This window comes from Quercus lobata, chromosome 4 (assembly GCF_001633185.2).
Source record: "Quercus lobata isolate SW786 chromosome 4, ValleyOak3.0 Primary Assembly, whole genome shotgun sequence".
Lineage (NCBI taxonomy): Eukaryota > Viridiplantae > Streptophyta > Magnoliopsida > Fagales > Fagaceae > Quercus > Quercus lobata.
The window spans coordinates 39,067,406-39,211,584 of record NC_044907.1 but is presented as its reverse complement, the minus strand read 5'-3'; the positions used below and the strand labels follow the sequence as shown (position 1 = coordinate 39,211,584).

The following is a 144,179-nucleotide window of genomic DNA, read 5'->3' as shown; positions in this document are numbered from 1 at the left end:
AGTCTCAGACTTCTCCTCTCCTCATCTTTTTTTTCCTTAGATACACACAAACACACCCACACACAAACACATCCACACAGAAAAATCAACATAAAGATACACAAACACACCCACACACAAGCATAAACACACCCACATAGACAAACCAACAGAGAGACAAATTGGTGCTGGTGTTGGTCGCTTGTGGATTGGTGGATCGGTGTTGGTGGTGTTAGATCAGAGTTCGTGGGTTGACGGAAATGAGTCTGGATGCTTGTGGATTGGTGTTGGCGGCAAAGATCGGTGCTTGTGGGTCGACGGGAATGGGTTTTAATGCTTGTAGATTGGTGCTGGTGGCGGAGATCATTGCTTGTGGGTTGACGGAGTTCGTGCTTGTGGGTTTTGATTCTTGTGGTGGAGAATGGTGCTTGTGGTGGATAAGTGATTTGACCATGAAAGGAAAAAGAAGAAGAAGATGCTTGTGGAGGGAGGTGATCTGACCATGATCTTGAAAGGAAGAAGGAGAAGTTACCGTGGAAGGAAGAATAAGAAATAGAAGAGGAACAAAAGATTGGTTTGAGAGATGAGATAAGGACAAAGAAAAAAAGATAAATACAAAAGAAAAGATAAAAAGATAGGAACAAAATAAAAATATAAAAGAATAATTAAAAAATAAAAAATATTATTATTCAAATAGAGGGCATTGTAAAATAGATGAATTGATGTGAGTATTTTGGGAAAGTGGCAGTGTAAAATAGAAAAAGTAGATTTTTAGTGTGAAATAGACGGAAAAATTTGGCCGGACTGATACAATTGCTCTAACCAAAGTAATCATAAGAAAAGAAAAAAACAAACGTATTTAAGGACTTCCACAACAAATGCAATGAGCAAGAAACTTTATAAAAGCCTATGTTAGGTAAAGACAGTACTTCTATCTAAACAGAACCATATGGTCCATATCCTTGCCAATTTCCTAAGTGTATTATTTTGAAAATTAGTTGAAAAGTCTAGAGTTCAGAGAACTTATCTTAAACTTACCTTCCCTACGTTAAGCAAATAGAGAATTCATCATTTTTATGCTGATAAGTAATTGGTTTTCCCAACCGGAAAAGGAAATCTAATACTCATACATTTTGATCAATGGATTTTGATGTTAAATAGCTGTTTTGTTCCAGGATTCTCATGTTCTAATGTCAGAGGGCAACATATAAGAGACCGGAATGAGGTTCAGGAAGATGTAGGGAAGATGTTGACCATGAGTCTATCTTGTGGTGTGAAGAAGCTTTATAGGTTGTAAGCTCAAATCCCAAAGAAATAAGATCTTCGGGCAAAGAACCTAACTTGCGAGAAATTATAAGGATTTTATAATGGACAAGTGATGTGGTCTACCATTCTACTAAAAGACTTCCATCTATTTAAAATTGTTGAGTTATTTTTTTATTTTTTTTTTTAAACAGAAACTGATTACTGACTCATCAATTTTAAACAAGTAGGAGTCTATTAGTGGAATGGTAGACAAGTGACGTGGTCCACCAAATGACTGGTATAATTTCTCTTAACTTGCATGGTTGGATAAGATTTGAGCTTTTTTGAATTTTAGGATCTGTTTGGATACCACTTATTTGTTAAAAACTGAAAACTTATTACTAAAAACATTAGCAAAATATTTTTTAAAAGGCAAAACACTGTTCACACGTTTTTGTGCATTGGCTGGTCCTATGTGCCATAGGACCAGCCAAAAAACACAAACGCAGCTTTAATGTTAGGCAAATGCACACTTAAAAGAAATTATCCAAGACCTATTAATGGTTTTTCCGGTGTGAAATAATGTTGATGTGGCACAGACAGATAGATGAAATTGCACCATGTTGCTCAAGGAAAAAAGTGAGCGAGCAATTATTTATTTGATAACAAGTATATTTTTTGTCACGCCATTTTGTAATATAAATTAATAATAATTTCAGCATAAACATAATTATGACTTGCAAAGTTGCAATTAATTCTCTTAACTGGAAATTAACTTTTATTTTATTAGTAGATAAGTGAGAAGAGAAAGATGGAGGTGAGGTTCAAACTAGAAACATGTAGTACTGCAAAAAATGTAATTATTGATGAATTATTACTTGAACCAATTTGGATGCCCAATTGAGCTTAGTTATAACTAAATCATAATAATAAAAAAAAAGAAATAAAAAAAAGAAGACTAGAGTTTGAATTACAGTACTTATCACAACCACACATAATTTATTAATGTTTTATATAAATACAAAGTACACAACAACAACGACAAAACAGAAACAAACAAGCAAACGAACAAAGGGAAAAAGGGAGAAAGTCCAGAATGTGATGACGAATTAATTAATGGGAATGGTTTTGACTGCCTCTTCTGCTTCTCCTGGACTTGCACTTGCACTAGTTTTCTTCCTAAGATCTTCGCGTGGACAATGCCAATTTCGGCGACCTTCTCCTTCGTGATGATGCCAACATCGTGACATTGCCACACGAGTTATAAGGACCCCAAACATGGTTCCCATAACGAATGTAACACGGGGCCTAATTGCCATACTCATTTTGGTTTTTATATATAAATATAGAGCTTGATTCACTCTAGACGAGAGGAATTTTGTATAGAGAGTACAAAAAACTATATAGAAAGCAAGGTATATTGTTTTTGGAAATCTAGGATGGTATGGAATGGAAAGAATAATGATGGCCTTATAAGGTGTGGGATATTTCATGTGTTTCGTAAAGCCCAAGCCTTTTCTGTACCAGGTTGAAAAAGACAAAACGTTTTATCCCCTCTCCAAGGGTCAACAAGTCAATACACCTTGTCCTTTGGTTTTAAAATTGATGACTTTGGAAACATTTTTAAAAGAAAACGATGGGCTTAGATATATAATTGATTGGGTAAGAAGAATTCAAAGGGTGAACTGGGAAGTTACGAAAAAGAGAGGAAGGGGACAAGATGAAGTGGATGACAATTAATTTTGTTATAGAGATTATTTTAAAAGGTGTGGTGGGGATAAAACTTTGGGAAATGGTTGCCTTGGGAAATAAAAATTAAAAAAAAAAATTAAAAAGGTAAAGTTGATGTCTTGATGAGGCGTGATGTTGGCGGGGGAAGGAAGGAAATAACGGGAGAGGGTGAGGAATTAACGCAATGTTACCTTTTCACAATATTTTTTATGATAAATTCTTGTATTGGATTAGTATTTAGAGTAATGTTACTTCTATCATTTCAAAATAAATATTAGGTGGAAATATATTTATATTTTCAAAATAATTTTTTTATTATTTATTTTAGACAAATTTTCAATTTTTACTAATTTAATATATTTATTTATATTTTAAATAATTATTAAATTAATTGTGATATTATTACGATTCAACCTTGGTTCAACCTCAATCTAACCTTAAAAATTTTGAACATCTCTCCTATACGGTTCTTTGAACATTTCAAATTTCAAAACCATATTAATAACAAGGGTTTTCAATGGAAGAGAGAGGATGGAAGGGAAATGCAAACGCGCGGGTACATATCAACTTGTGATGTTTGATTTTATTTTTTTAGATAGTACCCCTTATTTGATGATAAGTGTCTATTAAGTTAGAGCTTATAAACTTAGCTTTTAACTTTTAGTTTTTATGTACAAATTTTCAAAATCTTATCTTTTTTTTTTTTTTTTCCTTACATTTTCTCACATTTTAAAGTACAAGTATACTTTAGTACACTTTTAGCAAAAAACTAATTAAAATGTTCTCAAGGAGAGTTGATTGAGTTAATTAGAGCCTACGTCTCTAACATTTGATTTTTTGAGAAGAAAATTGCAAAATATATTATTAATAAAACTTTGCCAAGTCGGCTAAAGTTACAAAAAGAAGATGCGGAGGAATATCTTCCATCCACACTGATATACCGCTAACATGTTTGGCCAGATTGTAAGTTACAAAGTTGCCTTGTTTACGGGTACGAGAAAAAATAACTTTAGAAAAGGTCTCTATAAGGAATTTGGCTTTAGCTACTAGATAACTGCATGCAGAGAACGATTCATCCTCGCATCTAAGAGCCTTGGTTACAATCCGAGAGTCATTCACTAGTATGATAGAGAAGAAACCACAATCTCTAGCAAATCTAAGAGCTCGAACCGCTGCCATGCATTCCATAGTGTTTACTAAAGAAGGGAGAACTAACTTGTCAAACATAGAGGCTAAAACAAGTCCCATGTGGTTTTTGATAACTACCCTAACACCTGCCTCATTTTAGTTTTAAAAGATAACATCATCATAATTAACCTATTGAAATGTTTCAGGGGGCTTCTATAAGGAACTGTCGAGATGACTGGGAGAGCCCAAACAAAGTCATGCAAAGAAAATAAGGCCTAGGGTTTTACCTAGGAAATCAGATGAGCATTATTGCTTGTTCTTAGAGCATCCACAACAATGGAGCTATTTTTTTTAGTTATTTAGCACCATAAAAAGCTAAATATTGGTGTAGAGCATTTTTTGTGTTTTGGTAAAGCTAAAATAGCTATATAGCTATTTAGCTTCACTGGTGTGAATGCTCTTAATTGGTTTCACTGAAACCATAAGGTCCAAGCCAGCATAGCAAACTCATCAAGATGGGATCCTCTATCCATGACTTTCTATGCCAACTCTAAAAACCGTGAAAAATGTTGAGTCCCACAAAAGCTCCATCTTGGGTCCGAATCCCATACCACCAAAATGCATAGACATGAACACGGTACATGACTCACATCTTCTGGAAATTGGTGACATTGCTCGCATAGATCATTGGTAAGGATTCTCCTTTGAAATAGATTTTTTTTTTTTGGTAGAGATGGCATTTCGATAAGCTCTCCATTAAAAATGCTTTACCTTGTTAGGGACTTCAAGACTCCAAATATTCTTACAGACTTTTGAGATTATGTTTGAGGTCCCTCCATACTTTGCATGGAGAGGTCTTAAGCAAGAAAATTATACCCAGACTCTACCGTGTAAGCACCTGATTGAGTATGAGGCCAAAATAAACAGTCACCCAAAAGAACAATGTTTAGGGGAATTTTGTTGATTAATTGAACTTCATGTGGGGTAAAGAGGCTGGTTAACATTTGATTGTGTTGATGCCCATTTTTGCAAAACTATACCCAAAGGCCCATGAGGAAGAAAACCCAATGAAAAAGCAAGGCCCAAAGACCCACCAAGAAGACCGAAGAGCAAGAAAGGTTCAAAGAAATAAGTGCAAGTGAAAGCAATCTACAGCAAAACATAAATCTGCCGCAGAATGCAAATTTGCTGCATAATACAGTTCCCTGGCAGAATGGCTTCGGTAGAAAAAGACAAATTGGGCCCAAGACCCTTTTGATCCAGTCAACATTATCTGGCCCACAAAGGCCCAAATTCTTTTGTATAAAAGGATAAGCGTGAAAACTGATATGAAGAAGCACGATGAAAAGAAACAAGGAACGGCAGGAAGTGTCAGCAGCAGGAATCACGTGAAGGAAATAAAAGCCAAACCAAAGGAAAATGACAAACGTAGCAGGAAATGCGTGAAGAAATAAGACAAAACACGCAGCAGACCAAAACAAAGCTAATCTGCTACAGCAAAAACGGCCTGGGAGGTAAACACAAAAGATAACAAAGCAAGCACAGAAGGGCCAGGGCACCACCAACCTGTACCCAGCCAATACAAAGGAGGTGGGCCCACGGTCAAGGGGATTTAGAAGGTGTGGTTTGGTGGTGGGGGGAAAAGGAGGTCTATATTTGGTTTCCTGTCGTGACTTCTTTTGGGGAACATATCTTGTTGGGATGGTATCTTATCCAAAAGAAGTAATAAATGGTTGGGACCATTTGTTGCATGCCATAGAGCTAGGTAGTGAGGTAGAGGTATACAGCAGGAACAAACAAAATGGAATTTTGTCGTGAGATGGGTAGTGGTGCAGCAGACATGAACTGAACAATGGCAGTGCTCTGAGCAACCAATGAGTGAGTGGGTAATCTTGAAAGGATGCCCACAACAAACCAAAAACAGTTGGTGAAGCCCTAAGGGTAAAAGGGAGAAATCCCATTGAATCAGTTGGCTATAAAAGGAAGGTAACTAGGCAGAAAAAAGGGACAAAATGGAAGAGGAAAAAACAGAGGAAGAAAAGGAAAAACAGGGAAAGAGAGAAAAACACCGAAAGAGAGAGACCCAATGGAGGGAAGCACTTAAGGGGGGAAAACCCATGGTAAGAAAGTAGTAAGCACCCAGAGAGAGGTACCCAGGAAAAGGAAAGACCAAAAAGGGGGAACAACCCACGGCAGGAAAGTAATAAGAAACTAAGAGTAAAGAAAGAACGTAAAGAAAGAAAGAAAGTGGTAAAACAAAGAGAGAAAATACGGCAAGAATAGGGGCATGCATCAATAGACCATCTTTTCTCTCCCTCTTAGCAAACTCACTCTTTGATGTTCCCAAAAGTAATAGCTAGTAGTCATTTAGGCCTATTCTCCAAAATGCACAACTTTGATGGCAAAAGCCTATGACAAGGTTGTTCAAGTTGGAGTTTGGGTTCTTTCTTGGTTTACTTATCCTATGGGAAGATTCAATACTTGATTTTGATTGCAAATATATTTGATTTCTCTCATTATAAATTATATCTGTTGTATTTAGTCATTTTGCTATAACACATTTTTTATCACGCCTGCTGCATCAGTGGTCCTGTTGTGGTACCTTTACTTTTTGTACTAGTTATTCTGATGTAGCACCTTTTCATTATATGTACCGTGTTAGCTATTATACTAGCTAAACCTTTTCTGCGGAACCTTTCTTCTTTATTTGTTATTACATGTTTCACTATTGACACAAACTAATCATTATCCTGCCATAAGTATATATATACATATATCTTGTTTCTCATGTTTTGCAAAATATATTTTATATATGTATATGTGAATACGTATAAGTATATATACTCATATATATGTATGTATATATTTGAGAATATGCTAACCCATTTAAACTAACATTTGTTTGATGGATATTTTCTTTGGGCTTTAGATTTGTTTATGTGCAGGAAGTAGAAAAGTATTTCTGCAGTAAAAACGAAGAGTAGTCATTCACATTGTAAAAGGTTTTACTACACGATAGAAGACTTTAAAGCACAGCATGAAGCTTTGTTGCACAGCAGGAAGCTTTATTGTACAGTAGAAAGTTTTGCTACATAGCAAAAAAAGTTAGTCCTGCGGCAGAAACTGGAGAAAAATTCCTTTTGCGGTAGAAACTGGAGAAAAGTTCCTTCTGCGGCAAAAACAGAGGATAAGCACCACGTTCTGCCCGCCGTAAGTGTGCTCCTGGCAGACGAGATATAGTTTACGCACAAGTCGGACCAAATTGAATTGCAGTTGGACCGGTCTCAACTCCCTTACTCAGAATACTCGGGCCCAATACCGCAGGAGGCAGCCCAGCCCACTTTAACCACAAAAAGGCCCACCACAAATTGCTAACATAAATACCCACTATTTCAACCACAAATTTTTAGCATCTTAGTTTTTATATGATTTTAAAGGTAAAAAACTATGTTTTTACGTTTCCTTGTATTGCAAACCAAGGAGAGTTAGAGTTTAAATTTTCAAAGGTTCAAGGACTTCCACAACAAATGATGCAATAAGCAAGAATAAAAGCCTATGTTAGGTAAAGACAGTACTTCTATCTAAACAGAACCATACGGTCCATATCCTTGCCTATTTCCTAAGTGTATTATTTTGAAAATTAGTTGAAAAGTCTAGAGTTCAGAGAACTTATCATAAACTTACCTTCCCTACTGTAAGCAAATGGAGAATTCATCATTTTTATGCTGATAAGTAACTGGTTTTCCCAACTGGAAAAGGAAATCTAATACTCATACATTTTGATCAATGGATTTTGATGTTAAATAGCTGTTTTGTTCCAGGATTCTCATGTTCTAATGTCAGAGGGCAACATAAAAGAGACCGAAATGAGGTTCAAGATGCTAGTCCAAAATCAAACGCATGGTGCAATTTTTAGATTCAACTTTAAGGGTTTCACATCAATATGCATAAAGATTAAAGATTGACGTTCAGGACCGAAAATTGTCATCTATGTCAGCAAGTTGAGGCTATAATGTTCAACTTTATTGTCACATGTGTTGCTGGATGCTTGTTCTTTCTTCATTTTCTTGTACTGATCTTATTATTATTATTGTAAGGACCCGATTTGGTTCTCAGCCCAAACGATGGATGGGCTCAGGCCCAACAAGCCCAAAACAATGAATTTGTAGAGAGTGGGTTGAAAAACTAGGCTAAAATGAGTTAGAGGACAAATAAAGTGGGTCCAAATGTTAAGAACAAAAAGAAAGATTGATTTAAACTGAAGAAAATTGTCCTCAGTGCAATCTGAGGAGATCAATTCTTTTATATTTCTTTTAAGTTTGATTACAAGTTTGTTCTCTGATTGCTACAGTGTTTCTCTCTAGGCTTTTTGATCCCTTCTCCATGGAAAGTCTCATACATTATATAGTTCTCTTTTAATGATCTTGGTCTTACATTTGTTGATCATCTAAGCTACTACTTGAGTGCTTGTCCCATCAGACACCACCCCAGGCCCTCTGTGAGTCGGGGTAGCCAAGGTAGTACTGTTCAAGGGTCTTCTCCACATTAATGCAACTAGAAAGTTAGTTGCAAAGCATTTAATGTGGTGGTAGCAGCATTTCCTTAGATATTTCTGGGCTTCCATGCCTCTTGTACGTTCATAATGCACGTCCCTAACAGTGGGATTTCCTGGAAGGTCACTTTGAACGATAGGATATACATTTGATCTGAGTTTTGTTTATCCGAGGAGATACTCCTCCTCGGACCACCTCCACCAATTTTTCCATTTGCAACCTACTCATGGGATTCTAAGCTTAATATCCTTACTACTGTTTATTCGTCCTCGGACTAACCAACGTTCTCGACTAAGGCCCAAGGCCCAACATATAATTTTGGGCTCTTATCCCTACAATTATTATTATTATTTTAACTTTTAACTAATCTATCATGGCTCCACAATTAGGCCATTTAGGCAATCAAATAATGCTACCAAATGGAATAAGGCCCCTAAAATAGAATATATTATATTATTTGTTTTATAATATTGCAAAAAAACAATAATAAAAAAGTAAGACATCTAACCTAGGAAAAAAAATACCTCTTTTCTAATGGTCAATAGAATGTCTTGTTTATGTAAAATTTTTAATTGAGACCAAAAAATTTAATGAATAAATTTTATTTTTAAAATATATCAATTTTAACAAATAAAATACCAGTATATATAGGTACTATATTTTAGGAATTTAGCTTAATAAAATTACATTTGGCCACCTCTTAATAATATCATTGATTCCTATAAAGGCTATAAAAAAAATTCATAGATCTAAAATTTAAAACAAAATTAACAAGCCCAAAAAAATTAGCTTAAAAACAAAAATTACCATTGGCAAAGCTAAAAGAAATTAAGTCAAATCAACCAATTTTACCCAAAAAAAAAAAAAAAAAACCAGCCCTTTAAAACATTTTAAACAAAATAATTTTGCTCTTATCCACCAATAGTAATTGTATTGTAATGTATAAATAATTATTTTGTTTCTGTCAATGTGGCCATATTTTGTATGGAATGCATTTAGCATGGCTTATTAGTACAATTGTAAAAACAAACAATTCAATTGAGACGACTAAAATTGCTTAAAATATACGAATATCAAAAGCTTCTGCGTTAAGATATTGGAAGAAGTAAAATAGATTATCAATATTTAGGCATTTTTTTTTTTCAAAATATCTTTGGCTATTTTGGCAATCCTGAATATGTTTGTTTTATAAGCTAAAAGACTTATACAGAATCATGTGTATATTTAGTTGAGACACGACCCATTTTAGAATTCAATAGAATTTTTTAGATCTCAATAGAAGTTTTTAAAGCTATTTCAAATAGTGTACTCTATTTAAGGAGGATTGAAAAAGATAGGAAATGGGAAGAACTATGTCATGCAAATTAAGCTAGTAAACGAAAATTATCAGTTTCTTGTGCAATTGGTGATGAAGTTCCAAGTCTCTAATTTCGAACAATAATCATGAATCAGCTATTGTTTTACTAAAGGATTAAAATTGCAAGACGTTGCATGATATCAAACCTGCCCATAGATATAATCAAAGCAAAGAATTTATAACTCCAAAATTTATAACCCAAGTTGAGAATATATGGTGATCATACTTTTTCCAATAACGCTAGGACGAAAAATTACGAAAAAATTTCATTAAATCAAAGACCATAATATGTAAATAATGCAATGAAAAACACCCAAATATGAAATACTTAACATAATCCAAGGGAAAGTAAGAGAACTATATATATGCAAAAGACCAGGATGAGTTTACAACTTGGGTTAGCCTTATAAAACGATTTTATTGCTAAACGTCCTTGTCCTCGTCCTCGCTCTTGGGCTTGGGCTTGGGATGTGCTTCCTCAATCTGCTTGGTCCTGACAAGGTCCGAATCGGCAAACCTTCTGATGTCGGGGATATTGTAGTTCTGACACATATAGATCCCCCATAAAGTCCCTACCATGAATGTGAATGTGGTTCTTATGAAACCCATTTGGCTGATCAAATAAAAAGCTAAGCAAAAACTCTTTTATAATTGTATGGAGGAAGAAAGAAACTTATAGGGGTAGAGAAAGCTAGGGTTTGACCTAGGGAGCGTTGAGGAATATTGGGTTTTATATATAAGTTTTGGAACTTGTTGAGGTGTCGTAATTCCCAAGTCTTTTTGGAAGAGGTTCACTTGAATTGGTGAGTAGTGATGACCCCTTCTCCAAGGGTCAAGAATATATATATATATATATATATATATATATATATATATATATATATATATATATAAAGTGTTATATACTTGTTGGTCCATCGTAGCGGATGTGTAACTTGTGTTACTAAGTTTTTATTTATTTTGTTAACGAGATCGTAATATTCACATATTGTATCAATGGTTAATTAATTGAAAATTGATTTATTAAAAGCAAATTAAAAGTACATATAATTAAAATTTTAAAATCATGGTTTTTAGTTCTTTATAGGAACTGATTTGGTTCCTTTTTAATTGGTATCCCATGTGCCAAACAAGTTTGTCGTTATGAAGTCTTGGTCCCTTAGTGAGTTGAGGCTTAGGGAATTTAATTAATTGATCTATCCACATGTCGTAAGCTCAACCCTAAAAGAATGAAGATCTTTGGGTAAAGCAACTTATTGGTTAAAATTTGAGCTTTTTGGATTTTAAAGAAATTTAACCCAAGGTCCATTAATTTTTTTGCTAGTGTGAAATAATGTGGATGTGGTACGGACTGTTGAATAAAATTGCACCAGGAGGTTTGAGGGAAAAAGCAAGCCTAAACATTTATGCGATATCAGTCATATTCTTGTCACATTATTTTGTAATAAAATTGATAATAATTTTAGAATAAACATAGTTACGACTTGCAATTAGTCCTCTTCATATGGAAATACACTCCTTTTTTTTTTTTTTTTTTTTTTTTTCTTTTTGTTGTATTAATAGATAGTAGGAGAGGAAGAAATTCAAACCAGAGACATGAGATATCAAAAGGAATGTAATTTCGATGGACTATCAATGATCTTAGAAATACACTGTTTGACTTTGAATGCCACTTGAGCTTATTATGACTAAATCAGAGAGAGAGAGAGAGTTTGAATTATACAGTACTCTAGGGAGAAGGGAGAAAGAGATGACAAATTAACTATTTGGAATGGTTTTGAGTGCCTCTTCTGCTACTCCTGGGCTTGCACTTGCATTTGCACTCGTTTTCTTCCTAAGATCTTCGCGTGGACAATGCCAGTTTCGGCGACCTTCGCCTTCGTGATGGTGAAAACGTTGTGTCATTGCCACACGAGTTATGAGGGCTCCAAACATGGTCCCCATAACGAATGTAACACCAGGCCTAATTACCATACTCATTTTGGTTTATATATTTATATATAGCTTAATTCACTCTAAGACTATAGGGATGTTGTGTATATAGAGAGTACAAAACTAGATAGAAAGCAAGGGATAATGTTTTTGGAGATCTAAGATGGCATGGAATGTAAGGAATAAGGTTGGATTTATAAGGTGTGGGATTTTTCATGTGTTTCGTAAAGCCCAAGCCTTTTCTGTACAAGTTTAAAGAATGTTAATTCCTTCTCCAAGGGTCAACAGTCAATACACCTCATATTGATGACTTTGAAAAGTAGAAACATTTTTAATAGAAAACCATGGGGGTGATATATAATTTAATTGGGTAAGAATAATTCAAGGTATAGTGGTTGATTAAGATTGGTTTTAAAATTGATGATTTTGGAATCATTTTTAATAGAAAATGATGGGGTTGATATATAATTCGTTGGGTAAGAATAATTCAAGGTATAGTGGTTGAATAAGATCATATCTTTGGCATTGCCTAGGCCCTTAGGTTCTCCAATCCCATGCAAATGATGAGATAAGGAAGGTGGAGATAAACTCAAAGCTTCGACAAATACACTAATAACAGGTCTTTCCATTGAAAGAAAGATGATGGAAGGTAAATGTGAATTGGCAGGTATCAGTTTGTCATGTTTAATTTCATTTTTTAGATAGACTTCTTATTTTTTAATAAAAAACTTTATCAATTGAGTTAATTAGCGTTTACCAATTGAATTAACTAGAACACACGATGATAGCATTTGATTTAAAATACCTACTATTTCAACCACAAAATTTTTTGCATCGCAATTTTTATATGATTTTAAAGGTAAAGACATATGTTTTTACGTTTGCTTATCTTGCAAACCAAGGGGAGTTAGAATTGTCATTCTCCTTTTCGCTTTCCTTTAACTTATTTGATGCGTACAAACCAACATTTTCTTATCTCTTTCCTTTTTCTTTTGATAATCTTATCTCTTTCCTTTTCTTTTCCTCCCTAAAAAAAACAACCAATCATATCATAATTCCAGCTCACACATTCCTATATTACTGGACTTATTGTACTGCATTACTGCCTTCAAAAATCAAATTAAATTTGGAAGCGTAGACATATCTTAATTTTGTACATTATACATACATATATATATATATATATATATATAAAAGAATATAAAACAAACAAGCATAGCATTGAAAAGAATGTTTGCAGCAATATCATAGCAAAACAAATATATTTATTTTACAGGTAATATTAAACATATAATATTTTGGCATGGAATAAGTAAATGTTACCTGGAAATGTAGCAATTTTGGTATCCGTGCCTCCGTGTGTTTACCATTGCATATCACCACAGCCTCAAAGACCTCTAGATCCAATTGCCCGACCCGAGTCCTCCACTCCACAATCCACATTCCACTCATTTCTTCTTCCATCAACTTGCTCAACCCGAACCACATCATGCTCAAAACGGGTCAACTCAACCAACCCAAAATCACTAGAAAAATCATTAAGAAATATGAGCACCTCTTCACGACCCGGAAAGTCCCTCGGGTCCCCAGTTTCTTTTTTCACAAATGGGTAATCTAAGAAGCCCATGAGCTGCCTTGGAAGGTTGACCCTGACTGAATGGTACATACTACTATGAACAATCTCACGGCCCGGATCCATACCCAATCGGTCAGACTCCACCCGTGGATCATAAACCCACGTGCCACCAATCCTATTGTTTTTCTCAAACAATATGACCTGATGACCCTCTCTCTTAAGCTCCCGGTCGGTGACTAGGCTGGCGGTGCCGGCTCCGATCACCGCCACTTTTATTGATCTTTCCATTATGTGTCTAAAACTTTTGAAAGCTCTAAATCACATTTTGTGAGGATCTATGGATCACATGTTCATCACATGATCAGCATAGACCATAAAAAAAAGGAAATATATAAATTAAAGCATAATATTTTTTTTTTTTTTTTTTTTTTTTTTTTTTTAATGGCAAGTGATTAAAAAAACACGCAATCCAAAGAAAGCATGTTAGAGCAATAATGCTAGTGCTCGTGGTGCTTCTGTGCAAACTGTCAAGTTAAATGTTTTTTTTTAATAAGAAAATATTGTATTGAGATTGATGAGAATCGGCGTTGATTGTTCAGAGATTCTTTTTGTTTTTTGTTTTTTTTTTTTGAAACCAAAGCAAACTGCTGAAATTCATTGCCAATAAGAAAAGAAAGTACAACAAGTCAGGAGAGAAAAGCTCCAGGCAAAAGCAGACTACAAACTATCTTCCTGAACAATTTGAATCAGCAAAGGAGGACAAACTCCTCTCCACATGTGAGATAATTTCTTCTGCCTTCCATACTGAGCCAACTCGTGAGCTACTTTGTTGTATTCTCTTTTCACATGCTTGATTTTCCAGCTATTAAAAGAAGCAAGCAGACTAAGAATTCCTTGATAAATATGGCCAAGACAGCCATCATTTCCGGCTGCTAAAACACAATTAACCGCTAATAGAGCATCTAAGTTTTGTCAAAAATCTTAATTTTGCATGAGATTTTGAGAGATATCTAAGTTTTGTCAAAAATCTTAATTTTGCATCAAGCTATTCTTCTGTCACGTGAGATCATTGCCTTCAATAATTACAGATTTTTTTTTTTCTTTTTTTGGGAGAAAAGTTAAGAAATTGTATTGATAAAGTGGAAACTGCAAATACAAGAAAAGGCCAAGTCACATTAACTCGGGCTGAGGAGACCAACAATCATGGTTTTAAAAATCGGATTAGTCAGTCCGACCGGTTGAATTGAGAATCGGAGCCCAGTCCGGTCCCCAAAAAGGACTAAAACCGGTCAAAACTGGTAAAAATCCAAAATTAGAGGCAAATTTGGTTTTACTTCCAGTTCAGTTTTTAAAACCATGTCAACAATAGCACATCTAAGTTACTGTGATGGACCCAAGAAAGAAAATGAAAGACATAGTAGAATATAATTATAGATTTTATACCTTCTTAAAACTTTTCTTTGCAATTGCAAATGTAATTACTTTAATTTTCGCAATTATTGAGTTCACAACTGAAATTGAACCAGCTAAATTTCAGTTTTTTACTATTGTCCTGTGTTTTCATTTACATAATAATCAAATTATTAGGATATAAAATTCTACTTTTTTATCAAAAGTTTTTAAACTTAATTGTCACATTCTAGTATTTTCAATGGAAAATATCTCCGATTCAAATCCCCCCGCCAACAATTATAGATGCATATATAAAAAAAAAAATAAAAAAAAAAGTTTTGTCATATATTCATCACCATCCATTCATATGTGGTACAAGTTGTGGGAGAAATACTTTACTAATATTCTTCATTCTAAGATTGACTTTCCTCTTGATTTTTTTTTTCTCCTAATGGATATGTAATTATTAAGGAAGTCAATACCATACTAGTACTGGCTGTATCGAGAAAATATACCTTATTGGTCATTAAACTAGTACCATTACTCTTCTAAAAAGTATAGAAAAAAAAAATACTGCATTATATCGGCCTATTTGGGCTATACTGGTCGATATTGGCGTTTTTGCTAGTACAATAAAAAAATAAAAAATTGAAAAAAATTATCAAAAAACATTTTATTTAATCTAATATATTAATTAATGTACTCAAGCTAATATTTAGGTTTATAAAATATGTGGATTTTATATTTTATGTTGATAAACATAAAAATTCATAAATTCATAATATGTTTTGTAATTGGTTAATCTTTTGACAAAATTCACTTTACTTGTAATTGAGTAAATCTAAGATGTATTTAGTACTTCAAGAAATATGTTGTTCAAGTCAAGTATTAAAAATATGAAGATTGATCCAAGAAACAAGTAAAGAAAAGCTGTTCATTAAGTCTCGACAAATAACTCGATAGATGCCTGCTATCGAGACTTAATGTGAAACTTGATAGATAGCTCGACAGCAGCTTGATCTATCGAGAATTACGATTTCAGAATTTCCAGATCTAAAATCAGGCCCAAGCTTATGTATTTGTTTAGGGTTTCTTTTTACACAACCTTACACGTATATAAAGCTTATTTTAAGAGCCATCACACATGGATGTAGAGACCAAGAGACTTATTTTCTCTGTAAGAAGTTACTACGCTTGTACGCCATAGAGTTTTGTAACCAAGTGCTTCCAGATCTTCATTGTTGATGAAGTAAAGAACTTTGCAGCTAACAACATCTGTTCAAGTTGTCAGAGTTAGTTATGTATTGGAATCCGTGCAAAGGATTAGTCACAAATTGGAGGTTTGTACATAAAGGGAAAGACGCCTACTACAAGATCAAGTCCAATTGGATGTTGGAGCGAAAGTTCAACTGTAGGTTGGTATTTCGGAATAGGTCAGGGTAGTTGGTAAAATTACTTATACTTGTAAACGCTTAATTATTGATTAGTAGATTCTTAGGAGTGGTGATCTTAAAATCACTCAATGGGGGATTTTTGGCCTTACAAGGTTTTCCTCATTTGTCAATAAATCACCGTGTCAAATTTAATTTCCGCTGCTTTTAGTATTTTTGGTGATTTGTTGATGTTTTCACGATTTGTATGCAATTGAGCCTAATTAATCAACTTGGATAATTAAATTAAATAACCGGGGTCAAGTTATCTTAACCCAACACTTACATAAATAATACAAAATATATTTATGTATAGAAATATATAAATAGTGATAATTCTGAAATGGTACACCAATATTAACTGGTACTGAAATATTTCGTTCTGCTGATCAAATCGAAAAAGCCTTCACTATGAAATTAACTCCTTGGTAATTATGCAACGGGATATTTCTCCATTGCTTTTTATGTCTAATGGATGTGTAATTCCTCCATTGCATTTTTTTAAAGGACGTAGACAAAATTAATGATAACTATACTAAAAATAAAAACAAAGCTTTATGTTTGAACTTCATAAAGAGTAGTCAGTTGTGGTGCCTTGCATTTTCAAAACATGGATTAGGATTTTGGCATTGATTGGAGCTACATTGATAGGGATACCTAAAGACCAGATTTTTAACTTGTAGTTTGAGATTTTGGGTTTTTGGGTTTTTTTTTTTTTTTTTTTAAATTTTTTTTTAATTTTAATTTTCAATTCAATTTTCATTGGAGGAAGCTATCTTCATTGACAGTGTAATACAGCTATGATTTTAGTTTTTGTCGATCTAATGTTAGATCTACAGGTATAACAGTACGTTATAACTTATAACACTGGCATACAAAAACTCTATTTTGAAATAATAAAGAATTTTTTTCTCATAAAAAAGAAAAAGAAATAATAAAGAAATTCAAAACAATTAAATAACTGACCACATGGCCTATTAGCTCAGTTGGTTAGAGCGTCGTGCTAATAACGCGAAGGTCGCAGGTTCGAGACCTGCATGGGCCAGATTTCTTTCTAAATTTACTACTTTTTGCTCAACCAGATTTCCTTCCTCACACTTTTATCATCAGTTGCTTCAGTTCCCTATATTTTCTCATCTCATATGTTGTCATCAGTTTCCTATTTTCTAAAAAATGGTCCCCCAAAGCATTAATAACCTTAGAAAAAGAAGACAATTTTATATAACAACAGCTAATATATACGGATTTGATGAATTCTCTTGGATGTTTTTAACATGGTACAATACAAATAAAGACAAGGGCAAATCTAAAAAAAGATGGACATGTGCCCCATTTATGTACATGGACAAAGACTTTTGCTGAGTGGTTTCAAATTTTCAATTACCCACTTGATAAAATCTATCTAAAATATCCATATATGGCCTAATTGTGGCCATTATTTACTCAAGATTATTGGCCTGTTGCTTTGTGTTTAATATATATGTAGAACCCTACCTGTAGCTGATGAGAACTACCTTTGTTGCATGATAAAATGGGTATTAGGGGTTATAATGCCAAAGCAGCTTGTTTCATCTTATTTAACATCATATTTTTCACTTGTGTTTCATCTAATAAGGTTTTATACCCTCCCTCTGCCCCAGAGAATCCTGCTGAATGCCCAAAAGATACTCTAAAGTTTGGTGTTTGTGGCAGCTGGCTAGGGTTGGTCACTGAAGTTATTGGGACTAAACCAAGCGAAGAATGCTGTACAGTGGTGAAAGGTCTTGCAGATCTTGAAGCTGCAGTGTGTTTATGCACTGCAATTAAGGCTAATGTATTGGGAATTGTCAAAATCCAGGTACCTGTTGCCCTTAGTTTGCTCGTTAATGGGTGTGGGAAGAAGGTCCCTGAAGGCTTTGTATGTGCATAGAAACTCTAGCCTAGTAGAGTGTATTTATATGAGTTTATTTTAATGAATCTTATTTATTACACACTCTCGCACATAACTGTACAAGTAAAATTTGCACAGAAATCGTGTGCAAAGAGTGTGGAACTATTACCCTATTTTAATTAGTATATCCAGCTTATTTTGTTTATTGTGTCAAAATATAATTGTGATTATTATGAAAATAAGCTCTCTCTCTCTCTCTCTCCGAATTGTATGTGCATAGTCTAGACTTCTAGTCGGTAAAGTCTTCACTCGTTGTCTTTCTCTTTCTTTATCTTTTGGTTAGAATCAATCTTTTCTCTCTCAAATAGTGCGCGATGCATGCACTTATAGATTCCTAATGTTCGTTTAACTAAATCAACTTTGTCGGCATAAAAGTCAGATTATGTCTTTCACTATCAGAAAAATACACAGGATTGAATAATTCCTGCTCCACCTTTGTACCCCAAATCACATTTGAAAAACAAAAGGAAGAATTCCAGGAATTTTAAGCTTAGAATAAAAGTGCTGTGAGCTGCTCTCTCCAAGCCTAACCCGTCAATTAATGTTATTCAACTCAACTCAACTAAATTAAGCCTTAATTCTAACTAATTAGATAGGTTTGGGTACATTGAATAATTTGTAGTTTTGTACTCAATTTATAAAATTACATTTTTTGGGGTAACATTTGAATTGTATAATTGTTACTCTGGCTTTAATTTGGTGAATCACTATCCTTGATTTCTGATAGCTTTGTACGTGATTATAATGGAGTGTGAGGTCACTATCCTTGACAATTTGTATTAGGATATTTTTGTGTGAATGGAGTGTAGAGTTAGCGAGTCACTATCCTCAACAATTTGTGGGTTCCAGTTAACTCAACTGATAAAATCTTTGATAGTTGAATAAGAGATCTGGTGTTTTAGACTGATGATAAAGTGCTATCATCATAAGCGGATACCATGGGGTGTGAAACTCTTTCAAAAATAAAAATAAAAAAGGTTAAAAAAATTGCATTCCAATTGTATAATAATTACTTTGGATTTGGTGAATGGAGTCTGTTGCATCTCATTTTGAAAAACTCTAGTTAAATAGTTAATATAACATATATAGATATCACTTAATTTAAAAGTTTATGCTCAACTATGTAACGTAACTCACACATATATACACAAAAAGTACTAATCATATTTCATTTTGACATTCTCATTATTATTTATATAACTCAGATTAACCTAATAAATACACCTGTTGGCATAAGACTCAATAGTCAATACCTACCCACGCAACACCTTCATAGGCTAAATTCTCACACAAATCAAAATGGTCCAAACTCTAGGGTATTAAAGCATTAGCATCCAATTTCTAAAAAATATCATGTTTTACTATCTTAAAAGTTACTTTATCTATTATGTCATACCATTTTACAACACACCTAACATCCCAATCTCTTTATTTTTTTTTGCCACTTTATTTAAATATTCTTTTTTAGTCTCTCTCTCTCCTCAACCAACAACCATCACATCACAGTGCCTCCACTAGATACAACAAGCAAACCCACCAGATACACCAAGCAAACCCACCAGCCAGAAATCACCACCACGAACCCATATCAGCCACCACACACACAACACCCAAACCCATAAACCTACCATTGCCAATTAACCACCACCTTGCCAAACCCACCACCCACCCCACCACAACGGCAACAACCCACCTCACCACCACAGCAACACCCTACCACCACTACTATGAATCTATAGATGGACAAAAACCCCCAAAAAAATCAAAGCAAAATCCACACAATTGAAACCCACAAAATTTGAATCCAAAAGGCAATACCCATCCCAAAATCAAAACTCATAGCAAATTCCAACCCCAAAACCCACCCAAAATCAAAATCCATGAACCATAAATCAACCCACTATGAACTATGGTGCTTCAATCAATTTGCCTCAACCAACACCATCGCATCACAAAGCTCAAAATTCTACAAAGAGAGGGAGTGAGGACTGAAGGAGAGAAAAAGAGAAAACCAGAGAGGTGAGATGGAGAATGGGAATGGAAAAGAGTCAGGGCGTGTTGAGGAGAGAAAGAATGAAGTGAAAGAAAAAATTAATCTAAAATTTTACAACCTACTATAGTAACGTCTTACAAGTATGACATTAGTGTAGCTAGATTGTAAATTTTTTTACAAATAGCTTGCCAAATAATGCATGTTTTTTTTGCTTTGATGCTAAAATATAGCATATTATGAGATTTAGCCACTCAAATACTAATGCTCTTAGGTTTTTGCATTCTGCAACTTGAGATGTTTCAGAGGGGCCTGTTTAGGTTATTGCATTCTAGAATCTTAGATGTTTCATAATGTAAAATAATAATGTTGTTTATTTGCTTTGCTGCCCATTGCTAATGCTATTTATGTTAAATAGCCTGGACAATTAACCAACCATTGCTGCTTGCTTCAACATTGTTTTGAACTTTTGATTTATTCTTTTTATAAAAGATAAGTTTTGAATAATGAATATGCTTCCCTTTTATATTATTGTGTAGAAATTTGTAATAGAGTATTGAAAAAAGAGAAAGGGAGAGATATAAGATTTTTATTTAGTTTGGTCATACAACTTACATTCACAAAATAAGTGCTCAAAATGCTACATTTTAGATGATAATACTTTATATTAATAGAACCTATTTTTATAATGAGATTTACTTAAATGAATCAGTCTTTTTTTTTGGTAAAAGACGATTCATTCAAAGAAACTAAGGAGCAACAAAAGGTTCAGGACATAGCTTGTTAGAGTACATGCCGTTTAAATAATTTTCAAAAGAAACAACGTGTCAACATCCACAGGCGGACTATCATATAAAATAAAGTCTAGTTCCTAACTAATGCTCATTCTAGCAAGATTGTCCGCACATCGATTAGCTTGCCTGAAGTAGCGTTGGAATCGGATCTGTTGGAACTGAGTCATCAACAACCTGCAATCATCCAAAAAGGGGAGATAACATTATTTACATGTTGAGGATTTTCAAGCACATCAATAATAGCTTTAGCATCTAATTCAACTATAAGAGATTGGATGTTTAAGTTCGAACACATCATTAACCCATCCCTCAATCCCCATAGCTCTGCCACATAGCTATTTGTCAGCCCAATACGCCTTAAGAATCCTACCAACTAGTCACCATGCTCATTCCTCGCTACCCCACCGCAGCCAGCAACACCCATGCTACCAACAAAAGACCCATTTTTGTTTAACTTCACGCACCCTTCCGTCAGTCTTTCCCATCTAATCCTCATGACTTTCCTGCAAGTTGGCATCCTCAGTGAAGCAATGCAATGCTAGTATTCCTTGGCCTGGTTCACAATCTTCACTGCCAAACATGGATTATGGTTACCATTTCTAAAGACCATGTAGTTCCTACTTTTCCAAATAATCCAAACCGCAAAAAGAAACAATATCCTCCATTGGCACCTTGCTGGGTTAGATCTATCATTTTGCCTACCATTTAAAGCCATCAAATCATGCAAGTTACTTCCCTAGAAAAGCCAATTCGCTACACTAATACCCAATTGCAACCACCCTGGTTTAACTCTCAAACCCCTAAGAGCAAGTATTATAGTTTCTAGCTCCTTATGGCAAACAAGACAACTTTCCTCCTCCACAATACCTCTTTTCACAAGGCAAACCCTTACCCCAATGCTATTGTGAGCACACAACCAAAGAAAAGTTTTAATACGTGGAAGGGTATCAATTGTCCAAACCTAGCTAATAGAGAAAGGAATGTTGCAGTTATGACTTGATGCAATTTTGTAGGCACTTTTCAAGTCAAATGTCCCTTGTGGTGATTCGGCCCAAGCTAGCTTGTCACAACTTCTGGTAGTTAATGCTACGAGGGTGGCTTGAATCATTCTTTTAATTTCCAAAGGAAGATCAAAAGGCAACCTGTCCCAGTCCCAACTAGAATCCAAGATAAAATCCTTAATTTCTAGTTGATTAACTTCTTGCATTAATGGCCCCTAAATCAACTGCCTGAGAGGTCCCTTGTCAGTCTAGTGACTATACCACACTTTTAAACTGCTATCTCCTCTAGCTATCGACCTACTACCTTTGTTGAAAGTATCCAATCCTTTCCTCATAGCTATCCAAATAGAAGAGTAAGGGAGCTTTTCTGCATCATTAAAGCTCAATCTCCTCTGGTTTCAATATTTCCTCCTTAGCACTTAAGTCCAAAGAGCCTCCTTCTCAGCATGGAACCTCCAATTAAGTTTATTTAAAAGAGCTATATTCAGTTGATTGCAACCTAAGCCCCCTTTCTTCATTTGATTTGGTCACTTTTTGCTAGCCAACCCAATGAACTTTCTTGGATGAATTTGTAGACCCCCATAGAAAATTCCTATTGATACGATCTATACCATCCACTATTTTGAAAGGAAAATGTTTGCATTGCATGACATAAGAAGGTATAGCTGCTGTCGAAGCTTGCATGAGGACAACCCGTCCTGCCAAGGATAACATGTTGGCCTTCCAACACAAAAGCTTTGATTTTACTCTATCAAGAATAAAGTTAATGTCTTGTGGGGAGGAGCCTGGTTGTCAAGAATGTCATAAAGAGATTCCCTAGTATATCTATTCACATTTAGAGAGAAGTAGACTCTAGATTTAGCCTCACTAACAGTTTGACCTATCATAGTGCAAAAGTCATCCAATACATCTCTAATGGCAAAATAATTGATATAATCAGCCTTGGCAAAAAACAAAAGGTCATTGGCAAACATTAAGTGGGAAAATGCAAGACCACTTTGGGATGCTTTCACTGGTTGCCAAACTTTTTGACTACATTTTTCCTCGATAAGTTGACCAAGAAAATCCATACAAAGGATGAAAAGGTAAGGGGATAGGGGGTCCCCTTGCCTTATTCCTCTTGTGGGGAAGATCGGATCCAAAGCTTCTCCATTAAAAAGAATTGATGTAGAGACCGTGGATACACAACTCATGATAATGTCAATGAGGTCAACTGGCATATTAATTCTATTGAGCATCTCTCTAATGAAACTCCACTCTAACTTGTCATATGCCTTCTCCAAAGTATATTTTCAGCGCCATATATTCCCTTCCTTTCCAGCACAAATGCCATTTGAAGAGGTGAGATAAGCTTCCCCAAGAAAGGCCTCAATCTAGCCACAATGATCTTTGTGACAACTTTGTACATAATGTTGCACAAATTGATGGGTCTGTAATTCCTCAAAGTTTCCAGACCTTGAATCTTAGGGATTAGAGCTATGTGAGTTCTGTTCAAGTACTTAAGTATTTTTCTTTCCCTCAAAATCTTCTTAACTTCTTTAACCACTATTTTCCCCACTGTTAGCCAAAACCTTTAGAAGAATCCCACATGTAGCCCATCTGGCCTATGGGCATTGAAGACCTTAAGTGACCACAAGGCTGCTTTAACCTCCTCCTCAGAGGCATTGCCACTAATGCTATCTGTTTCCTCTTTCGAAAGCCTAGGTTGCCACTGAGAACAATTAAGGGCAGCTCTAGAAGCACTCGAAAGCGATGTCGTATAAATCTTGTTGAATCCATTCTAATGAACTCCTGGATATTCCTTTCCTCATTCATCCACTCTCCTTCATCATTTTTCATGGCCATAATCTGATTTCTCTTCCTTCTAACCAACGTCGACACACGATAGAAAGCCATGTTGCGGTCTTATTGGATCATCCAATTGACTCTCGAGATTTCAAAGCCCACAACTCTTCCTCCTGGTTCAGCACATTTTCCAACTTCTTCAAGAGCTCATTTTCAAGATTAAAGAGGAAGTTGGAAGGCTTGACTGAGACAGCTTGCTGAATGCCATTCAATCTTGCTATAATATTCTTCTTCTTAGTAAAAATGTTCCCAAAATGAGCTTTAATCCAGGTTGAAGCATCCCATGTAAATCTGTTGATAGCATCCTTTAATCTAAGTGCTTGCCCCCTTGCCTAAGAAACAACCGAATGAAAGGTTGAGTCTAGGAGCCAGCAGTTTTGGAACTTAAAAGGTCTCCATCTTCTATTTGAAGCTCTCAGATGTGTCTCCAATAGAATTAGGCAATGATCCAAATGGCACCTTGTGAAGTGCACTACCTTTGCCTCGGGACACAACATACACCAACTCGGATTTACAAAAAAACTTGTCTATTCTTTCTTGGATTAAGGCTTACATTTCCCTTCTATGAGTCCAAGTAAAGCAAGGACCAGAAAAACCAATATCGACCATGCTGCATTTGTCCAAGCATTCTTTAAATAATAACGATTTGCTCACACTCACCCTTCTACCCCCAAACATATCATCATCCAAAAGCAACTCATTAAAATCACCACTATTACCTAGGGCATGTTATGGAACTCTGCAACTTTCATCAGATTATTCAATAATATGTGCCTTTTGGCACTCATAGGATTAGCATATATAGCAAAAAATAACCAACTATAGTTAGAATTTCATACCTTCACCACAATGTGAATTTCCTGTTCAGTACTAGATAATGGGGAGATGTCCACCTTGTCCGAGTTCCATAGCACCCAGAGGCCCCCAACATAGCCAATTGTGTCTGTGTGGATATCTCCATAAAAAAGAAGTCTATTAGTAATCTCCCTCGCTCTCTCTCCCCCAACCCGTGTTTCCATAACTACTAGAATTGTTAGGCTGTGATTCCTTACCAACTCACGAATATGACTTTGGAAAGCGGGCTTCAGGGCACCCCTACAATTTCACACTATGATATTCATCAGAAAGATATGGTTTAAGGTAGGACACTCATCAAAAGGAGGCAGCAATTTGGTCTCCTACTTCAAATTCCATCCAATCCACCTTAGCATCTCCTTTGTATGTCCCTCCCTTAGGATAATTGTTAGATTGTGCTATGGGACTCCCATTTCCATCTCCTACGAAGCCACATAAAGACTAAACATTGTCCTCAGTTGGAAGACTTGAATCAGTTTTGAGATTGGCTTGTTCCCCATGATAGATGTGGAAATTGACTCCTTCCCCAACATCCTTCTCTTCGAAAGACATTTTGTGGGGTTGACATTGCACAAAATGGGGACTGATGATATCTATGAAAGGTGCTCCCAGACCAGTGTCTGCTCCTCCTCCGACGAGGGCTTGTCTGTCATAAAGTTCCACCATAGGTTTCTCGCCTTTGCCCAAGCTGGATTGGTCAGTGGCAGCCAGCCCTCCCTTGCGCTCACCTTTGTCAATGGAAAGATGAACCTCCACGCCCTCTACAACACAATGTTGAACCAACCCATTATTCAAGTTGGGTTTGCTCGTATTTTGGCTAGCATCATTCTGGTATCTTGGTCACCATCCCACCCAAATTGATAGCCCACCTCTGGCTATGGCAGGGCTGCGAGTTGAAACTTAATAGGAGCTCTTGGGTTCCGTTTTCTATGGTGGGATGATTAAGTCGCTTGGTGTATGAGAGTGACTATCTCTGATTGCAAAAAGGGAATGGAAATTGCCTTTCATCCATGGCGCTAGCGTTATTTGATTGAGATGCCAAGCCTTGCAATTACCTTCTTACCCTTCACTGAAAATCTCTGATTTTCCTTATTGGGCTTTTCTAGCAAAAAGCCTTGCTCAGCCCTATACTTGCTGGTCACTTTATCCCTCGAGTTGGTGCACTGACTATATGGGTCTGGACTTGAGAATTATGTCCTTCCCCTATTTTCTAAATGGCACTAGCCACATGCTCTTTTTCTACAATTCTCATTGGAGATAATTTCCTTTTTGTCTCTCTGAGAAGCCCATTCTTAAGCCCGGCCCTGCTTAGTCCCTTGGTATCCTTCCTCTCAAGAACATGCTTTTCCAATGCATGCATTTTCTCCTGAATAGCAGAGGATCCACCACTCCTCTGGGATTTTGTCCCATTTCTTTTTCGGGTCATCACTACCTAAGGACCGTATGTACTGTTATGTACGTTTTCACCACTATCATGTGCAATGTCATGCACGTCCTCCTGCATAGCTACTTTGGGCCCCACCTCTACTTCTGGCTTATCTGTAGAACAAGTTTTGCATGAACGATCCCCGCTGGCCCCTGCCACCTCCATCCTTGTCTCTCTTGACAGCAAGTAGTGACGGAAGGTGTAAGGACAGTTCTCTCTCCAGTGGTCCATTCTTCCACAGTCAAAATAGAGTTTTTGTATAACCTCGTAGCTTACAAGCTACTCAAACTTTTCGATGAGGATGGTGGGGATTAGAGTTTTTTTTTACATCGACCTGGATGCACAATCTCGCAAATCTACCTTTGGCTTCCATAGCCGTGTGGGTGTCCACTTTAAGGACATTACCAATAGTCCGTCCAATTTGTTGTAAAGCTTTAGCATTGTAGTATTTGATTGGGAGTTTGTTAAGTCTTACCCACAGTGCTACTGAGGAAACGTTGGTCGAGACAAGCTTGAAGTTTGGCTCCCAAGGCCTGAGAGAGAGAGCAGAAATGCTCCCTAAGGAACCAAGGCCCTTTCTTAAGAACAATGTCATAGTCTTTTTTTTTTTTTTTTGGTAAACTGGAATTGAATTAAAGTGAACTACGCAGCAAAGAAAGGGGCAGGATAGAGCCTGTTTACATGCAAACCGTTGGCATCATCCTCCAAAATACTAAGTAAGTCCACAGGCAGACTATGAAAAACAATAAAATCACCCTCAATAGAGGTACCTACTTTAGCTAGGAAATCTGCACATCTATTAGCCTCTCTATAAATATGTCTACAACGAGTTTGGGGAATCCGGCTAATCATGTATTTGCAATCCTCCATAATAGAAGAGACAATAGTGTTTGAGCAGTCTTGTGAATTCAAGGCATCCACAATGGTTTTCGAATCCAGATCAATAAGCACAGCTCGGGCTTGGTTTTGTAAGCAAAGTTGAAGCCCATCACAAAGAGCCCATAATTCTACCAGGAAGCTAGAAGTTTTCCCAATCTTTCTTGCAAAGCCCGTGACCCACTCACCATTTGTATCTCTAATCAAACCTCCTCCTCCAGCTACCCCAGAATTTCTTGCAACCGAGCCATCTGTGTTCAAAGTTAACCAGCCATACCCCGGTTTTTCCCATTTGACACTCTTCAGAACCAGTCTTTTCTCTAAAGAAATGTTTGCACAGAAATGATACTCTGAAGCACAGTCAATAATTTCCTTAGCCAAATTTGGATTCTGGTTTTTGTTATTAAAAAGGAGCTGATTCCTACCTTTCCAAAGAAGCCAAATTCCAAAGAGAAAGACAAGGTTCCAAGGACTCTGACCTGTTGTATATCGCTGACCTGAGGTAGCATTGGTATTCAACCAGTCATGCAGTGTCATAGTCTTTCTTAAGAGAGAGACGTGTAAGGAAGAAGCCATGTCCTAGAGCAACACGGTCTAGTCTACCAGCCAAATTAAGTCTACCAGTCTACTTACATGAATCAGTCACAACTTTCTATACCAATCAATTTCTTGTTTTATTCTAATTTTAAGATATTTTTAATAGTCAATATCTTAATTTGGCTGTCAACAATATGGATACATATTTCTCTTCTAAAATAAAAGTTAAAATCACATATTCCACTTTCTCGTTGATATGAAATTATGAACCTCTGATTGATATCTGATATCTCTATGTATATAAAAAGAGCCAATAGCTTATTCATAGTAACTTTTTGGTTTGTTCAATACACTTTGGCAAAACGAGTTTGTCATTTTTGTTCTGGCCTCTTTTTATAAACGCCCAGTTTGGTTTGAAACTTTGACTTTGCTTTATATATATATATATATATATATATATATATATGAGTTGGCATAATATTTCTTTTAAATTTTAAAATAATAAAATATCATACTAGAATCAACTAAGCAAAAATTAAAGGTATTTTGAAATTGTTGTAGCATTTTTTTTTTTTTTTTGGTATTTCTAGAATTTATTTGTCAATTTTATTGAGCTAACATTCACTATTTCACAAGCAATTTTCTTGAGTTGACTTTTTGTATTTTTGCTTCTTCTTTTTATAACACACCATTTCTATATACAAAAAGAGCCATGTTAATTCCTTATATGTTAAAATAAAATAATAAAATATCATACTAGAACCAACTACAACTAAAAACAAATGTATTGTGAAAAAAAGTGCTACATCCACAACATTTTTTACAATATTTTCATAACAAATCTTAGGTGGTAAATTGTTGTTCTAATTTAGACTTACCAATGAAATTACCTTTTTACCCACCAACAACAACCCGTAATAACCTATTACTTATGATTTGTAATAAAAATGTTATAGACATAACATTTCTCTTGTGAAAATATTGGTAAGACATCTTATTATTGTCACAATATTTTCACAACTACTGAGGTGTCAATTATTTACAAGTCAAAGTAAAATATAACAAAGTTATAAAGGTATTATGAAAATGTTGTGTCATTCTTTGTATTTTTAGAAAAAAAAAAATTATTAGTCCATTTTTATTGAGCTAAAATTCACTATTTCATGTACAGTTTTCTTCGGCTGAATTTTTGTATTTTTTTTTTCTTTATGCAACATTTTAAGTAAAAACACATATTTTTACACACACATGCACACACAAACAAAACAAAAAACAAAATAAAAAACTTTGGATTAAAACACTTTTCATCCTTTATGTATGGGGTAGTTCACAATTCCTCCTTAAACTTTGAAATCAAGCAATTTCCCCATTAATATTTTGGAAAAGGGCAAATATGTCATATTTTTATTCTCTCAATTAAATCCCAATGAAAACTTATGATTCTTAAAATATTCTATTGTGTAATTTCTAAAATACTCCTACTTAATTTTAACATCCCAAAAACTTTCTTCATGTATTTTAAGTTTTAGATGGTATTAATGCTTAGAAAGTTAGAATGGCAATATAAGGTATTTTATTTGTTACCTAGAAAATATTGATTTTTTAGGTTTAAATCTTTGAAACTTATAATTCATCTAATGAAAAATTCGATGACACGTCTTTTATTTTATTTTTATTATACCTAAAATGGGTGTTCATTGAAAACTAATTAAGCTAAAGATTGCACCTAGACTCATGTAGAATGATAAAGAAGAAAGTTTGAATGACAAAATTTTCATTGTGTATGGTTAAAGGTATTTGATGAAGAGTTTCAATTGTAATATATGACATCATCCATTACGAAAATTTAAATATTGTAACAAGGTTTTAGCAAAATTCAATTGTTTATTGTTGGAAAATAATAATATTCGTTATCATTCTTAAAAGTTTTTAATGAGTAAATATTACCTTTAGCAAATAGGTATCAAAATTCTTATAGGAATAAGATTAACGTTTTATGAGATACATTTTTTTTATGTATATAGTTTTAATGTTTTATACCTCTTCAAATAAAAATTTTATCTTGGTTTTCTAACTCAAGAGGTAGCACTTGACTCGCGCACACGTGCCACCCATCCTAACGTGCCGCCCACACTAAAAATGAGAAGATGCTATTGGCTCACATGTTCTAAAATGTTGGTTTGCGTCATTATCGATCTATGTGATGGATTTCAGATTTTTCTCAACGTGGTTCCCACTTGTAACTTGCAAGTATCTTCAAGAGATCTTCTTCAAAAATATCTTCAAGAGATGGACCTCATGTAGCATCACATGTAGCGTATGTAGCATCACAAGTAGCGCACATATATATATATATATATATATATATATTGTAAAATAAAAAATAATAAAAAAGATTAGATAGGCAACCAATAAGACTACTCCAAACTAAAACTCCACACTACAGTCGCTAATGAATTAGTTGAACAACTTGTAAGTGGGGTATAAGAAGCCATAACACACTGCTAGTGGGGAGTTCGAACCCATGCCCTGAGGCATGTTAGGGCATGTTAGCTCAAGTCTTAGGTATGGTATGGGGTTGAGTTCTCCCACTATAAATATTGTACATTAGTATATAAGTTATGAAGATACAGTCTTTCTCAAAAAAACAAAAAACAAAAAAACAAAAAATAAAAAACAAAAAAACAAACAAAAAAGTTAAGAAGAAATTGTTTATTTTACATTATGAAACAACTAAGATTTTAGAACACGACAATATACACAGTCGTGCAGCGTGACAATAAGATAAGTTCCACTGCTACAGCAATTCCACCACAAACAATCAATCAAGACGAATTCAATGTATCCCTATTTATTTATTTTAATCCTTAAATAAAGATACGTTCCGTACAAACAAACAAAAGCAAGCACACAAAGTAAAATAAATTCAAGACCGAGCACAAGAAAACAAATCGTGTTGATCTTTCTTATCACTTTATGGCAAGCAAATTATTTTTTGTGGCTTTTCCATAGCTGAGTGACCTCTGCTAGTGATTTCGTAGACGACCCATCTTGGCTCAAAGCCTTTGCGGCTGAATCCTTTAGTTCTTTCATTTTGTTCCGATGCAATTTCCCTTCTTCTCCTTCAATTAAGCCTCTTGCGTAGTTTGCAATATCTTTATGTCCCACCAAGCCTTTATCATTCACTTTGACTCTCAATGCAACCTTCAAATCATCAGATAACAATACAGCATTCATTCTTTGTTCTGCGTAGAGTGGCCATGCAATTATAGGCACACCGTGCACAATACTCTCTAGGATTGAGTTCCACCCACAATGGCTCAAGAACCCACCAGTCGAGCCATGGCTCAAGACCTGGGCTTGAGGAGCCCAAGAGGGAACCACTAAACCCACCTCTTTGATCCTTTCTAAGAACCCTTTTGGAAGAAAATCCAAAGGGTCTTTGAAGCTTTGGACACTAAAGTAATTGGCACTTGCATTTTCATGTGGGCTTCTAACAACCCAAAGAAACCTTTGCCCACTCAATTCAAGTCCTAAGGCTAACTCATTTAGCTGCTCATGTGTAAGAGTCCCACCACTGCCAAATGAAACATATAACACTGACCTCTCTGGCTGCTTATCCAACCAATTCAAACACTCAGACCCATCAACTCCACGAGATAAACCGGACTGAATTAGAGGTCCAATTGGGTAAACAGGTGGCTTACCCTCTTTAGCTCCTTCCATCAAAGCTTTCAAAGCACTTGGCTCCAAGTCCATGAAGCTATTAACCATGATTCCATCAGCAAAAGGGTATCTTTTGGCAACGTGTAGAACCCTCTTGTAGGTATCATTCTTTTTATCTTGAATTGGGTCTAGAATATCAATCCCTTGGACAGGTACACACCCAGGTAATTTGACCGGTTCAGGCAATTCTTTGTACTCACAAGAGTATGTTTCATCAAGCTCTGGTATATGAAACATCAATGACAAAGACAAAGCGTTTGTAGGGAAAAAAATATAGGACAAGGCGCCAAACTCTTTAGCCACATCAAAGGCATCCACACCGAATAAATCAGCCACTAGAGCAACTAGCCGAGTTGACTCAGCTAATACCTTGAATGAATCTCTTAGTGCAGGGAGGGACCGTGTCAGAGTGAGTACGATCAATGTCTCAGGTCTAACATCCTTAGGGAGGTCATCAAAGCTCACAGGTGGGAGAAAGATGTAGGATATGGCATTAGGAAGGGATTCTAGGACGGCTTTTTGAGATTTTATGGGTGACCCATCAGTGGGGATGATGAATGTTACGAAGAAATGGTGGTGGAGGACGAGTTTCTTAGCTAGCTCAACTAGTGGGATCAGATGGCCCATCCCTGGAGTGGGCACCATGGCTATGTGGGGTGGTTTCTGAACTTGGGTGTGTTCCATGGTTTTGGGAGTACAAGGTGAAGGGCAAACAATAGGATTTCACGAAGTACTATATATATAGGCGGATGAATAACTTTAAAAACTTTTTTTTTTTAAAATAATTTGATGAATAACTTTAAAAACTTTTTTTTTTTAAAATAATTTGCTGATTTGTAAGGTTGTGAATGGTTAATATTTTTTGATTGGACAAGATTTAGGTATAATAATTATGTGCTATTTTTTAGATTTTTTTTTTAAAAATTTTGTCATATAAATTTTATCTCATAGGATAAAAACATATTTTTTAATTAAATATATATATGGTTGAATCTTAGAAAAAAAAAAAAAAAACTTAAAAAACAGTATTTAAAATAATCTACTAAGTTTTGTCGTACCTGTTTACAGCTGACTTGTTTGAATTAGTACTTTTTAATCGACTACCAAGCATGGAAATGGCTCTATATATCCAGAATATTATTGATTAATAGAGTAGATGATTCTAGTTGTGTTTGGTGAGATAAGAAAGACAGAAAACATATGCATTGAAAATAGCTTAACAGCGAGCAGTCTAATCACTATTGGGTCAACATGTGGGATGGGATTGCCCATCCAGGAAGTAGGCACAATAGTCACGATGGGTGTGGTGTCTATTAGTGTATGTGTATTCCAAGGTGGGTTTGGGAGCAAATTTTGCGAAATAATTAGACTTACAATTTGGAAAATGCTAAAATTGTTACAAAAATTATTACATTAGACTTACAATTTGAGGTGATAATATATGAATGTGATTGTTGAATTTTAATCTAACCAATAAATAAAGTTTAGTGACACAAAATATCTCATAATTTTATTCCCAATTGTTAAGTTGGTATATTATAACTGGTGTATAATAATTATAAGAAAAAAAAAAGGTAACCTCATTATAAATTAAATGTTTACAAAATAATGTAGTAATAAATTTAATTAGTGAACTTCAACAACTTAATTAATGAAATTGTCAATTATTTTGTTAATAAGGAAAATACTAAAGATATTAAAAAATCAATTACAAAAAACTTACAAGCTGATATGACAAAAACATAATTAATTTCACTTAAAAATAATAATAAATTTATGTTTTAATTAATTTTTTGACGATTGGTGATACATTAGAATATAAGGCTTATATAATGGGTTTGACTTACCTCCAATACTTTTTAAAAATAAATCTCTTTATGTTTTAATAAGAGATTATCACATCACTTACTAACTAAATAAAATGTAGAAATTAAAACTTATTACTACTTATTATTGTATATTTAAAATAAAAAACATATCTAATTAAAAAAAATACTGATGATAAGTCAACCACTTATATAATAGAGTTTATGATATTTCTAGCTTGACTTTTTGCTTTAGAGTATGATTATGTAATTAAATTTGGATTCGGCTTGTATGCAGCGGCAAGTGGCCACTGGACTTGTAAGATATGGATACATGCCCAGTCTTAAATATGTGTTCACATTGCATTATGTCCCGTGACACTGATCACTAGACACAGCACCTCCCTTTACATTTATTAGACACAGGCTCCTCTCATTAAATTTATTGAATCTTTAATGCTACTTTAAAAGTGATGTCAAGTTACAAAGTAATGACAAATGGTCAACAATAGCTGCGCCTTCAGTAATTTAAGACGTCCTCTAATCTAAAGTCGAAACACGTGTTTATGAGAAAAAGAATATGCGCTTTATTTATGCATTTGTCCGTTTAATTTATACCTGACCCGTGCAGGAGAAAAATCCCTTCGTATTCTCGCAAATTAATTGTGACCTCACTTTCACGTAAGTAATATGTAATCTCACATCATTGAATATCAGCAACAGATGTTGTATTGGGGGAAATTTGGAGAATTTAGACTAGTGCTCATGCTCCAACCGATTCGGTATACACACAATTTTTGTAAATTTTTTTTGAAGTTGTTACAATGCTTTTCTTAATTTAAAGAACTCTGTAGTAACTCTATTCCCTTATTTTATCTTAAAAAAAATACTCGGTTGAATAAAAAAAAATCTTTCTCTTTACTCCTCTCTTCTTTGTTCATCTGTCTCTCTCTCAAATGATAACACAATCAAAATACAAAGACAATCTAAAATCAGAATAGAAACAACAAATCAAGAACAGGGAAAAGTACAAATTTAATTACAATAAATCTAAAATCAAAACAAAAACAACAGATCAAGAGCATGAATAGTGCCGGCTCAAGGCCTAGGCCTAAGGCCCCACAACAAATAAAAAATTTTCTTACTAAAAAAGGCCCCATTTCCCTTAGTAAAAGATCCAAAATTTAATAAAATATAACATTTTTTAAATAATTGGTACTTTTTTTTAAGAGTGATGCTAAAAATACCACAATTTTTATTATAGATTTAGCTGACATATCACCAATCACATAAAAAAGTAATTCAAACACAAATAAATTAAGTTGCTGAAATTCATCAATTACAGTCATAATTACATTTATTGTGAACATTTTGTAGTATTTTTAGTATTTTTCTTTTTCTTTTCTATCAAGGCTTTTAAAATAGGAGACCAATAAAAATTTAACCCAATTGAAACTCTAAGATGTTTCAAATAAAATGCTGCAAATGTGATAAATCACCAATGATGACTAATCTCCTACTAAGCCACACACCAAATAATATCTATCTATCTCTTTCTCTTAAAAAGAATATATAAAATTAAAATTTAGATTACAACTGTACTTAAATATGCATAATCATATATTCAAGTTAAAGTAAGTTCCTTTTGATTCAACTATAATATTCAATTTTCTATTTGAAATTAACCTTAGTTTAGCTAGTATTATTCATCAATTTCTATATTTACATCAAATTAGTCTTAATTTAATTAGTATTATATAATTTTATATAATTAATGTTTACATATAAAAAGATCCCGTATAAAATTTTTGCCTTAGGCCCCAAATTTTGTTGGCCAGCCCTAAGCATGAAAGCCTATCTAAGCTCCATTGTAACAACAAAGTGAATCAGAACACACCAAAAAAAAAAAAAAAAAAAATTAAGAAAGAAAGAAAGAAAGATAGACGAAGGCCATGTTGGCTGTGTGTGTGTGAAGTGAGCTGAAGGGGAAAGAAAATAGAAGTAAAATAGAAATCAAAAGATCATGCTAGAGAGTGCTCTAGAATCAAGTAGAAATAGAAAAAGTAAAATAAAAAATAATAATAATAAAAAAAATAAAAAAGAGAGAGCTTGAGCATGAAAGAGAGAGTCCGGAGTGTTCTTGAATGTGAGGGATAAAAAGAAAATAAAAGAATGGGTTGGGGGGGGGGGGATAGAGATACGCTGGACACGTGTGTGGAGGATAAAAACAAGAAAAAATAAAATGAAAAAGAAAAAAAAATGAAAACTTATGGATGAGAATGAATTGAAAGAAAGGAAAAATAATATAAAAATAAAAAAATCTTAATTGAGAAATGTTACCACAATATTTTTACAATAAATTTTAAGTAATAGGTTGTTATTAGTTAATATTAGTGAGTAAAAAAATCATTTTAGTGGTGGGTTCAAATTAGAACTAATAATAATTTTTCACATAAATTTTGTTATGAAAGTATTGCGAAAAATATTGTGAACGTAACACTTTTCATTAAAAAATATAATTGTTGGGATGAATATAGGAAGAATAAATGATGATAAAAAAAAGAATAAAGAATGAATGAAGAAATCATATTTAAATGAAATAGAGAATGGAATAAAGAATCTATTGGAAAGCGTATTTGAAAAAGTGGGTAGGTAAAAGCTAAATGTTACTGTTTATTCTCCAAACAGTACAAAAATTTAGAGAAGCTGCTGGAGATGCCCTAATAGCACATACAAAAACACACTTTGCCGCAACTTTTTGACTAGATTTAGAATATATATGGCCTCTAAAACGTCTTAAAATTCAACTAAAATTTCCTAATGCTTTTAATAAAAATGTTTAAGGTTTAAATATCATCGCCTCTACGATTGCACACCTTTGGCATAAAAATAAATAAATAAATAAACTCCCATATTATTGTAGTAACTATTTGACTATAAAATCTTTTTTAAAAAGTTGTAAAATGTTTTACTTTTGAAAAATATTTTCCAAAAACACACCGCTATTTCCCCTCTCCCATTTGGTCGCTAGGTCACTGGTCCAGTGGCCGAAGAGTCCAGGGACGGACCTAGGATTTTAAGCTAGGGGGGCTGAAGTATAAAGAAAAAAACTCCAAATAGACATCCATATAATATTAAAAAATTATAAATACTCAAAGTCGTTGTTTCTAAATACATTAAAATGCAATCATTTACCAACAAAGACAAAAACAAAATAATTTTTTTTTTTTTTAATAATAGGCTGCCTAGGATTTTTTTTTTTTTTTTAGTTAAAGTTAGAGCATTACAGTGGTGGTGTTAAAAATTTTACCTTTTAGCACCTCAAAAAGCTACTTTATCTATTTTACCACCTCATTTTATAATACACCCAATATCAAATGTTCTATTTTTTTTTTATCACTTCATCTAAAATAATATAAACAACTCATTAAAATAATAAAAGAAGCTAGAGAATTTGAGATTTTTAATTAAAGGAAGAGATATAATCTTAATAAAATATTGTATTTTATTTTTAACAACTTACTACAATCAACTGGTATAGTCAACTGGTATTTATACCTATTTATTGTAAAAAAATTTAGCTTTAGCTTCTCCAATACACATGATTTTTTGGTTCTTTGGTGGTAAAATAGTTTTTTTTTGCTAAAATACAATCATCATTGTGAATGTTTTTATTGTTTTTGTTAAGTTTTGGATTGGATAGTTACTATTTAGTTAAGGCTAGTTAGGTTTATTGAGGGAAAGGGAGCCTAAGGTTTTGGAAGAATGGCCCAACTACAAAAATGAAATATATATAATAACTATAAAAAAAAATGGACCTAGAGGGGGCCCGGGCCCCTATCTAGGTCCATCCCTACTGAAGACACCACTCTGGCAATGGTACTGACGATCTAGTGGCTGGAGACTTCACTCCAGCTACCTATGCTAGAGGTCTGATAACTGAAGATGTAATTTTGTCGACCAATGTTGGCGGTTCGGTCACCGGAGTACCCGCTTTGACTGTGAGTTCCAATGGCTTGGTCACCAGACCTTTAGCACCAACGATTTCGATGTTAAGCTATTAGTTTTGGTGGTTTGTTTGAACATTTTATTTGTTATACTAAACACCTAAAAATATTTTACATTTGAAAATATTTTACTTCAAAACAAATGGAGCATAATGGCAAATTTTATTCCTATGGGTTGTGACCTTCATTGTATTTTTATGGGCTACCATAGGTCTAAACCTGAAGAAGGAGAGGTTGCATTGACCCATGAAAAGGATGAAACCCGAACCAAAACACTAGCCAACAAGGTAGCCCCACAAGGACATGAGGGCCCTTGTAAAAGAGGCCAATTGCACTAAATTTGTAGAAATTGAGCCCCAGTGAATGCCCATAAGGGTTCATGTCATAAACTCAAACTTGTGAGACAGTAAACTTGAGGAAACTAACCCAAAAGTCATATCATGAAACAAGAGAGGCTTGATATGAAAAAATAAGAAGGGCTTTAAGAGCATCTACAACAGTGGTGCTAAAAAGCCATATTGGTTTTTTAAGCACCTCAAATACCTAAAAACCATTCTGCAGTAGTGGAGCTATAGGTAAAATTTTTACCTCTTCAGCTACAGTGCACAACCATCTATAGTTGTGCACTGTAACTTCAAAGCTAAAAAAAAAAAAAAAATGTTATTTAACTTTTCTCTCTCTTTTCCATTAAAATATTCTCTTTCTCTCTCTCTTCCTTCTTTATCTTTTCATCAGACTCAGTCTCAGCTCTCTCTCTCTTCCTTCTCTATCACTTCGCTATCTTTTCTCTCTTATTTTCGCGTGCTCGGCAATGGCATGGGTTAGTGGGTTTCGTAGATGGCGTGGGTTAGTGGGTCGGCGATGGCTGGTCTAGTTCGACGGTGGTTTGGGTTTGATGGTGGGTTTTGTGCCTCTTGGTCTTTTTTATTCTCTCTCTCGATCAAGCTCAGATGGTGGGTTTGATGGGGGTCTGAGGTGCTAGCTCAACACTCTTGGTCTGAAAATCAAGTTGTTGGATTTTTGGTAGCGGTTGTGGGTGGTCTTGGCTTGCTTGTTGTTGTTGGGTGGTTGTGGGTGGTTGTTCTTGGTTGACGGTGGTTGTGGATTGTGCCATTTGTGTTTTTTTTTTTTTTTTTTTTAGGTAGTAGGATTTATTATTTTATTGTAGTAGATATATTATTTTATTGTGTTGAAAACTAAAATAGATTCACTGCTGCAGGATGTTTAGTAAAATGAGTAGGTAAAATAGATAAAGTAGCTTTTTGTGGTGTCAAATAGCTAAAAAAATAGCTCCACTGCTGTGGATGTTCTAATGAGGGACTCAGTGGTCTTAGTGATTGTTGCAAATGGTTGCGAAGCACGACTGTCACTCATTCCAAAGTTAATACTTTAGGATTAAATGGCTTGATCTACAACCCAAGCCTGCAAGAAGCTTGACTTGTCACAATCAAAACCCCAGGGAGGCAAGGTTTGCTAGGAAGTGGAGGAAAATCCAAGAATGTGGCATTCTGCTGCAACTGTTGAGCATTGTGTTTGCAAGGAAACAAATATATTCCAAAAGAACATAAGAGGGTCTACGATAAGGTGAATGTCAAGAATATTTCGTCCCATCTGTTAGATTAAACGAATAAATTCATCATCTCCTAATAGCTTAAAATTTATAGAGGATCAGTAATTTAACATGGTATAAGAGTAAGAGGTCTTGGATTCAATCCCATATATCCACCTTACCTCCTATTTAAATGTTCACATGTTGGGCCCCCACTCAATGGCAACTAAGGTGGCCCACATGCGAAGCGAGAGTTAATAGTTTAAGTTTTTGGGAGAATTGGTAATTTAACAATATCCTTGGACGGTTTGCACACTAAAGTAGCTCTATCGCTATTTATTACCCTCAACCACCATTTCATTCACACAAGTATATGTGCTTCTGGGGTGTGGGGAGCAAGAGTTAAGGTTCAAGTCTTCAAAAGGAAACTTCACATACATATACACTTAGATTATGTTAGAGTCAAATTTTTATCTTGTATAAAAAAGAACAAGGAAGCATTTTCTCATAGTTATTACCAAATCTAGAAATCAAGCTTATACTTATAAAGATAAATCAAAAGTTCATTGCCCTGAGAACTTTGGGATTCGTAAAGATTGAAGTTCATAAGAGCAATATCATCAGGTGTGCCAAAAGCCAAATATTTGGCATTTGACACACCAAATATCAAAAATCCTCTTTCATGAGGTGTGCCAAATACCAAAACATTTGGCACATGTGAACAATACTGTTCCAACTTTGGAACAGTACGACCAAAAATGCTATATGGAAAAATTAAATTTTTAATGATTTATTTTCTCCTTTCATTAATTTTATCTCCTTTTTTTTTTTCTTTCTTTCTCTCTCTTGTCCGTATGCCTCACTTTTCTCTCAGCCTTTCTCTTTCTCTCTCTCTCTCTCTCCGCCACAGTGATCTCTCCACTCGCTGCCTTGCCTTCGCCGCTCACCAGCAGCTCGCCTCCACCGCTCGCTAGCAACTCACCTCCTCCACTTGCCAAGCAGCTTGCCTCTCCTCCGATGCCAACACCACTCGCCTCCGCCAATGCCGTTCGCCAAGCAACGTACCTCTGCCGAAATTTGCCCGATCTCACTAAGATTCGATTCCTCTTATTTGTTTGGATTGTTTATGGTTGATTTTGGGGATTGGATCTGGTTTGAGAAATTGGATTGGAGGATAACAATGATAACAAGGCTGAAGATCGAGTTTTTGGGACTCTGGCAGCAGGGTCATCGAGGAAACCGTTGATGGAGAGCGTGAAGAAGGAGATTTTGGAGCTAGGGTTTTCGAAGGGCGGTTACAATTATCTGAAGCACTTGTGGGAGATTAAGAACATTGGTGGTGGTCGTTGTTGCAGTGGTGGTTGTGGGTTTGTTTGATTTGGGATGGGTTTTGAGGTTTGTGAATGTGGTGGTTTGTTGTGGATTTTTTATTTTTTTTTATTATTTTTTTTTTAAAGGTGGCGTTGGTGGATGTGGGCTTGTGCTGATGGTGGCTCTTGGTGTTGTTGCAGTAGTGGTTGTTGGTGGCCATTGTTGCGGCAGTGGTGGTTGTGCCGTTGTTGTTGTTGTTGTTGATGATGATGGGGAGGAGTTAATATATTATTTTAATGTGTTATAAATATTATTTTAATGTATAGAATTGAAGAATAAAACATATGATGAATGAGATATTATAAAATGATGTGGTAAAATGATAAAGTAGGCTTTTGGTGTATCAAAATAACATTTTTTATATAAGAATTGATGGGAATGCTCTAATGGGGAAGACGTTTCCTTAATTATAGATATAAATAGGGAGTCCAATAAGCTTCGCAAAACAGGCAGCACCACCAAAAAAAGGCAACAACTTAAATTGATAACCCCTTTACAAATTTATCATGATACATCCTTTAAAAGCTGAACAATACCTCAAATCCTATAAAGCCTTTTGATATGCAAGACTTGGTCCTTCTTCTCTCCCTTTAACCTTGCTCATTTGCAGGGATTGTATATGACATACTTTGCCCTCGCTAGGATATGATATATGAGCTATTTCGGAAAGGATCTCAAACCTCTTAGATTTGAATGGTTCTAATAAGAGTTTATTTGGGATCCACTTATTTTGCTGAAATTGAAATTTTTTTGCTAAAATAATATAGTGGGATCTATGAATAATACCAAAAATAAGTTAAATAGTAAAATAAATTAGCAAAAATAATTTTTGCAAACAAACACTATGGGTTTGTTAATTTGGGATCCGCTTACTTTGTTGAAATTGAAAATTTTTTGCTGAAAATACTATAGATAAAGGTAAAAGTTAGCTAAAATAGTACAGTGAGACCTATGAATAGTACCAAAAGGTGTAGTGGTGCCCATGAATAGTAGTAAAAATAAATTGAATAGTAAAATAAGCTGACTTTTTAATTTAGAGCCAAACGCACCCTAAGTCTGAAGGAGTTAGGGTGTTGAGGTTCCTTATAAGTTATCACAAATGCGCAACTGGTCTATTATACCTGTTTTTCACAAAATAAATATTGACTATTGACTAACCCACTTCATTTCATCAACGTAACAAATATTTATTTGGATTTTGGGCTTTAGGTGTTTATGTGCAATCTGATAGTGGCAAAATAGGACCAAAGGACTAGGAGTACCAGACTTGACTCCCTAGCCAGTGGCTATGTAATTAATCTATGACATGTATGTGTCTAGGGTATAGCCTGAACCAAAAAAATAAAGAACCCCACACTATGATAAAATAATTGTCAAGAGCTTTATAGTTAAGTGGTGTTATCTAGTTCAATTATATTTGAAGAAAACCTAGGTTTCAAATCTCCCATTGTTACAATGATGAGGATAATGATGATAATAATAGTCACTTGGATATATTGAACTTGCAACCCTAAAAGCCACTCTACTTGGTTGAATCCACAAGCAACATCAATTTGGATTGTATGGTATGGATAGTTCTCACTCGATTAGTTTTCTATTTCTTAAAAATTTCAACCCTTCTACTAATCAAATTCATCTATCTTGCAATCTTTTCAGATTCTCTTTTCTTCATAGTTAAGTTCTAGAGTATTGCCAACAACGTTTAGATCAAATGTCATTTTTTTTTTTTTTTTTTTTTTTTTTTTTTTTTTATTTTTTATGTTTCTAACGAAAATATTTAAGGTTTAAATTATCCTTGTCCCATTTATAATATATATAAAAAAAAAAGATATAGAGCTTTGAATTTGGTCGTTTGATTTCTTTTGATGGAAAATAATTTCTTACAATGTATCCAAAAAAAGAAAAGTTCTAGAGTATTGTATTTTGTCATTCAATTTCTTTTGATAGTAAATACTTTCTCCATGAGTAGATTTGCATTCCTTTGCAGGGTTGACTCTTCTACTAAGATATCAAAGCTCCAAGAATTAGCCAATAGATGAAAATCATGTCCCGTGCAATATTTCTTTCTTTTCCTGTGTATGAGTAGTAATAAAACCTTAAGTATTAGCAAATAAATGTAAACAATTTTAAGAAATCATCTCTCTTCTCGTGGATTGTACTCTAGAACTCCCACTCTCCTACACATGCGAAAACTGATTGGTAAAAATAAAAATATCACTCTCTCTAAGAACACTAGCATCAGTTGTGTCCCGTCAAATATCATTTTACTACCTCAAAACCTATTTTATCTATTTTAACACACTATTTTATAATACACCCTACATCAAATCTTCTATTTTAACATTTAATACATTAAAATAATATAAACAACTATTTTTTATTCATTCATTTCTTCCCCCCCCCCCCCAACCCCAATTCTACTCCTTGCCTCTCCCTTTAATCTCAACCTCCTAGCTTTTCAAAATTTTCCTTAGAGTAGGTAAAAATACTTGTAGCTTTAGAAGAAAATTTGTAAACCAAGATCTGTCTCCCTGTTATATGTTTGACCAAGCTTCACCCTCCTACTCCCAGAACTTTCCTCCACTAGAAAGCTTTGACCACCCCCAAGCCAATACCAAACATGTCTGGAAGATTAAAAATCCTGTTGGAACTAATCCAGATGGCACCAAAAAACAGGTCTCTTTGGCAGAAGCAGCTTTGAACTGGCAAACGGAGAATGCTGTAGCACAAAACAAGGTTCTTTCAAAAATTCTAGATAATCAGCAAAGGATGGCTGAAGCAGTTACTCATACCTTCTCATCCTCTAATTCTCTTATTGAGGATTTGAAGAAGAAAATCAAAGAAGTAGAACAAGAATTAGCAGTCATCGCCTCCACAGTTAAAGACCTGTCTGTTTCCTTTCCACTCATTGGACAAAAAGAAAAAGAGAAAAAACAGTTGCTGGTACAACTCCAATCTATGGAGAACTCACAGAAAGAAGCCACCCAGACACTCCCAATGCAGGTCCATACACCCTACCAACCTCGACAATTATTATATAAAGACCTAGCCTTGCCCCTGACCTCACCATTTTTACCAGCCTCCCCTTTTCAAAATCCACAACCATTAGCCATGACATATCCTGTCCATAATCCTTTCAGAACAAGTGGAATCTTCCCCGGCATCACCAACTACTAGTTTAGAGGAGAGGAGAGGGTGGAGAGGAGAGGGTGTAAGAAGATTATGGAGACAGGAAAATTATGGAAGTTGAGTAATAATATAAACTACTATGGAGATATAAAAAAGAACATGAAAATATGGGATAGAGCACAACACCAGATACAACAAACTGGAAGATATTATTAAATTCAACAACTTTTTTACATTAGACATTGAAGACTCTGGAGAACATCTTACAAAGACTTACAAGGACTGGTGATCATACAAAGCTTCTAGGGGATTTCTTTCTTTTTTCACTCTTGCCTTTACAAAATTACAAAGGTGCTATTTATAGAATACAAAGCTTAGAGATAATGTACTATATTTGTCTCAGTAGATAGTAGGGGCCAAAATGTCTGGTCTACAAGTGGCAAGATGGTAGGGGCCTGATTGAGTTCTGCTATCACCATAATTGTGCATGCCAGGATAGGTTTCAGAAATAGCTGGATTGAGGCTGGAGCTAATGAACAAGTGTCCATTTTGGATGGAGGAGTAATCTGTCCTTGGATAAGCTTCTGAGCAGGGATGCTACTGTTGTGGATAAGGATGCCACGTCTAAAGATGATTCTGGATTTTTTTTTTTTTTTTTTTAAGTGTTAGAGATAACTAGTCCCATCCATCTCTTCCTTGGAACCATTCTTCATCTTCTTCAATATTGACATCTGGATCATGGTTATGATAATAGGGGTCATCAAATCCAATGAGAGGATTGGGCATTTCCCAGTGATCATCATGTGGCCATTGCTGTCTACACACTTCTGGATCCATGGGTACTATTTCAGGGAAGATTCCTTTGTTTAGGGATTCTGTCATTGTGAGAGCATGGTAACAGGATACCCAAGATGGGTCTCGATGTGTATGTGGAGTGCCATCTGGATTGATTACCCAATGGATTTCTGCCAGGTGGAAAATTCCTTCTGTACGGATGTCATTTTTGGAATTAAGTTTTGCAATCACGCATGCTGAAGTAATCTTTCTTCCAAATCTTGGATGTTCTGTGGTAAGATACCTTGTCCACTGTCCATCATGAGCATCATTCTTCAAGATTTCAAACCAGAATTTATGAAAATACCTGTTTTCTCGTGGGAAAATGTATGCATAAAATTCTGGCTCAAAATGGTGGCACAAGTAATATTCATTGAGTAAATACCACATGTAAAGATAATGTGCAACCGTCCAATTTGTTATCCAAAAGGCAAAAGGTGTTTTCCATGGCTGGTTTATATCAGGGAAAATGGCCAGAAAATGAGGTTGGCACCTTTTGAGGTAATCATGGAGGGTTTTAATGATTCTTTGGGTTCTAGCTTTAAGAGTCAAGGTCTTTATTTGGTCTTTTATTTCTAAGGGAAGGTCTTCAATCATGCTAAGGATATCATTAGGGATTATGGGAGGAAGGCTTGTGGATGAGGATGGATCTGTAACAGGATATACACATAAGGGTGGAGAGAGGATTGTGGTGTTAAGGGCTGGAGGTTTTCTTGAGAGATAATCAGTGAGGAGGTTATCTTTTCCTTTGATATGCTTGACTTGGAAGGACCATTGTGAAAACCAATTTGACCATCTGAGTAACTGGGGATGTGGGAGCATTTTTCTCTTGAACTGAAGCATTTTGGGAAAGGAAGATATATCCATTTCTACTAAAAAATGATGTCCAAGAAGGTGGAACTGGAATTTTTCAATTCCATGTTTGACTGCAAGAATTTCTTTGAAAGTAGAATAATAATGAAGTTCTGAAGGCTTGAATGCACTACTTTTATAGCCACAAATACTCTTTTTACCATCAATTTCTTCAAAAAGAGCTGCTGCCCAATATTCATCACTTGCATCTGTCTGCAATACTCGTTTGCCTGGTCCTGGAATCTGCAGGGGAGGAAGCTTTTCAGATAACCTTTTTAATTGTTGAACCGCTTCAGTGTGAGCAGAGTTCCATTCAGGAGGGGATTTCTTTAGCAACTGGGCCAAACAATTCCTGTATCTGGAGACTTTTGGAATGAAATCTGACATGTAATTCACAATTCCAAGAAACTGTTGTATCTGCTTGGCACTTGTGAGCTTGTCTGGGAATTCACTCAAAGAGGCAGCTATGTGAGGCTGCAAAATATATTTCCCATCTGAAATGTTCACTCCCAAAAAGTCTATAGAAGACTGTCCTATGACCATTTTCTTTTCTGAAAGCATTATTCCTTGAGATTTTGCTAAACTATAAAATTCAGTGAGCAACTTGGCATGGGATTCTTCATCTTTTGAGAACAAAAGGATATCATCCACATAGATTAGTGCATTAGTCAAGAGTGGCTGGAATAACATTACCATTGCTTTTTGGAATTGAGAGGGAGCATTTTTGAGACCAAAAGGCATCACAGTCCATTGATAGTGGTGATCTGGAATGCAAAAAGCCATCTTGTATCTTTCTTCTGGATGGATGCCTAATTGCCAAAATCCTGCTTTGAGATCAAACTTTGAAAACACCTTTGCATTTGAGAGATGCTAAAAAAGAGCACTCTTGTTTGGCAAAGGAAATTTGTCATCTACAAGAAAGTGATTGAGATCCTGGTAATTAATTACCAATCTGAGTTTACCACGAACTTGCTCGGCATGCTTATTGACATAAAAGGCTTCACACGCCCAGGGAGAAGTTGTGGGTTCAATGAGGCCTTCAGATAGGAGAGTGGATAGTTCTTGGGTGGCCAAAGCTAAGTGTTCTGGATTCATTCCTATGTGGCTGGCTCTGGTAGGGTTGACATCTTCATTTTTCTTAAATGGGAGGTATATGAAAAATTTTGGGTTTTTCCACAAGGGGTTTGGATTTTTAAGGAGAAATTCGGAATGGCTGTTTGCACAACAGTCTTTGATAATCTGGAATTTTAAGGAATCAAAGGGGTCAACTGTGAATAGATGGGGTACTTGGGTCCAAGTGAGAAGGTGTTGTTTATGCATGAGTCCCTTTGAAGACCATCTGAGACTTGGTATCTGATGAAGGAGATCAAATCCTATGAGAAGGTCTCTGCCTGTAAGGGGGGATCCAAGAACTTGGTGTTTAATGGTTAGGGTTGGAAAGATTCTGATGAGGATAGGCTTACTTTTTAGGGTTATGAGAAATGTTTCTCCATTTGCTGCTCTAAACATTTGGTGATGGGGTAGCCAACATTCTTCAGGTAGAATTTTGGGATGAAGGATTGTTGCTGCTGCTCCTGTGTCAAATAAAGCTATCACCGGAATAGGTCTAGAATAGGTATCAAGGAGAAGATGTACTTGAGCTATGGGTGTTGGGTTAGTCAGGGGAGCTATAATTGGCTGGGATGTGAAAATGGTTTGGATTTCTTGTTTTGAATTATATTCACTGTCTGGCTCTGAGTCTTCTTCTGAAGTGGAATAGGCCAGAACTACCAAGGCCTGAGGGGAGTAATCATCATCCAGTGAAAAGAGTGACTCTACATCAGAGAAAGGAATATCTTCTGCATGGATTTGGGCTTGTTCAAGAAGCTTTGCTGCTTTCTCCTTTTTCAGGCAATTTTTTGCAAAATGCCCTGATCTTCTGCATACAAAGCAAACTTTTGAGGTCTTTCCTTTAAATTGCTTCCTTCTGAGAAACTTCCATTTCTTCTTCCCAAAAGATTTTTTCTTTTTTCCTGCATAATATCTCTTCTTTCCAAAATATTTCTTGAAATGATTTCTCTTTTTCTGTGGACAAGCACAATTTCTCTCATAGTACTTGATTTGCAAGTCTTTCCTTCTGCAATTATCTTTTAGCTTGCTATGGACTTTGTCAATTTCGAAAAGGAATTTTCTTTGGTTGCAGAGCTTTTCTAAGGCAATCAGCACATGCTGGTAGATTTCTCCCAAGGAGGATTGTTGCAACGTTATTTTTTGAAGATTCATCATACGGAGAGTTTCATCTCCTAATGGTTCTGGAAGGGAGTTGAGAAAAGTATGCTTGGCATTAACATCATCCATACCATTAAAAGAGTAGTATCTCCTTGACATTCTGTCAAAATGTTTCTCCAAATCTTTCCTTTCAAATGAGCAACATTTCATCAAGAGGAATTCTTCTCGAGCTACCTCTGTATAATGAGTCACTGAGCCCAGAAATTCGTTATGAACAATGGTAAAAAAATCTTCCAACGTTTTGCATTGGGCTGCTTGCCTTTGTCTATATTCTCCTAGATTGATCCACCATTCTCTTAATCTTCCCGTAATTCTTGCTACGAATTTAGCAATGGTCTGGGCAATAATGGCATTTGGAGCTTGAAGCTCAGCAATACACCAAGAATACATGCTGAAGATCTCATCATGCCATTTGGACGGAGGAGTATTATCCAGAGTGAACAAGTGTTTTGAATCTGTAGTCGGAGAGTAGGCCAACGTTGTTTGATATTCTGGAATAAATGGAGGTGGAGGAAAGATCGGTGGAGGGGATGGAGGCTTGTTAGGACGAAGAACATCATCTTCTTCCTCTTTTGGTTCCTCATTCGTCATAAACACCTCTTCCAAGCCAAGGTCAGATAGGTCTAGGTCAGCATCTTCAATTATTGGAAGCACTAAAGGTTCTCTTGAATCGTTAAGAGTAAGGGTTCTTAGGAATGAAGAAATAGGATTTGGGGGATCAGGGTCTACAGCCAACATATTCATGTCTGGAGGTCTAGAAGAAGCACCAACGATTGGATCTGGAGATTGGTTTATCTGTTCTTTGTCTCTTTTCCTGAAAAGGTTATTTTGAGGGCTGGCTTGTTGGTCTGGTTGGAATGGTGCTGTATTTGTGATGCCGGGGAAGATTCCACTTGTTCTGAAAGGATTATGGATAGGATATGTCATGGCTAATGGTTGTGGATTTTGAAAAGGGGAGGCTGGTAAAAATGGTGAGGTCAGGGGCAAGGCTAGGTCTTTATATAATAATTGTTGAGGTTGGTAGGGTGTATGGACCTGCATTGGGAGAGTTTGGGTGGCTTCTTTCTGTGAGTTCTCCATAGATTGGAGTTGTGCCAGCAACTGTTTTTTCTCTTTTTCTTTTTGTCCAATGAGTGGAAAGGAAACAGACAGGTCTTTAACTGTGGAGGCGATGACTGCTAATTCTTGTTCTACTTCTTTGATTTTCTTCTTCAAATCCTCAATAAGAGAATTAGAGGATGAGAAGGTATGAGTAACTGCTTCAGCCATCCTTTGCTAATTATCTAGAATTTTTGAAAGAACCTTGTTTTGTGCTACAGCATTCTCCGCTTGCCAGTTCAAAGCTGCTTCTGCTGAAGAGACCTGTTTTTTGGTGCCATCTGGATTAGTTCCAACAGGATTTTTAATCTTCCAGACATGTTTGGTATTGGCTTGGGGGTGGTCAAAGCTTTCTAGTGGAGGAAAGTTCTGGGAGTAGGAGGGTGAAGCTTGGTCAAACATATAACAGGGAGACAGATCTTGGTTTTGGGTTTGTCTGGTAGGGAGAGGTTGGTATTTCGAGTTTTGGGAAAGGACTTTTTGGTAATATGGGATTAATGGAGATTTCTGGTTCTGGTCATGACCCCCCCCCCCCCCCCAAAAAAAGAAAAAAAAATTCCTTAGAGTAGGTAAAATGTAATTAGTAATTTTTCTAATTACATAGAATAAATACTACAATATTAGTTCCACACACACACATATTACATGTCACTGAAAAGAGTTATAAAATTTAAACGGTTAAGATTAATTTTAGTGAATTTACAAATATTTAATTTTTTAGACTTTTGTGTCAATTGTTGTCAAAAAACTCAAAACGACTAAACATGAAGAGGAATGTCATATTCTAAATTTTTTATTATTATTCCAATTTAAAATTATTTCTTATATAGAGTTTATAAAAATAAAAGAGTTTTAATTTATGACGTCTGCTCTTGATAATAATTTCTTACTATCAAACCAATATATCAATCGATTTTTTGTGTAAGTAGAGATTAAACCTCTAATATCTTGTTCAATAATTAGAGACTTTACCAATTAATCAAGACAAAATCATATACATTCATTTAATATAAATAATTAATGCACAGCTATAAATAATTAATAGATGCATTTATCCTATTGACTAATTTAATGAACTAACACTTTATATAAATGTAAAATTTGTTTAAGTTAAAGTTTAAATAAAGAAAATTTCAAAAAATGCAACACATGTCACAATCTATAATATATATTGATTGATTGATTGATTACAATTTACACATGTAGCAATAGAAACGCTTTACACAAGTTTCCACATTATCAATAATCACGAAAAAGTAAACTAACATTAAAGAAAATAGTCTTAATGCTCTTCCCACATAGCACCATAATGAAAAGTCTTATGAGCTAGCTATCTCTCATAATTTGAAATAAAGAAAAGAAAAAAAGTGAGCTCCAAAACTCAGTAAATAATAATGTAACTAGCTAGCTAGATCAAGGCTTCATTGAGGCTTCAAAAGAATAATCACACGGTGATGTCCAATTCGAGTCTCACTTATGCGACCAAGGTGACGAAGGACCTGCCAAAAAACAAAAAAATGCAAAATATGACTTTCTTTGCAGAAGTAAAAACTTTGTAAACAGATGAAAAACATTGTCTAATCTATTTATAATGCACAGAACAAGGTTGTTAACATTCCAGTGTACATAGAACTCCTGTCGTAAAAAGTTAGCAATATCCAATTCTAGCTCTTTACAAGAGAAAATACTCAACAAGAGGATCTCAGTACAATTAAATAAAGTGCTCATCACTTTGAGTACTGTTATCATGCTAATTATAACAGCATTTGCATACCCAAAAAGTGATTTTCAGAACATAAGGAAACTGACTTTCTTCATTTTGCATTATTAATATTTTTGATTTTGTAACAAGGGATGTAGGACTTTTGAGTGCAACAACACTGGTGTTAATTCTCAACAATTATCTCTTCTGGATTTACTGTCCCTGAAATAAAAGTGGAAGTCTACTGAAAACATTTCCCCATCCCCAGGGTTGAACATGAAGCATGTATAGATGATGGTAACTATTCAATTTATGCTACATATCATTTTATTTCAGTGACAATCCATGGATTAGCTACTCTGGTTGCCTGTAGAAGGGAAATACTCACAGTCAGTATTGCTTTTCCAGTATTGTCAAGCTTCAGTGCTGGCCCTTTTATGTCATTTTCAAGAAAAAAGTGTTTTCCCTTTACAGCGTCTGTCATAGCAATATCTCTCAGTTCCTGCACATTTAAGCAATGCTGAAAATTGGTCAAACAAATCAAAACTTTATTACCATGCTCAAAAACAAGAAGAGGTAATCAACACTAACAAGTACAAGCCAATTGTCTAAGAAACGGAATAGAGGTTTCCCCCGCCTTGGAATATAGCATTGAGATTATGCTATTTTGGCACCTCTCTCAAACTGTCTGGAAGGGTCATGGTGTTGGCTGCTGGTACAGGAGGCCACTGCTCTTTTATTTTGTTTTTGGTTAGAATTCAACAATGAGCTGCATAAAATGGCAGTACCCCAAACACATTGACCCTCCCAACCTTGATTAGTTAGCATTGGAGCCTGGGTCACTAATTCAACAATGAGCCATTGTTATTCTAAAAATAAGTTTTCATTAGCCAAGTCAAGGGAGAAGGGAAGCAAGAGATGAAAGAGTCACTTAATTGAGGCTTAGCTTCTCTTACCAGGGCTTTTTCCCAGTGATTTTCTGCCAGCTTCATGAAGAAAAGGTAATTAATTAGTAGACGTTTAAGATTAAACACATGCATCAGTATATTTTTTTTAAAGTAATAACTTTAAATTAAAATTAAAAAAAAAAACACATGCATCAGTATAAAAAACAAACTGGCAAAGGAACCTTTTTCTTTGGAGCTGAAATAAGATGAGCATTTGCTTCAGCATAAGTTGCCATGTCATTAATAGCTGCATTGACCTTCTCTAGTGTCAGCCTTCCTCTCATGTATCTGCAGTTACAGATGTATTAGACACCCATAACAAGTATAATATAAGTGAGAAGATTTAAGTGAATTATTATGATGCATAAGCAGATTGTATAGCTGGAAGCTGAATGATTACAGAAGGAAATATGTACTTACGATGACAGAGAATCCAGCTCATTGGCAGTTATATGCCACAAGGGTGGAGAGCCACGACCCTTTTTTTCCTGAAATTGAAAACATAACTAAGATGAAGAATGTATGCTGGCAACAATTCCCTCACGCTGCAGCTGAATATAATTTAAACACAATTACAAAACAACCTGCAGTTTGCTTCTTTTTTCGATTGATACCTCACTTGTTTTTGAGGTTCAAGGGAAGAAATTTATTTAATATTACCATTTTCTATAGAACAATAGTATAAAGAAAAAAGGGTAACTATTTAATGCATGTATCACTAATATTCATCACAACCACCATAGCCATTGACAACTCCTAATTTAAGGGTAAAATAGACTTCTTATTTACATCAACGTCTTGAATTTTCAACACAGAGAATATTTCCAGTGAACAACCAAGTTAAGTTCCTTCAAAATGTTTGGAGCATTTGTGGCTAGTTGTGTATTGATGTTTTTGCACTGAACCCTATATTACAAATTCACAATTTGTAAATATTTTTTTCCAAGTATATTCACTTCAAGAGCAAAGAATAAGAATCTCAAAATATGTATTTATGCAAGCCTTGTCTCACATATGCCCATTCACAAATCACAACATCAATCCCTTATAAAATTCATACTTAGGTAGATCATCCACAGAGGAGCCTTCATTTTTCATTGTCAATGAAATGAACCATGTGGCATGGAATTCTAGCTTCTGAGCATCATTGAATAACTAAAAAAAAAAAAACTATTAAATTATTAACACCTGATTTTGCCCCTCAAACCTTGGAAGTTAACCAGCTTCATGTATATTATATGGCCACCTTATCACATCACGTGATTGGGTTACTCTTGAGTTATAACAGTATTTTAAGTAACATCTAGGGATAAATGAGCTGACACATCATGTTACCATGCCAATATGTGAAAGCTATTGTTCTATTATCTGAATTACAGTTGCTACAAAGTCAGCGATGCATTTGCAGATTCTAACTTCAAATATAATTAACAGAAAAACCCATTCTCATTTCTTATTGGTAAGTTACACAACACCTAGTGAGTCTTGAACCCAAGACCACGACCACAATCTTCACTCTGATCTTTAATGGGAAGAGGTATCATTGAAGCTAAAGCTAATTGATAAGAAACTAATTCATCCTTCCAAATGGTCAAGTTTTACTGTAGACTTTTAGAATGGTTAGCAACAATTAGTGGTGAAAATATGTCCAAATAGGGCTCCATAGAATGCAATTTCCAATCCACTTCTATTCTCTTTCTTTTTTTTCTTTTTAACCTGTTCAGGTAGATTCCACATACCTTAGGTAATGCTGCTGGCTCTTCCTCAAGTTTTAAAGACCCAACACCCAGATCTTGTTTGGAGAATTCGGACATCAAACTGACACTCCAAAATTAAACAAGTGTTGGTCATCTACTCTACAAAAAGGTAGGTAACCCCAAACATCCAAACCCCAAAATATAATCAAGTAAGAAAAAAAAATTATTAGTATATTACCATCTATTAGTTTCCAAGATTGTGGTTGTTCTTTCTGGAAAATATGACGGAGCATACACAGACATACTCTGCAATTTCTTCTGCTGTCGCAGTGATGCATCTATGATTTTCTGCAACCAGGAAAACATTCCCAACCCAATAAAAACCAATCATCAAATACACAGAAACAGTAAACCAACCTAATTTTAAATTCTCACCATCTAGTAGTTTACTTAAGAAAAAAAAAAACACATAGGGAAACAAAATATTTGTATTAGCCTTGGTTTTATGAAGCAACTAGTTTCTTTCCATTTTCAAATAATATAAAAATATAATTGATTTGATCAGAATCTTCAATTATTTTTATCTTTTTATCTTTTCCAAAACTACCTCTACAAATAAATTGGTCGAGCAATATGATAAAAATAAAGGGCAAATTGTATTTTCTCCTTAGCTATAGTACAGTTGCAATATTTCACTAATCTTCTTAACTATTTAGTAATGAACACTTTATCCCTTGTTGTTGAGATTTCCATCACATTTAACTGAAAATTCAAATTGCTATTAAAGACGTTTTCTCGAAATTTTTTTTGACTTTTTCTTCAAATTTGATGGAAATTCTAAATGCAGGAGATAATGTGCTCATTACCAATACTTAAGGAGAAACATATATTAAACCTAAATAAAAAACAGAGAGCAAATCTAAAAACTATACATATATTAAATTTAATTTCAGAGCAAAATAATTTTTTTTTTTTTTTAAATTAACTCCCTTAAAAACTTAAAAGCATCTGTACCCTTTTTCTTCAAAATATAAGAATAAATTGAAATTTTTTAAAAACCATTTTCCTCCAATTTTTTTTTTTTCAGCTACCAAACAAACCCTAATTAACCATTTCAAAAATTTGATACTTTTTAAAGAAAAAATCCCCAATTTATGAGCAAAACCCTAATTCAGCAACCGGCCATAGAAAAATTGAAACGCAAAGAGAGAGAGAGAGAGAGGTACTTTGGCTTTAGGAATGGCGAGGGTTTCGTCACGCAAGCGGTCCTTGATAGAGTGGAGCTGAAGCTCCATCCCCTTCAATGCTGCGTCCACCGCTGACAAATCCGTTACGCTTGTCGCCGGGTACACTGCAATTTGCAAACAACAACATCAACATCATCAACATCCATGGATGAAGGACGTGGACGAACCTGATTGGACGAAAAATAGAAGAGAAGAGAGAGAGAGAGAGAGACTGTTGCGAGCAATGACGAGGTCTTGAAGCTCGGCAATGCGAGTGTTGAACGAAGACATCAACGACTCCAGAGACGTCCCTGCTGCTGCTTTCTTCGCCTCCATCTCTCTCTCTCTCTAAAATTGAATTATACTGTTTGATTTCTCTGACTCTGATCTTTGCTATGCGATTGTGACTTCTTTTTTTTTTTTTTTTTTAAATCCTGGGAAATGATTCTGGCGGGAACATTGGTTATGTTTCCCCCAATTTGTTCTTCAAAGTTCAAACGACGCCGTCTCAAGTGTGCTCGCTGGCCACCTACTACGGCTTGAATTACAAATTTGTACCTTAAAAAAACAATTGGAACGGTCACTAAACTTTAAAACATTCGTTTTTATTTATAAACTAATCGTGAATCCATGTTATATGCACAAGAATCTACTTATTTGTGGGGTAAATTAAAATAATTATATAAAATCTTAAATTAATTAAGAAATTACACTATTGCGTAATTTGCTCTTGTATGATTTCAATTTGTGTTACAATTTGATGAAGAAACTATTACTTGAATATGCAATGGCTTATAAAAAATCTGTCAGACAGTTTCATATACTGCAAAAACATAACTTAAAAATTCAGATATTAAAATTTTTAAAAGACCAAAAAATATTAAAGAATCAGATGATTCACTGTTTAAAAATTATTGAAACAAAATAAAATATATATGATTAAACAATAGAGAAATATAAGAGAAATATGGGTTACATTCAAAATAATAATTTATAACTATAACTATTAAAAGAAATCAAAAGATTTAGAGCCTAAAAATTATAGATAATATATGGGTTGAGTTTAAGTTACACCTGATGTAACTCTAAGTAATATTACACTACCCAATAACCTGTTATAGAATTCATATTTTGAAAATCCCACAATTGAATTACATGTTTTATATGTACTTAATATTCATGCCAATTTTTAAGTCAATTGGATGTTATTTACTATTCAATCCGTAAACTCATTTTTTATGCATTATTTTAAACTATAAAAACTTGAATTTAAATAATTGATTGATAACATGACTATTAATCTTTGAACACCTTAAAATTTTGCAAGTATGGAGAATATACAGAGATAATGTAATCTAACGGTGAATTTGTCAAAATTTACATCAAATTAAAAAATATTGAATGGTGTAATATTACTTAGAGTTATATCAAGTAGAACTTGAACCCAACCCATAATATAAATGTGTGTGTGTGTGTGTGTGTGTGTGACTACACAAATTAGATGTTAAAACTTCCAAAATGCCAAAAAAGATATATAATTAAAGAAAAAGTTATTGAAATAATTCAAAAAATATATGACTATTTAAAAGAGAAATATAGGAAAAAGAAAAAAGTACACGAACCCAAAGCAATAAGTTTTAAATTTTAATGGGTCTAAACTTTAAACGAACCTTATCAACATGTGACCCACACTAAAAAATGTTGAGTAAGAGTCCACGTTGAAATAATGAATGCCATACCTCCTCTTAATATATCATATATAAGCTTTCTGCCCAATGAATTAACATACTTTCATATCGTGAGGCGAAGTAAAAACATATACAATAGCAGCAATCTTAAATTTCAATAATTGCAAGCTTTTTATTTTGTAAAAAATGGCTAAAGAGAGTTTGGTGGTTCATGAACGAAAATTACTTTTTAAAAAATACATGAAAAACCATAATTTTTTTTTAAACAAAGTAGAGGAGAAGAAAATAACAGAAGAAGAGGTCATACTCTACTCGGCTTTATAAAAAATAATTTGGGGTTTGCACTGCTTTTATAGTGTTCATGATTAACCTAGCAAATTTGAAGATAAATTATCAACGTTTGAGATTGAGTTTAAGTTGAATTTGTTAAAGAAATAGAGTTTCACTAATTGTTAAGTTTGCACTAAACAAAAATAATTATGTTTTAAAAAAATGATAATAATGAGTTTGAGTTTAAGTTGGACTTGTTAGAGATAGATTTTCACTCCTTGTTAAGTTTGGACTAACCAAAAATAATTTTATTTTAAAAAAAATTGATAATGATGTGGCAAGCTATGGAGAGGTTAATAAAAAGTCAAAAACTTCGATTATATATATATATATATAAATCGATTATTGAATTGTTTTTTTTGCCCTTTATTATTGAAAATGTTTCATTTTATGTCTTTAAACTTTTTAAATAATTTGTTTTTTGTCCCTAAACTATTGAAGAAAAAAAAGCTTTTTTCGTCCATATTTTTGTCTATAAACTATTGAAAAAATATTTATAAAGTTTAAGAATGAAAAATTAAAATTTTAAAATTTAGGGATGAAAAATAAACTTTTGATAAAGTTTAAGAAGCAAAATAGTATTTTATCCAAAAAAGAAGTAAGGGATACGACTAAAATGTAGTAGATAAACAAATTGACTAGGAAGACATAGGTTATGTTAAAATTGGTAAGATGAAATAGGGGAGTATAGAAAATATTTTAGTTTCCTATTAAGTATGGTTAAGTCGAATGATAGAAAACATATACAGATTCTTTTTGTTAGGTTGACAAAAAAAATGACATAATAGAAAATGTTAGTTGTATGAATTTACTATTATTTCCCTATTACATAAAAACTATTTTGATTAATACTATACTAACCTTATCACATGCGTTACATGTATGCTAAGCATGGTTGTCAAAATCATGATCTGGTTCGTAGAATAGTACAATTTTACGATCTCACCTCACCAAAACGTTTAGGATCACACTAGGATCATAAAAATAGTAGGATCATGTAAGAACGTATAGGAATGTAGGATTATATGGGATTCTACCGATCCTACCAAAAACATAAATTTTTGGTTTTTTTTTATGAAATAAATTTTTTGTTTTGATGAAGATTTAAGGGTTTTTATTTTTTCATGCTGTGATGGTATGATTTTTATTTTATTTTATTTTATTTTATAAAATTATGTTTACATAAGCAAATGTTTTTTAGTTTCTAGTTCACTTGTAATCAAAATGAAGGAATGTTTCATCATTTCTAAATGAAGAATTTGATGTTGGTTTTGCTGCTTTTTAAGCTATAATTTTGTAAAATTTGTTTGATCAATATACTAATTTGTGTTCTAATATTAGTAAAATATTTTTTTATATATAATTTTATCAGTTATGCTTGTATTTGTATATTGATTGATTGATTTTTTTGAGCATGCTTTTTAATTGTTGCTAAGTGGTATAACTTGAATAGTTAAGTGTAAAATTGTATCTTGATGTTTTTTGTAGCTCTAGTATACAAATATATAATGTCTACATAGATGATGAAATGGATGATGATGATTAGGAATTTAGGACAGTGGTTATAAGAATCTTAGAATGAGAATAATTAAATGTTCACTCTACCTTAATATTCATCTTGCTTTTGGATTTCATATTGTAGTTAGCTAGTTTCCATTTACTAACTTATTTTATATTCAAATTTGGAACTTAGAACTTGGATAATATTTTCCATATGTTTAGATAAATATTTTGGTATTTGGTTGCTAATTAAACATTTATTGAACTTTTTAGATACATTAGGTCAAAACTTTAATATATTTGTTTCGTTAGTATAGACTTAGCGATGTATGGCACGCAAATTACATCATATAATGCAAATCTTAGTTTTTTTTTATTTTTTTATTTTTTTTTATGGATGAATTTATAATTTACGTGATTATTCAATATACAAAGTTATTATCAATGTGTTTTTTGTTTTAAATATGGAAATATGTAGGATCTTACGATTCATGATCTGATTCTATAATCTATGATCCCGCCTACCTTTAACGATCCTACGTAGAATCCCGATTTTGATAACCTTGATGCTAAAAGCTTTCTTTATTTTTTATAATGTAAACTTTTTTAGTTCATTCGAGGTTTATATATTTATTCAAAGAGATTTATGTGTTTGCTAATCCTCAAAATAGTTATGAGTGTAATAAAACCTTGAACAAAAAGTTTGGGGTTGTTTTCTTTTTGGTCTTTTACGTGTCAAAAATTTCAATTTAGCCTTCCTTTTTGATGAAATTTTATGTTTTACCATTCATGAAAGTAAATACCTTGAAACATAAAGGGCCTAAATGAACACAACCTAAATTTAAAGGATAAAAGTATGCTTTAGTAAAAAAATATGTACATACATAAATAGTGTATGTAGCATACTATTTGAGGAGGAAATCGAAAATGACTATTTGCCTAAATGTATATACCATCATTAAAAGCTCAATAAATAAAGATTTACAGAAATGGGTCATGGGCAATGGTGATTTTTTTTTTTTTTTAAAAAATTCAATAGTTGCAACAAGGAGGGAGGATTTGAATCCTGAATGTTTCCGTTGAAAACATTAGGAGGTGTCAACCCATTTAGCTATAATGCTCTTGGGATAGTAATTAGATTAGATAAAGTTAAAACAAAATCAATAAATATAAGATTTTTATTTAATATATATATATATATATTTATATAAAAGAATTAATAACAATTTCAGAGGCAGTGACTAACTTGTTACCTCAAGAGAGGCTGATATAATTTACTCAAAGACCTTTTAAATTGTTCTTGTCTTTACTCGATTCTATGGTACGGCAAACACTCTTATTCTGTTATTCACGGGCTTCATACAAACTATTTTTTGTTAATAATTATACTTTCTCATATTCTTGCGGTGCCAAATGATTATGGTCTTTAAATATTAAAAAAGAAAATCACGCTGAGGAAGTAGGCACTTTCTTTAATAGCCACTAGTGTGTTTTTTTTTTTTTTAATCCCAATAACATAATTCAATCTGTGATAGGATAAGTGTTGAAAAGTTGTCATGGTAAGGATATATATATATATATATATATAAAGCAATCAATAATTACTTAGAATTTAAAACATTTTAAGGAAAGACGGTACAAGTTATACTACAACAATATACTTTCTTAAGCAATATTTGACAAATTATAAAAATAAAAACAATCAAAATAATTAGAATTTAAAACATACATATTATTTGGTTTGAGGGTCGATAATTAACATAATTAAACTAGATGTCATGCCTTATGTACGTAAACATATGTTAACCAAGAAACTAATCAAAATTTAAAACCCCTTTGAGTGGAGTTTGTAGTGTTCTTTTGTGTTAGAACATCTTTCTCCCGCTTATATATGTGTGTTTGTTTCTAAAAAAAAAAAACACACACACACACAACAACATCAATAAAATTTTACAAAAAAAAGAAAAAAAGTTCTAGGGTGTCCTTTTGTTTTTGGTGCTATATAAATCCATGCAAAATAATCAAAATACAGAAGAATCTTCCAAACTTGGGAACATAGCTTATTTAATTATTCTCCTAGTTGCACCGCCAATGTGCCCACGAGGGTCTCATCAATCATTTTATTCCCTAAACTCTAAAGAAACCAGAGTCTCCATCTATATAAACCCTAACCCATTTCACCATACCTCCACCACCACTCCAAACCCATCCTTAATTACAAACATATAGCCTTGGCAAGTGTGTCTAAAAATGGCTTCCAAGGCTATTGCAACCATGGCTTTTCTACTCTCTCTCAACCTTCTCTTTTTCACAATGGTCACTTCAACTAATGTCGCTTGCCCACCACCATTAAAGACTCCAAAACACACTCCACAACACTCACAACCCAACCTTCCTACTAATAAGCCAGCCACTTGCCCCAAGGACACCCTTAAGCTAGGGGTGTGTGCTAACTTGTTGAATGACTTGGTACACCTTGTTGTGGGAACCCCACCAAAGACCCCTTGCTGCAGCCTCATCCAAGGTTTTGTTGATCTTGAGGCTGCTGTTTGTCTTTGCACTGCTATCAAGGCCAATGTTCTAGGCATCAATCTTAATGTCCCCCTCTCATTGAGCTTGCTATTGAATTATTGTGGAAAGAATGTACCAAAAGGCTTCCAATGTGCCTAATGGTGCTAAGCTAAATCTCTCATTTTTCTACCAAGTTTCATGTTATCTACTTATTTTCACTACATCCTTTGTTGATGGGGTCTGGTTTGATTTGATATCAATCCCATTTTGGTTGTCAATTGTTTTGTTGGAAGGTCTTCTCAACCGGCTATTCTTTGGGAAATAATAAAATGTGTTTTTTTTTTTCCTTTCTTTCTTTCTGGATGATGTAAAATATCTTCTCTTGATGAATATGGAGCTTTGATGTGAATTATTTTTCATTATTTATTGTATTCTACATTCATGAATTATGTCTTTAGTTTAATGGATTTTGACTAGACAGACAGGTAACATGAATGATACTTGATTATCATCATTCCTTAATGGAGACAAAATTAATATTATGATCCCTTAAATTTTTCCCTATTGCTAGTTTGTTACTCCTTTTGAAAATAAAAAGTGCCACGTTCATAATATTTTCGCAACATTTTCACATCAAATCCTATATAGTAAGTTGTTAATTGTTCCAATTTAAATTCACCACTGAAATTGTTTTTTTACCATTTAAGATTTATTATAAAGATATTGGAGACAACATTTCTCTTTGAGAATACATGTCAATTCACATGTGAGTTTTTTCATTTTATTGTTTGAATGACTAGCCGCAGGAAGAGGGATTTTCAAACTACAAAAGCTATTTGTCAAGAAAATTAATGAAATGAAATTGGTCCCAGCAAGACTCTGATCGTTTGGAATGATTCTTGAGAGCATACAGCAACAATTCTACCGGTACATTTTGAATGTGAGAAATAATGAGTTTCCTAGAGAAATATGAAAAACAATTGCCTAATTTTGATTAGAATGACTAATTGCCTGGATCCAAGTACTATGTGACAATAATTTGTCAATATGAGGTTAAATTAGATGGTGCATTACTCCATTTAATTTATCTTTGGTCTCAAATAATTTAGTTGTCACACATGCAAATTTAGGATTGGACATTAAATCTGATATGAAAATTTATAATTGGTTTAATTAATCTCTATTATTTTTATTTTTTTATAAATGCCTTCTCCAGATGTGATCTCATCCACTATTTTGAGGGTAAAAAATAGGCAAATCTCGACAATTTTATGCTTTTATATAATTATTTTTCGGCACCTTCATACTCTCCACGTTTTTCTTTAATTACCGCATAATATTGTGACAACTCAATTCGCAAAGAGGATTATATACAAGATTGATAAACCAAGTAGGGATTGTTGAGAATCTAAACTTCAAAGAGTTTTAACCACCATGATATTATCATATATGAACTCCACAACCAGGTAACATTAAGAGTTAATAATTTATTTCCAACTTAATCAAATGTTTGGAATCCAATTTTGAATCCAATCCTAATGGTCATGCCTCTTTATTTATTTATTTATTTATTTTATTATTATTTTTTTTTTTCATGCCTTGCGTCTGACTGTCTTCAAGACTTCACCTTTTATTTGTAACTAGTCATTAACTCGTGCAATACAGAGGAAAGTTCCAAAAATGAAATATATATATATATATATGATTATCCTAAATTGTTTTTTTTTTTTTAATAAAAATTTCAAAAGCGGTAGAACTTTATTGATAATAATCCAAGTGTACAATAGAGAGGAGAAGAGATGACTTTCCCTCAACCCAAGCTAAGGGTTCCCTTAACTCCTTATCAATATTAGCTAACATGTACGTTGACTTATTACATAGTCTAGAAACTGTCCTATAGGATATATGTCTTGCTTACTACAACATGAATATGTTCTAACACATTAGAAATCTCCTTCAAGCATGGTTCCAGCTGCAACCTAATTGATGCCAGCAACTGTGAGTTAGCAAACTCCGCAATCCAATCCTTGATGCACAATTTGTGACAAGAGTGCAATGTTCCTAACAGAGCGTTGCAGCCATCCACAATGGGTTTCTTTGGCATGGAATTAATTTAGTATGGACTGTAATAGGAAAACTATGACTATCTCTAAAAATAATGCCCAAACCAATATAATTGGTGGCTTTGAAAAAAAGACCAGTGCCATGTCCAGTTTGAGATGAGAAGAAATAGGAGCAGCAGTTGTTGGGTCACTTTTTTGTACCTAAATACTTAATGGTCCTAAATTGAAATTTTCATATTTAATAATAAAAATAAATAAATAAATAACTGAAATTGTATAAAAAATATTCCTTATTTTTGACAATTGGGGGGAAAAAAAGCACATGATTAACTACAACTAAGAAACTCTAACTTATGATTTACTTGGTTGACGTGTTCATAAAATTGTCCAGGTCCTTTGCATTGAGATAGCATCCATGAGTTTTAGAGCAAATACCATCTAAAATCTCATTTGCAATGTTATATTAAGCTGCAAAAGAAGGATAAATGGAAGAAAAGAAATCAGATTTGTTAATTTGATGGACCCAACTTACAAAAGCTAGCAACCTTTCAGAAGCTCATCAATATAGAAAGATTAGCACTAATGGTTGAATTTATGGACAATAATGGTTCTAGGGAACTAAGATGTGAAAGGCCAGTTGAAATAATTTATCATATAACTAAATAAGGTTCAAGGATTGAAAGGACCAAAGAGGACATTACCTGTACACTAAGGATTGGAAGTAGAATATGCACAATCATACCAGATAGTGGATTTGATCGAAAGGCATGCAAAATACTTGAGTTCAACCACACATCCAATTTCTATTAAAAATCTCAACTACATTTTACATGAAATTCACCTCTTGGGATTCGATTGAATTAAAAGTAGCCAAAACACCAAAAATTCTACAAAATCCTATTAAGTAGAGAGACTTTCAAAGGATGTTACAAACCCCAAGAAATTGCATGTTGGAGATGGTGAATTTTAATTAAAAAATGTATGATATAGTTGGAACATTTTGAATAGTGAATTTCATGATTTTATCTTCTCATATACTTGGTTCAACCACAAAAATATTGCCTTACATGTGTAGGCGGGGATGCGATGTTTACCTTTATTGATTAAGGAAAGATGTCAACACTGAATCACCCAAATCTTGAAAGACAATTAAGACTTTAGTAGTAAAAAGAATTTATTGGCACCATCACAATTCTCAAAAGTAGCAATATAGAAAGAGTTTCTCTATTCCTATTCCAAAAAAGTAATCTTTAAGGCACAGAGCTCCACTCCATGGTTAGAAACTCCATGTATAAGCCTGCTATTGGATATAACTATCAAAAGCAACAAAATTTTTTAAAGAGAAGTGGACCTGAGTCCATTTAGCAGAAGGCCATGCTTGGGACTACCACAATTTAGATGAGTTGGATTATGTGATTTTTTGAAAAAAGTCAAATCCCCCAAAACTCTCATTCTGATTTAAACTCCCATTAATATTAGGAAACTGATTCTCCATACTTAACTTTGTTCCTACTTTCACGTTCCCATTAAAAGTTTTCCAAACTTGATTATGTGGATTGTCGGTGGATATTTCAGGCCTGCCACCGCCAGCCACCTCCTTCCTCGGCCTAAAAACATAATTTCCCCCCCCCCCCCCCAAAAAAAATACATGAAGCTTGCTTTCAAGAAAAGCCTAGCCTCCCTTGTTCATCTCTTCTGGAACAAGCAAACATCCACGTCTTGCCCCATTATGGTACTTTGATATCTCCACAAAATTACCACTCTTATTCAACCTGTTAAAAAACTCCAACATTTTATGATACTCATGAAGCCATTTGAAAAAATGTTTCTTACTAAAGTCCCACCGGCACAACTCTACCAAACAAGCTAGGGTCCAATCCAACCCCGATCTACCAACTCGGATAGAGCCTCGATGTTTTCCTCATTCTTTAGTAATGGAATATGAATCCATACGACCCCATTAAAAGCCAAGAAAAATTACTTTGAATAAATACGAAGAGACTGAGAATTCTTTCCCACAGACCCCCCTAGCTTAGAAGGCTTGGCCAGTGAAGAAAGGGGCTTGGGAGTGTATTTTGATGGTTGTTGTATAGGCTTGGCGTTCAAATCGTTTGAGGGTAAGGAGGGCTGGGCTAGAGCATATTAAGGAATGTACTGACCAAACTGACTTAACCAGTAGAAAGATTGAGGGAAAGAGCCAAGATGTGGAGGGTAAAACTGTTGTGGGGTGGGGAAAATATTTTGGGGAACAAAAGGTAAGATTAGATATGTTGCAGGTGGAGGGTTGGGTAGGAAGGGAGAAGGGAATGGTGAGAGGGAAGAAGAGAATGGTGGTAGTGTTTGTGGTAGAGGGAGGGGGCAAGGTGAAGGGTGGGATGAGGTCATGTTTGTTACAACAAAACTTAACAAAGCAAACCAAGAGAACCCATTATAATTTTGAAAAGTATACTAAGGAAACTGCATGATCATAACGAATTAAACGCATACATTATAGAAAATCACCCAATAAAATAAATCAAGAGAAAACCATTATAATTTTCATAAAGATACTTGAAAAACTACATGAACATTGTGCTACTACCTCATGAAATTGTTAAGAACTACCATAGAGAAAAACAGCAAGGCAGGTGGGCATCAAGAGAGCTTATGATTCAGTGGAATGATGGTTTACATTTCAGTATTATGTTTTTCATCCCTAAGCTATTGCAAATAGTTATTTTTTCATCCCTATTTTGTCTCTAAACTATTAAAAATAACTCTTTATAAAGTTTAATAATGAAAAAGAATTTTTAAAGTTTAAGGACAAAAATTAAATTTTTGGTAAAGTTTAGGAACCAAAATAGTATTTTACCCAAAAAAGAGGTAATGGATACAACTAAAATATATGGAGTAGGCAAACGAATTGACTAATAAGACATAGGTTATGTTAAAATTGGGAAGATAAAATGGGGAGAATATAGAAAATATTCCAGTTTTCCTATTAAGGATGGTAAAGTGGAATGATAAAAAAAATAAAAAATAAAAAACATATGCAATTTTTTTTTTTTGGTTAGGTTGAGAAGAAAAATGACATAATAGAAAAGGTTTTTTGTTTGAATTTACTATTATTTCCCAATTACATAAAAACTAATACATACTAACCTCATTGCATGTGTTACATGTATGCTCAAAGTTTTTTTTTTTTTTTTTTTTTTAATGTAAACGTTTTTCATTCATTAGAGGTTTATGTATTTGTACAAAGAGGTTTATGTGTTTGCTAATCTTCAAAATAGCTAAGAGTGTAATAAAACCTAGCACAAAAACTTTTGGGTTGTTTTCTTTTTGGTATTTTTTTTTTTTGGTTAACCATGAATATATTCAAAACTAAGGAACAACAAGTCTATTACAAACATGGCCGGCTTTATCACTAGCCAACAGGTCTTCCACCACAGGTGATGGGTTACACAAAATAAGGTAATCTGATCGAAGATCAACCCTCATCCTAGCTAGCTTATCAGCACATCTATTAGCTTCCCTGTACACATGTGCCACAGTGCAGTTAGGGAAGGTCTTCATCAGGTTCCTGCAATGAGTTAACAGTGGTTCTAGGATAAGATTATCTGCAGATAAATTAGATAGTAAGTATATAAGAAATTCAACATCCATTTCAACACAAATATTCTCTATATTAAGTTGTTTAGCCAGGTTCAGCCTATCCCTGAGAGCCCACAATTCAGCCAAGTTGCTTGACGTGTTTCCAAGCTTTCTCACAAAACTAGCAATCCAATCCCCATTATTGTATCTGAGAATTGCTCCTCCTCCAGCCTTCTTCGAGTTGCCAAACACAGAACCATCCGACTTAAACTTTACCCACCTTGATTGGGGTTTATTTCAAGCCACTTGAACTTGGATTCTCCTCGGTTTCTTAGGGCTATTTGGAACTATAGCAAAGAACTTTGCTCCTTTCTTAATGCAGTGAGCTTAAGTATCAAGATCTACTCTCCCAAATTGGAAGATAATCTTGTTTCTTTGGAGCCAAATTGCCTGTGGGAAGAGAATTTTCCAAGGGATCCGAGGCCTAGGAAAACAATCAGAAGAGCTACAGTTTCTCTTTAGTTAGTCCATAAGGGGAAGACCATAAAAAACATGGTTAGTATCCCTAATTCCCAACCCTTTCCACACCTTGCTCGCCTCTGGGCAATCTCTCTAAACATGGGTGATAGATTTAGAAGCACTTCCACACACTTCACACATCGTATCAAGATTAAAACCTATTGAACCAAGAATTTCACGGGTAGGAATGCTATTCTGGGAACAAAGCCATAAAAAGAATTTTATTCTAGGCGTGGTATTCGTTTCCTAAATCCACTGACATGGATGAGTATCAAGGTTCAAAGGATTTAAATCTTTGGCAATAAGATAGGCAGACTTAAGAGAGAATAATCCATCCTTTGAGAAGGCCCAGACAAGCCTGTCTTTCTGACCTGGGTTAGTAGCGAGAGGCATGCCTTGAATTTCTTGGAGTATGGTCTTTGGAAGATTAAAGGATATCTCATTAGAGTTTGAGAGGAACATCTTCACTGACATGTTTCCTTCCCCTTCAACAAGCGGCCCTTCTATTTGATTCCTTAAGGGTCCAGATGGGAGCCAAATTTCTTCACATAATCCAACATCTTCCCCATTGGCAATCGTCCATTTTTATCCTTTGTTAAAGATAATCCCCCCTTCTTTACAGGTAGCCCAAATTCTTGAAGCAGGGAGCCTTCTTCCTCCCTCCCTAAGTCTGATTGCACTTAAGTACTTGCTAATAAGCATTTGTGCCCAAGGACAATTTGGGCTTGAAGCTATCCTCTAGTAAAGCTTTGTCAAAATTGCAGCATTACGAGCCTTCATCTGGAAAACCCCTAGACCACTCAGTTCTTTCGGCTTTGTAACTTTGCTCCAACCAACCATATGCATCTTCCTATTCTCCACTGTCGATCTTCAGAGAAAATTCCTAACTCGCTTTTCCACATTTTCACAGATTCTAGCCGGGAGCTTGTAACACTGCATGGTGTATTCAGGAATAGGGGTTACTGCTGCCTTAATGAGCACAAGCCTTCTTGCAAGGGAGAGGCATTTAGTTTTCCAACTAGCCAACTTAGCTTGGACTCTCTCAACCACAAATTGGAAATCATTACGGCTTCTACCTTTATGCAGGATGGGGAAGCCGAGTATTTCCCTATATTAGATGTTTCACTAATTCCCAGAAGCTGCAAAATTTCTTCTTTGGTTTCAACAGTAGTATTAGGGGAGAAGAAAACTTTTGATTTTTCCTTGCTAATTTTCTGCCCTGTGAGAGCTCAAAATTCATCCAACACTTTTGCAATAGCCTCACTATTCTCATGGTCCGCTTTGGCATTCAATAGGAGGTCATCAGCAAAAAACGTATGAGAAAACCCAAGTCCTCCTTGAGATGCCTTAACTTTGTTCCATTTACCATCTTCACATTTCTTGTTAATTAGTGAGCTTAGAAAATCCATACATAAGATGAAGATGTAGTGGGATATAGGATCACCTTGCCTCAATCCCCTAGAAGGGTGAAAGGTCTCCATCTAGTTTCTAATAAACAGAAGGGCCACTGATGTAGAAGAAATACAGCTCAGAATAAGCTCCACAGTGTCTTCATGAAACCCCAAGCTACACATCATGCTTCTCACAAAGCTCCATTCCATTCTATCATACGCTTTTTTCAGATCAATCTTAATAATCATAAAGCCTGCTTTCCCTTTCTTCTTTTCTAGAGTATACACAAGCTCTTGAGCGACAATGACATTATCCATGCCTTTTCTCCCCGATACAAAGGCAGTTTGTGTGGGGGATACAAAGGACGACATCAGGTGCTTCATCCTAAGCAACAGAATCTTTGAAACAATTTTATAAATGGTGTTACACAGGCTAATAGTTCAGAAATGACTAATTGTTTCAGGCCCCAACTGCTTCGAGATAAGGACAATGAGCATTTTATTCAACTAGGAAGGCATTTTTTTTCAATCTAAATTTTTTTTTTAACTTCATACCTCACTGACTCGCCTACCATCATCCAAAACCTCTAAAAAAGCCTAGCATGCAGCCCATTAGGGCCAGGGCCTTTGAAAGCACTCATGGAGTTCAATGCAAAAATGATCTAATTTGTTTAACTTCATACTTCACTAACTCCCTTACCACCATCCAAAAACTCTGAAAAAGCCCAACATGCAGCTTATCAGGACCAGTGGCTTTGAAAGCTTTCATGGAGTTCAATGCAAAAAGGATCTCTGCATCTGTGGGAACATAAGTTAAATTGAAAGCCTTAAATTCAAACAGGCGATTACCCCAGACATAAATACACTCAGGCACTCTAGAGCTTGAACTCTGCTCAGTATAGTAAAGGCTAGAGAAGCCAGCTTGGAAAATCTCCTTAACCTTGTCCACATCCTCTTCCCAGTTCCCATCTGCATTTTTAATGCACACAATGTGATTTTGGCTCCTGCGGTTTAGTGTGGAAACATGAAAAAACATGGTATTTCTTTCCCCCTATATAAGCCAATCTGTTCTAGCTTTTACTACTCAAAGCTCCTCCTCTAAAGCTAGGATTTTTTCCAACTCCTCTAACAGGAATTTATGCAGGTTAATTAGTCTCTGAGAGGGGGAATGGGCTAAGGCCCTCTCAGTTCCCAGAATTCTAGCAACAAGATTCTTCTTCTTCCAAAAAATGTTACCAAACTCTTCTTTATTCCAAACATTGGCTTTATTAATAAACTCATTAATAGCACTACTAACATTCTGCTGATTACCTTCCTAGGCTTCTCTAACAACACTAGGGAACCCGTCATGGCTGAACCATACGGGTTGGAAGCGGAAAGGTCTTACCCCACTTCTACATGGAGGGGCTTTCGAAGACAAAAGTAAGGGGCAGTGATTAGAATTAATCCTGGCTAGATGCTTCACCAGGGCTTTAGGGTGGGTGGTCTTCCACTCCGAGTTGGTCCAAAATCTGTCCAATCTTTGTTGGATTAGGTCAGAGCTATCCCTTTTATTGGTCCAAGTACATTTAGAATGTGTTTGGATACCGCTTTTTTTGCTGAAATTGAAAAATTATTGTTAAAAGTGTTGTAGATAAAGGTGAAAGTTAATTGAAATAGTACAGTGGGATCCATGAATAGTGCCAAAAAGTGCAGTAGGCCCCATGTCGTGATAACTGTGAATTGGCTAGCCATTGGCATTCTTGTAACAATGTCACATGATTGAAATACAACCACTGCATTCCCAAATATGAAATCTATGGTGCCCAGTATGTTGCACTCTCGGTAGAATTGACGAAAGGAATGGACATGCAATGTGTAAGGTTGAATTTAATCAACCATCTTGTTGGCTTTATTCTGTGCCAAATTTGCTTGTATTTCAGCAATTAGTAACCCTGTATTTAGGTGGGATTCTTGTAAGGGTAGTGAGTGAGTTAGTGTGAAGAAATGCTCAAGAGTGTGCAAGAAAAATAGAGACTCGCAACTGGATCTCGCAGATGACTTGCGGCTGCAAGCCGCCAGAAAATGCACACGTGCCAGGCATGCCAGAAGTTGAAGCGTCAAAGCTGGAGCACTACAGGACAAAATAGGACAACTGGTCGTTTAGTTATCTCTCGGCTAGATCTCGCGACTCAGTTAAGCCGCAAGGTGAAACCCTGTTTTGAAAAACCTGACTCTTCACATTCCATTCTCACCCCATTATAGATACCCCTTATACCCACGAAAGAAAGGGAGCTTCCAGAGAGAATTTTGAGAGAGAAACCCTAGAGAAAAACAAGATTGATTCATCCACAATCTTCACTTAAGAGACTCTTCAAATTCCTCAACTCTCTTCCTCTCCATTGTTAAATCCTTGAGAGGCTTTTTACCAAAACCTTTTCTCACTATATCCATTATTATGAGAGGGCTGTTTGGTGTTTTGGGAAGCAATTAGGAAGGAACCAATTTTACATTGGTTGATGCTATGGTCAAGTAGCGGAATCCAGGAAGCTAAAAAGAAATAGGTTCGGCGCAACCTCGTTGGAGCAAGAAGCTTGGAGGGCTTAGGTACACTGGGTAGATTAGGCTTGGAGGGTCTATTGCTGTTCATGTATCCCAACTACATTTTCTAGTGGATTACTTAACGCTTGGAGGGCGGCGGAGAGGTTTTACACTGAGGGCTTCAGTTTCCTCTTCGATAACACATCGTTGTGTTGTCCTTGTATTTGCATCTCTCTTCTTTGAAAGTTCAAAAATGTGTATACACACAGTTGAACGTTTAGACCCCCAAAAATCAACTTAACCAATTCAAGCAATATGTCAAACAACTAGTGTGCGGAAACTTAACATATGCTATAATATGAAGTAGGTTAAAAACTATCTAAACCATAACAAAACACAATCCACAGCAGATAATAAAAAGGCAAAGATAGAGAGGAAGGAAGATGCAAACACAAAGACAACACGTGATGTGTTATCGAAGAGGAAACCGAAGCCCTCGGCGTAAAACCTCTCCGCCGCCCTCCAAGCGATAAATAATCCACTAGAAAATACAGTTGGGATACATGGACAGCAATAGACCCTCCAAGCCTAATCTACCCAGTGCACCTAAGCCCTCCAAGTTTCTTGCTCCAACGAGGTTGCGCCGAACCTTTTTCTTTTCTAGCTTCCCAGATTCCGCTACTAGACCGTAGCATCAACCAATAAAGATTAGTTCCTTCCTAACGGCTTTCTAGAAATCCAAACAGCTGTCTCACAGTGATGATGATGGTGAGAACCAGGTTTGGTATAATGCCTCTCAAGGATTTGACAATGGAGAGGAAGAGAGTTGAGGAATTTGAAGAGACTCTAAGGTATAGATGTTGGGTGAATCAATCTTGTTTTTCTTTAGGGTTTCTCTCTCAAAATTCTCTCTGGAAGCTCTCTTTCAATCGTGGGTAAAAGGGGTATTTATATTGGAGTGGGAGAGGAATGTGAAACGTCAGGTTTAACAAAATAGGGGTGGCTCGCGGCTTGACCTCGCGGCTTGACTAAGTCGCGAGATAACTGTATGGCCAGTTGTCTTGTTTTGTCCTGTAGTGCTCCAGCTTGCATGACTGTTCACCTTCCAGCATGCTTGGCACGTGTGCTGCGTCTGGCGGCTTGCAGCCGCGAGTCACCCGCGAGTCCCAGCCGCGAGTCTCTGTTTTCTTGCACACTCTTGAGCAATCTTCACTGTATCTCACTCACTACCCTTACATCAAACCCACCTAAATACAGGGTTACTAAATGCTGAATTACAAGCAAATTTGGCACGGAATAAAGCCAATTAGATGGTTAAATAAATTCAACCATACATTCTTTTAATCTTTGCCTTTTATTTTTGACTGTGGATGTGATTTTAATTGGCTTAGATTGTTTACCAATTCTATTTATAGCTTGTGTTCATTTTCCGCACACTTATTGTTTGTCATAAAGTTTGAATTGGTAATTTTGCTATTGGGGGTCTAAACGTTCATAGTGTTTTATACACTATTTGAACTTTCAATTGGGATCAGAGTGGATACACTTGTTGTGATTTAAATACCTAAATGTGATCCTTGAACCCTTGTATTTATTTGCCATGGATTGTGCTTTATATGCCTCTTTGTATGATTTGGTTGGTGATGAATGTAACATGCCATGTGTTTGTGAAAATGCCTCTATGAGTGTTAATCCTCATAAGTGTGATGACATGTTATTTGAATCTATGAGTGTTGTTGACAAACTCTTGAAGAAAAATGCTAAGAAGTTTCAAAAGAATTTGAGCAAGTTATATTGTGAAAAGGATGATTTGATTGCTAAGCTCAATGAATCCAACAAATTGGTTGAGAAATATAAAAAACTTGCTGAAATTTCTCTTGAAAAGCTGAAAGAGTTTGAATGTTTGAATATGGACTTGGATGCTAGACTTGTTTTGTCTAACAAACTTGTTGATGATTTTAAATGTGAAAATGAATCTCGTAAGATGCATGCCAAATGTTTGATTGCTGAACCTATTGTTAAAAAGGATGAAAATATTTGTTGCAATCATGTTGTGGTATCCGATTTTGTGCCTAGTGTGTGTTCTACCTTAAAGGACAAATCGGTGTACATTCCTCCACATAAAAGAAATCAAAAGGTGGAGAGAAAGGCTGTTAAGTCAAAGCCTCCGTTTAGGTCTCAACCTAAGGTTTTGAATGGATCTAAATTTGTTCCAACTTACCACCATTGCGGTGTGATCAGTCATATAAGACCTTAATGCTCCAAGTTGAAAAGGGAACAAAACAATGTTGCTAGATCTCTTCCCAAAAAGCCTAGTAGACCTAAACGTATTGTTTGTCACCATTGTGGTGCCTTTGGTCATCTAAGACCTCAATGCTCTAAGTTTCATGCTTTTAAAAGAATTAAAAGAAAATAGAAACTTGAGCTTCATGGAAGTTGTGCTAAAAATAGTAAACTAGATTTGAGTGAAAATAGCATGTTGTTAAAGAAAGTGTTTAATGCTCTTAACTCCTTGACTATGTGCATCTCCGGTTCTCATTTTTCCAACCCTCGTCTCACTTCTCATGAGACACTCATTCCAAACAATCATTTTGTTTGGATGAGGAAAGGTCCCTATGGTTGAGCTTTTACTCTTTTGGTCCTTGATCTAATTCTTTTGATTTTTGTAGAACCCTTCATGCATTAAATGTCATATTTTTATGCATTTTGTGCATCTTGCATTTATTTGTATGCATTGTTTCGTTTTTGATCTTACTTTTATGTTTCAGTTTTGTGTGAGTAAAAATTCAAAACCATATAAAAAGTGAAAAATTCAAAAAGTTTGATAGTATATGTTTGAGCACATATCACATGTGAGTTTTGCCTTGTTCCTTTGTACTTATGGTTTTGTGCATTTACGAGCTTAGCTTGTTCTTTATGCACTTATTTCTTTGTGGGAAAAATCTTGAAATCTATGTGTGATTGTTGTAAATCGATCTTCAAGCTTGTCATGAATGATTGGTTAATAGTCTTGGTGGTTTTGATACTTGCATAGACTTGTGCCTATATATCTTCCCACACTTTTTATTGTTTTTGCTTAAAGAGCTCAACAAATGTAAATATCAAAATGAAAAGAGATAATGAGCTGCAAAAACTGTCGCATATACTAGTATTTGACTAGGAAAAAGGGAAAGCGACTTGTATTGAAAATGTTTGATGCCCAAAAGCCAAAAGCTTGTTCATCAAATTGAAATATAAAAAATTTTAGGCATCAATCTCAAAAATGAGATGTATTGCTCAAAATGAGTTGTATTGATTCAAAATGATCAAAAGATATGAATTGTAAGAAGTCAAATGAAAAGCTTCAATCTTATGTAATCATTTTTTTGTGGGAGGTCATATATGTTTATTTCTATAATTGAGATAGACCACTTGACTTAGTACTAGTTGTGTATGACTTGATTGAATTGATCATTGAAGCTTCACTCTAGGCTAAGGATTATTCCACATTTGATACGCACACACAACACACATGCCTAATGTTTAATGAATGCCTTACTCATTTGTCTGCTTGCACTTGTTTAAATGTGATGTGTGTGTGCTCAACTATATATGGTTCAATCCAAAAAGATTTTTGATCATTTTATATGTTTTTGGAAGTAATTTTTATCATTCTTTGTGTTCATGCTTAGTGCTTACTTTGTTTTTTATTGTTTAAACATGTTCTATGTTGAAAAACAGGTGTTAGAGTTATTTGCGACTCAGCTGGCGACTCGCCAGTCGCGAAACCCCAGTCGCGAGTTCATCCAGAAGCTTTGGTGACTCACTCGCGGCTTGCTTGAGGCTCACTTGCGACTCGCGAAAATTTTCGCGACTGTACCTTGCGACTTGCCTAGTCGCGAAACGCCCAGAAATAGCTTTTTAAAGGGTTTTTTTTAATGGGAAACCTGTTTTAAACCTCACCCATCCTATCTTAAACCCCTCTTTCACTATTTTTACATTAAAACCCAATCAATTTGAATGATTTTTCATTCCATTAACATCTCTAAGGTAATTATAAACTCTTTTCATTGATTTTGATCCTTAGATTATGTTTTGGAGAGTTTTGTGCTATTGGTTGAGATTTTCATCATAGGGGTTGGGAAAACTTAATTTTTGTCAAGTTTTTTCATGGGATTGGTTTCTTTTGTTGATTTGCGTTGGATGTTAGCCCCTTTGTGGCAGAAAAAACATGTATTAAGGGTATATTTCATGATGTTCATGCATTGTTTCACATTAATGTTCATAATGTGCATGCTAGATGTTTGATAAAATGTCTCTTAGGTATTGTGAGAGTGCCTTTTTCGGGATACTCAAGCCCAAGGATCCCGGGCCTGAATGAAAAGGAAGGATTTGGTGGACCGGGCCTTGATTCACCGCAGCTAACGAGCTGTTTAAGAATCAAGTGAATGCAGAGAATACTCCTGACAATATACAGAAAGACAACAAACAAGGATATCAAAGAGTGCCAAAAATTAACGACGTAAGTTCAGAAGGAAAGAAAAACAGGATTAGTAAGACGATAAAAAAAAAAAGTGCTGTGGGGATCCTGGGAATTATGAAGCAGTGTTTCATTAATAAATTATCTGTTTGATTACAGAAAGCTCACTAGGACGTGATGCAAGGTCTAATCAAGCTCAAAAATTGCAGTCTTGAATGGCTATTTCAGCCTTCAAAACTTGCAAAGTTTGATTCTCGTTGAATCCGAGTATGTGCAATAGTGGCCTTTACAGGATATCGGGAAGCAGTATTTGTTCTTACTTCAGTATTTTTCTTTCTGCATAGATTTTTCTGATGGTTCTTTCTAGAGAATTTCTTCTTTCTTGTGTTTCTTTCTTTTTTTCTCGCTGCTTTCTTCACAACCCGTCCCCTCCTTTTATAATGGAGTTTTTCTGGGTGTCCCGGGTTCCCCTGTTTTGTTCTTTTGCAAACAGAGCATGTTCTGTCCCTGTCGTCTCGGTAAGTCCCTTTGCCGTTTTCTCTCATTCTTTCCTTCTCTTGGTTCTGATTCCTTCGAAAGCTTCTGGTTGGCCATCCTCTTTGGGACGTGCTGAGGTATGCCCTTCTCGACATCCCCATTTCTGGCGTATTCCTCTTTTCCCTTTCTTTCATATTTGGACGGAATCCTGTTCTGCCATTTTTGAAAGTCATTCGTTGCCATTCTTCTTCCCTGTCCTGGTTCCCCGATGCCCTTTTGCTGTCTGTGCCATGAGAGGTCGCTCGCGTTTCTTGTTTTTTTCTTCTCCTGTCTTCTTTCTACCGATCTGTCCCAGTCTTCCTTTTTATTTGTGCTTGAAGGGATTTGAGGATCCTTGCTTCTTTATATTTTGCCGTGGTCTCTTTTTGGGATGCTTCTTCCTTTTCTGGGCTTCAGGATCCTCTGGGCCTTCCTTTTATCCCCCATGGGTCATCCGTGCCTATTACTTTGGGCTTAGCCTGAGATTTTTCCTTTTGGGCTTGACTTATTCTTCTGTTTTGGGCTTATTTCATTATGACCCTTTTTAGACCTCAACATTTAGCCCCCCGAGCTCGTGGGTTGCCTGAAACCCACGCGTGAGTGATTTAGGTTTCCTAAGATTTTTGTGGTATCCCCCTTTTTTCGACTTCTACTGGGTTCCCTTCCTTTTTACTTGGGATCCCGGCCCTTTTCTGCTGCTTTTAGTCACCTCCTTTTTGCATGTTGCATTCCCTTATAATTATTACCATTTGCAGCTTCCTCTTTATACGGGACGTGGCAGTTGGGTATTTGAGGTAAAACTCCTCTACCCACTTTTCTCGTTTCCCGTTATTTCTCATTAATAACTGCTGATCACTTCAAATTAAATTTCTTGGCAATTGGCGCGTCTTTCCATAAACTGTTTTCCCCAACTGCTATTTGCGCCTTTATTGTAGCCGTTTCATCTTATCACTTTGCTTCTCTGAGTTTTTCACTCTTTGTGTTTCTCTTTCTTTTTTCTCTTCTTCTCTGTTACCCTGGTCTTCCTCCCTTTCGCACTTTCAATCTCTTTTCTTCTCAGAGTGCGTGTTGTTTCGATGGCTTCTTCTTCTTTTCGAAAGAGGAGAGAGCGTACTCCCAGTCCTTCTGAGGGTGAAGGTTCTTCTGGTTCTACTCCGAGTGATTCTCACAAGGTTACTGAACGTCCGGCCTTCCCTTTACGAGATCCTTGGTATTCTCTCAGTTTATTTTTCCCTCATATATCTCATGGTGAGGCTCTTCCATCCCCTTACGTTTGGATGTTTTCTGGTCAAGCGGGTTTCGCTGGTTCCGCCCAAGTTCCTGACCCTAGAGAGATTTTTGATCTCCAAATCAGACAAGGAATCCGAGAGGCGGTTCCTATTTTCTTTGATTTTGTTCCAGGAAAGATTCAAGGTTGGCCTATATGGGTAGACAAGGAACTGTTTGATGCTGAATTTGTGGGTCGTTTGGAGCGCGCCGGTATCCTAAAGGCAGTGGCTATTTCTAGAAACCTTGAGGGCTTCAGAGACGCCAAAGGGCTCAGGCATCTGGTACGTCGTTGGTGCCCTTCCCTTTATACTTTTTTCTTTTCTACTGGTGAATTGGCAATCACCTTAGAGGATGTGGTTAATAACTTCCTCCTCCCAGTGTTTGGTGAAGAGAATCCCTTTGATATTAACCTTTTTGGTGAGGATCTCGTGGTAGAAGAAAAATTATTTGGTCATTTCGGTGGTCGCGCCGCCTCTTCTGGTGGTAAGCCGGCTAGGATGGGGAGATGGGTGATGACCCTCTCTCGTGAAAAAGATAAGGAAGTAAGGTGGGCCGGTTTCCTGGCTTTTTGGCTTAGTAAGTTTTTGTTTAGTGAGTTCCCTGGGTACGGAGTTAAGTCTTCGTTTTTTCCGTTGGCAATCAATTTGGCTCGAGGTACCTAGTATCCTTTGGCCCTTCTGTTTTTGGGTCACGTTTATTCTCAATTGGACCAGCTTCATGGAGATGAGGCTGAGAGTGATTCTTGTTATGTGATCACTTCATCTCTTCACTGTGCTATTCTTCAGATTTTCATGTGGGACCGTTCTGCAGCTACTTTGGCTAAGTGCAGGAATTTGAAATTTGTGAAAGACAAGTTCCAAGGATCCCCCGACATAGTGAAGGGTCTTTGTGGCAATTCTACTGATGCCTTTCCCATTATTTTTCGTTGGATTAGCTTGAAAGGTGGTGGCCTCAATCTTGTGGAGTTGTTTGACCAAGCAAGGAGCTTATATTGGAGATCCCCTCGTGAGTTTGGTCCTGGCTTTGCGTGTGATTCTGTGTTGTCTTCTTTTTTATCTTCTACAGTTAATACCTTTGACTTGCGCCGTGGTGATGAGGGCAGTCTGGCTTATCTTGCCTGCATTAGCCCCTCCTGGCTTCCTGTGCCTTCTTCAAGTGGCCCAAAATATACTCATTATTCAGCACACCGGGTGCTCCGACAATTTGGTTTTAATCAGGACATTCCTCCATTTTTTAAGGATGTGGTGCCATCCCTTCCTTCCTTGGATCCTTTCTTGAGGCTGCAGGCCTTTTCTTATTGGTCACGGAGGAGCCCCCAATTTGCAGTGCCTAACTCCCAGAGAGGAGTCTTTGCTTCTAGTGGCTATACCAGTTATTGGAGAAGAGTACAAAAGTCCTTTGTTGATTATGTTGGCACTGGTACAGTTTGGGATGCCCCGAATCCTAGCATTGTTTCCGCTCTGACATCCAATAGACGTTTATCCCTTCCAACTGCTGGGATTGTTTCTGCTGCTGCAAGCAGCAAGACTGGGTTTGCAGAGTGGCATGCCTCCAGGGGAGGTTGGGTGGCTTATGGACAGGATTTTCCTGAGACCTGGCTGGGTGATAGTCTCATCATTGGTGCTTCCTCTGGGGTGCCCATCAAAATGGGTGCAACAGAGACAATTAGTGCTGCCACTGCTCCGAGTAAAGGTAAGGATGTCAAGTCGAAGAGAATGAAAGCTGCTGATGTTAGCGAAAGTACAGAGGGTGTGGAGATAGGCTCTGAAGCGAAAAGAAGGAAAGCGGGAAAATCTCAAGCACACTTGGCATCTCAGGAAGGCAAGGATGTCAAGGAACCTTTGGTTTCAAGGACCCGGAAGAAGACCAAGGTAGAGTCTTCTTTTCCCCAGGTTCCTGTGACTGCTTCAGTCCATGGTTCTTTAGGATCCTCTGGTTTGGTATCCCAGCCTCCTTTAGGACCCTCTGGGCGTACTCGTAGTAAGCAAAAGACTTCCAGAGAATCTGTAGAGAGAGAGAGAAGGGCAAGACTTCTTTCCTTCTTCTCTTTTTTTTTTTTTATTTTTTATTCACCTTGTTGCACTTGTTTCTATTTTGCTGACGAGTGGTGATTTCCTTTACAGTCCAAGCGCAAGTCTGATCACAAGACGGGTAAGAGCCAATCTTCTGGAGACGACGTGGTATGTGTTCCCCTTTTTCTTTTGTTCTTTCCCTTTTGTTCTGACATTGTGTTGTCTGCATTTCCTGCTGTTGTGTTTTTCTCTCCCTTTCTTTTTGACACTGCCTTCTCCTCTTCTTCTTCCTTTAGGTGGAGGTATCCCCCCCCTATGACTGATAAGGCTCTGGGGGAGGAAACTATCACAGCTCTTTCCGTTGTTTTTCCTGTTATGGGGGAGGAGCCCCCTACTGATGACCCAGCTGAGGAAACTGGGCAACCAATGCAAGGTTCCCAGGATTCTCAGGATCCCAAAGCTTCTAGGATCCCGTCATCTGAAAGTCCCCATATTGAGCGTACTCCTAGTCCTATCAGGACTATGTTTCCTCAGTCCTTGTCAGATAAAGGTGCTTTGGGAGACACTCCTTTATCCAAACAAACAGGTAAACCTTGTTTCCTTGGAATAGCGTTATATTCTACTTTATTTTCCAGTTTTTCTTGAGTTCCTCCTTTTCCTTTTTCTTTTAGGTCAAGCCAGTGAGAAATCCGCTCCTAGTGTTGCCTCTTCTTTAGAATCAGAAAGCTCAGAAGGTGAGTGCAAGCTACTCCCATCGTGTTTTCCTTTTCTTCCCCCTCCCTTCTTTTTTTTATATATGGCGAAGCCCCCTGCATCTATCCCTTCTTTTAGCCACTTTGCTATTGGTCCTTCACCTTTTCTTCAACTTGCCTTATATTCCTACCCAGAATCTTCGGGGAAGTCAGGAGATCAGGAAGAAGAGGCTCTGCCCCAAGAAGCTGGAACCGGTTTGTTCTTCTTTTTCTCCCCTTTTTTTTTTTAGACTAAATCCGTTCTTCCTTTTCTTTTCTTTTCTTCTTTTTTTTTTTGAATATTGATACAGGCTTTGCAGGTTCTGAGCCTGTTATTCCTGAAGGAATTGTGAGACCTATTCAAGTTGCTGACCTTCGTCCAGAGCAAAAGGCTGCAAGTCCTCCTGTCTCTGCAAGTGGTGACACAGTGATGAGGGATGTCTCGAAGATGACTGCCTCAGATCTTGATTCAAGGCTTTCTTCTTTTCTGGCTCGCTTTGATCTCTTGGAATTCAACAGTCTTCCTGACAGCCACTTCCATGTTTTTGGGTCTTCCTATGGCAGCTTCCTGCGTTTCTCTGTTCCTGTGGAAGGCCTGCCGCTGCTAGAGAGTCTGCTTAAGAGTCACGGGGATTTTACCAGCGGCTTCAGGGGAGGCGTTTTTCTAGGCAATATTTTAATGGAGTTGCTGTGTGCTGTGCTGATTTCCCTAAGGAATTCCTCTATAGATTCCTTGTCTGAAGAAAAGCTTCTGGAGTGGAGAGGGGTGGTGCAAGACCTTCTAGAGGCTAAGTTTAATTTGTCTTTTCTGCTGGATCACTTGCGTCTGCTGGCTCATATGCTGTTTCAGAGGCAATCATTCAAGAGTATAGACACTGAGATAGCTGCTGCTGAGGAAGCTTTGGCTCGTGCTCACAAGGTTTTACAAGACTTGAAGGTCAAGCGGCAGAGGATCCTTGCTACTTTGGCTGTGCCTGTTATTTCTCCGGATGCCTCCCTGTTGGCCGGCCTCATTCCTTAGCTTTTTTTTTTTTACATAAACAATTTGGGATTGTATAAGTTTTTCTTTTTGAACATTGTTCTGCTCTTTGCTTTCTCTTTTGTGTTTCAAAACTGCTTCTTTTTTTTCTTAGTATGTGAATCTGCCTTTTTCTTTGGTATATTGCCTTTTCTTTCCTATGGCTCTTTTCTTTCCTGAGTCCTGGACCATGCTCTTCACAGGCTTCACTGTAAATTCTGGTCCAGGTACCCGGTAATCTATTGTGCAAGTACTGAACTGGGTACACTGGTATCCTTCCCTATGTACATATTTTTCTTTTTGAGACACGGTCCCAGTTCATGAACTTTGACAGGTTCCCCTTTTGCCAAGTGCTAGGCTAGGTATCCTAGATATTTTACTTTTATTCTGTGATCCTAGACCTATGCACTTGGGACTGTTTGTGGGATATCTGAAATTATTTGTGAGGTGAATCCTGGGCCATATGTAAAAGGGTATTACATACTCTCCCCTTTTTTTTTTTGACTCAGGTATCCTTCCTTAAATTTATCCAAATTTGGTTTTTTCTGCAGTATTTAAAGAAAAACTTAAATGTTGAAGAAACGGAATTTCATTAAAACATGGTCATTTTCAAGGAACAAAGAAAAAGTCTTTTGGTGCAGTATTGACCACAAAGTGTCAATCTATCACATGTTCCTGAACAAAATTATCTTAGACCAGAATTCATGATAAAGGCTGAAAAATAAAAAGACAAAAATAAAAAGAACTTAGCAGATAGTGAAGCTGGTGAAAGGACCCTGAGGTACCGAGATCCCCTTGTCCTTATGCATATTATTGTTTCAGCCATTTCCCGTTTATGGGCTCTGTCAGGACTGTTCCATCTTCTTTGGCAAGGTAATAATATCCACTTTCATGAGCTGCATTGATGATGTAGGGTCCTTCCCATTTTGGGGTGAACTTGGAAGGCCCTGGCAGGTTCCTCCTCACGTGCTCCGCCATCCTTAGCACTAATTGCCCTTTAGTGAACACTCTTGGGCGTACTGCTTGTGCATATGCTCTGGTCATTCTTTGCTGGTATCTCTGGCTCCTTTTCTTAGCCAGTTCTCTTTCTTCTTCTACTCCTTCCAGATCTGCTAGCCTCTTTTCATTGCTTGCGTCCTCACTTTCTCCCTGGTTTTCCTCCAGAACTATCCTTGGTGTAGGAATGACTAACTCCACAGGGCTGATGGCTTCTGTTCCATAAACCAGGGAGAATGGGGAGAATCCTGTGGCTGTCTTTACAGAGCTTCTACATGCCCAAAGCACATCTGCCAGATGGTCACTCCATTTTCCTCCATACTCATGCTTCATTTTCTTAAGGATTTTTAATATTACCCTATTAGTAGCTTTAGCTTGGCCGTTTCCTTGTGGGTAGTATGGGGTAGATCTTTCATACTTGATGTGGTATGCTTCAGTTAATCCCTTCATATCTTTGTTTATGAATGGGGTTCCATTGTCGCTGATCAATCTTCTGGGGATCCTGAACCTTGTAATGATGTGGTCTCGAATGAAATTTGCTACAGCTGCTCCAGTAGCTTTTTTCAAAGGGATGGCCTCTACCCATTTTGTAAAGTACTCCGTGGCTGCCAGGATCCATATATAACCATTGGATGGAGGATTTATGGGTCCTATGAGATCGAGCCCCCAAGTATGAAAAGGCCAGGGTGTCGTCATATCCTATAGGACATTTGGGTGAGTGTGAATTGCATTTCCTAGGACTTGGCAAGCGTGACATGTTTTGACCAGCTCCTCAGAGTCTCTTTTCATCGTTGGCCAGTAATATCCCAACAATAGTAACTGCTTGTACAGCCTTCTCTTTCCTGGATGACTTCCACAATCTCCAGAGTGCACCTCTCTGACTACTTCTCTAGCTTCCTTTGGTCCCAGGCACCTGAGGGGATCCCCATGGTATCCCTTTTTGAATAAAATGTCGTTCTGCAAGAAATACCTGCACGCTAGTTTTTTGAGCTTGTGGGCCAGTTCCCTGTCGGTTGGCAAGATCCCCCGAGCCAGGTATCCTATGAAAGGAACCCGCGAATCTTCTGCAATAAACACCGCGTAGCTTTCTTCTTTATCAATTGCCAAACGACATTCCTGGCATTTCCCCTGTATGATTGCTGCTTCCTTGTCCATATCTGGCCAGTAATACCCCATACGTTGCATCCTTCTGTATAGGCTGACTTTTTCTGCAACTCCACATGCTTGGGCGTGTAATTCTTCTAGTTTTGCCTTTCCTTCCTTCTCGGTGATACATCTGGACAGTATTCCTCCTGGCAGTCTTTTATACAATTCTCCTTCTATCTGAGTGTAATCCATTAGTTCTTTGATGTTCCCTCTAGGGCTTGCCTCTTTCATCCTTTCTTTGATTTCGTCCCTCCAGTCCCACTGTTTGGATTCCCCGGGGTACATCCCTTGGAGGATCCTTACAATGGAATGTTCCTGCCTTCCTATTTTTATCAGCGTATCCCTCCCATTAAATGGTATTTGGGATCCCAGGGTGGCGAGAGCATCTGCAAACCTGTTTTCACTTCTTTGAGTGTATTCTATGCTGAAGGTTTGAAATTCCATCTCCAGCCTTTGTGCCCAAGTCCTGTAGGCTGCTAAGCTTTGTTCCCGTAATGCAAAGTCACCTTTCACTTGGGAGACTACAAGATTAGAATCTCCCAGCACTCTCATATGTTTCACTCCTATGCTGAGTGCTATAGTCAACCCAGTTAAGTATGCCTCATATTCAGCTGCATTATTAGAGTATGAGAAACCAAGCTTGAAGGACAGGGGCATGATATCCCCATTTTCGCAGCTTAGTACAATTCCTACCCCATTTGAAGTTGCTGTAGCTAACCTGTCAAACCTCATGGTCCATTTCTTCCCTGGGATCTCCATCACTGCTACCTCACCAGGGATTTCCTCGCTCAGCGGGCCTTCTTCCTTTCCTGGGAATTGAGCTAGCAAATCTGCTATGGCCTGGCTCTTGACAACCTTGGGAGTTCTTACACCTATATCATATTATGAGAGCAACACTAGCCATTGTGCTATCCTTCCCGTGAGAAGGGGCTGGTGCAGAAGCGCTTTTATGGGGTGGGACTTGGTTACCAAGAGGATTTGGTGAGCTGAGAAATACCTCTTCAACCTTTGGGATGCATAAACGATCACTAGGCAGGCTTTCTCTATTCTGGGGTACCTGGTCTCGGTATCCTTGAGTGTTCTGCTTACATAATATATGGGCTGCTCATTTCCTTGGTCATCTTCTTGTGCCAGCAAAGCTCCTATTAGGAGACCCTTCCCAGGAAGCTTTTGAGTTCCCTAATAGTAGTTGGTCTTCTCATCGTGGCAATGGCTGTGGCCTTGGCTGGGTCCACGCTTATGCCTTTGTGATGTACCAGGAACCCAAGGAACTTTCCAGCAGACACTCCAAAGGCGCACTTCATGGGGTTCATACGTAACTTGTATTTCCTGCATCTTTCAAAGACTTGCTCAAGTACTTGGAAATGTCCTGTTCTGGTTTTTGACTTGACCACGATATCGTCTACATAATCTTCCATCTCCTCATGCATCATGTCATGGAAAATGGCTGTCATGGTCCGTTGATACGTAGCCCCCGTATTTTTGAGGCCAAAGGCATTACAGTGTAGTAAAAGTTCCCAATCGGAGTTCTGAATGCCGTCTTCTTGCATCTTTGGCTGCCATGCGGATTTGGTTGTATCCACTGTACCCATCCATAAACGAGAACATTGAATTTCCTGCAGCTGAATCTACAAGGAGGTCGATATTGGGCAAGGGGAACTCATCTTTAGGACATGCCTTGTTCAAGTTGCGAAAGTCTACACAGCAACGGATCTGACCATTTTTCTTCTTCACAGGTACAATGTTGGAAAGCCATTTTGGGTGTTGGATGGGTTTGATAAAACCAGCTGTTAGTAATTTCTTGACCTCTTGGACTATTTGAGCTTCTACCTCAGTGTGGAAGACCCTAGCTGGTTGGACTACTGGCCCTCATCCCTGGGTCCACATTAAGAGAATGGACTACCAACTCTGGGTCTAGACCTGGCATCTCATCATAGGTCCATGCAAACACATCTCTGTATTTTTGAAGCAAGGTTATCAATCGTTCTCTTTCTTGAGCCACCAATTGACTGCTAATGAAGACAGGTTTTTGGGATCCTGGTTCTGTTCCCAAGTTTACTTCCTTTAATTCTTCCTCAGGCTGAATCTGGGCCTCCTTAACTGGTTCTTCTGGGATTTCTTCTTGGGCCATCATGCAGCTTGGTGGTTCGGGACCTTCCTGTACAATGCATTCGGGTCCCGCGCGCTTTCACAAACGATAAATTAGCCTTCCCCCAGGTTCCCGCACCACCACACATTCTCGGGATCCTGAAGAGCTGGGCTCCCTCTTTTGTCCTTTTCTTTCTAGAAGGTTTCTCAGGTCACGGGTGCCCCTTCCTCCTTCTTCTTCTTCTAGGACAGGTGCCCCCGGGGTCCCTGGGGCGGGGTTCTCATCATCTGGCTCCAACTCATCATAAAATATCGTTTCTGCAAAGTTCACTTCTCCCTGGCTGAAAAAATTATGATTGGCAGGGATCCTTATGGGCCTCCCATTCAGTCTCCCTTTAATGCATTGATGGAACGTGGATGGAATAAGGCGATGTTTATGAAGCCACGGGCGTCCCAACAACACGTGATAAGAAACTTCTGCATTAATCACATGAAACCTTGTCAGAACTACTATTTGGCCCACCCTTAAGGCTAGCTGCACGTATCCTTCTGTTGACTCTACCAATCCTCCAAATCCTGTTATCTCCATGGGAGCCCCCAGGATCCTTCTGTCAACTAAGCCAACAGCTTCCAGGGTACTTAAGGCTATGAGGTTGAGTGATGCCCCCGTATCCACCAACGCTCTTCTGACTTGAACGCCGTTTATGGTGGCCATTAGATAAAGGGGTCTACGGTGGTGTGGGTGCTCAATCTCCATGTCTTCATCAGTGAAGGTTATTGCATTGGTTGTTTCCAGGAAAGCTCGACTAGCATGTGACTCAGCTGTAAAGCATTCCATCCCTGAATCTGCTGCTATGCTCATGAGAGACTCTGTGGCCACCCTTCTTGCTTCTGGTCCGAATCCTAATTGATTGAATAGTGACCTGAACTTAGGATTCTTCTGGAGGGTCCTAACTGTGCTCGGATGGAAGGATCTTTCAGATTCTCCTGCTTCTGCCGGGTTCCCATGTATTACTACTGCTACCACCCCTTTTCCTTTGTGGTTAGGCAAGGGGTTCCTCTGCACTTCCGGCTCCTTCTGAGTGAGCTCCAGGGTTCCTTCTCTCAACTTTTTGTGGAAGAGTCTGCGAAGGGTCCAGCAATCCTTGGTGGAGTGCTTGACATAATTATGGATTCTGCAAAATAAAGGGTTTTTCCCTTCTTCTTCTGTTGGTGGCCTGGACACAGTGAATGGCCTAACAACCCCATCTCCAATCCATTTGTCTAGGACATGGCTTAGCTCCTCAGCTGTACATGGGATCACTGGTGGTTCCTCAAACACCTTCCCATCTGGTCTCTTTCTTTTCTCTCCTACTGATGCTGTCATAGCTTGGGACGCGGGCAGCCTTTTCGTTCTCATAGTTTGCGCCGTCCTTCTGGTTCTCTGTAGCAGGTCAGCAAACTGTGTGATGCATAGATTTTCAAGGTTGAGCCTGTAATCAAAAAGCATGTTGGCTATACAGGTTTCCACGAGCTCTTTTTCTTCATGGTCTCCATAGCAGTCTACGGACACATCTTCGAATCTTTTAATGAATTGAACAGGATCTTCTCCAGGTCTCTGCCTCACCATTTGCAGGTTCTGGAAAGTGATTTTGTCTTCACCAGGGTAATATTTGGCGCAGAATTTTTCCATCATCTCATCCCAGGTCTTGATGTACCCGGGTCTCAGCGTGGTGTACCAAGTGTATGCCCTATCCACTAAGAATTTGGCAAATTCCCTTAGACATAGTTCTCTGTCTCCTGCATAGGGGCCCATAGTGTGGACAAACCTACTCACATGTTCCACAGCACTTCCATTCCTCCCATCGAAAGGATGGAACTTTGGGGGTTCATACCCCTTAGGGTATGGTTTGTCAAGGAGTTCTGGAGGGAACGGGGGATCCCGAGAGAATTGCTTGGGGATCCCTGAGAGTTTTTCCCTTTCTTGTTCCAGGAGGGCATTGACGTCTGCCAGTGTCAAGTACTGAGGGTTGGCTCTTCCTCCCACTGCTGACCCTCCTTCTGGCTGTGTCCCATCTTGGTGGCCAGTAGGGGGAATATTGTCTCTGATTTCCTGTGTCCTGCCTTCTTTGAGAAGACGAACTTCTTGCTCCAGATCCTTTAACATTGCTGTCATCCTGGCCATTAGGTCTGGTTCCTGCCTTGCGTGTCTTTGTTCTGACACAACCTCCTGTTCTACCAAGGGTATCCCGCCTCCTTGCCTGGAGACTTCCTCGTTTTCTCCTACAGGCTCAGAGGCCGTAGGTGGCACATTAGTTCCTTTGCTGTTTCTTTGTCTTGGAGGCATTCTCTGTGAAGGGTTGCTTCTTCCTTCTTCTTTGCCCAGTCCCCAGTGGAGTCGCCAAAATGTGAGAGTACCTTTTTCGGGATACTCAAGCCCAAGGATCTCGGGCCTGAATGAAAAGGAAGGATTTGGTGGACCGGGCCTTGATTCACCGCAGCTAACGAGCTGTTTAAGAATCAAGTGAATGCAGAGAATACCCCTGACAACATACAAAGAAAAAATGACAAACAAGGATATCGGAGAGTGCCAAAAATTAATGAAGTAAGCTCAGAAGGAAAGAAAACAGGATTAGCAAGACGATAAAAAAAAAGGTGCTGTGGGGATCCTGGGAATTATGAAGCAGTGTTTCATTAATAAGTTATCTGTTTGATTACAGAAAGCTCACTAGGACGTGATACAAGGTCCAATCAAGCTCAAAAATTGCAGTCTTGAATGGCTATTTCAGCCTTCAAAACTTGCAAAGTTTGATTCTCGTTGAATCCGAGTATGTGCAATAGTGGCCTTTACAGGATATCGGGAAGCAGTATTTGTTCTTCCCTTAGTATTTTCTTTCTGCATAGATTTTTCTGATGGTTCTTCCTAGAGAATTTCTTCTTTCTTGTGTTTCTTTCTTCTTCTTTTTTCGCTGCTTTCTTCACAACCCGTCCCCTCCTTTTATAATGGAGTTTTTCTGGGTGTCCCGGGTTCCCCTGTTTTGTTCTTTTGTAAACAGAGCATGTTCTGTCCCTGTCGCCTCGGTAAGTCCCTTTGCCGTTTTCTCTCATTCTTTCCTTCTCTTGGTTCTGATTCCTTCGAAAGCTTCTGGTTGGCCATCCTCTTTGGGACGTGCTGAGGTATGCCCTTCTCGACATCCCCATTTCTGGCGTATTCTTCTTTTCCCTTTCTTTCCTATTTGGGCGGAATCCTGTTCTGCCATTTTTGAAAGTCATTCGTTGCCATTCTTCTTCCCTGTCCTGGTTCCCCGAGGCCCTTTTGCTGTCTGTGCCATGAGAGGTCGCTCGCGTTTCTTGTTTTTTTCTTCTCCTGTCTTCTTTCTACCGATCTGTCACAGTCTTCCTTTTTATTTGTACTTGAAGGGATTTGAGGATCCTTGCTTCTTTATATTTTGCCGTGGTCTCTTTTTGGGATGCTTCTTCCTTTTCTGGGCTTCAGGATCCTCTGGGCCTTCCTTTTATCCCCCATGGGTCACCCGTGCCTATTACTTTGGGCTTAGCCTGAGATTTTTCCTTTTGGGCTTGACTTGTTCTTCTGTTTTGGGCTTATTTCATTATGACCCTTTTTAGACCTCAACAGGTATTTTCTCGCTTGTTTGGACTTCGATGAGTACCAAACTTTGGGGTTCCTCATGTTTTCTCATTAGGAACATGTTTGGTTTATTGGTTGTGTATTTAACACACCTTGCCCTACATGTGTGTTTTTCATGCATTAGTCATGCATTGCACATAGCCACCTCTTGCACACACCTCTGCTACCCTTGTCATGCATTGGTCTTTACCTTGCTTTTTCATCCTAACATTTCATGTTTACCTTATGTTTTGTAGCATTTTACTTTGTCTTCGGTTTAAACTTCATTTTCTCATTCATCTCGCACCCCTCATGCATCATTATCATTGTTCATACTTTTATCTCTTGCCCTTTTTTTCTCCTTAACCCTTTGTCTATTCCTGACAAAAAGGGGGAGAGTATACTCTAGAGAGTATACCGAAGAGTTTTGTCATTTCTATATGACTCTTGTGCACATCCTTAGGGGGATAAATTCTATTTCTCGTGCACATTTGTAAGGGAAGAGATATTCCATAGGGGAGATGCATACACCAAGGGAGAGAAGACATTGTGTTAACTAGAAAATTTTGTTCTGTTTGTTTTCTTGTTGGTTTTATGGTGTTTTGAGTTATACTTTATTGTTCTCATTGCATCATGTTTGTGCTTTGGACATGCATATATCCCTATGCTATTATGCTTCATTGAATGCATGTTCAGATGATCATTTGTTTTACCATGTGATCATTGTAATCATTTCTATATAACTGTTTTGATGTATGATCAAGTTGCTCACATGTTTCACATCATATTTTCTTGATCGCAATTTACTTGTTACATTATACTTGTCCTTTTATTACTTGCTTTACCTTGAGGGTCTAATGTGTTTTGTACAAGTGTTTCAGGTTACAAGTATATATGTTCCAAGTACATCACAGTTTCTCATCATTCTGAAGGGAGAAATTTTAAGCACTTTTAGTTTATATTGTTTAAGTTTATATTCAGTATTTTGCGGTTTGTACCCATGTTGTTTTTGTAAGTTTTTAGGGTTTGTTTTCATATTTTGTAGGCTTTATGGTTTGTACCATGCTTTATGCAGCCTTTATGCTTTGTTAAATCAGTACTTCTAACTAAATGTCATGCATTTTCCTTTTAAGTAATGTCACTCTTGTGCCCTTGTAGGATTGTTCCTAGATGCATATACTTAGTGTATTATGTATTGGTTGAGTATTGGGCATACAAGTGACTTGCATTGTTCTTGTTAGGTTGTATGTCCAAGTGTTCATTCCAAGTGTGAATGAGCATTGTGGTCACTACCTTGTAGTGATTATTTGTTTGATCTAGCCATGGTTTGTTTCTTAACTCCATCTTTGCTTAATCACATCATGCCTGCTTCATATGCATTTCATGCTTTTCTGCATACAATGATCATGGTGTATTGTTGTGTTTCAAGAGATTTATGTTCATATGATTCAAGAGCTTCACAGTTTCTAGAGTTAGGTGTGAGTGAGTTTTGTTCAATTGTTCCCAACTCACATGTTAAGTCTAGAGTTTGTTTTAGAGTTTTGTCACGGAATAGCCAAAGGGGGAGATTGTAAGGTTGAATTTAATCAACCATCTTGTTGGCTTTATTCCGTGCCAAATTTGCATGCATTTCAGCAATTAGTAACCCTGTATTTAGGTGGGATTCTTGTAAGGGTAGTGAGTGAGTTAGTGTGAAGAAATGCTCAAGAGTGTGCAAGAAAAACAGAGACTCGCGACTAGATCTCGTGGGTGACTCGCGGCTGCAAGCCGCCAGAAGATGCACACGTGCCAGGCATGCCAGAAGTTGAAGCGTCATGCTAGCTGGAGCACTACAGGACAAAATAGGATAACTGGCCGTTCAGTTATCTCGCGGCTGGATCTCGCGACTCAGTTAAGCCGTGAGGCCAAGCCGCGAGCCAACTCTATTTTGAAAAACCTGACTCTTCACATTCCATTCTCACCCCAGTATAAATACCCCTTATACCCACGAAAGAAAGGGAGCTTCCAGAGAGAATTTTGAGAGAGAAACCCTAGAGAAAAACAAGATTGATTCATCCACAATCTTCACTTAAGAGACTCTTCAAATTCCTCAACTCTCTTCCTCTCCATTGTTAAATTCTTGAGAGGCTTTTTACCAAAACCTTTTCTCACCATATCCATTACTGTGAGAAGGCTGTTTGGTGTTTTGGGAAGCAATTAATTAAGAAGGAACCAATTTCACATTAGTTGATGCTATGGTCAAGTAGCGGAATCTGGGAAGCTAGAAAAGAAATAGGTTTGGCGCAACCTCGTTGGAGCAAGAAGCTTGGAGGGCTTAGGTACACTGGGTAGATTAGGCTTGGAGGGTCTATTGTTGTTCATGTATTTCAACTACATTTTCTAGTGGATTACTTACTGCTTGGAGGGCGGCGGAGAGGTTTTACACCGAGGGTTTCGGTTTCCTCTTCGATAACACATCGTTGTGTTGTCCTTGTATTTGCATCTCTCTTCCCTTAATTTTTGCCTTTTATTTTCTGTTGTGGATGTGATTTTAATTGGCTTAGATTGTTTACCAATTCTGTTTATAACTTGTGTTCATTTTCCGCACACTTATTGTTTGTCATAAAGCTTGAATTGGTAATTTTGCTATTGGGGGTCTAAACATTCATAGTGTTTTATACACTATTTGAACTTTCACAATGTATTCTCGTAACCAATGATGGAGCACTTGTACAATGCGACAAAGTTTGCATTTACTCTCGAGGAAACTGCTTCTTGTTTCTTTGCTCCAGCCTTGTTCTCGATTTTTATGTCTTGTGCCCAAAAGTCTTCGCTAGACACCGCTGAAGTTCAATTGATCATTAAATATTAATAATTAATTACAAGTATAAGAAAAAGAACTTAGAAAATTTCTAAGTTTAGTACTAATTTTATTATAAACCAAAGCATAAACTAATGTAAAATATGAGTGATGCTACTTCATATAAATAAGTGTTTGAATTATTTTTAGAGAGTTGTTAGGGATGTCACAAATTTTGCTACATAACCTTTGTAAATTGATGTGTCATCAATCACAAAAAAGGGAAATTCATTTATTATGTTTTTAAAATCTATTAATAACATTCATTACTACATCAATTTGTATAAGTTATGTAGTAAAATTTACAATATTTTTAAAAATGTTTGTATTGTTTGTTATAGGTAACACCATACTTTGTAATATTCATGCAGTGAAATTTATAATATAACTAACATTAGTTAATTACTTAAGTATATCCCCCACAAATTTAATTATATTTAGTGCTTAAGCTTAAATTTAGTACATATATTGTAGCTTAAATGGCAATTCTTACTGTTTCAACATAGATGCTGAAGGTTCAAATATCTCCTCTTTAAAACTACTGAATTATTAATAATAATAAAACTTAATTAATAAGAGGGTACTATTTCATGACTACCTATATATATATATATTTTTATTTATTTATTTATGTATTGTGCCTTCAAAGGACACAAAGGGTCCGTTTGAATAGAACTTATTTTACTGAAATTGAAAACTGAAAACTGATAATACTGTAGCAAAATAATTTTTAAATGTGTGAATAGTACCGTAGGACTTATTTTTAATGAAAAAATTGTTGAAAAATGAGATTTGTGGGTTAAAATAGTCCAAAGTTGCGGCTACTGTTTATAAACCGTGCATAAATAGTAGCTGTTGTCCCTTGAAATGAGTGCTGCAGTAATAAAAAAGAGAGAGAGAGAGAGAAGAAAAAGGGTGCAAACGCAAGAAACGCAAACGCATAAACGCAACGCGTATCCAAACCTCCTCAAATTATTAGATATATATAAAAGTAAAACAAAAGGCGTGCATGCAATGGAATTGAATCAATTAGCTAAACATACCAAGAGTTGCAGAGCTGAAAGTGGTCCAGCCATCGACCTTGCTTCTGTTACCAGTAATGATAGTGGCATCAGTTCCGTCTCCATACATAAAAATGTTTCGCTTGTAACTTGGGATTACCACATTTTCCTCATACACTCCTTGTTTCACGTAGATACGTGTTTGATCATTGCTATTGTTTGGAGCAAAGTTGATAGCATCAGTGATGGTGGTGAAGTTTCTAGTTCCATCAGCAGCCACAGTCAGCACCATGCTATGGAGATAAATTCTCTCCAATATCCGAGTCCAACCATAGTTTTAAAAACTGGACCAGACCGGCCGGTCTGACTGGGAACCGGTCTCAAATCTGATCCGGTTATGATAAAAATCCGAAAATAGCTTAAAACCCAGTAAACAGTAAAAACCGCCCGGTTCAACCTGAGAACCGAAAAAATTGAAGGTTGAACCGGTTAATGACCGGTTGGGGTTTTTTGTCTTTTCCGGCAAAACTATGTCGTTTTGGTCCTCAAAATTAACACTAAAATCCTAAAAACTAACCCTAAGCCTATAGTCCTCACCCTTAGACTCTCTCATCTCACTCACGCCTCACTTCGCCTCAACCTCACTCCCTCACCTCAAGCTCTCAAATCTTAACTCTCTCATCTCATGATCAGTCAAGCTCGCTCTGCCTCACGCACCTCTCTCTGCGCTCTCTGCCTCACGCACACTGTCACTGCGCTCTTTGAAGTTCACAATCAGTCAAGCTGAGGGTTTTTTTTTTTTTTTTTTTTTCCTTTCAAAACAGAGTGAGCTTGACTTTCGAAAACAGGGTGAGCTCGTTGTTCTTGTGGGCTTTCTTCGCCGCGTCGTTTAGGATGACCCAAGCATCGGCGACGAGCTTGAAAGCTTGATCTACAAGAGGGAACTGGTTCTTTTCGGCGTCTGGGTTTTGGGTTTCCTTCTTGGTTGGTCTCGCCCTCACCCTCGCCCTCTTGTAATGTTCTTTTGTTTTTCATTTTCTTGGTTCTGTTTTTTTTTTTTTTCATTTCTGTTAAGTTCTAAAGTTTTAGGATTTTATGTATTTAGAACTCTAATTTGTATTGTTGGCAAACCATGATCAAAACAATGTGTTTAGAAGTATTTTAGTCTAGCTCAAAGTTGTGATTTTATGTAAAGTTGGAATCGAGTTAAAGCAGGAAGCATTGTGCCTTTCGGCCTGGCTTGATCGATCGAAAGACAGGCTCGATTGATCGAAGCTCGGGCATAATGATTTTTTGCAGATTCGTCCAACTCAGCTCTAAGTGTTTTAAAACGTTTTTAGGGTTTCTTATTTGTCCTAAGTATAAAAGGCAAACCCTAGCCACGTTTTAATGTTGTTCATAATTGCGGTTTGTGTAAATCTCTTGTGAGATATAGAGGAGCTTTCCTTTACATAAACTTAGGGTTTTCAAAGAGAAGATTTATCTACGCCTTGATGATCAACTCAGTTGCTGCCATTAAAGTTTAAAGAAAATATAAGCGGGTGTGCTTGTATCTGGTGGTAAATCCAAGAAAGAAGGAGTCCGTGGATTTGGAGCTTGCACGTGGTCATGTCAGTAAGTTCTACTGGTTGGTAGCAATAAGAAGTCGAGCGTGGGGGCTTGTAAGTCTTATTGTATGAATTTCGATTCTTTCAAGATAGTGGATTCAAGTTTACCTTGAGAATAGCTAGGTCAAATCCTCCCCAGGTTTTTACCGGTTTGGTTTCCTGGGTGATCATATCTTGTGTTATTTATTTTCTGCTACTTTGCATGATTTGATCTTTTATATTGTGATAACCTAGACTTGTTTAATTGGACTAAGTAACAACTTGACTAATTACCTAGGTTAAATCAATTGTTTAAGGGGTCTAAAAACTATTAATTTCTCTCGGCTTCATCAGGTAAGAAACTAATAATTAATATTCTTTTTTTTTTAATGATTTTGATTTTGATCATTTTCTCTTCTTCTTTTTTTTTTTTTTTTTTTTTTTTTTTTTTTTTTTTTTTTTTTTTTTGGGCTTAATCTCAGATTCTCAATTCATGTTCTCGGGTTCATCTCAGGTTTTTTCTCTGTGACTTCACTGGTAAGTGGTAACTTCAATTATTAGTTTACAATAGCATTTTAGTTTATTTGTGATTTTGTGTATGTTGTGGATTTGATTTACAGAGCATTATTGTTTGTAAAATATAGTTTACAGAGTATTATACTATTGGTTGTGTATGCTGTGTTGATGAATTTATTTGTTGATAAAATGGTTGCTGCCAGTCTGAAATTGTTGAGTGAAATTCATCAATTGTTGACTAAAATTGATGAATTTATTATTGTTCTTTGGTTTTGGAATTTGTATAGATATGGACAATGAAGTGATTGAGGATGATGATGACATCAATTTGGAATCATTTGGTGATGAAAATGATGCTCCTCCCGGATTTAGAGATAAAAATCATCCTATTCATGTTGAAGATGAAGAGGATGAGGATGAGGACGATGCTAGTGGTGGAGCATTTGGTTCACATGATGATATTGATTTCAATTGTCTTCATAACAAATGAGGCTTGGGTCTTAAAACTTAGTAGTTGTTTGTTTGAAACTTTAAAACTTATTTGCTATTTGGATGTAATGAACTTATTTGTTATTTGCCATTTGGATGTAAATTTAATAACTAATGAACTTATTTCTTTGGTTTTGTTGATAGTTTATTATGTTAAGGATGATTGTTTTGTAATGTTATTATGTTAAATTCTTTAAAAAGATGTTATATTATATACTTATATACTTGTATTTTTTTTAAAGGAAACATATTTGTTACTACTTACTATTGGTTTGTTAGTTTTAGTATATTAAAAAATTATTAATTATTTATATAATTTAAATAAATAATAATTAATTTATTTATGACGTCACCGGTTCGACTATCGGGTCCGACCATAAAACCGGTATTTAGCTCATTTTCCGATTCTTTCACCGTACTGTTTTTTAAAACCATGAGTCTGACTATCTAATTTCTTTGAAATCCATGTTGGAACATCCACGTCCATGAGGTGCCTATTATTTAGGTCGTCTTGGCTACTATTTTGGCCGTTTTGGCTAGACAGAATTGAAAGAGAATTACTTACATGCATGTAAGTGTCATTTATGGATTTCAGCACGGCTGGCTTCAAAGGACCTGAAGCTGAATCGAGGGATTCCAAGCATGTGATCTTGTTGGTGAGTGCTGCGCTAAGGTAAACTCTTGCCTCGGCTACTTTCCCTTCATTTAAGGGTGCTTCATTGATTCGGGACACTGATCTTTGTAAAGAAGACAAGGTGATTTGGTTGAGTTCCGTGCAGTCCTGGATGGTTCCTCTTTGTTTTTCTATGATATTTTTTGGGTCTTTGGCCTCAGATAGCACAATGGAAAGCTTTTCAGACGCGTTTATTGCGGTTTTGAGGGTGAAAACGATATAGTAGGCGGTGTTGTTTGGACTGCTATCATTTGGTTTATCTTTCATAGCGAGTTCCAATGTGTCAAGGCAGATATCTGAATATGGTGTGGTTTTGCAGATAGATTTTATGTAAGAAAATTCCTGAGAAGTTGTGGAAGAAGAAGAAGAAGAAGAAGAGTTGAGAGCCCATGTCCTTGACAAGCTGAGTGCAGAGAGGAGAAAAAAAAGTATCAGAATATTGGAGGTGGAGGAAGCCATAAAGTTTGTTGAGACAAACTGAAGTGAAGACCGATCGAATTACATTATATAGACTTTGACAGCACCGGGTAGTAATATGACAATGCTATGTACTCCTATGTTTTTTAAATTTTACGGGAAATCACACTACAAGAAACTTAGCTATTTTCAACGGTTGAAACCATCGAAAAAAGTATTAAAAACTGTCGAAAAAAATATTTTCAACGGTTGGAATGACCGTAGAGAACCGTTATTAAAAACCGTGTCGAGAACATTTTTCTACGGCCTATGCAACCGTTGAAAAAAGTATTACACAATTATCAATGGTTAATAACCGTCGAAATATATACACATAAATGTAGATTAAAGTATGCTTATTACTTTTATCCACAGGCACCCCACCATTGAAATAAATATTTTCTTGTTAAAATAAAAAATTTGGATGCACTCTTTCACATTAATCAAAATTTAATAACTTGAAACAAACGGTAAAAATCAATACAACTCAACTACTCTGCCTATTGCCCTTTACACTCTTGAATTTACGTTGTTCATCTACCTTTCAAAATAGAAGATTCTTATAACCTTTAACTTCCATCCCGGGTGTTGTTTAAAAAACAAGTAGCTAATTGTTTTACAATTGGACAGACAAAACTATGCAAAGATCTAAAATTTTCAATCTCCCAAATAACCTTCCTGACAGAGGATAATTTAAGGCGTCTCACCTCAACAGTCCTTGATTTTTCTTGCCATGTATAAATGGGGAAGGAAACAAACTGAGAGTAATTCCTTACCAAACCCTGAATCCTAGCTGGGTCTGAGAATTCATACTTGTCATGTCCCTGCAAGAAAAACAACAGATTAGGATGTTTTTAAACTTTTTGGTCCTATATCCATAACAAGATAAACTACTAGTCTTCCAACAACAGCCAAGATACCCTCCTCAATTCACTCCATAAAATCATGAATCATATGGAATAATAACAACACAATCACTATGATAAAGACCAGAGAAGAAGCAACATCTTAAGAAGCTCCACTCAATTATTTTGTTTTCCATTGAAACAAGCAGAGTGTGACAGGAACATGCACAATCTATCTCATTAAAAGAATAAAAGAAGAGTGGCATACCCTTAAATAGAGTGTGATCTGTGTTCCACGACGTCGGAACTTTTCAGGGTCAGTTTCTTCCTCTCAATCATATACGAGCTACTGTCAGCAACAGATTCCCAAACATATTGCTTATCTGATCTAGGGCTCTTTGTAGATACGACAACCTAATTAATGGTGTATGATGTACACAAATTAAGCACAATTAGTGGCCACCCAGGAAAAGCATTCACATTAAAAGCTTCAAAAGGAATTTAAAATTGCAACAAGACTTGAGTTTAATTATAAAAGTTACCTTCTCAGCAACAAGAAAGGCAGAATAGAGCCCCACACCAAATTGACCAATCAGACCATTGTCTGCTCCAAGATCCTTATTTTCCTAACAAATTTTAAGGCTAGAAATGTAAGCTTCAAAGCAGCATAGAACTTGAAAATAGCCACACAGGAAGAAATAAAATAATGCACCCTATGGATAAAAGAGTTTAAAAGTACCTTCAGAGCCTTTAAGAACTATGAACTTCCACTCTGAGCAATAGTTCCAAGACAGTCAATGAGCTCTTCTTTTAACTAAGTTACAAGCACTATAAAGGTAATTAGTGAATTTATATATATATATATATATATCTCTTACTGTTAGACCCTGATTAATACTAATTATAGTCAGACCAAAGCAAGAAAACTATTGTGATTGTACCTACAAAAAGCTAAGCCCTTCTAAATTTTATTGTCATTTTTTTCTCATTTATTTTAAAATCCTTTTTTTTAATATATTTATTTAGGGGTGGGTGAGAGGAGGTTAAAATGCAATCTAGAGGGATCAAACTTGTAAATTAAACATTTTGTCAATTATTTTAGTAGATATACATTCCCGCTTCTGGTAAACTCAATGCTGAAAGCCAACTATTTTGGGTTGCAACTGGAAGTTAATGGGGTGGATTGGTGAACACACTCCAAAGGAATAATCTTATGAGGTGAAATTTAAGCGACTGTCCAAAATAACTGTTGTACTGTTTTTGACAATTAATAACAAGAATTTTTACTTATAATAAATAAAAAAGGCTCTGTTTTTGGATAATAACAGAAAGGCCTTGAGGCCTAAAAGTAGGTAATACTTTTTGGCATTTTTAGTTCACAGGTTGGAAGTTAATTTTTGATATTTATAAAGTAAGATAAATATCAATTGTAAGAAAGGGCCTATGAAAAAGTAAGATCCCATTTTAAAAAACGAGATGAGTACCAAAATTTAAAAGAGAACTAATAAGTAAAAGCCACAGTCATATGCACTGTCTTGACATACTGCACATCAATCAAAACATCCACAATTCAAATACAATTATTTAATGAGCATGTTTTATTATATTATCACATACCATAAAGCAAATTTGACAACTAATTACTAAATTGTGTTGATGGCAACATCACAAAAGACATAAATTGAATATCCCCTACAACATGGTAGAGAATTCCAAAAGCATAAAGATTCTTCAACAATAGCTTGGGGCAGTTTACCATACCATTGACAATTGACTCTATGTTTTTATTTGACTAGTATAGTATTGATTATATATTACTTGTAAATGTAACAACTGAAATTGCAAGTTGAGGAGTTAATGCCAATGGTAAACTTTCTAACCACGTTAAATTTAATAGTACATTTTTTCAGCCATATTCTATATATTAAGCCATTCATGCTTTCTTTTTTTCTTTTTACAACATTGAAGTCATTCATCTTGTTCATTAGCTTCAATCCATCCATTATCATCTCCAGTTCTTTCAACCATTTTTATGATAATTAAAAACCAAAGATGAAAATGAAAACAAAACTTTCAACCATTTAAAAGTTCAAAGGAGATCTCATCAAAGTTTTCATCTTCTATTTCGTTAGTGAAAAAAAATAACCCAAATTAGGTGAGCAGATTACTGCCCAAAACATGATAATGAAAAGGGGGGAAAAATCGAATTTTGATATTCATTTTTTAAAAAGAAGGATAAGAAGAAACAGAATTTGAGTGCAAAAGATCAATTATATTGGTAAGAAGAAATGATAAGTGGAAGTTATTGGATAGAGTTGTAGCAGTAAGAATAAAAGACTCTACTTTTGAAACTTTGATATCCCTATACCATATATGTTATTCAGTCAGAAACAAGCAAAGAGGATATACGAAATTGAAAGGGAAAATGGAAAAGAGACAGACCTTGGCTTGGCACTCAAATTTCTCACCGGAAGTGTTGGCTGCCTCTTTCTCGGCCACAGTGGCAGCCTCGCACCGCAGCGCAAACCGGTGGTTTCTTCTCTCATACTTCCACTTCAACCCAGAAGAAGAAAAGTGCTTTCTGAGACCATTTTGTGGCACAAAGGCAGTTGTGAGATTAAAAATGAGGAGGATGAGAGAAGTTAATCAAGAGAAGCAGTAGCTAGGCTTGTACTCGGCACTGTAGCCATTGAAAACCCCTTTCTTCTAAATTCTAATTCCCAGTGATCAACAAATTTAACCCAGTGGTCAACCAATGATTTAATTTTCTTGTCATTTCTACATACATAGAAAGTAATAAGGTGCTAAGTGGCAAACTGACAGAGAACTGTTAAGGCTTTTCTCCTTGTTCTTTTCTTATCCAAATTCTTTGGTTTTGGTATTGGTAAGACCATTTATAGAACTACTTATGCTAGAGTTGTTGATTGTGTTTAAATATATTGACAGCTACAACACACATTCAAGAAATGAAAACTAAAACAAGCTAATACCCATTAAAATTCAATCACAACATCAAAACCCATTTCATGTGATTATGGCAAAGAGACATAACACAAATTTGTAAGGTTGAATTTATTCAACCATTTAATTGGCTTTATTCCGTGCCAAATTTGCTTGTAATTCAGCATTTAGTAATCTTGTATTTAGGTGGGTTTGATGTAAGGATAGTGAGTGAGATAGAGTGAAGATTGCTCAAGAGTGTGAAAGAAAACAGAGACTCGCGGCTGGGATTCGCGGGTGACTCGCGGCTGCAAGCCGTCAGACGCAGCACACGTGCCAAGCATGCTGGAAGATGAACAGTCATGCTAGCTGGAGCACTACAGGACAAAACAGGACAACTGGCCATACGGTTATCTCGCGACTGGATCTTACGACTTGGTCAAGCCGCGAGGTCAAGCCGCGAGCCACTCCTGTTTTGTAAAACCTGACGTTTCACATTCCTCTCCCACTCCAGTATAAATACCCCTTTTACCCACGATTGTAAGAGTGCTTCCAGAGAGAATTTTGAGAGAGAAACCCTAAAGAAAAACAAGATTGATTCACCCACAATCTATACCTTAGAGTCTCTTCAAATTCCTCAACTCTCTTCCTCTCCATTGTCAAATCCTTGAGAGACATTATACCAAACCTGGTTCTCACCATCGTCATCACTGTGAGACAACTGTTTGGATTTCTGGGAAGCAGTTAGGAAGGAACCAATCTTCATTGGTTGATGCTACGGTCTAGTAGCGGAATCCGGGAAGCTAGAAAAGAAAAAGGTTCAGCGCAACCTCGTTGGAGCAAGAAGCTTGGAGGGCTTAGGTGCACTGGGTAGATTAGGCTTGGAGGGTCTATTGCTGTCCATGTATCCCAACTGTATTTTTTAGTGGATTGTTTATCGCTTGGAGGGCGGCGGAGAGGTTTTACGCCGAGGGCTTCGGTTTCCTCTTCGATAACACATCGCGTGTTGTCTTTGTGTTTGCATCTTCCTTCCTCTCTACTTTGCCTTTTTATTATCTGCTGTAGATTATGTTTTTTTTTTACTTAGATAGTTTTTAACCAATTTCATATTATAGCATATGTTAAGTTTCCGCACACTAGTTGTTTGACATATTGCTTGAATTGGTTAAGTTGTAATTTGGGGGTCTAAACGTTCAAAGGTGTTTATACACGTTTTTGAACTCTCAATTGGTATCAGAGCGGGTACACTTGTTGTGGTTTTATTACCTAAGTGTGATCCTAGACCCCTGTGTTGTGGTTGTTGTTATGGAAAATACCATGCTGAATTGTAGCTTAAGTGTTTGTGAAAATGACTCTATGCATATGTCTGAAAGGTGTTTTACTAATGATCTCGTAGAGTTGTTAAAAACTAAGAAACATGCTAGAGTATTTGTTCACATGCTGGAATATCTTGAAAATCAGAATCATGTCTTACACAGTAGCATATCTGAATCTAAATCATTGATTAAGAAATATAAAAAAAAGAATAGAATGTTGTGTGAGATGATTGAGAATTTGAAAATGAAAAATCAATATGAAAGAAGCATGAAAACTGATGATGAGTTTGTGTTTGAAGGTCAAGAATGTTTGTCACATGTGAACCTATTTGTGCATACCTCATTGAAGGTGTTTAATGCGTGTTTGTGGTATCTTGACAGTGGGTGTTCTCGCCATATGACAAGGGATAAGTCACTGTTTAAGACACTCAAAGAAAAGGTTGGTGACTATGTGACCTTTGGTGATGGAAGTCATGCTCAAGTCCTAGGCAAAGGAACCATTGAGATACCTGGTTTGCCGCTATTGAAAGATGTGCTGTACATAAGAGGGCTGAAGGCGAATTTGCTGAGCATCACTCAAATTTGTGATGATGATTTCCTGGTACAATTCTCTAAGAAGGGATGCTTGATCATCAATGAAGAGGGGATTCAGGTTTTGGAGGGAAATCGGACTACAAATAACTGTTATGGAATAGTTCCCACGGCACCCATATCGTGTAGAAGTGCTCGTGTGGATATGTTGGAGTTGTGGCATCACAGATTTGGGCATGCCAACTTCAAACAAGTAGCAAAAGTTTCCAAACTTGAAGCAGTCGAGGGACTTCCTAAGTTTGGAAAAGTGAAGAAGACCGTTTGTGGTGCGTGTCAAATGGGGAAGCAAACTAAGGCAAGTCATCACAAGGTGAATGTGATAGCCACCTCTCGGTGCTTGGAGTTACTTCATGTTGATCTAATGGGGCCTACCAGAACTGAAAGCCTAGGGGGGAAGAGATACATTATGGTCATTGTGGACGACTACTCAAGATACACTTGGGTTGAATTCCTTAGAGAAAAATCAGAAGCATGTGAGAGGTTGGAGATTCTGTGCAAGAAACTACAAAACGAAAAAGGGATTCCGATTGCCAAAATTAGAAGTGATCATGGGAGGGAATTTGAGAATGCAAGATTCGAGTCCTTCTGTGAGAAGAATGGAATTAAAAGAGAATTTTCAGCTCCCAAAACTCCACAACAAAATGGAGTGGTAGAGAGAAAAAATCGTGTGATTCAGGAGATGGCAAGAGTCATGTTGCTTAACAAGCAAATACCTCAAAAATTTTGGGGAGAAGCTGTCAACACCTCGTGTCACATTGGCAATAGGATTTTCTTTCGAGTTGGTACAAAGAAGATTGCCTATGAGATATGGAATGGGAAGAAGCCTAAAGTGAAGTATTTCCGGGTGTTTGGAAGTAAATGCTATATCCTAAATGATCGGGAGAATCTTGGGAAGTTTGATGCGAGAAGTGATGAGGGTATTTTTCTTGGGTACTCTACTACAAGTCGAGCGTATAGAGTATTTAACAAGAGAACAAAGATTGTGATGGAGTCCATAAATGTCAAGATTGATGATGCTTTATCTAAGGTGGAAATGATTGATGATGTAGAAGGGCCGAGCACCAAAGAGCCCGATGTTGAGGTAGAAGCTTTGGATATAGAAGGTGAAGAACCTATACCAGAAGTAGAATCGACTCCCATCAACCCAAGAATGGAAACGAGATCGATGTCTAGAACATCAAGTCCTCTTACTCCTCCGGAAGTTCATCCTTCTATCTCTCGAAGTGATGAAGTTTCCACTTCAAAAAGGCCATCTTCAAGAGTTATCAAGAATCATCCGGAAAGTAACATCATAGGATCTTTTGATGACGTTCTTCGCCTCAGGAAAGGAAACATTCTGCTAGCCAATCATGTAACATATCACTGCTATCTTGCACAGTTTGAACCAAAAAGGGTTGAAGAGGCTCTTCAAGATGAGAATTGGGTTGAGTCAATGCATGAAGAGCTGAATCAGTTTGTGAGGAATGATGTGTGGGAACTTGCTCCAAGGCCTGAGAACGTTCATGTTATAGGCACAAAATGGATTTTTAAAAACAAAACTGATGAAGATGGAGAGATAATTCGAAACAAATCTCGGTTAATAGCTCAAGGATACTCTCAAGTAGAAGGAGTAGATTTTGATGAATCTTTCGCTCCAGTGGCAAGACTTGAATCCATTCGAATCCTCATGTCCATTATGTGCAGTTTGAATTTCAAACTTTATCAAATGGATGTAAAGTGCGCATTTCTGAATGGATATCTAAATGAAGAAGTATTTGTTGAGCAACCAAAAGGATTTGAGGATCCTCATTTTCCAAATCATGTATTAAGATTGAAGAAAGCCCTTTATGGCTTAAAACAAGCGCCTAGAGCCTGGTACGATCGTCTTACACATTATCTTCTAGATAGAGGTTTCAAAAGAGGGTATGCCGACCGAACTCTGTTTTTCAAAAATGATGAAAATTATCTCCTTGTGGCACAAGTCTATGTTGATGACATTGTGTTTGGGGCAACCATCAAAGATCGTGCTACCGAATTTTCTGAGCAGATGAAGAAGGAGTTTGAAATGAGTATGGTGAGGGAACTCACATTTTTCTTGGGTGTTCAAGTCAAACAACAGAAGGAGGGTATATTTGTATCTCAAGAGAAGTATGCCAGAAACATTGTCAAGAAGTTTGGACTAGACTCCAAAAAACATGCCTCCACTCCCATGAGCTCATCCACTAAACTGAATGTTGATTCGTCTGGAGTCGAAGTAAGTCCTACATTGTATAGGAGCATCATAGGGAGTTTGCTCTATCTTACAGCCAGTAGACCGGACATTGCTTTCAGTGTTGGCGTTTGTGCCAGGTACCAAGCTAATCCGAAGGAATCTCACTTGACTGCTGCTAAGCGAATCATTCGATATGTGAATGGTACTTCAAACTATGGTCTGTGGTATAAAAAAGACTCAAATGCTTGTCTTGCTGGATATTCAGATGCTGACTGGGCTGGTAGTGTAGACGATCGAAAAAGTACTTCAGGTGGCTGTTTCTACCTTGGTAACAATCTTGTCTCGTGGATGAGCAAGAAGCAGAATTCCGTGTCTCTATTTACTGCTGAAACAAAATACATCGCTGCTGGAAGTTGTTGCACTCAGCTTCTTTGGATGAAGAAATTACTTCATGACTATGGAATTCCTCAAGAAACGATGTGTGTCTTCTGTGACAACACCAGTGCCATCAATCTTTCCAAGAATCCTGTCCAGCATTCAAAATCTAAACACATAGAGATACGTTACCTTTTGATTCGGGATTTGGTAGAGGAAAGAGTTGTGTGTCTTGAGTTCATACACACCGACAATCAAAAGGCGGACATCTTCACCAAGCCTCTCGATGGTCCACGGTTTGAATCACTCCGTAAGACCATTGGTGTTGGTACAATTCCTTGACTCTCTTGTGTGTTGTGTGCTTCACATATTTATAATATGATAAGTTTGTTTGTGTTGGGGCACAGACTTCTTTGTTAGCTCTTTGTGCAACATGTTTATTGTTTGTTTGTCCATTTGTGAATACTGTTGCTTCTTTCTATGTTTGTTCAATCATTTTCTTCTTTTATGTCAAAAATCCAAAAATCACATAAAAATTAGAAAATCAAAAAGCTTGATTGACATTGTTGAGTTTTTGTCTCAAAACTTGTTTTGCCTTGTACCTTTGTGCTAATGGCTTTGTGCATTTTCGAGCATTGCTTGTTTCTTTGCACTCATATCTCTGTGGGAGAAATCTTGAAATCTTTGTGATTGTTGTAAATAGATCTTCAAACTTGTCATGAATGATTAGTGAATGGTTTTGTTGATCTTGAGACATGCATAGACTTGTGTCTATATATCTTCTCACTCTTTATTTTTGTTTTGCTAAAAAGAGCTCACCAAATGTAAATCTCCAAATGAAAAGAGATATTAAGCTGCAAAAGCCTGTCGCACATTCTAGTATTTGACTAGGAAAAAGGGTAAGCGACCTTATATTAAAGTGAATATTTATTCAAAAAACCAAAGGCTTGTTCTTTAAAGTGAAATGTCATATATCACTCTCACAATGAGAGATGATTGCCTCAAAAGATCAAAAAGATCAAATGTTATGATTGAAAGTAGAGTCAAATGTTAAGCTCCAAGTTATGTTATCAAGTTGTGTGGGAGGTCATATATACATATTTCTATAATTGAGATGGGTCACATGATCTAGTGCTAATTGTGTATGTCTTGGTTGAATTGATCATTGAAGCTTCACATTAGACGAAAGACTATCTCATTGTTGATATCCACACACAACACACAAGTTTATGTTCAATAAATGCCATATTCATTTGTGTGATTGTACTTGATGAAATGTGTTTTCACATGCTCAATCTTTGTTAATTCAAGCACAAAAAGATTTTTGAGTGTTTTAGGTGTTTTTGGAAAGTATTTTGTTTGAAAAATCTGAAAATTTCAAAAATCCAGTTTTGCCCTGTTTTGGCGGCTCAGTTGCGGGTATGTCAAGTTGCGTGCTTCAGTCGCGTCTTCGCGGGTCATTTTTGGCGACTTGTTCGCGAGTGGAAGGTCCAGTCGCGCGGTTTACTCAGAGATTTTCGCGGCTCAGCTCGCGACTCACTCGCGGGTAGACCTTCTAGTCGCGAAAAACACTTAGAAAATTTTTTTCAAATTTTTGTCCTTGAGTGTTTTGGCGGCTTGATTTGGTGACTTTTTGGCAACTTGTTTCAGTCGCGAAAATCGCATGTTTTGGAAATACAGGGGCAGTTTTTAAACTTTTTTGTTTTTCCCTCGATCTTTTTGTGACTGTTCATTGTCTTTCTCATCTGCTCTTACCCATTCACACCGTGCCTCCATTTTCGATCTCCATTTTTGCCCCTTTTCAGCTCAAAATCATCGAGTAACAGGTATGGTTTTTCTGTCTTGAACTCTATTCTACTTGTTGTTATGGTTTTTCCCTACGGATTATTCGCATTTGATTGTGATTTTGAGATGGGTTTTTAGCTCTGCTATTACTCTTTGTCCATGCTTAGCTTATGGAAGCTTTTGTTTCTGTTTTGAGCTATTTTAAATTGTTGGTTTTGTTCTTCATCATGTGCTTAGCTAGGGTTTGCTATTTGTTGGTTTGTCATCTTGTCTGATCTGCTGTTGATGTGTTATTTCAAAATGATCCTGTGTTGAATGTGGGTTCTTTTTCAGCTGATTGTGTGATTTTATTTTGACCCTTCTACTGTGTAGTTCAATTTGGGCCATTTGTGTCCCTCATTGTTATTTTCTGGTCATTTTCATCCAGCTATTAGGGTTTCTTCATTATCCCTAAATTTCCACTAACCCACTGCTAATAAAGTCTGTTGGATTGTGTTCTGCCATTTCCCTTGTTCATAATACAGACTAGTCATGTCACCATTCAAGAAAGCTGCTGTGAAAGGAGGTAGTTCCAAAGGGAAGGAACCTGTAATTGATGTTGATGATTACCCACCTCAAACAAAAGGGACTCGCTCTTCATCAAAGAGATTCGATCCCAACAAGTTCAGATCATATGCAGCCTATCAGTCTTATGAGAATTACTTTCTACATGCCACACCATTACTAGAAAGAGCTGTGGACCAGCCCTTACTTCATGACACTGACATTCCGAAATGGTTTGCTCACAAGGATTTGAATTACCTTCTCTCTGATCTGGATGATGCGTATGAAGATTTGGTAAAAGAATTTTATGCTAACGCAATTGTGGAAGGAGATGAACTTAAGTGTTGGGTTCGGAAAAAGAGCTTTTCTGTCTCTCCTGCATATCTGGCAGAAATCCTTCACATCAACAGACCAATTTTCCGACATTCACGGTTTATGATGATCTCTGTCCTGATGAGGAGCTTCTCAAAGAAAGTCTTGGTCAAGACTTGGAGTTCTCACCCAATGGAAAATCCATCAGTGTTTCCTCTCTTTCTCCAAAACTGAGAGTGCTTACAATTGTGATGTTTCACAATTTGTACCCTTTATCAAGCACTGGGTATATGAACCTCGGACGTGCTTTGTTTCTTCATGATCTAATCTCTGATGTGGAAATAGACATCTGTGCTCATATCTTTCATGTTCTGCGCAAAACGGTTCTTCGAACTGAGTCTCGGATATGCGTTCCTTTCTGCAGTCTCATTTCACGGATCTTGAAGCTCAAGGGAATTTATCCAACGGCAGATGAATCTCCTATCTCAAAACCAAGTCCAATCAACATGCGTACATTCAATGCAAGCATTGGACATAGTCGGAAGAGAGCCAAACCAGAAACTTCTGCATCTCACAGTGGCTCTCATTTCAGCACTCTCTCCCTAGATGAGAAACTTGATCGCATTGTATCCTCTGTCCACGAGTTGAATACTAAGATGTCTGGACTCACAGCTTCTCTACACCATCAAAGCACTCGATGGGATATGAAGTTTACTTCTCTTCAAACTCAATTGGATCAAATTCAGAGAAAGCTGGAAGAGGATGAATAGCCTATTCCATGACAAAAAGGGGGAGTGATAGGCATGATCAGAGGGGGAGGATATTACCTAAGGGGGAGTGTCTTTACATTCTTCTTCAGTTTAAGTTTTCACTTTAAGTTGATATATTGTGTTTTGTAAACTGTTATTCAGGATGTTTTGTATTTGTAGGCTTTATGGTATGTACCTTGCTTAATGCAGCCTTTATGCTATGTTGAAATCAGTACTTTAATCTAAATGTCTTGCATTTTGATTTATGTACTGTCACTCTTGTGCCCTTGTAGGATTGTTCCTAGATGCATATACCTTGTGTATTATGCATTGATTGAGTGTTGAACATACAAGTGTCTTGCCTTGTGCTTGTTAACTTGTATGCCCTTGTGTTCATTCCAAGTGTGAATGAACACTGTGATCACTACCTTGTGGTGTTCACTTGGTTGATCAAGCCATGATTTGTTTCTTTACTCCATCTTTGCTTGATCACATATTGCATGTTTCATATGCATTTATAATTTTCTGCTTACAATGATCATGGTGTATTGTTGTGTTTCAGGAGTATTATGTCCATATGATTCAAGTGCTTCACAGGTTCTAGAGTTAGGTGTGAGTGAGTTTTGTTCAACTGTTCCCAACTCACATGTTAAGTCTTGAGTCTGTTTTAGGGTTTTGTCACGGAATAGCCAAAGGGGGAGATTGTAAGGTTGAATTTATTCAACCATCTAATTGGCTTTATTCCGTGCCAAATTTGCTTGTAATTCAGCATTTGGTAACCCTGTATTTAGGTGGGTTTGATGTAAGGGTAGTGAGTGAGATAGAGTGAAAATTGCTCAAGAGTGTGCAAGAAAACAGAGACTCGAGGCTGGGACTCGCAGGTGACTCGTTGCTGCAAGCCGCCAGACGCAGCACACGTGCCAAGCATGCTGGAAGATGAACAGTCATGCTAGCTGGAGCACTACAGGACAAAACAAGACAACTGGCCATACGGTTATCTCGCGACTGGATCTCACGACTTGGTCAAGCCGCGAGGTCAAGCCGCGAGCCACCCCTGTTTTGTAAAACCTGACGTTTCACATTCCTCTCCCACTCCAGTATAAATACCCCTTTTACCCACGATTGTAAGAGTGTTTCCAAAGAGAATTTTGAGAGAGAAACCCTAAAGAAAAATAAGATTGATTCACCCACAATCTATACCTTAGAGTCTCTTCAAATTCCTCAACTCTCTTCCTTTCCATTGTCAAATCCTTGAGAGGCATTATACCAAACCTGGTTCTCACCATCATCATCACTGTGAGACAGCTGTTTGGATTTCTGGGAAGTAGTTAGGAAGGAACCAATCTTCATTGGTTGATGCTACGGTCTAGTAGCGGAATCCGGGAAGCTAGAAAAGAAAAAGGTTCGGCGCAACCTCGTTGGACCAAGAAGCTTGGAGGGCTTAAGTGCACTGGGTAGATTAGGCTTGGAGGGTCTATTGCTGTCCATGTATCCCAACTGTATTTTCTAGTGGATTGTTTACCGCTTGGAGGGCGGCGGAGAGGTTTTACGCCGAGAGTTTCGGTTTCCTCTTCGATAACACATCGCGTGTTGTCTTTGTGTTTGCATCTTCCTTCCTCTCTATCTTTGCCTTTTTATTATCTGCTGTGGATTATGTTTTGTTTTGGCTTAGATAGTTTTTAACCAATTTCATATTATAGCATATGTTAAGTTTCCGCACACTAGTTGTTTGACATATTGCTTGAATTGGTTAAGTTGTAATTTGAGGGTCTAAACGTTCAAAGGTGTTTATACACGTTTTTGAACTCTCAAAATTAAAAGGCAAATGAACTTACCAAGCACTTGTAATTTGAACCCACAAACGTTCTAGCTTTCAATCCCACAAATAGTGAAAAAACTGCTGGAACAATTACATTAATAAATTCAATCTCACCTTCTAAAAAAAATCAAAGTAGCATCATTACGTCAATGATGCAAGTTAGTACCAACAAAAAACAGAGTATCTAATATAAAAAATGCAAGTCAGTTTCATTCTCAATGCTCAGTACCATATATTGCACTTACGCTGATAATTAAATGGTAAGAATATCCTTCTACATATTCAATCTCAAGAATTATTTCATAAAAATTAACAAAATTCATTATTAAAGCACATTTGATGGGAACAAAAACAACCCGTAAAGCACACCCCAATATCAACCAATCACTATAAATTAACAACAAAAAAAAAACTATTATGATCACTAATTTGGCAGAAAATAAGTGAACGCTATAGAATTCCAATTAATAATAATAAGAATAATTGAAACTTAGGATTAGTTATGGAACAAAGAACAAAAATTAGAAGAAACTTACTTTATTAGCTTGACCATCCTTTGTAGTAGACTCTCAAACAAAACACAAAGCCATCTAAGAAAGATACAAAAACCTATACATAGGCACATACACAGGAAGAGGGAGAAAGAGAGAGAAAGGGAACCTTGGGGGTTTGGGGAGAGAGAGGAAGTGAGAGAGAATTTAAATATTCACCCTCAAATTTTCCCAGGAACCAAACATTACAATTTATAAACAAAACATGAAAACGCACCGAATTTTCGTCCATTGAAGAATCGAGACAAATCAGGCAAAATGATCTTCGTGTCGCAGTGGCGATTGAGCTTGAAACCCTAGAAAATTGGGGGAGATTAGATGAGGTAGGCGAAGAGTAAAGGAGTTGACAGAAGACTTCGACTTCGATTTTGTGAGTGACGATGAGACAGAGCCACCGCATTGAGAGACCAATAGCTATGTAATTGCCATGACCTAGAGCTTCAAAATTTCTATGATTCAGAGCTATGAATTGGCTTTGAAATTTCTAGGTTTTGTGTGAGAGAGATTTGAGCTACTAGAGAGAAAATGAGAAACTGTGAGAGCTATCTATAAAACAGTGATTTGTTCTGTAGCTTTATATAAGTTCTGTGTTTCTAATTTTCAACACTGACAGCCGTAGATAAAAGATGTAGTTTATCTTCTACATTCATCAAGCCTGTGGATAAAACTTTTATTTAATTTTTTTTTGACACTTGTTTCAACAGTTTTGCCAACTGTGGAAATAAGTAGGTCAATTTCCTTATTTTGATCAACAGTTGAATACAACTGTAGAAACTTAGGGGTTTTATTAACATTTTTTTAGTAACCGTAGATAAAAAAATGTTGAAAAAAATCAAGTTTGTTGTAGTGTTTGTGGAGAGATTGAATACTTGGAACCTGGAAAATGTTAACGATCCCTTTGTTGTTTTATTAATTTATTTGTCTACTTCTTTTCCCCATTTGGAGGTTAATATGATTAGAATTCAGGAGTGATGGGTGGAAGACCGGAAACTTCAGCGTTGGAGCAGTCAAGTCTCCTATCAGTGACAAAATGCGAGACAAATGTGAGTGGAACTCTTGGGGCATACATAGGTAACTGAGCATGAAAAATTATTGGGTGCTTTTGAAACACAATAATGTTTTTAAGGTAGAAAATGAGTGTTTTTGTTTTCAGTTTATGTGGTATTTTGGTTATTTTTTAGATTTTAGGGATATTTTGGTAATTTTCAGATTTAAGTGGTGTTTTGGTTAATTTTTAGGTTTCAAGAGTATTTTGGTCAGTTTTTAGTTTTTGGGTATTTCTGTCATTTTTTAAGTTTTGGGAGTATTTTGGTCATTTTTTTTAGTTTTGGGGGTATTTCGTTCAATTTTTAACTTTAGGGGTATTTTGGTCAAATTTTAGGTTTTGGGGGTATTTTGATAATTTTCAGTTATTTTTTTAGCATATTTGTTTTTTTTTTTTAAAGGTTTATGAGTATTTTGGTAATTTTAAAGGATTTTGGGAGTATTTTAGTCATTTTCAAGTTTTAGGGGCATTTCGGTAATTTTAATTATTGGATAATTGAGTGAATTAGATTTTACCCTTAAAAATTGGGTTAGGTTTGGATTAGAAATAATTAGTTAAACAGATAATAAATACGTAAATAAATTTTATGTACTTAACTCAATTATTCCCACTCTAAATCCACTTATTTAACACTAGACATAACCAACACATGTAAGACTCTGCACGTATCTTATTAGAAATTGATTTGCAAGAGCCCAATCACTAATGCTTTTACATCTAGTACATCCACGCATGCAGAAATTGACTGTTGTATAGCTTTGGTTGTAAAAGTCAAGACTCAAGAGTGAAGAAGCGTTAAAAGAGAGAGCGTGAACTAGCAGTTTTGAGTCTTTCCGCTTGGGTATTTAAAAAGAAGACAAAAAGACCTGCCCTAATTTGCTGGTCGCAACTGTATCCTACACTGATTTCTGCATTTGGAATTGTATCATACGTAATAATATCAACAGTAAGTAATTAATTGGGCAGATACTATAGTCTATAGACGAATAGTTTTAAATGTTTTCTCTAATAAAAGTTTAGATAAGACCTCCACAATCCATATGGTTGGTTTCTTGTATCAATGTGTATATTCCCCCAACCACTACATTCCATCATGAAAGTAACAAGTGATGAAAACAAGTTGGGAATCACATTAAATTCCTAACGTATAGACTTCGTAACATATATAGCATTAGAAAATAGGAGTTCAAACTTCGAACTTCAGATCATTAGGAAGAGGTATATAATGCAATCCTTGCATCAATTACCATTTAAAAATAATAATAATAATTAAAAAAAAAAAAAAAAAACAACAACAACAACAACAAAATAGGGAGGGGATTTGAATAGAAGATGTCACTAAGTTAAAAGACTCTTGACAAATAAAATACCATTATATGAGATTTATTACTAGGTCTAATTAGCTACATTTGAGGTTATTTTTGCCATAAAAAAGGAAGACAAATCCATTTAATTTACCCAAAATTCGCAAGGAATGGGACTTTTTTCCAACCAGTCAATACCAGAAATGAACTGGGACACGGTGAAATTAAATGTATCCAAAAAGTCCATTATGTGATGCCCTGACCAAGTCACTCTGTCATCTATTGATGAGCCAGGTCCTTTGTTATCATACTCCCCATAATACAGAGTGTCTAATCCTTGATTATCATCATTGGACCATTGCGTCCATCCAGCTGGGTCAATAAAGCTGTCAATGTAGGATACTAGGTAGACTGTCCGAGAGTACATCCTCCATGGCCTTCCTAGGTAGCTTTTTACGCTAGAGCTCAAATCCTTTTCAGCTAAAATATTACAATTCTGGAAAGAGATTCCAGTTGGCTCATCTGGGCTATTACGAGACTGTGCTGTGATGACCGTGAATTGGCCAGACATTGGCATTCTTGAAACAATGTCACATGATTGAAATACAACAGCTGCATTCCCAAATATGAAATCTATAGTGCCCTTTATTTCACATTCTCGGTAGAATTGTCGAAAGGAATGGACATACAATGTATCCTCGTAACCAATGATGGAGCATTTGTACAATGCGACAAAGTCTGCATTTACTCTCAAAGCAACAGCTTGATGTTTCTCTCCTCCAGCTTTGTTCTCAATACATATGTCTCGAGCCAAAAAGCCTTCTCCAGACACCGCTATAGTTCAATTTATTATATATTACTAATTAGTTACAAGTAAAAGAAAAAGGAAACTTAGAAAAATTCTTAACTTAGTTTTAATTTTATCACAAAAACATATAAAATAATGTGACTTGATATATGAGTGGTGTCACTTTAACAATAAATAAAGAAGTGTCTGAATTGTTTTTTTAGATATGCTAGGGGTGCCACAAATTCTGCTATATAACTTTTATAAATTGATGTTACTAATCACAAAAAAAAAAAAAAAAAAAAAGCTATTTAGTGGGTTCTAGTTAGGTCAACTGATAAAATTCAAGGCATTCATTTATTATGTTTTTAAAATTCAAAAATAAAATTCGTTACTATATCAATTATGTAGTAAAATTTATAATTTTTTTATAATTTTTTTTTGGGTTATATGTGACGTTTTAGTTTGTAATATTCACGCAGTAAAATTTCTAATATCCCTAACATCAATTAAATACTTAACTATATCCCAACAAATTAAAGTTTATTTAGCGCTCAAGCTTAAAATTTAGAGTATTGTAGCTAAATTGGCATTTTTTGGTGTTCTAACAAACATGACTAAAGTTCAAATCTTTCCTCCAGAATTATTTTATTAAAAAAAACAAAAACTTAATTAACAAAAAGGCACTATTTCATGAATATGTATTGTGCCTCACAAATACAACTTACAAGATTAAAAAGAAAAAAAAAAGGGTTAACTAGTTAGGGAAGGACACAAATTATTGGATATATAAAAGTAAAACAAAAGGCATGCTTGCAATGCAATTGAAGAAATTAGCTGAACATACCAAGAGTTGCAGAGTTGAAAGTGGTCCAGCCATCTACCACGCTTCTATTACCAGTAATGATAGTGGCATCAGTTCCCTCTCCACAAAGAAAAATGTTTAGCTTGTAACTTGGGATTACCACATTTTCCTCATAAACTCCTTGTTTCACATAGATCTCTGTTCTATCATTGCTATTGTTTGGAGCAAAGTTGATAGCATCAGTGATGGTGGTGAAGTTTCCAGTTCCATCAGCAGCCACAGTCAGCACCTTGCTCGGATCATATTCACTCTCCAACATCCGAGTCCGGCTCTCTAATTTCTTTGAAATCCATGTTGGAACACCCGCGTCCATGAGGCGCCTATTATTTTGGCCGTTTTGGCTAATATTTTGGCCGAATTTGCTTGACAGAATTGAAAGAGAATTACTTACATGCTTGTAAGTGTCATTTATGGATTTCAGCAGGGCTGGCTTCGAAGGACCTGAAGCTGAATCGAGGGATTCCAAGCACGTGATCTTGTTGGTGAGTGCTGCGCTAAGGTAAGCTCTTGCATCGGCTAGTTTGCGTTTATTAATGGGTACATCATTGGTTCGGGACACTGATCTTTGTAAAGAAGACAATGTGATTTGGTGGAGTTCCGTACAGTCCTGGATGGTTCCTCTTTGTTTTTCGATGATATTATTTAAGATTCCGGCCTTGGATAACAGAGTGGAAAGCTTTCTAGACTCATTTGTTGCGGTTTTGAGGGTGTAATGGAAGTAGTAGGCGGTGTTGTTTGGACTGGTAGCCGTTGATATTTCGTGGATGGAGTGTTCCAATGCGTCAAGGCAGACTTCTGGGTATGGTGTGGTTTTGCAGATAGATTCTATGTAGGCTAAATATTCGGAATAGTCCGGAGAATTTGTGGAAGAGGAACAAGAAGAGGAAGAAGAAGAAGAAGAAGAAGAAGAAGTAGAAGAAGAGGAAGAGGAAGAGGAAGAAGAAGAAGAAGAAGAAGAAGAAGAAGAAGAATGACAAGAAGAAGAAGACTGAGAAGAGTCGAGAGCCCATGTTCTTGATAAGCTGAGTGCAGGGAGAAGCAAAAGAAGCTTCAGAATATTGTTGGTGAAGGAAGCCATCAAAGTTTGATGAGATAAAAATTAAATGAAGACCCGCAGAGATTATGAGGGCCTAATTGCTGAGATAAATAATGCCACTGAGAACGTTAAGTAAAAAGTTTTTTTGTTAGAATTTGATTACATAGACTTTTGACGCGTAATAATAGGGTAATGCTATATACTTCCTTTTTTCTTTTTCGCGGGAAATCAGTTGAGAGATTTGAGTACGCACATGGAGATTGAGCAGAGGAACACAGTCAGTGATGCACAGAAATGTGTAACGATTACTTAATTTGTTGTTTATTCTATTTATTTGTCTATTTCTTTACCCCATTTGGAGGTTTATTTGATCAGAATTCAGGAGTGATGGGTGGAAGACTGGAAACTCCCGCTTTGGAACAGCCAAGTCTCCTATTGGAGACAAATGTAAGTGGGACTCTTACAGCATATGGGTAGTTGAGCATGGAAATTTATCGGGTGCTTTCGGAATATGTTACATAGAGTGCTTACTCCCCTTATATTCATAGTAAATTTTACCATAAATTGAATTACTTGGATCTTACCATGAATTGAATTTCTTGAATTTATCATTAATACGAGAAAAGTGAGCATCCCGTTATTGTGCACCACAACATCTAATAAATAATCACTGAGAAGTATTCTTTACCATTTAAGATTTTTTTTAATTAAGAAAATGCACGCGACTAGATAATTTTTATTTTTTATTTATTATTTTATTTTTTACAAAATTAAAAAGATGGAATCTTAAGAGCAAGTCACTTTCCATCATGATGAGTTAAATTCTAGCGCTAAATGGCCCCGATCAACCTCGGTACTAATGTGTCTCGCACAACTCAAACCCAAGCGCTAAGGACCAATAGATAGTTTTGAAGTGGAATAGTAGGATACCCTCCCTCCAAATCATTTTAAAAATAAATAAATTATACTAGTCTCTTGTCCCAAATTTTTGTTTATCTATTCCATATTTGGATGTCCCAAAATGTAGTTCTCTTTGGAAAGTCAATAAATAAAATTTCTATCCTATCTCTTACTTTATTTTTAAAAAATGGCAAAATTTAAGTACAATAACTTAGGTACAGTTCTTTAGGTTGCCCAATTAAATTTCAGCCACATGTCAAATAAAAAAAAAAAAAAAATTCACTAACAACGTCAAAAGCCAGATGACTTCTGTTTAAATTTTTTTCCCAGCCCCACCGAACTTCAACACCCTAACCACTCCAGTCCTCTTTGTCACATGCCCACTACCTCCACCGCCTCTTTCTAGACTCCAAACACATACAAGCTCTTCATGTGTCCTTCCCTACACATCAAATACTCCCAGATTTGAAGAAGTTTGCGGCAACAAAGAAGACACAAGGCAGAGTTCAGTGACAAAGCTGGTGAATCCAGCAGCGAATCTTGTCTTTTCTTTTGTTGACCCATGAATGATTGGAAACTTTTCTGGCAAGATCACAAAGATTCTCTTAGTAAAATTTTGGTTTTTTGGGTGGATCTTTTATTTTGGTTTTACCTTTTATGAATTGAATTTTATTGGGGTTTTGGTTTTGTGTTTGGATTGTTTGGAAATTTTGGTTTTAAGGGATGATATGCTTTTGGGTTTTGCCTACAATTTAAGACCAAAAGTAGACATTTTGGGTGAGAGGGAATAGTCATCGGCAATGTTGTAAAGCAGATTGTGAGCAACGAGCAGGAGTGGGATGATGTTGGAGATGTTGAATAGGAGTTCTGGTGGCTAGGTTTTCTTTTCTTTTTCTTTTTCTCATCAAAAATAGAGTTGACGATAGTGTTTAAGCTGTTTGTGGCTTTTGACGCCGTTAATGAATATTTTTTATTTGACAAATGGCTAAAATTTAAATAGGGAACCTAAAGAACTGTACCTAAGATACTGTACTTAAATTTTGTTTTTTTAAAAAAAAATCAAAGCCATTCTTTGTCTAGAGTTTACATTAATGAAGGTTAGTTTGAACACTTGTACCTTTTGACTAAAACACAACAAATTAAATGATACTCCCTTAGAAAATTGGATTTTCTAACAATTTAGGATAAAGAGAGTAGTATTTAACTAGTGTTGAAATATGGCGTTTGAGATGTGGTAGAGTTTTTTTTATTTTTTATTTTTTATTTTCTATTTTTTATTTTTATTTTTATTTTAATCATGACATTAATTTTATGATAAATTGTCGGAATTATGTTATTCTATCCTTCCACTAAAAAAACCTCTAAAATAAAACCCACTTCATATTGTTAAAGTGAACAAATCAAACAAATTAAAAACTTGAAATTAAAAGAATAGAGAAAAATTATTTTTGGCATTGAGGAAGTGAAATTATTTTTGCCACTCAAAGTAGAGTGAAAAGACAAATGTATTTAATTAATGCCTCATTAGATTAGATCAAACTTTAAAGATAAATCCAGCCAATATTTATCTCCAATAATAAGCTCTGACATTGTGAAATTATGCATTGTAAATATCTATTACGTGATACCTTGACCAACTAACTCCATTATCTGTTGATGTACTAGACCCATAAATTTTATACCTTTCGAAATAGAAAGTGTCTAATCCTTGATTTTCACTATCTGCCTCAGACCACTGCATCCACCCAAATTTAGGACTCCATGTGGACAGTTTGAGAGTACATCCTCCATATCCTTCCTAAGTAGCTTAATTTTCACATTGCTAGAATTAGAGAATAAATCATCTAAAGCCAAAATTGGGAATTTTGGATGGAGATTCCAGTGTCCTCATTTGGGTTGTCAGGAAACTATGTTTGTGATAATGTGAATTGGCTTGACGTGAATTCTAAAAATAATGTTACTCTCTTGAAATACCACCACTGCATTCCTAAATATGAAATCTATAGTCCCTCATATGTTACACTCTTGTTAGAATTGTCAAAAGGAATGAACATACAATGTATATTTTGGTAACCATTAATGGAGCACCCATAGAAAGCAACTAAGTCTACATTTACTCTCAAGGCATCTGCTTGATGTTTCTATGCTCCAGCCATGTTCTCAATACATATGTCTTGTACGCTAGAACGCCATCAACAAACACAATTGAAGTTTCATTTATTATATATTACTGGCTAATAAGTAAAGAATAAAATGAAATGTAAATTAATGTGATTAGTGTCACTTCAATAATATATAAATACCAAAAGATTAAGCACTAAATTGACATTCAGTGCAAAGATTAAGGACCACATTTATAATTTATGTTTCAATGCTGGGCCAAGTGGTACAAAAATTACTCTAGATTATTTAAGTTTGTTTAGTTATATATGTCACATTTCATGAGAGGATGTCTTATTGCAACCTTAAATTACTCAATAAAAGGTCTTCAATTTATAATGTCCACAGATTTCATTCCTATTCATGGTGTCACAATGCACATGCAACTTTATGTAGAAATTCGTAAAAAAAAATTTATTAAAATATTACTCAATAAATAATAATAATAATAATAATAAACAAAAGAAATTACTCATGTATTAAAAGGGCCCATGATTATTCAGAGATTTTATGACAATCCTTTCACCTCTTCAACTGTTGTACCAACATCCATGATTAATGACAGAGTTCAAGGGTTGTATCCTCTCCCCTCTTTAGCCACTACAAATTCCCTTAGACTTGTAGTCTCAAGGAAATGTGATTCTCTATCCCAGCCTTGGTTAGTATATGGCGGAACAAGCTATATATAGTGGATATGGTGGGATATATCCTCAACTCAAGCCACACAATTGCAACAAGTTGCCCAGGCCCTTGGGTAATCATCTTTTCCTATCAGTTTTACAATTGTCCCTCAACTTCAGTATAAAGCAAAGAACTGAAGTCGATTGATATCTCAGATCTAGAGACGAAGAAAAGCCTGCATAAAACCGAAAGTTTCAGTTACTGTTGCACTGAAATGTTAACGATCACTTTGTTGTTTATTTAATTTATTTGTCTGCTTCTTTACCCCATTTGGAGGTTTATTTGATCAGAATTCAGGAGTGATGGGTGGCTGACTGGAAACTCCCGCTTAGGAACAGTCGAGTCTCCTAATACACAATGATATAGTTTATATTCTTTTCATATTTACAATGAATCTCACTATTAAGTTAACTAGTCATAGACCCGCGCATTGCACGTGATAATTTTTTAAATAAAATACTATTTTAGTCCCTAGACTTTATAAAGAGTTTTTTTTTTTTTTTTTTTTTTTTGTATAATTATATTTAATTGTTGATTTGATTGCACTATAAATTTTTTAATATCCTCTGTATAGCCATCTCTATTTTATTTCTTACTCCTCTTTACCACCATTTTATTTTACAAATAACAGTTATTAATTGACATTTGATTTCATTTCTTTTTTTCTTCCTTCATTTATTCTTTATTACTTTGTATGTTCCCTTGCTTGTTGTAAATTTTATGGTTATTAATAAGAAATAGATATCATGGATGGCTTAAATAGTTATAGATGTAGTTATGTTAGTGGTATGTCAAAGGGTTTTTTTTTTAATGGTGGATGTGGCTGAATTTAAATGTTAAATAAAATTATATGAGAAAAAAATAAAAATAAAATACATAACAATAAACACTAACTTATCCAAATAATTCTATGCAATATAATAATAGTACATTCTTATATACTATTTTTAATTATTTATAATGCAAAATGATAATATATAACAATCAAAGTCATAAAAAAAAAAAAAAAAAAAACTTAAAATACAAAACTAAATCCCATCAACCAAAATAGAGTTCTAAAGAATACAAAACTTTATCAAGCTAAAATAGAGATGCAAGAAAAATAAAAATAAAAGTTCACCAAAAAATTGAGGGAGAAAGAGTGGGAAATAACAACATTTTTGTGAGAGAAAACTATGTAAAGAATGGAAGAGTGAATGATAAATTTATACTAAGAGGGTGATAATAAAAAGAAACAAAATAAAGGGAGATAAAAGGAAAGAGGAAGAGTGATATCAAGGTAGAATGTTTGGGGAGATGAAAAGGTAAAGAGAAGGAGAAAGGTTGGAGAAAGGTTGGAGAAAGTGTAAATGTTAAAAAAAATGTGTACAATTTGATGAGCACAATAAAAATTACATTTTTTATTTTTTAAAACAAAAAGAGAGAGAAAATATAAATAATTTAATGATAAGGAGGATGTGGTTGAATTTCAATATTGAGTAAAATAGAAGAGAAGAAAAAAATAAGAAAAATTAAAAGATATAACAACAAACACAAAATTATCCAAATTATGGTATGTAATGGAATACTATTTTATTTTTATCTACTATCTTTAATTTTTTATAATGTAATTGGATAAAATTTAACAATCAAATAGCAAAATAATAATAATAATAACTTAAAACATGAAACTAAATCGTATCAACCTAAATTAGAGTTCTTAAAAGCACAAAAATTTATCAATCTAAAGCAGAGATGCAATAAAAAATAAAAATCCACCAAAACATTGAGAGAGAGAACCTTTTTGTGAGAGAAAACTATGTAAAGAATGGAAAAGAGAGACAAATTTATAGTAAGAAAGAAGGGATAAGAAGAAACAAATAAAGGAAGATGAAGGAAAAGATGAATAACAATATTAAAGTAGAGGGTAGTGGGGAGATTAAAAGGTAAGGGAAGAAGAAAGGTTGAAGAAAATGTAAATATTTAAAAAATAAGTGAATGTAAAAAAAATTATAAGAAAATTGGAAATAAAAAAGAAATATATATATATATATATATGTTAAAACCGACAAAAATGAATATGTAAAGTCAATAATCTATATATATATATATATATATATATATATATGTATGTAAAAAAAAAATGAATAAATAATAAATAATAATTATGTGGCGAATGGCGTGATGATGAGGTGGCGCAACAGGAACTCAACAACAATAAATGTCACGCTTCAACTTGTAATAATATACTATATAGATTACTTGGAATCAGATCCTTTTATATTTTTATTTTATTTTTGGAGGTACATGACTAGATAGGTTTTTTTTAGGTGGAATAGAAGGATTCCCTCCCTCTATAGTACATCATTTAAACAAATTCAAATGGTTTTGCCGTACTTGATTCTTACTATGTCCTGAACGACATTGAGTTCGTATTTTGGGCTTGGAAATTTGCATTGACGATGTGTGTTGGCTATAGAAGCTAACATGTGTGTTACGCGTGTACAACACTATAGGGGTGTATGTGAATAAATATTTATTCATATCTTTATTTTTAAGGAGTCGTCACTAATTATTGAGATTCTAAGGTGTGATTGGTCACTTAAGTCTAATCAAATTTATTTTCTAGATTTAACTAAGAAAACCCTAAGGCTCTTAAGTTAAACTAGAAAATAAAATAATGTCTCAAACCATAAATCAAGATTCGGAAGTTCGGTTATGTGTGGAGTAGGTCTTAGGCAACCCACAACACTTATTTTAAAATGATAATACCTAGTTTCAAATTCAACATAATAAATCACCATTTAAAGAATAATTAAAATATTTGGCATTTGGTTTTTTTTTTTTAAATTTTTTTTAAAAGAATGAAATGCATGTACATGCGCAATGATACAATAGTAAAGTCTATCCTAGAATGACATAGTAAAGTCTATCCTAGAATGACATGTAATCTATCTTAAGATGAAATATAAAAATGAATAATATGTGAGAATGACATATGTTGAGGACTCTTTTTTCGCCCCACATGGCACTACTTCATTGGCAACCCACGCCACATCAACAAATTATTGATTTTTTAGGTAAATCTCTTTAAAGCCCAAAATAAGCTTATATCTCATGGATTGGGCTCACATGGCCCATAAGATCCTTACTTCAAGAGGCGGATTCATGGTCCATATTTCCTCTTCGTCAATTAGGATCATAGCCCCCTGACATCATATCTCATTCAACTACATGGATTGAGCTCAAGCAATGAATCAAAACTCACGGCCTATGTTACCTCTCTCACACTCATGGAAAGTGGCTTCTCCAACAAGAACCCATATTCACACAAAGTGACAACAAACCCAAGGTATGTCATTTCATCTTTGGCTTATGATCCAAGCTCATAACTCTCTTTGGGGAAACTTTAGGAGTCGTGGTTTGGAGGGCCAAGAGATATGTTCAGTAAAGCTCCAGCAGTTTAAAGTTGATAAAAGAAACATGTTGCTTGGCATGTCTTCTCCAACTTCCTGAACTCTGACGAGTCCATGTGTAGTGGTTAACATATAGTAAACATCTCTTATCACATAGCACTTAAGATGATAAAACTCCCCATTGCTCTTTTCCTAAAACTTAATATTCATCATATGACAAATACTCAATATTTCCAACCATCTAAATGCTAAGAAAATAACTATTCATTCAACCTCCAGCTGTTCCTATGCAAATTTAGAAATTTTATTATATTATTCTACATAAACTACATTACCACTTTCACCTAAAATTCAACTCAAACATATGACCCAATCTGATTGGCTATCTTTAATCTCCAAATATATAAAATACTCATGATATCTCTAATATCCAGCTGCTGTTTGCCATAATTAGTCCAAATATTTCTCTGCCAGCTGCTAGAGCAGAGCATTAAATGCTCTTTTTGCCCACCAAGATTAAGTCATAACACAATGAGACCTTAACTAGATCTCTAAAGCTTCATTAACTATCAACCAACCATTCTATTACTTACTAAAAACGTGTTGTAATAAAACCTTGGACCAAAAATACAAACACCTAAAAAAGGAAACATTTCCAGCAGAACTCTAGCAGTGTGTTCAACACTTGACACTTAGCTGGAAGTGATATCATCAGCCATTTAATGCTGAGATCCCAGCAGCCTAACATTTGACCTCATCTGCTTCTGCCCCAAGCAACAATTGTCTTATGATAGTTGTGATAGCTTTTCCTGATAACTGAAACAGCTTTTTCAGAATAGATGTAACAGCTGACCCAGCAGCCTTGAAATTACTGATTTTCCACATTTTGCTAAAACTAAAACTAACTAAAGAAACTATCTTTTTCTTGCTAAAATACTTTCCTTTTCTGCTTTTCTTTCCCCAATAGCTATTATCCAAAATAGCAAGAATACCTTAAAACTAAATATACCTTTTTTGGTCAAATCTTAAGATTGATTTTCTGAAAATTCATTGCTAATTGGGATAGATTTTGGCTAAGATTCTTTGCTAAAATACCCCCTTAAACTCAAATATAAATAAAAGCCCTTCATCAACACCTCAAAAGAACACTAACAGAGAAGAAGAACACTCTCATAAATTTCTCTATTTTCTCTCCCTCTAATAATCTTCTTAAGCTCTTAATGAAGGTCTGAGCTTCTGGGTTTTTAGTTTCCAAATTAGGAACTAAACTCTTCAGCCCTTAGCTCATAAATGCCCTTCATAAGCCCTCATACATTCTCTAATAGAAAATCTTAGCAGCTTTGCTAAACACACTATGTAACATCCTAACCTAATTGCATAATTAATTTTAGGGGTTTATATCATTGTTATTATCTTAATTACTTTAAGTGCATAAAGCTTTAATATTGTGATATTATAGAAGATATATGCTTTTTTAATGCTGTAGAAAGAAGTTTTATAAAGGTAAGAGTTTATATGCGAAGTTATATTGTTCTTTGGGCCTTTCTAGAATATATAAGTTTATAAGGGGTGGTGAGTAAATTTTAAAAAACTAAAAGTTGTAAGGTGAGTTATCAACTCACTATTCCCCTTAGCATACATGTGCCCCACCCAAGTTATTTCCCTTATCTTTTCTTTGCTGCACCAAAAATTTCTTGGTTCATCTTTCTTTGCTCCTTTGTTTTCTTTTTCCTTTATTCTCATTAGCAGCACCATCTCACAACAGCCCTCCTTTTCTTTCACTGAAAATCATAGATATCTCTCTCTAAGAAATAATTAAGAGCCTAACACTAATAAAAACTCAAAAATGTGTTAAAACACAAAAGCTGTTTAGACCCCCAAATTAAAAATTACAGCTCGATAGATTTTACTCTAACTTTTATTGAGTGCGGAATAAGGTAAATGCGAGTGGATAAACAAATAAACTACTCTAAACTATTTTCAATATAACATAGTAGTAATATGAAAACTAAAAGAGTAGGGAAGAAGAATGCAAACACAAGATAACACGCCGATGTGTTATCGAAGAGGAAACTGAAGTACTCAGTGTAAAACCTCTCCGCCGCCTTCCAAGCAATAATCGATTCATTAGACAATCAGTTGGGATACATGGGTTAGCAAGAGACCCTCCAAATCTAATCTACCCGATGCACCTAAGCCCTCCAAGCTCCTACTCCTACAAGGCTTCTCGGAACCGTGTCTTGTCTAGCTCTCCGGATCCCGCAATATGCCCGATTATATCCGCTAAAGCTTGGCTTCTTCTAATGCTTCCTAGCAACACCAAAACCTCACTAAATACTCTGAAAGGGTATGGTAAGTGTTTGGGTTATCAACCTCTCAATGGTATAAAAATGGAGAGGTAGGAGTTGAGGAAAATCCATAAGCAATTGTATAGATAATTGTGGGTATAACAATCTCTAACTCTCAAGGTTTGTGGCTAGGGTTTTCTCTCAGAAGTACTCCTCAACATATGTGGGTAATGGGAGTATATATAGTGTAAGTACAAATAGTGTGTATCATAAATGACAGTTTAACAAAACAGAATGTTTTACGGGTATCTCGCCGGAAGGTCTTACTTGCGAAACACTCGCGAAAACCAACTATCTCCATCCTGACCTGACTCTTCGCATTCCAGTCATGTGCAGGGCATATGCATCACTTCGCGGGATGCTTACTCGTGAGCTACTCGCAAAAACACTTCAGTCTTCAATTTGCCTTGAGTCTTTACACACTCTCTCTATCACACATAACCCTTACAAATAAAACCCACATGAAATACGGGGTACAAAAGATTGAACAAAAGTACAATCAAATTTGGCACGGAATTAAAGCCAACAAAAATGTAGTTGTAAATTACAACTTTACAACTAAAATTTCAGCTTCAAAGTTTGTAGGTAAGTATATATATATTTTTTCTGTTATGGGTATTTTAATGGTGTAATGGTTTGTTTGGTTTCACTTCTATGTTCTCTAATCTGATTGTTAGAAGCTAAATTTGTGGTTTTGTGTTAGCTATTTGAAAGATTGAAGATATCATGGTCTTTTAGATGCCTATCCATGTATTCTAACATGTATAGTATAGGTATAAAAAACCCCACTTGAAGTGAAGGCCAATTGCTATTAGTTAATGATTTTGTAAGAAACATATTAAAGCAGTCACTGTAACAAATTTGGTGTTTACAACAAGAAAAATCTGGATTAAATCATATTCTGTAAATTGGGATGCTAAGAGTAGTTTTTATTAATTCTAAGACACACATGATTGTTATGGAAGTGATCTCACAACATTTGGATTAATATAAAAATAATGGTTTAATTTCTAAGTTGCATGAAATTCTATCCGGACAGATTTGAGCATGTTGTTTTGTATGATTTTTAATTAATCATGGTTTTATTCTTGACCTTGAAATTGATATGGTATATACTAGACATACAAGGGAGTGGCTCTATAAAATTGCATGATGTTTGGATGTGTATAGACAGCCCATTTTTATTTTACAAATGATGTATATGCTGCTGAAATGAGCAGTAAACAGTAATTTTTAACTATAACTTTGAGGATTTAATTTCAAGTTAGGGAAAATGTTTTGAGCTATAAATTAGTATGCTCATCCTTTGGTATGTTTGGATCATAGATAAATTTTATACCTTGGTTTCTCTATGGTTTGGTACATAATGTGTTTGATGAATTTATCATGTGACATATGCGTTTGATAAGCATAAGGACTATTTAGAAAATTTATTATGCATTAAAACCTTTTAATTAGAGATACTACATATAAACATGATTTAAGTAAAGATATATGTTCGTGAGTTGTTCAATCAAAGTATTATTGAAGATGACGGTATGTCCGCGCTCAATATTATTGAGGATGGCGGTGCGTCCGCGCTCAATCAAAGTATGTGAAGGAAATGATTATTTTATATGATTTTAAAGAGTTATTATAAAGTTTAGTGACTTTGTAAGAAATGAAAGGAATTTAGTCTGAAAGATTTTGTAGTATTAATCTGATAAGGAAAAGAAGAACAATTATTATCCTATTAAAAATGTGTAAGTTGTTATTATGAATAATATAAAATACTATGCATGAAAAAACATTCTCCTATCTGAATATCTATAAAATATTTAATTTACATGCATTCTTATTAAAGGCCCATGTAGGTATGTCCGAGCTCAATCAAAGTATTATTGAGGATGGCGGTGTGTCCACGCTCAATCAAAGTATGTACTGAGGATGGCGGTGCATCCGCGTTCGATTAAAGTATAAATTTATGTTAAAAGTCATAATATTTTATAAGAAGAAGTTTATGAAGGAAATGATTATTCTATATGATTTTAAAGAGTTAATAGAAAGTTTAGTGACTTTGTAAGATATGAAAGGAATTTAGTTTGAAAGATTTTGTAGTATTAATCTAATAAGGAAAAGGAGAACAATTATTTCCCTATGAAAAATGTGTAAGTTGTTATTATGAATAATATAAAATACTATGCATGAAAAGATGTTCTCCTATCTTAATATCCATAAAATATTTGATTTACATGCATTCTTATTAAAGGCTCATATAGCTCAAAACCTTACTGGGCTTCGCAGCTCAATCTATTATATTTTAGTGCACAGGTTCTTCCTGAAAGCAGCAAGAGTATTAGAGGTGGCAAGGATTTTGTGATTCTCGTTTGCTAGATTGTATAGTTTTTTTGTTGTATAGTAGTTTATCTCTTTTGTTGTATAGAAGGAATCAAGATGTACTTGATCTTTTGAGTACAAATGTAATTCAGAACCTTAGTTTGTTTTAAATCCTAGTTGTATGTATTTAGGATTGGGTTTGTAAATAAGAATTTTTGCTAAATGTTTAGTTATGTAATATTTACATGAATACCTTGAGTTTCAGCCAAGTGGTAATCTTGCAAAGTTCAAATGAAATGAAGTTTTAAGGTTTTTATCATTTTTGTATATTATGGCTTTTATGCGAGAAAATAAGAAGGAATACAAGAAACAATTCTTGATAAGAACCTTCAGCTTAGGTTGGTTCGTGTTAGTATTGAGGTAAACTTGATATTAACATGTTGGTCATGCTCTAAATTCTGAAGTACAGGTTTGGGTCGTGACACACTACAACACCATTACTCTCTTATACTCATCATCTCACTCTCCATATTCTGAAAATACATCTATCTTGCTGCCCATATCTCTAAGCATCTCTTTCTCCACTTCTCTTATACAATCTCATACACATTTACTACATCATTACATATGACACACTACAACTCTTCTAAGCTCCACTCTCATACTTTCTCACTCTGAAGTTCTACTATTTTGCTGTCCATAAACATGTCTCAATGCTATTCTCTACCTCTCTTATAAAAGCCCTTCTCATGGAAGGAATAAATTTCTAATACTAAAACCCTTCTTCTCGAAGGCACCAAATTCTCATATCAAAGCTCTTCTCATGGAAGGCACAAATCTATCTTACATAAAACCCTTCTCTTAGAAGGCACAAATACTTCATACAAAAGCTCTTCTCATGGAAGGTAACATTATTCATATCTTCACAACAACTAAAAGAGCATTGTGAAGGGGGAAACTCATTTAAGTGCATGATAAAAGAGGCAAGCCTAACTAGCCTCTACACACAGCTGGACATACTCTCTCTCCCTCTAGTTGCACTTAGTTTTCCCCTTCAATCTTGAGGTTACCATGGCAAACTGACTCTCCATTGCTGAAGTCATTTTGCTGAAATCCTATCAACTCACAGATGCTGTACAGCTAGAGCTACAAACCATACAAAGATAAGTGATTTTGCTTCCATATCTTTAAATATACATCATTGAGTACATGATTACTTCACATTTAAATACATATTACTTTATTTCAGCTACTATTATAACTATTGATCAAAACTATTATATCAAACACATATAACATGTTTATTCAACCATTATTATGATTCTTAGACTTTGGCTTTAATGGTTTTGTAGGCTTAAAAATACGCCAATAGCCATTGGACCACGTGGCCCAATGTTGAGTTCCAGATGCAACTCCCCAAATACAACCCAAGCCAAGCAAGGTCATTAATCTAGCAGATAACACTTGGCCGAGCAACCAAGAAAAGGCCCCCGAACAACATATAATCTATTCCAACAATAATTTATCGATGAAAAGGAAGTGCATGATTATCATTAATCTTAAATTTATATGTTTCATACAAATTCCCAAATTAAGGTTACGTCCATGTATTTTCTCTTCTAAAAAGGTTACGCCCATGAGTTACCACACAAATATGTGTTAAAGCACCATAGTTTGCTTAAGGCTTCTAATGAAATGACCACTAATATATTCTAAAATATTTTAAACTGTTCTGAAATAACCAACACGATTTAGACTCCGCACATATTTTAATCAAAAACTGAATTTATGCATGAGACAATCACCAATGTTTTCAATGGTGAATGGATATTAATTTTTGGGCACTGTGTAACTTACAATTTCAGAATTGAAATTGTAAATTAGACTCACGATTTCAAACTTATGTGCAACCACACAAATGCGCAATAGATTTTACCTATTTAATTTATAAAAGATATCAATGTGTGTGTGTGAAAGTAACATAGTTTGCTGTGAATCTAGTACATCCACGCATGCAGGCACTGTTAACTGGCTTTGATTGTTAAACAGTAACAGTCTGTTTGGAAACGGTGAGTGAAAATGAAGAGAAAAGAAGGGAAAAGAAGGGAAAAGGATGGAAGAAATTTCCATTCTGCTGTTTGGTTGTACAAGAGAGAAGAAAAATAAATGAGGTGAAATGATTCTTTTTCTGTGGGGCCCACTATTTTGGTATCAACCTAATTTGGGCAGAAATAGAAGGAAGGGAGATTACTAATTTTATAAGACCCACCACTTTATACTATAAAATGAATAATATGTTCTTAATACTTTCAAGGAATTACGAATGGTCTAATATATTAATTTCTCTAATATTAATAAAGGCATAAAAGTAAAAGAATGCATTTTTCTTTTCTCTTTATTTTGCAAACCAAACAAAAGAAAGATAGAATGCTCACATTTTCTTCTTTTCTTTCTTTCTTATATTCAAACACATCAAGTGAAATATTTTCTTTTCTCTTTCCTTTCTCATTCCCCTTCCCTTATTCTTTTCCTTTCTCTTCCCTTTCCTTATATCCATAACCAAACATAATGTAAAAGTCAAGAGTCAAAGACGTGTTAAAAGGGGAGCGCAAAGCAGCAAGTGTATCTTCCCCTTGGATACTTTATAAGAAGACAAAAAGACCTACCCTAATCTGCTGGTCATAACTCATAATTGTCTACCACACTGATTTTTGCATTTGGAATTATATCATAGTAAAAATATCAAGGGTAAGCAATTAATTGAGCACATAATAACAACGAAAATTGCTAAACGTTTTCCGAGATAAAAATAATAAAGATAAGCCCTCCACAAGCCATAAATATGGTTTGTTTCTTGTATGTTCCCACCCACTATGTACCATCTTGAAAACAAGTTGGAAATCACATCAAATTCCAAACTTTAAGCTCCGCTACAATGCATCAGAGAGTAGGAGTTCAAACTTCAAATCATTAAGAAGTAATATATAATGCAATCCTTGCAGCACATGATTATTTTCATCGGATAATTATTACTTTACACATAAACAATAAAATATAAAATGTACATTGTAAGCAAATATTAACCACATTGGAAGAATCCATTTGCTTACAATAAAAGGGGAATGGGGATTTGATCACAAGAGAATACCTTGAGTTCAAAGATTTTTAACAAATAAAGTACCATTATATGAGACCTATTACAATATCTAATTAGCTATCTTTGAAGACGTGAAATTATTTTGGCCATTTGATCCACATGAAAAAGGAAAAAAAAATTAACCTAAAAATTACATGGAATTATACTAGAAGCCAACCATTAAACACCGGTGTTGAACTCTAAAACCGTGAAATTAATTGCATCATAAGAATTCATTATGTGATACCCTGGCCAAGTAACTCTATCATCTGTTGATGAGCCAGGTCCATAATTATTATACTCCCCATAGTACAAAGTGTCTAATCCTTAATCATCATCATCATCATCAGATCATTGCCTCCAGCCAGTTGGGTCAATAAAGTCGCCAATGTAGGATTCTAGGTAGACTGTTCGAGAGTACATCCTTTGTGGCCTTCCTAGGTAGCTTTTCACATTGGTAGAATTATAGTTCAAATCATTTGTAGCAGCAACAATTGAACAATTTTGGAAGGAGATTCCAGTGTACTCATCTGGGTTATCACGAGATTGTGCTGTAATAACCATGAATTGATTAGACATTGGCATTTTGGAAATAATGGTACAAGCTTGAAATATAACTGCTGCATTCCCAAATATGAAATCTATAGTGCCCCATATTTCACACTCTCAGTAGAATTGGCGAAATGAATGGACATACAATGTATTCTTGTAACCAATGATGGAGCACTTGTACAAAGTGACAAAGTCTGCATTTACTCTCAAGGCAACTGCTTGTTGTTTCTCTACTCCAGCCTTGTGCCAAAAAACCTTCGCCAAGCACCGCTGAAGTTCAATTTATTAAGCATTACGAATTCGTTACAATGTATTAGGAAAAAAAAAAAAAAAAACCAACAACAACAACAACAGAGAAAAATTCTTAACTTAGTACTAATTTTATCACTAAAGCTAATAAATTAATGTGGCATGAAATATGAGTGGTACCACTTCAAAAGTGTTTGAGTTGCTTTTTTTTAGAGACGTTAGGTGTAAGGTTGAATTTATTCAACCATCTAATTGGCTTTATTTCGTGCCAAATTTGCTTGTAATTCAGCATTTAGTAACCCTGTATTAAGGTGGGTTTGATGTAAGGGTAGTGAGAGAGATAGAGTGAAAATTGCTCAAGAGTGTGCAAGAAAACAGAGACTCGCGGCTGGGCCTCGCGGGTGACTCGCGGCTTCAAGCCGTCAGACGCAGCACACGTGCCAAGCATGCTGGAAGGTGAACAGTCATGCAAGCTGGAGCACTACAGGACAAAACAGGACAACTGGCCATACGGTTATCTCGCGACTGGATCTCGCGACTTAGTCAAGCCGCGAGCCACCCCTGTTTTGTTAAACCTGACGTTTCACATTCCTCTCCCACTCCAATATAAATACCCCTTTTACCCACGATTGTGAGAGAGCTTCCAGAGAGAATTTTGAGAGAGAACCCCTAAAGAAAAACCAGATTGATTCACCCACAATCTATACATTAGAGTCTCTTCAAATTCCTTAACTCTCTTCCTCTCCATTGTCAAATCCTTGAGAGGCATTATACCAAACCTGATTCTCACAATTATCATTACTGTGAGAGAGTTGTTTGGATTTCTAGGAAGCAGTTAGGAAGGAACCAATCTTCATTGGTTGATGCTACGGTCTAGTAGCGGAATCTGGGAAGCTAGAAAAGAAAAAGGTTCGGCGCAACCTCGTTGGAGCAAGAAACTTGGAGGGCTTAGGTGCACTGGGTAGATTAGGCTTGGAGGGTCTATTGCTGTCTATGTATCCCAACTGTATTTTCTAGTGGATTGTTTACGGCTTGGAGGGCGGCGGAGAGGTTTTACGCCGAGGGCTTCGGTTTCCTCTTCGATAACACATCGCGTGTTGTCTTTGTGTTTGCATCTTCCTTCCTCTCTATCTTTACCTTTTTATTATCTGCTGTGGATTGTATTTTGCTGTGGCTTAGATAGTTTTTAACCAATTCCATATTATAGCTTATGTTAAGTTTCCGTACACTTGTTGTTTGACATATTGCTTGAATTGGTTAAGCTGTAATTTGGGGGTCTGAACGTTCAAGGGTGTTTATACATGTTTTTGAACTTTCAATTGGTATCAGAGCGGGTACACTGCTATTGGTTTCATTACCATTGTGTGATCCTTGACTCCCTTTTGAGATGGATCGGTCTCAATCCCTAAATGCACCTCCATATTTTGATGGTAGTAATTATGCTTTTTGGAAGGTTCGCATGAGAGCTTTTCTGCGTTCTATTGATGAATCTGTTTGGGATGCTGTTGAGATTGGTTGGACCAGACCTGAGGCAGTCAAATCCACTTGGGATAAGGCAGCACTTGCTGCATCTAATGCTAACAGCAAAGCACTCAATGCTATTTTCTGTGGTGTGTCTCCAGATGAATTTCAAAGGATTTCTCATATTACCGTTGCCAAAGAAGCCTGGGAGATTTTGGAAACTACCTATAAAGGCACGAAGAAAGTGAAAGACACCAAGTTGCAAATGCTAACCACTCGGTTTGAGGAGCTCAAAATGAGTGAGGATGAGTCTTTCGACTCTTTCTATGGGAAGCTAAATGAGGTGGTTGTCAGTAAGTTCAACTTGGGGGAGAAAACGGAGGATTCAAAAATTGTAAGGAAGATCCTTCGATCATTGCAGGAAAGTTTTCGTGCTAAAGTGACAACGATTGAAGAGAGCAAGGACCTTGATGACATCAAAGTACAGGAGCTAGTTGGTTCTCTGCAAACCTATGAGATGTCGCTGCCCAATCAACGGAAGAGTAAATCTCTTGCTCTTAAGACCATTAATGAGAAGGTGGAAGATCAAGACTCATCGGGAGAAGATGTAGTTGACAAAGATGTTGCATACCTTGTCAAAAATTTCAAAAAGTTCTTGAAATTCAAAAATAGTGGCAAATTTGATGATAAAAGAAAATTCCAAAGTTCTGGAAGGGAGAAAAGGGAATTCAAAAAGAAAGATGGAAAAGAATCCCAACCTACACAAGGTGTAACTTGCTTCGGATGTAACAAGCATGGACACTTTAAGAAGGAATGTCCGAATTATTTGAAATCGAAAGGCAAAGTGTATGCCACGACATTGAGTGACTCGGATTCATCTGACTCAGAATCAGAAGAAAGCTGTGATGGAGAGGGGAACTATTCGGCTTTTATGACTATTGCTCATATTGAGTCTTCAGATGAGTTGAATCTGCTTGTACGAGACCTTGGAGAACATAGTGATGATGAATCACTAGGAATTGTTGAAGAATTAGATGCTGAAGAGGATGAAAGCACAGCAAATTTTCAAGAGAATTATAACTCACTTTTGGAGAAGTCGGGTGAGTACACAAGGGTGGCCAAGGCAGCTGTGAGAAAAATGAAGAAGGCAGAGGAGGACTACAAAAGTCTCCTAATCCGATATAGGGAGGCCAAATGTGAGATAGAAACATTAAATGGTGAGCTGTCCGAAACTTACACAAAAGTGAGATTTCTTGAGAATGAGGTTGTGCAAGCAAATGCTAAAATTGAAAGGGTCACCACCAAGAAGCTAGATGATATTATCTCATCTCAAAAGAGCTTTTCAGACAAATCCGGATTGGGATATACCGGAAGAAGTAGTTCATCTGGAAATGTCACTAAAGAAGTGAAGTTTGTAAAGGCCAAATATCCAGTTGTAGATGACCTTACTGATGAGAAGCTCAAGGTGGAGGAGAAGAAGAATGCGGTGAACCAACGGATGTTGAATCCTCGTAATCAATCTATGGGCATGTCTGAATCTCGTGCCAAGTCACGCCCACGACCATAAAGAGGTCCTAGAGCAATTTATGTGTATCATTATTGCGGACTTCAAAGGCATACTCGACCAAATTGCCAAAAGCTGAGAGCAAAGAATAGTGCAACTCCTCAAAGGTCAGGAGGACCTAGAAATGATAGAAGAAATTGGGCAGGTGATCAATCTAGAGATCAGAATGGTGATCCCAGAATGATGAACGTGATAAAGATGATTGGTGCATTCACCAACTGCTTGGAAAGCTTTTCACGAAGGTTTGAAAGCCCTAACTCCCGTACCCAATCCTATAAGGAAATCACCCCAAACGCAAGTGATGTGTGGGTGAAAAAGAGTACTCATGCATAAGCATTACAACATGTCCATGCATTAATACTTCCTATGCTTTGTGACAATGTTTGTTTGTTTGATTGCTGTTTTTGCTGTTGGTTGTTTGCTTGTCTTCTTGTGCATATTTTTAATTTTGTTTTATCAATCTTTTTGCTTTTAGTGTCAAAAATCCAAAAATCACATAAAAATTAGAAAATCAAAAATCTTGATTGACTTTGTTGAGCTTTTGTTTCAAATCTTGTTTTGTCTTGTACCTTTGTGCTAATGACTTTGTGCATTTTCGAGCATTGCTTGTTTTCATGCACTCATATCTCTGTGGGAGAAATCTTGAAATCTATGTGATTGTTGTAAATAGATCTTCAAACTTGTCATGAATGATTAGTGAATGGTTTTGTTGATCTTGAGACATGCATAGATTTGTGTCTATATATCTTCCCACTCTTTATTTTTGTTTTGCTAAAAAGAGCTCACCAAATGTAAATCTCCAAATGAAAAGAGATATTGAGCTGCAAAAGCCTGTCGCACATTCTAGTATTCGACTAGGAAAAAGGGTAAGCGACTTTATATTAAAGAAAATGTTTATTCAAAAAGCCAAAGGCTTGTTCATTAAAGTGAAATGTCAAATATCACTCTCACAATGAGAGGTGATTGCCTCAAAAGATCAAAAAGATCAAATGTTATGATTAAAAGTGGAGTCAAATGTAAAACTCCAAGTTATGTAATCAAGTTTTGTGGGAGGTCATATATACATATTTCTATAATTGAGATGGGTCACATGATCTAGTGCTAATTGTGTATGTCTTGGTTGAATTGATCATTGAAACTTCACATTAGACTAAGGACTATCTCATTGTTGATATCCACACACAACACACAAGTTTATGTTCAATAAATGCCATATTCATTTATGTGATTGTACTTGATGAAATGTGTTTTCACATGCTCAATCTTTGTTAATTCAAGCACAAAAAGATTTTTGAGTGTTTTAGGTGTTTTTGGAAAGTATTTTGTTTGAAAAATATGAAAATTTCAAAAATCCTGTTTTGCCCTGTTTTGGCAGCTCAGTCGCAGGTATGTCAAGTCGCGAGCCTCAGTCGCGTCTTCGCGGGTCATTTTTGGCGCCTTGTTCGCGAGTGGAAGGTCCAATCGCGAGGGTTACTCAGAGATTTTCGCGGCTAAGCTCGTGACTCTCTCGCGGGTAGACCTTCCAGTCGCGAAAAACACTTAGAAAAATTTTTCAAATTTTTGTCCTTGAGTGTTTTGGCGGCTTGAACTGGCGACTGTGTGGCGACTTAATCAAGTCGTGAAAAACACGTGTTTGGCAGAAATAGGAGCAGTTTTTAAATCTTTTTCGGTTTTCCCTCGAACATTTGTGACTATTCATCTTCTCTCTAAACTATCTCCCTCCCAAACACTCCGTGCTCCCATTTCCAATCTCCATTGTTGCATATTTTCTGCTCAAATTCTTCAAGTCACAGGTATGGGTTTTCAGTTTTGAACTCATTTCTATTTGATTTTGTGTTTTTCCCTTTGATCTTTTGCATATGTTTATGATTTAGAAATGGGTTTGTGTTTTGGCTATTGTTCTTTGTTCATGCTTAGCTTGCGGATGCTGTTGCTAAAGTTTGTGTTAATCTTGGTTGTTTCCTTTTTGGTCTTCATCCTGTGCTTAGCTAAGTGTGTCTTTTATTTTATCTGATCTTGAGCTATTGTGTTGTTTCAAAATGTTCCGTTTGATGATGTGTGTTTTACTGTGCTGAATGTGCATTTTCTATTGTGTTAATCTATTGGGAGCATCTGTTAGTTTCAAATTGCTGAGTGTGAGTCATGTCATTTTTCCATTATATGTCTCAATGACATATATCTGCCTTTAGGATAGTTTCTATATCTACTGATTTTATTCTCCCCTGCATTCTCCATGTTGTTCTTGTGTTTCCTATTTTAGGCTTGTTTGTCCATGTGGTTGATCTAAGTAGCTTATTGTTTAAGTGTTCAAGTTCATCTGTGTGGCTGTAATCTCTTTGTTAATTACATGGTACTGACTAGGTCTACACATATATTGTTCTTTGCTGTTGTGGCCTCTTTTAATTGTTCACAGATGGCTCCTTCACCTTCGAAGAAGAAAACTCCTGCAAAGAAGGCTGACAAAAGATTGAAAATGGATTCTAAACTGTTTAGGTCAGTTCAACACTTTGAGAGATACAAGGATAACTTCTTAAAAGCTGGAATTATTCAAGAAAGATTTGTAGATTTGGAGGACTTAAGACAAACCTTTATCCCCAACTGTTTTGAAGGAAGAGGATGGGAAAAGCTTCTGAGTGATTTCCCTGTAGTGTGTGAACCCCTGATTAGGGAATTTTATTCAAATGCAGTGATAAAAGAGAATGAGTTAAGTTGCTGGGTTAGAGGTAAAGAATTCATTTTGGATGCACATGTCATTGGTGATGTGCTAGGGCTTGAAGGATTAGAAGATCAGGAATTTATCAATTACAAGGATAGAAGTGTCTCTATTGAAACAGTTCAATAAAGGATAGGTGGGCAGAGAGAAGGAAAATGTTTGAATACCACTGCCTTTCCAATGGACATGAGGTGTCTAACAATAATCATGATGTTTAACCTCTATCCCATTAAGAAGTTGACTACAATCAACTGTGCTAGAGCAATTTTTCTGATGGATCTCAAAGAAAAGAATTTCATAGACATAAGTTCCCACATATATGACACCATTGTGGATGAGACAAGAACAACCTCTAGGCCAAAATTGATCTTTCCCAGTTTGCTAATGAGGATTTTTAAAAGGAAGGGTGTTCCAATCCCTCAAGACATCAGTCCCATGTCCACACCCTCTGCAATTAACAAGCTTACCTGCAAAAGGATAAATGTTAGGCTTCCAGGAGAAGAAGATGAAGGTGATGAAGGAGAGGGTGTCCCAATGGAGACTGAAGCAGAGGCAGCAGGGCATGCATCAACCTCAACACCCAAGAGGAGTGGCAAAAGGTCTAGAGCATCAACTTCCTCAGATACACCTCCAGATGCTTTCCAAATCATTCTGGAACGACTTGATGGGATCAGAGAAGTCCAGAATGAGCACTCTGAGAGGATGAGAGCCATGCAGGACCAGATTGATGTTTTGTCTGCAAAACTTGACAGCTTCACCACCCAGCCTGATCAGTGACCCTTTGGCCATTCCGGTCAAAAAGGGGGAGATGTTTCTTTCTGGTTGATAATGACATTGATGATTGAGAAGCAGAAAAGCAGCTCTTAAGGGGGAGTAATGTGTTGAGGGGGAGTTGTCAAAGTTGTCAAGATCAGAAACTTTGTTTATATATGCTTATGTTTTGGGTATTTAATGTTTTATATGGGTTTGATACACTGTGTTTTTGCTTTTAGGGTTAATGTTTTATGCATAGGTTTGTAAGCTTTATGGTATGTACATTGCTTAATGCAGCCTTTATGCTATGTTGAAATCAGTACTTTAATGATAAATGTATTGCATTTTGATTTATGTACTATCACTCTTGTGCTCTTATAGGACTGTTCCTAGATGCATATACCTTGTGTATTATGCATTGGTTGAGTGTTGAACATACAAGTGTCTTACCTTGTGCTTGTTAACTTGTATGTCCTTGTGTTCATTCCAAGTGTGAATGAGCACTGTGATCACTACCTTGTGGTGTTCACTTGGTTGATCAAGCAATGGTTTGTTTCTTTACTCCATCTTTGCTTGATCACATATTGCCTATTTCATATGCATTTATAATTTTCTGCTTACAATGATCATGGTGTATTGTTGTGTTTCAGGAGTATTATGTTCATATGATTCAAGTGCTTCGCAGCTTCTAGAGTTAGGTGTGAGTGAGTTTTGATCAACTGTTCCCAACTCACATTTTAAGTCTAGAGTCTGTTTTAGGGTTTTGTCACGGAATAGCCAAAGGGGGAGATTGTAAGGTTGAATTTATTCAACCATCTAATTGGCTTTATTCCGTGCCAAATTTGCTTGTAATTCAGCGTTTAGTAACCCTGTATTAAGGTGGGTTTGATGTAAGGGTAGTGAGTGAGATAGAGTGAAGATTGCTCAAGAGTGTGCAAGAAAACAGAGACTCGCGGCTAGGCCTCGCGGGTGACTCGCGGCTTCAAGCCGTCAGACGCAGCACACGTGCCAAGCATGTTGGAAGGTGAACAGTAATGCAAGCTGGAGCACTACAGGACAAAACAGGACAACTGGCCATACGGTTATCTTGTGACTGGATCTCGCGACTTAGTCAAGCCGTTAGGTCAAGCCGCGAGCCACCCCTGTTTTGTTAAACCTGACGTTTCACATTCCTCTCCCACTCCAATATAAATACCCCTTTTACCCACGATTGTGAGAGAGCTTCCAGAGAGAATTTTGAGAGAGAAACCCTAAAGAAAAACCAGATTGATTCACCCACAATCTATACATTAGAGTCTCTTCAAATTCCTCAACTCTCTTCCTCTCCATTGTCAAATCCTTGAGAGGCATTATACCAAACCTGATTCTCACCATTATCATTACTGTGAGAGAGCTGTTTGGATTTCTGGGAAGCAGTTAGGAAGGAACCAATTTTCATTGGTTGATGCTACAGTCTAGTAGCGGAATCTGGGAAGTTAGAAAAGAAAAAGGTTCGGCGTAACCTCGTTGGAGCAAGAAGCTTGGAGGGCTTAGGTGCATTGGGTAGATTAGGCTTGGAGGGTCTATTGCTGTCCATGTATCCCAACTGTATTTTCTAGTGGATTGTTTACGGCTTGGAGGGCGGTGGAGAGGTTTTACACCAAGGGCTTCGGTTTCCTCTTCGATAACACATCGCGTGTTGTCTTTGTGTTTGCATCTTCCTTCCTCTCTATCTTTACCTTTTTATTATCTGCTGTGGATTGTATTTTGCTTTGGCTTAGATAGTTTTTAACCAATTCCATATTATAGCTTATGTTAAGTTTCCGCACACTTGTTGTTTGACATATTGCTTGAATTGGTTAAGCTGTAATTTGGGGGTCTGAACGTTCAAGGGTGTTTATACACGTTTTTGAACTTTCATTAGGGATGCCACAAATTTTATTACATAACTTATATTTTTGTCACATAGCCTTTACAAATTGATATCAACAATCACCAAAAAAAAAAAAAAAAAAAAAAAAAAAAAAAGAAGCAATTCAAGGCACTTATATATTATGATTTTTTTTATCTACAAATAATATTCATTACTATATCAATCTGTATAATTTACGTAGTAAAATTTATAATATGTTTAGAATTTTCTATGTGTAATATTCATATACAGTAAAATTTTTAGTATTCATAACATCAGTTAATTACTTAAGTATATACCAACAAAATAAATTATATTTTGTGCTCAAACATAAAAATTTGAGCATTGTAACTTAATTGCATTTTTTGATGTTTCAACAAATACAAATATGCCCAAGGTTCAAATCTTCTTCCTAAACCACTGAATTATAAAAATAAAAAATAAAACTGAGTTAATAAGAAGGTACTATTTCATGACTATCTATTCTGATTTATGTATTGTGCCTTACAAGTACAACTTACAAGATTAATTAATTTAAAAAAATAAAGATTAATTAAATACAAAGGAGTCTGGGAAGGACATAAATTATTCGATATACAAAAGTAAAACAAAAGGCATGCATGCAATGCAATTGAATCAATTAGCCAAACATACCAAGAATTGCAGATCTGAAAATGCTCCAGCCATCGCCCAAGCTTCTGTTACCAATAATTTTAGTGACATCAGATCCTTCTCCGAGCAGAACAATGTGGGTCTTGTAACTTGGGATTACCACATTTTCCTCATAAATCCCTTGTTTCACATAGATATGTATTCTATCATTGCTATTGTTTGGAGCAAAGTTGATAGCATCAGTGATGGTGGTGAAGTTTCCAGTTCCATCAGCAGCCACAGTCAGCACCTTATTCGGGTCATATTCACTCGCTAACATCCGAGTCTGTCTCTCTAATTTCTTTGAAATCCATGTTGGAACACCCGCGTCCATGAGGCGCCTATTATTTTGGCTGTGTTGGCTAATATTTCGGGGGAATTGGCTAGACAGAATTGAAAGAGAATTGCTCACATGCTTGTGCGTGTCAGTTATGGAATTTAGTAGGGCTGGCTTCAAAGGACCTGAAGCTGAATCGAGCGATTCCAAGCATGTGAGCTTGTTTGTGAGTGCTGCACTAAGGTAAGCTCTTGTATCAGCTAGTTTACGTTCATTAATGGGTGCATCACTGATTCGGGACACTGATCTTTGTAAAGAAGACAAGGTGATTTGGTGCAATTCGGTGCAGTCTTGGATGGTTCCTCTTTGTTTTTCGATGATATTATTTGAGTATGTGGCGTCAGAGAACAGATTGGAAAGCTTTTTGAACTCATTTATTGCGGTTTTAAAGGTGTAAACGAGGTAGTAGGCAGTGTTGTTTGGACTGGTTTCAATTGGGATATCGTTGATGAAGGGTTCCAATGTCTCAAAGCAGACATCTTGGTATGGTGTGGTTTTGCAGATCGATTTTATGTACCTGTAGCACAAATATTCGAAATAGTGCACAGGGGTTATGGAAGAAGGAGGAGAAGGAGAAGGAGAAGGAGATGGAGAAGGAGAAGGAGAAGGAGATGTAGGGAATTTAACCAAATTTCCAACCTGTGAGAAACAAAACAAATAGAGAAAACACACGCCAAAGAAAACAATCACACGCACAAGACAATATTTACATGATTCGGCAATTTGCCTACGTCCACGGAGTTGCAGGGATTTCACTATTATTAGGGAAAATACAATAGTGCACAAGAACACTCTCAAGAAACCCAAATCCCAATTACACCCTAGCACTCTCTCATAGAAAAAATAAGAATAGAAACTGACTGCCTCTCTTTTCTCTATTTTCTCTCATGCGGCTGCTCACTAGGTTAATTGGAATTTTTTCTCTATATATTCTCACGGCTACACATACTTGTCAAAACCTAACATATATATATATATATATATATGTCAAAGTCGGCTAAAAGGTGGGTTACTATTCCAAATAGGATTTGGTCAAATAAGGTGGGCTTGTGGCAATTCAAGCCACACACGGGCCCACTTCAACAAATCTCCACCTTGGCTTGAATTGATCAAGCTACACTAGCAAACTCCTCCATCAGCTCCACCTTAACCCTTAAGGGTTCACAAGCTGCAAACATCAACCACAATCCTCCATAACACAATCCCTCATCCCTGCAACTCATCATCTTGTCCTCAAGCTAAAAGACCAATTGAAGCTGCGCACAGCTTCAACTTCTCAATAGTGACAACCTTAGTCAACATGTCTGCCGGGTTCTTAGATCCACAAATCTTCTCAAGCATTACCAGCTTATCTTTAACAAGGTAACGGATAAAGTGGTATTTTGTCTGTATGTGCTTCGACTTTGAATGAAAAGCCGAATTTTTGGCAAGAAAGATTGCACTCTGACTGTCACTGTGTAGAATGCCCATCTTCTACTTCTTACCCAATTCATCTAAGAAACCATGTAGCCAAATCATCTCCTTTCCAGCTTCAGTTGTTTCAACATACTCAGCTTCTGTACTAGACAAAGTAACAATTTTCTGTAGATTTGAAGCCCATGATATAGCTGTACCACCCAGAGTAAAAACAAACCCAGTAGTACTCTTTCTATTATCAATATCACCAGTAAAATCAGCATCTACATAACCTTGCAGTTTCAAACTTGCACCTGTGAAACAAAGACATGTATCTGATGAACCCTTCAGATATCTCAGAATCCACTTGACTGCCTCCCAATGCTGCTTTCCAGGCCTACTCATGAATCTGCTCACAACTCCCACTGCATGTGCAATGTCTGGCCTTGTACACACCATAGCATACATCAAGCTGCCAATAGCTGAGGCATAGGGCACCTTGCTCATATGGTCCCTTTCTACTTCTGTCTTCGGTGACTGTTCTTTACTTAGTTTGAAATGACTACCCAAGGGTGTGCTCACTGGTTTAGCTTCATTCATGTTGAACTTGTTGAGAACTTTCTTCACATACTTTGACTGTGAAAGCTTTAATGTACCATTAGCCTTGTCTCTAATGATTCTCATACCAAGGATTTGCTTTGCAGCTCCCAAATCCTTCATTACAAATTGTTTGGACAATTGCTTTTTCAGATTATTAATCTCCTCAATGCTAGACCCTGCAATAAGCATATCATCCACATACAACAGTAATATGATGTAAGAATTGTCAAAAAACTTAACATAGCAACAATGATCAGCTTCATATCTCTTGAACCCAATTCTATGCATAAAACTGTCAAATTTCTTGTACCACTGTCTAGGAGCTTGTTTTAGGCCATACAAGCTCTTTCTTAGTTTGCAAACTAAATTTTCTTGTCCTTGAGCAATGAACCCTTCTGGCTGAATCATGTAAAGGTCTTCCTCCAAGTCACCTTGAAGGAATGCTGTCTTCACATCTAACTGCTCAAGATGTAAGTTTTCTGCAACCACCATTCCCAGTACTAGTCTGATTGTTGACATCTTCACAACTGGAGAAAATATCTCTGTGTAGTCAATGCCTTCCTTCTGCTGGAACCCTTTAACAACTAATCTGGCCTTGTAACGTTTGCTACCATCATGCTCATTCTTTATTCTGTATATCCACTTGTTGTGCAAAGCCTTCTTTCCTACTGGCAATTCAGTCAGTTCCCATGTCTGATTCCCCAATAAGGAATCCATCTCATCCTTCATGGCTAACTCTCACTTGCTTGAATTTTCATCTTGCAAGGCTTTATCATAACACTCTAGCTCACCACCATCAGTCAACAGGAGATAATTTAAAGTAGGTGAATAACGCTGTGGAGGTCTAATGTTCCTGGAAGATCTGCGGACTTCAGCTACAGGTGTACTCAGATCTACCTGTGAATTTACATTCTCCTTATCTTCTTCACCCCTTTTCTGGACAGTACCTTCAGTCAATTCATTTAAGTTGACAAACTCAGATTTCTTTTGATCTATCCCTGTAACATCTGACACTACAGTTGACCTGTCCTTGTACATAACCTGTTCATTAAATATCACATTTCTACTTCTGATGATTTTCCTGTTTTGTTCATCCCAAAACCTCTAGCCAAATTTCTCATCACCATAGCCAATGAAAAAACATATTTTAGACTTTGCATCAAGTTTACTACGAGCATCAGAGTCAATATGAACATAAGAAACACAACCAAAAAGAGAAAACACACGCCAAAGAAAACAATCACACGCACAAGACAATATTTACGTGATTCGGCAATTTGCCTACGTCCACGGAGTTGCAGGGATTTCACTATTATCAGGGAAAATACAATAGTGCACAAGAACACTCTCAAGAAATCCAAATCCCAATTACACCCTAGCATTCTCTCACAGAAAAAATAAGAATAGAAGTTGACTGCCTCTCTTTTCTCTATTTTCTTTCATGCGGCTGCTCACTAGGTTAATTGGAATTTTTTCTCTATATATTCTCACGGCTACACATACTTGTCAAAACCTAATATATATATATATATATATATATATATGTCAAAGTCGGCTAAAAGGTGGGTTACTATTCCAAATAGGATTTGGTCAAATAAGGTGGGCTTGTGGCAATTCAAGCCACACACGGGCCCACTTCAACAGGAGATGGGCATGAAGAATAAGAAGAAGAAGAAGAAGAATAACAAGAAGAATAGGAAGGCGAAGAGCTGAGAGCCCATATTCTTGATAAGCTGAGCGCAGAGAGGAGCAAAAGAAGTTTCAAAATATTGGAGGTGGAGGAAGCCATCAAAGTTTGACGATGAGATAAAAATAAAAAGAAAGACCGACAGAGATTAAAAAGGCCTAATTGGTGAGATAAATAATGCCATTGTGATCGTTAAGTCAAGTTAATTGCATGCTTTATGTTAGAATTTGATTACACAGACTTTGACAACAGCAGTTAATAACAGTGGAGAGATTGAGTACTTGCCACGGTCACTGATGCACAGAAATGTGTAACGATCACTTTTTCAGGAGTGATGGGTGGAAGACTGGAAACTACCTCTTTGGAGCAATGAAGTCTTCTCTAGGATAAAAATGCATGTGGGAGCACCGTTCTTTGGTTCCCCCCCCCCCCCCCCCCCCCCCCCCTCTTATATGGGTAAGAGATAAGAGGCTAAGAGCACTGTTCTTTTCTTTTTCCCCATAAATTTTTTTGAAAAAGAGAAAGAATAGCACGAGAATAGATAGTTTTTGCATGGAATAGAAGGATTCTCTCTTTCACGCCAGGGAAAATACTAGCTAGGACACGTTATTTATCATTTCATTTCATGTATTTAACACTCTACGTGCATGATAGCAAGAGTATTCGAGTTATTGAAATCAAAAGTTTGGATTAAAAGTTTTGTAACTCAATTAGTTAACACCTTCTATTAAATGTTTTTAGGATTCAAATCCTGTTGTTCAAAAATGTTGATTATAAAAATTGAAAAAAAAAAAAAAAGAACTATATTACGTAATACAGTTCTTTTTTAATCATGACATTTTTTTTTTCTAATAATGAATGATTTATATTATGTCCTTTTATCATTCAACCCAACAAAAAAAAAAAAAAAAACCCTTAAAATAAAACTCACATCACAACGTTGTTAAAGTGAACAAATCTAACAAATTGAAATAAAATTATAAAATTAGAAAACAAAAAAATGGACAATTTTCGTTTGTACACACAATCAAAGGGTTTCTCGAGGGTTTGG

General features: G+C 36.2%; 6 protein-coding genes, 1 non-coding gene and 3 pseudogenes across 9 annotated transcripts; 3 read left to right on the top strand and 7 right to left on the bottom strand.

The window, feature by feature from the left end:
• The window catches only part of LOC115985169, a 35,522-nt pseudogene extending 21,733 nt beyond the window's left edge, over positions 1–13,789 (bottom strand).
• A 3,505-nt stretch (positions 13,790–17,294) lies between these two features.
• Positions 17,295–17,368, top strand: TRNAI-AAU. Its single transcript has one exon. It is a non-coding gene; the product is annotated as a tRNA-Ile (tRNA).
• Positions 17,369–17,759: 391 nt separating this feature from the next.
• LOC115987055 (putative lipid-binding protein At4g00165) lies at positions 17,760–18,400 on the top strand. The gene has a single exon (XM_031110499.1). The coding sequence runs from the start codon at positions 17,855–17,857 to the stop codon at positions 18,230–18,232; it is 378 nt and encodes a 125-aa protein (XP_030966359.1). The 5' UTR covers positions 17,760–17,854; the 3' UTR covers positions 18,233–18,400.
• Positions 18,401–30,404: 12,004 nt separating this feature from the next.
• LOC115983682 (hydroquinone glucosyltransferase-like) lies at positions 30,405–32,032 on the bottom strand. The gene has a single exon (XM_031106415.1). The coding sequence runs from the start codon at positions 31,985–31,987 to the stop codon at positions 30,566–30,568; it is 1,422 nt and encodes a 473-aa protein (XP_030962275.1). The 5' UTR covers positions 31,988–32,032; the 3' UTR covers positions 30,405–30,565.
• Positions 32,033–49,383: 17,351 nt separating this feature from the next.
• Positions 49,384–54,188, bottom strand: LOC115987114 (spindle and kinetochore-associated protein 1 homolog). 2 transcript variants are annotated; one of them, XM_031110582.1, is made up of 9 exons: positions 54,022–54,188; positions 53,789–53,913; positions 52,801–52,910; positions 52,605–52,689; positions 51,286–51,353; positions 51,048–51,153; positions 50,875–50,904; positions 50,307–50,420; positions 49,384–49,715 (listed from the first exon to the last, which is right to left on the bottom strand). In XM_031110582.1, exons 1-9 carry the CDS (start codon positions 54,122–54,124, stop codon positions 49,638–49,640), a joined length of 819 nt encoding a protein of 272 aa, XP_030966442.1. In that variant the 5' UTR covers positions 54,125–54,188; the 3' UTR covers positions 49,384–49,637. The 2 variants fall into 2 exon arrangements, with proteins under 2 accessions (XP_030966442.1, XP_030966443.1); XM_031110583.1 differs by having other exon boundaries at positions 49,386–49,715; positions 52,605–52,683; positions 54,022–54,183.
• Positions 54,189–59,502: 5,314 nt separating this feature from the next.
• Positions 59,503–59,976, top strand: LOC115987905 (putative lipid-binding protein AIR1). 2 transcript variants are annotated; one of them, XM_031111513.1, is made up of 2 exons: positions 59,557–59,637; positions 59,713–59,976. In XM_031111513.1, exons 1-2 carry the CDS (start codon positions 59,557–59,559, stop codon positions 59,974–59,976), a joined length of 345 nt encoding a protein of 114 aa, XP_030967373.1. The 2 variants fall into 2 exon arrangements, with proteins under 2 accessions (XP_030967372.1, XP_030967373.1); XM_031111512.1 differs by having other exon boundaries at positions 59,503–59,976.
• Positions 59,977–67,453: 7,477 nt separating this feature from the next.
• Positions 67,454–95,288, bottom strand: LOC115985168 (probable pectinesterase/pectinesterase inhibitor 12). Its single transcript, XM_031108131.1, has 6 exons — positions 94,576–95,288; positions 91,608–91,858; positions 90,406–90,547; positions 69,057–69,218; positions 68,064–68,367; positions 67,454–67,762 (listed from the first exon to the last, which is right to left on the bottom strand). The coding sequence occupies exons 1-6, from the start codon at positions 95,286–95,288 to the stop codon at positions 67,454–67,456; spliced, it is 1,881 nt and encodes a 626-aa protein (XP_030963991.1).
• Positions 95,289–95,717: 429 nt separating this feature from the next.
• LOC115985167 lies at positions 95,718–99,024 on the bottom strand (annotated as a pseudogene).
• Positions 99,025–111,796: 12,772 nt separating this feature from the next.
• LOC115985166 (probable pectinesterase/pectinesterase inhibitor 12) lies at positions 111,797–114,381 on the bottom strand. The gene is made up of 3 exons (XM_031108129.1): positions 114,249–114,381; positions 113,286–114,122; positions 111,797–112,485 (listed from the first exon to the last, which is right to left on the bottom strand). Exons 1-3 carry the CDS (start codon positions 114,379–114,381, stop codon positions 111,797–111,799), a joined length of 1,659 nt encoding a protein of 552 aa, XP_030963989.1.
• Positions 114,382–129,763: 15,382 nt separating this feature from the next.
• On the bottom strand, positions 129,764–143,230 carry LOC115983395 (annotated as a pseudogene).
• Positions 143,231–144,179: the final 949 nt, after the last annotated feature.

Bases quoted from the DNA above. Each gene is read 5' to 3' on its own strand.
- LOC115987055 (XM_031110499.1), top strand. From the start codon at position 17,855: ATGGGTATTAGGGGTTATAATGCCAAAGCAGCTTGTTTCATCTTATTT.
- LOC115983682 (XM_031106415.1), bottom strand. From the start codon at position 31,987: ATGGAACACACCCAAGTTCAGAAACCACCCCACATAGCCATGGTGCCC.
- LOC115987114 (XM_031110582.1), bottom strand. From the start codon at position 54,124: ATGGAGGCGAAGAAAGCAGCAGCAGGGACGTCTCTGGAGTCGTTGATG. The intron at 51,154-51,285 runs GTAAGTACATAT...CTGTAACTGCAG, and splicing joins GAGCTGGATTCTCTGTCATC to ATACATGAGAGGAAGGCTGA. The intron at 50,421-50,874 runs GTAAGAGAAGCT...TTAAATGTGCAG, and splicing joins ATCACTGGGAAAAAGCCCTG to GAACTGAGAGATATTGCTAT.
- LOC115987905 (XM_031111512.1), top strand. From the start codon at position 59,557: ATGGCTTCCAAGGCTATTGCAACCATGGCTTTTCTACTCTCTCTCAAC.
- LOC115985168 (XM_031108131.1), bottom strand. From the start codon at position 95,288: ATGGCTTCCTCCACCTCCAATATTCTGATACTTTTTTTTCTCCTCTCT. The intron at 90,548-91,607 runs GTATGTTTAGCT...ATTGAACTTCAG, and splicing joins TTTCAGCTCTGCAACTCTTG to CGGTGTCTAGCGAAGACTTT. The intron at 67,763-68,063 runs GTAAGGGAGTTA...ATTGTTTCAAAG, and splicing joins TTCAGAGTTTTTGGATGGTG to ATTCTGTTGCTTAGGATGAA.
- LOC115985166 (XM_031108129.1), bottom strand. From the start codon at position 114,381: ATGGCTTCCTTCACCAACAATATTCTGAAGCTTCTTTTGCTTCTCCCT. The intron at 114,123-114,248 runs CTTCTTCTTCCT...ACATAGAATCTA, and splicing joins TTCTTCTTCTTCTTCTTCTT to TCTGCAAAACCACACCATAC. The intron at 112,486-113,285 runs GTATGTTCAGCT...ATTGAACTATAG, and splicing joins TTTCAACTCTGCAACTCTTG to CGGTGTCTGGAGAAGGCTTT.